The 144179-nt window shown below is 43.7% G+C and overlaps 3 protein-coding genes across 7 annotated transcripts in view; 1 reads left to right on the forward strand and 2 right to left on the reverse strand.

Annotated features, from left to right (window-relative positions):
* Positions 1–43828: 43828 nt before the first annotated feature.
* On the reverse strand, positions 43829–49744 carry MRPL15 (mitochondrial ribosomal protein L15). Its single transcript, XM_079902382.1, has 5 exons — positions 49586–49744; positions 48609–48763; positions 47863–48028; positions 45554–45677; positions 43829–45099 (listed from the first exon to the last, which is right to left on the reverse strand). The coding sequence occupies exons 1-5, from the start codon at positions 49691–49693 to the stop codon at positions 44762–44764; spliced, it is 891 nt and encodes a 296-aa protein (XP_079758508.1). The 5' UTR covers positions 49694–49744; the 3' UTR covers positions 43829–44761.
* A 10344-nt stretch (positions 49745–60088) lies between these two features.
* LOC307175887 (transcription elongation factor A protein 1) lies at positions 60089–121336 on the forward strand. Of its 5 annotated transcripts, XM_079901559.1 has the most exons (17): positions 60296–60684; positions 61476–61507; positions 67672–67737; positions 69563–69610; positions 71413–71483; positions 73828–73901; positions 75243–75344; positions 76657–76833; positions 96701–96763; positions 101538–101643; positions 106541–106628; positions 109623–109768; positions 110906–110962; positions 112635–112789; positions 115395–115541; positions 118017–118088; positions 119785–121336. In XM_079901559.1, exons 1-17 carry the CDS (start codon positions 60616–60618, stop codon positions 119791–119793), a joined length of 1482 nt encoding a protein of 493 aa, XP_079757685.1. In that variant the 5' UTR covers positions 60296–60615; the 3' UTR covers positions 119794–121336. The 5 variants fall into 5 exon arrangements, 3 of the variants coding, with proteins under 3 accessions (XP_079757684.1, XP_079757685.1, XP_079757683.1); XR_013824530.1 differs by lacking the exons at positions 96701–96763; positions 101538–101643; positions 106541–106628; ... (4 more) ...; positions 118017–118088; positions 119785–121336 and adding exons at positions 78437–78541; positions 79147–80191 and having other exon boundaries at positions 60089–60684; XR_013824531.1 differs by lacking the exons at positions 96701–96763; positions 101538–101643; positions 106541–106628; ... (4 more) ...; positions 118017–118088; positions 119785–121336 and adding exons at positions 78437–78541; positions 79189–80191 and having other exon boundaries at positions 60089–60684.
* Positions 121337–128264: 6928 nt separating this feature from the next.
* RGS20 (regulator of G protein signaling 20) overlaps positions 128265–144179 on the reverse strand; it is an 18631-nt gene continuing 2716 nt past the window's right edge. The window contains exons 2-4 of the mRNA XM_079901353.1: positions 139802–139888; positions 135122–135356; positions 128265–129096 (exon numbers count right to left, since the gene is read on the reverse strand). Of these exons, the coding sequence (XP_079757479.1) occupies positions 128908–129096; positions 135122–135356; positions 139802–139888 (511 nt within the window). The 3' untranslated portion in view covers positions 128265–128907. The remainder of the gene's footprint in view (positions 129097–135121; positions 135357–139801; positions 139889–144179) is intronic.

A 144179-nucleotide genomic window follows, 5' to 3' on the forward strand; every position in this document is an offset into this window, starting at 1 on the left:
GACTGGCCGCTCTGGCACACCTCTGCGCACCCCTTAGCTCCTAGATCTCTCCATCTGCTTGTGGGAGTGTCCACCCTGGTGGGGTCTTTTTTTTTGGGGGGGGCCGTGCCTTGTGGCTTGTGGGACCTTAGTTACCCAACCAGGCATTGAACCTGGGCCCCCTGAAGTGAAAGCACCAAGTCCACTGGACTGCCAGGGAAGTCCCCACCCTCGTGCTTTTTCAGGCCTCGTGCAGCCACTGGTTCCCCTCCTCCAACGGTAAATCCACCCCCCCCCAAACCATCCACAGTGTAACAGCGCACACGCAGCTCTCCTCACTTCCCCCTTTCCCAGGGGCCTGTGGCCAGATTTGGGGGTGTCGACGGAAATAATCAACAAGCAATCTACCAAAGGACTAGAAAAGAGTTTGGTCTGAGCCAAAATGAGGCCTATAGCCCAGGAGACACAGATTCAAGAAGCACCTGAACTGTGTCCTGCCCAGCTACAAAATGGGGCGAGCTTATAAAGGCAAAAACCGCAGAATTAGGTAACGGAAGTTGTTTTTCAAGAATTATAATGGGAGCTGGGAAGAAGTGAGGGTGCTTGTTAAGCAAGGATCGGGTGGGGTCTGAAGTGGTTGCACACTCAAGGGGAGACCTTGAGACCCTGAGGTGGCAGCTGGCAGCTGTCCCCAGATAGTGTTCTGAAAATGGTTGGTGGTGTCCTTGAGTTTGATACAGTTCAAAATTCAAGTTCTCGGTGACGCACGAACAACGTATCTGAAGCCACATCCATGATGACTACCAGGCTCCATTCTGGATGCCTGAACCACAGTTACTCCATTTTGACTTTTAAATGCATTCTTTTCTTTAATGGTTAAAGCAGATGTACGATGCACGTTTAAAAGGCCACAAACACGCTCCCTAGTTTGTTAGCACTAAGCTTAAGTTAAGTCATGTATAAGCCAGAATGACTTCCCCATACCTCGATGTGTGTGTGAAAATGTCTTCCATCAGGGGAAAGGGACCAGGGGAGAGAGTGACCATTCAGCGCATCTTAACTTCCAGCGGAGCTCCCACCCTGGCCACTGCTCCGTGGCGCGTCTGTGCTGGAGACCGGGGGAAGTGACCCCATCCTCCTGTGCACTCAGCTCTGCTGGAAATCCGAGAAATGACCAGGGATCAGGGAAGCTGGGTGGGCAGGAGAGACGGGCGGTGACTGTACATGAGAATTCTAGGAAAGCAGAACTTGGGGACACCCCTAGGCAATGTCCAGTCCAAGACCATTGTTCTTATCAGTGTTGGGAGAATATGAAAAGCATCGTGTTCCTGAAAGACAGAACCACAAAATGCCAAGTGTCAGATTCCTAAGACTGTGACTCACGACAGCCAACTTCTCCCCTCTTGTTCATTCTTTCCATTATTTTCTCCCGAGTAAATACTTACTGAGCCCCTGCTCAGCATCCAGGATCACTCTTTGTGCTGGTTGTAGTGGTGTCAGAGACTTACTTTAAATTATTTCAGTGTGCAAGTGTGTGTGCCAGCTAGTTTCAGCTTGAATTCCCGCACGTGTGATCAGGAATGCATGCCCCAGGGGCCGTCCACTAGCTGCACATCCCAGACACCACCCAGAGGCAGCTTCCAGCCTTCTGTCCCGCGGATCCCAGCTGGCACTAAGGCTATGCTTTTTGGCATCCTGACCATCAAAAATGGGTATTCGTTGCCGACACCAGTGACTTACTAATTATCATAATGAATGTGAGAAGTGGGCTCTTACTGGCTAAAACATTCAAGACAGGAGAACTGGTGTAAAATGTTGGGACTTCCAGTTTGGAAAGATGAAAACGTTCTGGAGGTACATGGTGGTGGTGGTTGTACAGCCGTATGAATGGACTTAATGCCACCGAACTGTACACTTAAAAATGGTTTAAAATGTAACCTTTATGTTATGTGCATTTTATCATAAAATTTTTTTAAGGTTTACACACTGCCCATCCTTGCATGAACAGGGACTAACGATACTGAAGCTTGTCACCAGCATCCTTCAGAAAGGCCCCCAAGGCTATAGGTCCCTGCGGGGTCTGTGCCCCACCTTTGCTTTAGGAGGATTTCTGATTGCTTAGTACCAACCAGAAAGGTTCCAAATGCAGCCCCTCAAGGAGAGGCCAGCAAGCTTTTGCAGTAAAGGGCCAGATAGTAAGTATTTTATCTTGGTGGGTCACAGAGTCCGCTGAGATTACTCAGCTCTGCCGTCATAGCAGGAAAGCAGTCACGGGCAGCACCTAAATGAATGAGTGTAGCTGTTTCAATAAAACTCCATTTACAAAAATTTGGCCCAGGACTCAGTATGCCGCCCTCTGCTCGAAACTGCTGGACTGCTGCGTGTCCCTCGAGCGGTCTTTTCACACAAGGCGAGGTGAGGCCACTTCTACCCGCTTTGCCGAATGATGTTTACGGCCTGAGCGTCCGTGTGGTAGACCCCCTGGGTGAGGCTTTCTGACTGCAGAGCCTAGAAGTGGGAGGCGCTGGGTCGTCAGCCTTCACACCTCAAATGTTCTGGGCAGCCCTGTCATCTGCCTCAGAAAACCGGGGGCTGGCATGACCACAAGGCTGCGGGCTCTGCCACAGATGGCCAGTTCTTTTCATTTAAAAGTACAACATACAAAAAAAAAAAGGAAAACATACAATGCAATACTACTCAGCCAAAAAGTGAAAAAAATAAGGCAACGTGGATGAACCTAGAGAGAATCATACTGAGCGAAATTAAGTCAGACAGCGAAAGACAAATACCATAGGATATTACTTACTGGCGGGATTTAAATATGATACAAATGAACTTATTTACAAAACAGAAACAGTCTCACAGACACAGAGAACAGACTTGTGGTTGCCAAGGGGGAGGGGGTGGGGGAGGGATGTATTGGGAGTTTGGGATTAGCAGACGCAAACTCTCAATATTACATACAGAATGGATAAACAAGGTCCTACTGTAGAGCACAGGGAACTATATTCAATACCCTGTGATAAACCATAATGGAAAAGAATATGAAAAAGAATATATGTGTGTGTGTGTGTGTGTGTGTGTGTGTAACTAAATCACTCTGCTGTAAGCAGAAATCAACACAACATTGTAAATCAATTATACTCAATAGGATAAATTTTAAAAAATAACAAAAATAAGACAAAAGCATTCTGCATTAAAGGGGTAAGAGCTACAGGAGGATAGAAATGAGGGAATTGGGTTTTCCCAGGGAGGAGATGGGGGTGCTAACTGTGCATGTCTAGGAGGTACTGGGCTTGCTGGGAGGAGGTGAGCTTCAACCCCAAGGAAAGCCGCCCTTACCTTATCTCCCTGATAAGTTTCAGGCACTTCCCTCAGAGAATCCACCCTTTAACACCTTCTGTGATGAACTAGAGCTAAAAAGGAAGGAAGTCTTTGTATTCATTTATTTATTTTATGTTTCTTGATTATATCTTTCTCCTCTGATTTGCCTTAGATCTGAGAAATGCAGAAAATGTGTTTTACTGGTATTTCTTTTTAGCACTTCTGATATTCTGGGGCCAGACATTCAAATCCTGTGTAACCCAGCACAAGCTGCTAACCTCTGCAAGGCTCGGCTTGCACTGTAAGATGGGGCTGTGTGGTGAAGGTCGAGAATACACACGAAAGTGCTTAGTGTAGCAGCACCCTTGATCACTACCCAGGCTGGCACTGCCCTCCCGGCCAGGGCACGTGATGTTCAGAGTCCTCTCTGGTCTAATGGAGTTGCATTGCATTTGGGACAGAGGAAGGTGTGCTCTTTGCAAACAGCATGGTCGTATCATGGGAAGAATGTGGCCTCTGCCACCCAGACTTGGGCTCAAATTCTTGCCATATCCATTTGCTCACTGAATGACCTTGAGTATTTAATTAACATCTGAATCCCATTTTCCCCTTCTCACAAATGAATATCTAATACTCATTGGATTGGAGATAACACTGGTAGGGCGTTATCTGGATGGACTGACTCCTGTTAATTTTCTCCTTTCCCCTTGTAACAACTTCACAGGAAGGAGGAAAGGTAATCCTCCTTCTGGGGCCCCTCACTGTGCATTCCAGGAGTCCTGGGTGATGACTCAAAGTCAGGATGTGGCCCACTGTCCTGGCCATCGCTGGGAATATGGCGGAAGCAAATGTAACTTGCAAGACTAAAGCAAAGTATCCCGGGCAATGAACTGGATTCCAGACCCTTTGAACAAATTATCACCCCCACACGAATTGTCCTCTTATCATTGGAACGTTTTTTTGTTTGTTTGTTTGTTTTTGCGGTATGCGGGCCTCTCACCATTGTGGCCTCTCCCGTTGTGGATCACAGGCTCCAGACACGCAGGCTCAGCGGCCATGGCTCACGGGCCCAGCCGCTCTGTGTCATGTGGGATCTTCCCGGACCGGGGCACGAACCCGCGTCCCCTGCATCGGCAGGCGGACTCCCAACCACTGAGCCACCAGGGAAGCCCTGGAACGTTTTTCTTGATAAAATGATTTAAAATGTTAAAAATAAAGATTTTAAAGAGCCATAATTCTCCTCCCTTCTGTGACTGTTTTTGTTTTTAGCTGTTATCCTGCAGTCTTTGCCCACCTGCAGACATGGTTTCTCATAGTTTCCGGCAAGGATTAAACTATTTACATCCCACTTTTTTATGTGACATTATTCATTTACCAGCACAGATCTCACATTATCCTATAAAATAGCTCCAGAACAGGCCACATATAAAAGTTTTACAATATTGGATGTGAATATTATATTCAGGTTTATGCTACAACAGGCCTCTTTATGACCATAGTTTTATTCTTTTTCATTTTTCTCTTTAGTAGATTATATTCTTTGCAAAAATTATGGAGGCTTTGATGCTTTACATTTGTCATGCATTCCCCTATAAAAATGAGAGTGACCCTTTGTTACCAAACAGTAGATTCTTCATCTGATTATAGCCAGGATTTTTGTTTGTTTGTTTGGCTGGTTTTTTTAAAATTTATATTAGAGTATAGTTGATGTACAATGTTGTGTTGTACAGCAAAGCGAATCAGTTATACATATACATATATCTACTCTTTTTGAGATTCTTTTCCCATATAGGTCATTACAGAGTATTGAGAAGAGCTATCTGTGCTATACAGTAGGTCCTTATTAGTTATCTATTTTATAGAGTAGTGTATATATGTCAATCCCAATCTCCCAATTTATCCCTCCCCCATCCCTTTCCCCCCAGTAACCATAGGTTTGTTTTCTACATCTGTGATTCTGTTTGTTTTGTAAATCAGTTCATTTGTACCATTTTTTTGGATTCCACATATAGGCAATATTATACGATATTTGTCTTATCATATGATATGACTTACTTCACTCAGTATGACAATCTCTTAGTCCATTCATGTTGGTGCAAATGGCATTCTTTCGTTCTTTTTTATGTACAGCCAGGAATTTGATCTGGGGGCTGATTTCACACTTGGAGAAATTGAGGTACAAACACATTCTAACCAACCTGTCCTTAGAACCCATTCATGCAATGTACTCATCTCATTTTTAAATGACCAGGAAAAGCAATGCTGCTGCGTATTTCAGCAGTAGGATCCCATGACAAATGACCCAGCATTTCCAGAGAGAAAAACCACCCTGGAGTCACTGGAAGCCTGGAGCAGAAGTAAAGTAATGGGGGAGGGAGGGCAGGAAGAGAATTAGGACAAATAATCTGATACACATACATTGTGTGTAGCAAGAACAAACTGAAAGGGCACTCGGACTGCCTGAAGGGATAGGATGTAGCTGTCCTTCTGAATGGGTCTTATGTCCTATCGAAGCCCATTGTTTCATGGAACCCAGGCCTAACAATGTCCCATTGTGGCCATGCAAAGACAAGTTGGTTAAATGCGAGTTTTCCAGATCTCTGCCTTCACTTTCAGTCTCCCGGACTGTACCCCGAGGATGGCTCTGCTCTCACTGCCTGTGTTGCCATGCTGCTGGCCATGTAAGTAAGGATGGTTTACAGGCTCCTTGATCCGCTTGGAGGACACTGTAAATCTCTCACCTTGCTCTGACTTTATTAACTGTAAAGACTAGAGCACATATTTCCAGAGAGATAACAAGGGGAAAACTATCTCTAGAATTGCCGACCCTACTGCCCATCTGCAAAGCCACCTGTGGAACCATGAGGATGCTTCACACAGATGGAAGATGTTCTTAAGGGCTTTATACAAATCAGCGGGTGGGTTGATACGTTCATTTTAAAGGGAATTTGAAGACCAACTTCAATTGCAAGAGACTGCTTTGCTTTAAATAAGCCTGGAATGGGAATTAGTACCAAGAGGATTTTAAAATCCCTGCACTGAAACAACCACCCCTATGGCGAAAGAGTGTTCTTGTTGCCCCAGATTTCTGGGTCACGTGACATCTCGCCACAAACGCACAAGGACTGGGTAACCAGCCAACTGGAGATGTTTAATAAGGAGGCACTGGAATGATGGAAAATTCCCTGGAAATCATCTATTTCCTATCTCACCGCCCAGATGGGGAAGGTGCTGGCTTCTAATGGGGAGGTTTTGCATTGCTTGCTGATGGTTTCTACAGAGAAGCAAAGAAATGAAAACCCAGATGTTTCAAAGAAGGGAAAATGTTGCCATTGCCACGTGCTCCGGGGTCGCACGTTTGTCTTTTCCTTCCTATCTGGCTCGGAGGATCCTGGTAGAGATGGGCTTTGGTACAAGACCCCTGCTGGACGTGGGGTGAACAGGAAGAAGAGGCTGGGGGTCTCTTAGGCTGATTCCTTTGAAAAGGGGTGAGTTACAGAGTCTAAAATATACTATTCTATCTGGTCAAGGAGCCTGTGGCGTGGACACGCAAGGAAAGCATCCCAGCTCTGACGCCGCCTGCCCTGGGCGGCCACAGGCCTGCTGCTCCATCTCTCTGTTGCATCCCTTCCCCCAACTACAAGATGGGGGTGATGACTGTCCTAGTGTCCTCACGAGGATACAAAGAGACCTAATGTAGGTGGAAGTGCTTTATAAAAATAAGTTATGTGTCTTTTGGGTTGATTAACAAACACTGAGGGAAGGCTGGGGGTTGGGCTTGCACGCTCAAGTGTGCCTCTTCCAAGCACTGACCGCACTCCCGCACCACTCACACTGAGAACTAGTTGAGAACTGCTTTCCGTGTTTGCAGAAGCTGTATTTCCTCCTTTCCTCCACGGGGGTCAGGGTGCCCGGAGGACTGACAACTTACTCGGGCTTAGCAGGGAGCCCGTTAGGTTGAAGCTTGGTGGAAAAGGTGGAAATAGGCTGAGGGTGGAGGAGGTTTGGGACACAAACCATAACCCACATTTCTCCTAACAGGACATTGATCAAACCTAGTTTTGGATGAAAGAGATGTAGGCGACATTTTCTAAGTCGTGTTTTGATCTTCTTAACTTAAAGCATCTGCTTTTTATGTGTTTAGCTCTGCTATGTATTTTTAAGACTCTCTGGGTCCAGTTCTTCAGATCTAAAACCCAATCCTCTGATTCATTAGAGTGTTATCCTTTTTCCTACCTGATTGTAAAAGAAGAGAAATATGTACTTTATCTATAGGTAAGCCTGGTCCTATTCACCAGCCTCAGTGAATACTTAGGGGGTGTGGGTGACTTGATGTCACCTGGAACCTTTGTCACGAAGGTCGTTGTAGAAAGAAGTATGTTAAGTGATAATCCTTCCTGTGAGTTGTTTCCCCATCTGTGAAGTGAGGAGTTTAGAGGAGCCCATCCAGTCAACATGGAGTAAACAGTGACCTCTCACGACGTGGATTTTCTCTTCTGCTTCTGCCCACCCACCCATCCCCCCCTCCCCTAACCCTGGGGTTTAGTAAATAGTAAACCCGCCCGCAGGGGCAGGGGCAGGGGCAGGAGGGGGGTCCTCACGGATTCCTCTGGTCCACTCAACCCTCACCCGCCTTTCCAATATCCACCAACGGGAAAACCCAAGATTTCTCTGAGTAGGTTGAGTTCAGGTCAGCAATCATGTGGGGATTGACTCTTACAAAACAAAATCTGTGCTAGGCTCTGGGAATACAAAGTCAGTGCATGCCTGTCTTTAAGGGCCTTTCCATCTTAGTGGGGGAGAGAAGCAGAGACACAGAGCAGTGAGATAACAAAGCCAGTCCTCTGCAAGGCACATGCTCAGGTGCGGAGGAGCTGGGAGTGGGGCGAGAACCTGGACCAGTCCACTGGACCTGCCATGGGCAGAAGAATCACACAGCAACGCGGGTGCAGATCGCAGGGCTCCACGGCCAGCTGAGACCAAATGGAGCCAATCAGAACGTGGTGGAGCCCTAAGGGCTGTTGAGCTACTTTCCAAACATTCTAATATGATGAGATTTCATCTGTCGGAGGTGAGAGAGCAGTGGCAGGAGATCCGCCGCACCTCCATTAACCTTCACACAATAGGTCTGATAAAGCCCCCTCCTCAAACAAAGTCTCGGCAGTCACTTTATCAGATGTAATTACATTTTCTAATCTCACAGTGACTTCCCCACAGGTACTGAGAAACTCAGGTGAAGGACCTTCCCACAGGTTATCTGTTTAGGTTCTGTCCAGTTTACGGCTGCAGGTCTAAGCTTTATGAAGCATTGTCCTGGCCCTCCAGGTGGTGTCACAGCAAAGCAATCCCCTAGACCCGGAGAGGAATCCACCTCTATCCCTGAACAATGTCATCACTATGCCAGCCAGGCCCCTCCCTCTGCGTGAGAAACCTCAAAGGCATTTGGTGACACTCAGGCTGAGGAGGTGCCTGGTTTGGTCAGTGTGACCACCTGAGCTACACTCACCTCACAGGTGGGGTCTGCATTACACCTGAGGCTCATGGCTGCTAGACCCAAGATTCCACGTACAAGGACTCTGTCAGTGTGATGGGGTGATTAAAGACAAGCGGCATTAAAACCTGGTCTGAGATTGTGTAAAAATCATAGGTGGGCGGGTGACCCAGTTTGTCATCCAGGGCTTCTTATTTGTGAGTTAATTAAAAGAAGAAAAACTTGGGGTGGGGGGCAGGGAGGGACAATGCCGGTACATATATCATTAGCCCTAAATGTCTTACAGCTCCTCAAGTCTTTCTTTTGGTGAATTCTTCTCTTTTTTTGGAAATATTTTCCTAGTAGCTTTAGGATTTCTCCAGCTCTGATCATGCTGCTAAGCAAGGACTTGATTACAAGCCCCTTTACCCTCTCCGTACACAGTACAGAGACATCATCCTCTGCCACACCTGAGGGCTACAGAGGCATAAAATTCAGTATTTCTCTCTTGTCCAGTTAGAAGCTTGAGTGTCTGTTTAGTTAAACGCTGTAACTTTGCAAGTCCATTCTTTGGAAGTAACTGTGCAATGCTTCATTTCCCAGGCATAGAGGAGAGGTTCCTACCCCTCCACGTCAGTCCTCCCCCTTTCCCTCTGCAAGTCACACCTGATCTTCAAGGGGTAGCTGTTATGTCGTGGCACAGGAAAGGTGTCCTTACGAAAAAGTTCTCCTATATTTTTGTTACCAATTTGCCCTTTCAGAAGTGATAAGTGCTTCAACATCCGGTTAATTCAGGCACCATGGGATGGTAAATGGTGCAATGGGATAAATTAGCCCCTGGTCTGGGTGATCAAGGAAGCCGTGCCCGACGCAGTTTGGAAGCCAGGTGTGTGGGTAACAGGGTACCTGGAAAGCTCGTCCCAGCCCTGCCTCAGAACCAGCTCTGTGACCCGGGGCCCCTCTGTGGCCTGAAATCTATCTTCTCCTCAGGGACCTAGGTGTAAAATGCATGTTCTGAGGATTGCGCTGGTCAGGCACAGATGGCCCCTTGTGACACCAGGTCTTGACCTTGGGCAGGGGGTCTTCTTTCTTTCTTGTATCACCTTTAACTCGTGAGAACTATTTAGTCTAATCTATTTAAAGAAAGTGGTGCAATGATGCCCAGATGAAGACTCTGCCAGGAAAAACAAAATCCTAATCGCTTTTTTCAAGTTACGTTTATTACCACGTGCCGGGTAAGTTCTTCATGAGACACCACCAGGTTAAACCTCCTACCAAACTCTGGGTATCATACCCATTCCTGAGAGCGGAAACTGGGGTCGACAGGCTAGAATGTGCTCAGGTCACTCACTAGTACACAGTGCAGCTGGCACAAATGAATCCAGACTGCGTGTTCTTTACTATTACTCCTGGGAACTAAACACAGTGACTTGAATAGCGTCTCGTCTGATCAGGGTGCATACGGTGGGGCTGGGACTGGGATTGACCTAAGACTGTCCTGTATTTCCATGAACTTGGGCTTCTGTTTAAATTTCCTCTACAGTCTTCTAAAGTCAAGCCCGTAAGGTCTTGCATGGATCAGAAGAAGAAAATGTCCAAGATGCTCGTGAGGGGAGGAAGAGTGTGAAATATCATTAGATGGTCAGAGGAGGAAATGATCAGTTTCAAGCTGCTTTAATCAACTGAATCGCTCCCTATTTGTACAAAGAGAACAGGGTGGTCCAAGCCAATTTGCGATCCTATCTTTGGGGCGTGATGCTTGTGACTGGTACAGTTCCTGAAGATGTTTTAACAACCCCTCCCTGCCTCCATTGCTCCCCCTCAATGAGGCAAATCAGACCTGGGGGCCTGAGGACCCGTGTCGCTGGAACACCCAGTGGTGGGAGAGAGTCGCGCATAAGCAAGTAGGCTATGCGAAGAATTTGTAGAGGACACAGAAGTTCACAAATGGAATGGCCTCCGAGCTCCCCAAAGAATCTCGTTTCTAATCTTCCTTTGTATTATAAGACGTGGCCTGGAAGCACAGCCAGCCAGAATTAAGAGACAAAGCCCATTTTCCAGGAGGGAGGGCCCTTCTCCACATAACGCCCTTCCTCTCATATTCTTACAAAATGATGATCTGTTGGCCCTCTCAGTGTGGAATCTCCCTTGAATCTCCTGTTGGCCGCCAAGCCCAGCCGCTCACACTGAACTCTCTGATAGCCTCCTCTTGCGAGGAAGTTGTGGACAGGTGGCCAAGAGATGAGGGTGGGAGGGGACATTCAGACCGAGGGAGCAGCCTGTGCAAAGGCCAGGGGAGCAGCTCACAGGCTCTGAGCGGAGGTTCCTCCAACTCGGCTGCCCGTTGCAGTCACCTGGGGGGACGCAGGACAGTCCCCAGGCTCACGTTTGACCCTCAGATTAATGAACAGGCCCTCTGGGGTCAGGACGCAGACATCTGTGATCCCTAGTGCCACTTCTGAGATCCTGGGGTGTAGAGGGTGAACCTAAAGAAAGGCCGGGGGTGAGGCCGAGGGCTGGTGTTGGAAAGTGTGTGGAGGAGATGGTGGGGTCTTAGATGAATCTCCTGGTTCTTGAGTATGAGAGAGGCGTGACCAGGTGCTGTAGGAGAATAAGGAACAGGGAGAGGACGACGGTGAAGCAGGACAGCAGTGAAGAGGCTGCTGTGACGCCCGGCAGGAGAGGGCGGTGTCAGGCCTGACTCCGGACACAGTAAGGACCCAGAGCACACAGGACGGGGGCGGAGACATCAGAGCGAGTGATACGGGAAGAGTCAGGGGGCGGGGGGCTGCATGCCCAAAGGGGACGGAGAGCGGGGATGGGTCCTGACCACCCAAAGCAGCCTCCTGGGCTTCTCCAGATGTGCCAGCTGGACAAGCTCATGGGGCAGCAGCTCCGGGGCCTCCACGCCGCGCTGTCGCCCTGGACCCGGGAGCCCTTGCTCCACACGGGTGAGAAGGAGTCCTCACCTGCAGGCCAGCAGTGCCCCACACCTAAGTCTTAGGGCCCCGAACAGGCTCCACCAGCATCACGGAGGTATCTCCAGGGTGACCATCTTTTCCACGCCAGAAACTGGAACACGTGCGCTGACCATGAGTTTTCACACTTCAGGTATGATCTCAGGGACATCACCTGTCATGAAACTTCTAAGTCCTTTCTACTTTTTATGGGACTCTAAAGATAGAGTGTTTATTTATTTACCTACTTACTTACTTATCTTGGCCGTGCCGCGTGGCTTGTGGGGTCTTAGTTCCCTGAGCAGGGCTTGAACCTGGGCCCTCGGCAGTGAGAGCACGGAGTCCTAACCACTGGACCGCCAGGGAATTCCCAAGACAGGGTATTTAAAATAGGACTAAGCCAGAAAACCCTGGAAGTGTAATTTCCATAATCAAATACTACACTGCTTTGTTTACCAAGGATTTTTTACTACGTAAAAAATAATTTTGAAAATATTCACCAAAAACGAGGACGTTAATGCGTGCAGTAATAAGCTTTCTTATTCATACAAATAAAATCAGAAGTGGTCCTCAACGCAGCCACCCAGCGTAACTCAGCTCCGCTCTGTCCTCTCTGCTATGTTATTTTTAATTATTGGTTCGATTTTACAGAGTGAAGAACAGCGTCCGCCTTCTGAAGTCTTTCATAATTTAAACCTACATGAAACTGTTATGAGAGACGAAGGAGGGACCGAGAAATAAAGGAGTTTCCAGAAATGATAAAATAAAAATAAAGTCCTATGATATGTCTACAATAAAAAAGAAATTTGAATTATGAAATAAAGCTATGAGGAAGAAACCCAGCCCCAAGGTTGCAAACTAAGTATTTAGCATTCAATCCATTCTTAGATTTATTTCAGTTAAGGGTACTGACAAATTATAGCACAGAACAAAGTGAGAAGAGCGCTGCGTCCCAGCCCGGCTCTGTCCTCACGCTTTCTGTGGGACCCCAGCTGCCCCTCGTTTTTGAGCCTCGGATGCCACTCTGTCTCATGAGCCATTGGAATAAGCAGTATTTCTCCACCCTTTTGCCGTTAGACTCCCTTGGGGAGATTTTTAAACACACCAATGCCCCTAGAAATTTCCAGAACTCTTAAACTGGATTCTGGTCGTAGGTCCTTGGGATCAATATTTCTAAAAAACTCCCCCAGTGGTTCCAATGCATTGCAGGAGCTGAGAATTACTGGATGAGAGAGATGATTTCTATGTTCTCTTAGAAAAAATTAGGGTTTTTAAACCTAATTTCATGGGACACTTCTCCCTCAGGCTCTCATTCCAAAAAGAAAATCCAGACTAGCACAAGCTTCCTTTTGTTTCCAGGAAACACACACATGCAAAGATGTAGAGGTCAAGACCAAGGTTTACGTAGGACCCTCAGCATCATGATCGTTTGGCTGATTTTAAGGAGAAATTCTAAATAGTTTCTAAACAGTATTTGTCGCTTCCAGGTACACTGAGAGGTCCCCAGGTGAGCACGAAGGAAAGGAAAACGATGGAGCCCTGGGCCAGCTCTCACGTGGGAACCGGCCGCGGCCACTAACCTTTACGCCAGTGGAGTGAGCCGTCCTCTGAACACAATAGAAGCTCTGCCACTTTGAAGATAAGCTCGCACAGCCCGCTTGAAACAATAATTCTGTACTTTCTTTCCTGTTTCTAGATTTATTTTAAGTATTAGTATAAAATGTCAGAGCAGCTGATAGCGGCCAGATCAGTTTGTATAAAACTCGACTGCCTGTTTGTGGTATATTACGGCTATATTTGACACAGGAAAGCACTTAATCATGCATGCTATCAGCAGACCACACCCACCTTTGTGAGGACCCTCCGAGGCCTCGAGATTTATCACCGTGAACTTGAACTGGATGGACAGGCCCTGATGGATAGCACAGGCTGCTTCTGAGAAGTTGGGGCTAAAAGGGTACCATCCACAATCCACAACAGTGCCAGGAGAAAGTCGCCCAGGGATGCCCTGACTCTTATCTCAGGCTGAAATTTTAGGAGCGTAAATCTGATGATTTGGCAATTGTGGGAACCTCCCGAAGCCCCATTTTGCCTCCACATTAAATGGTCTTTTTCTGAAGCCGCTGACCACATTTTCCTGTGTACACCACCTGATACGTGATCCAGCTTAGAGAGGAGAGGCCGGCGTCTCTGCTCTTCACCGCCCTCTTTTCCGGTGGGTCATCCTATTTGCATGTTTGCAGGTCTCAGCACCTGAGGGCTGGCCCCGTGGGCAAGGCATGGGGGTGGAGGCCCTTCTCTCCATTTCATACGCTGGACACCTGAGGCCCATAACGGAAGTAAGTGACCTGACCAAGGGGAAGCATCCACAGGGGACCGCGATCCAGAAATCCTAGCCCTAACTCCTTCCTCTTACACGCGAAGCACTCGGGCCACGCGATCTGGTGTTGGCATTTGACCAGAAGTCAAGAAATCTGGATTCCACTCTTGGTTTCCACTTTCTGCAGTGAAAATGTGACCTTTCACAAATCACCTCTGACGTCTGCTTCCACCTCTGAAATGGGGATGCTCGTCCCCACGTACCCAATGGGGATATACCCAGATAGGGAGGCACATCTCAGAAGACCGGTGTTGAATGGATAGGAAATATTTACCACGTTGTCATTAAATATTAATACTTTTAAATACCTGTTTGGAATTATACTCTGGGGCCAGACTGACTGGTCACAGCTCAGCTCTTCCAAGGCACTTACAAAACCTCTCCTAGGGACTTCCCTGGTGGCACCGTGGTTAAGAATCCACCTGCCAATGAAGGGGACACAGGTTCGAGCCCTGGTCCATGAAGATCCCACATGCTGCGGAGCAACTAAGCCCATGCGCCACAACTACTGAGCCAGCGCTCTAGAGCCCGTGAGCCACAACTACTGAGCCTGCATGCCACAACTACTGAAGCCCGCGCACCTAGAGTCTGTGCTCCGCAACAAGAGAAGCCACTGCAATGAGAAGCCTGTGCACCGCAACGAAGAGTAGCCCCCACTCGCCACAACTAGAGAAAGCCCACGTGCAGCAATGAAGACCCAACGCAGCCATAAATAAATAAATGGATTAAAAAAAGAAACAACCTCTCCTAGCCTCAGTTTCCTCATCTGTAACACAGCAATAGTAGAATCCCATAGCTTTTTTTTCCTCTTTATTATGGACATTTTCAAACATACTTTTAATGGTAGAGGGAACAGTAGAATGAACTATGGAAATTAGTGCATCACCTAGTCCCAAATATTTTTTTCTGAATTCCTTTAAACCAAATCCCAGGTATCAAGGCTTTTTCCCATCTCTGGCTAATGAGGTTATACATTTTCTAACATCACCACCATGCCGTGCCATGTCACACCCAGCAAAATTAACAATAATCCTTTAACATCATCTAATATCTAGTCCATAGCCAATTTCCCTGGTTGTCTCAAAGATGTATTTTTACAGTTGGTTTATTAATTCAGAATGCTAATAAGCTCCAAACGCTGAACATGGTTACTACGTATCTTAAGCCATGTTTATTCTGTAACAGTTCTCTCTCTCTCTCTCTCCATTTAAATCAAAACATTGCTTTGTTGGAGAAAGCGCATCATTTTATCTTGTGGACTCTTCCGCATTCTGGATTAGGTTGACTGCTTCCTTCTCCCGGTATCTAACTTTTCCCTGTCAGTCTTCAGTACGGATGTCATCATAGGTTTGATGGTAAGGATTACATGAGTTAATACCTGTAAAACTCTTAGTACTATATTAGTTTGCAAGGGCTGCTGTAACAAAACATCACAACCTGGGTGGCTTAAACAACAGACATTTACTGTATCACAGTGCTGGAGGCCAGAGTCCATAATCCAGCATTCTTAGGGTTGGTTCCTTCTGAGCACCACGAGGGAAGGATCCAGCCTTCTCTTCTGGGTTTGCAGATGCCATTTCTCCCTGTGTCTCTTCACTTGCTCTTCCCTGTATTTGTGTCTGCCTCTGTGTCCAAATTTGCCCTCCCTAGAAGGATGCCAGTCATATTGGATTAGGACCTACCCTAATGACCTCATCTTAGTTAATCACATCTGCAACAACTCTATTGCCCAATAAGGTCACATTCTGAGGTGTTGAGGGTCAGGACTTCAACATATGCATTTTGTGGGGACACAGTTCAACCCATAAGAGCACAATACCTGGCACGTTGTAAAATTTCTATAAATATTAGCTAAGTTGTCAATAATTCCATCATTACCATGTTATATTGTTACTCATTTAAGGATTAAATGAGTCAATACATGTAAAACATTGAACATAATACCCAGCCCGTAGTGAAATTTCTATAAATATTAGCTATGAAGCTGTAATATGTTACAATGTTAACTATTTAGTAACCGTTTCCATACTGATGTATATTCACGTTAGAGTATTACTTCTTTAGTAATTTTAATACTAATTTAAATTCATAAGGCGCAATAAGAATGAGCCTCAGGCCAACTAAATTTTACTAGCTAGGGGCACAGGAAAAGGTCTGAAACTTGGGAGGCTAGAGGGAAAGGGGGAGCCTGGCGGCCACCAGAGCAGCTGGGAGCCCCACCTCGGGGAAGGTCAAGTCCTGGCTCTCCTGTGTCACCCAGCCACACCACCTGGACAAGCTACTTCTTCAGACTGAGGTTTCCTTCCCTCCAGAGTGATCAAACATTAGATATTCTCCAAGCCTCTTTCACTTCTGATATTCTAGGTTCTGTAAAGAAAAGGACGGTGAAAGGCATAGCAGGCAACCGTCATTTGTGACATCAAGAAAGCTATTTCACTATATTTATAGTATCAGCAAAAAAGTTAAATGCTTAAAATGCATGCTGAAAATGTACTTTTATTTTAGTAAAAGTGGTCAGGTTGACATATGTCAGCCTTCTTTTATATCACAATTTTCTTCACTTTGGTTTATACCTAGTTGTTTTCTTTTTCTATTTCATGGATCATTTTTATTTTCTTCTTGTAAGTGAATTTTCTTTGCTCTCAGTGTTGTGGTTATTTCTTTCTTGTTTTTAAGCCTCTAACTACTTTCTTTTTTTAATTTTCTAAAATTTTATTTTATGTTACAGTATAGTTGATTTACAATGTTGTGTTAGTTTCAGGTGTACAGCAAAGTGATTCATTTATACATATACATATTTTCATTCTTTTTCAGATTCTTCCCCATATAGGTCGTTACAGAATATTGAGTAGAGTACCCTGTGCTATACAGTAGGTCCTTGTTGATTATCTATTTTATACATTAACTAATTAGTTTGTCTTCTTTTTCCATTTTTCCATCACTAAGCTCTCCTTCCTGACCTGTATTCTCTGTTACTCCCCTCCCGGGTACGTTTTCTTTTTTTCTCTCACTCATTTCTTTCTTCTCTAATCTGGATGAAGGAGTCCAAATCTCTTGCTACAAAGATGGAATCACTTACAGCATCCCAGTGAGATTTCATCTTGAAAACTCTGCTTCCCTTTTTCAGATGAGAGCAGGAACCCGGAAAGCTGCCAGCCAGGGATAAGGACACAGGGCTTGGGATAAAGAACCACACAGCTCTTCACAACCTTACGCGAACTCTCTGCCTCACGCCCCACAGAAAATCATCCGTCCCTACTGAACCTTTCTCCCCGGGGACCACCCTACTAGGGAGCTCAGCCGCCCGGCACTTTCACTGCCCAGGAGCCTACGGGTAGGAACGGTGGACGGCGATGATGCTCGGCCAGGGGGAGCCTGTTGTGTGGCTAACACACAGCCTTCGAGACGCTGACGTTGTGAGAAGAGTGAGGATACACATGCGGATCATCAGAAATGATCACTAATTGAAAAGAAAGCCCAGAGTCCACCGAGGACTCTTCACGTCTTCTTGTAGCCACACCCCCAGTGAGGGGGGCCCGGGGGGCAGCTGCAGGGGGACGTGGCGAGAAGGGGGCAGTGGGGTCGAAGGGGCCACCCAGACCAGGAGCCGGCATCCAGGGGACTGACCATCAAGAGGGCTCCTTCGTTTTCTGTCTCCACCCATGCACCAGGCAGCCTTTTTGTCCTGATTTCATTTCCCTAATAAACGTCCCTCCTGAAAAGACACAGCTCCCATTAGAAAAATTACATGGCCTTTCTGTGTCAGACCCATTTCACTTGCTTGGACAGTGTAAGCCAGTTCTCCCCTAAAACCTGATTACCCTGGATAAGCTGAAAGGCCAAAGTAACACGACCAGAGCTTGGCAACGCTTGGGATGTGAGGGCTAAACGATGTGGAAAGAGTCAAAGTCAGAGTTCCTAGAAGGGTGACACGCCACATAGACTAGGACGAGGTAGAGTCCATCCAAGTAATCACCTTCAGCCTGGCCTCCCCACCAACCATCACTATTGCTGTCTTGGGGTGGTCGGTCCGTTGGAAGTCGTCTGGAACCTCAGGGGCCGTATTTCACGCCCATGTTCACTGAACAACTACATGTTAAGTGCTCACTACATGCAGGACCCTGAGATGGATGCCATGAGATTGTACAAAGATGAAGGACACAGGGTTGAGTCTGGAATGTAAGACACATGTAACTAAAAGTGCAAACGTATTGGTTATTTGTATTATGTGTCACTTAGGCTGCTGTCAGCAGCAAATAACAGAAAATTCCAACTTTTAATTTGGTTCAACTAAGAACTCTAGAAATAGGGTGATTGTAGGGTTGGTTAACGTAACAGCTGAGATGTCCTTCTGGACTAGGGTCTTTCCTTCTTCCCCTGCTGCCACCCAGGCACGCTGGCCTTGTCCTCGGGTCTGTCCCCTCACAGGCACAAGAGGGCAATAACTCCAGTCACTACACACGGCACATTGGGTGAAAGAACAGGGTCCAGCGTCTCCATGTGTCTCTCCTTCATTTTTATGGACAGAAAATCATCCTTGGATCTGCCTCTCCCCCACACTTTCTCTGGGTCTCACTTCTCAGAATTACGTCACCGGCAAGACAAATAATATTAACCTGAGCACTTGAACCAATCAAGATTCAACCCTCTGGGCCTGGGGAGGGAGCCCTGGACACCAGACACTGAAACAAAATCTGGATTCTGTTACCGAAGGAAAAAGGGGGGAAGGCTGGCTGTCAGGTAGACGGTCAACAGGGTTTACAGAAACACACACTGCCGCTGGCACATTTACTTGAAGCTGCTCAGCCACATCCCACAGATGTTTAGACAGACCTAAACCTGGACAACAAAGTATCTGAGCGTCTTACATTGCTTTACAGGAGAAAGAAAAGCACTGTTTCTCCCAGAACTGAGGACAGCTCTTGGGTCCATACAGCCGCTGCTCATCGCAGCCCTAACGTGCTGGATCCCGCGTGCGGGTCTGTGCTGAGCATCTCACGCTCATTAGCTCCATCAGTTCTTACCACCGTCCTGCCGAGGGAATGTCTTATCCCCATTTACACAAATTAAAGGAAGCAAAAACAAAAGCTTTGCTTCAAGGAAGTGAAGGAACTTGGCAGAGTCACATAGCTAAGATGTGACACAGGTGAGAGTCAGGTGGGAGCCCTCCCCTTGCGGTACCATCTCCACTGCATCTTGTGGGGATGACCGTGGGGTGGGGCTGGGGGGAGCACAGCTGCGTGCCCCCCACAGGCTCTGTGCCGCCGTAGAACATGAGGCTCAGGGTTGGATGAAAGAAGCCCCGGAGGCTTATAAGGGGGGTTGCTGGTTGTTTGAGGACCACCTGGGAATCCGGGAGCTACAGTGACAGGGATTTCCTCCCCTTTCTCCCAGGAAACGTGGGTGCTCAGCGCTGCGGATGATAGCGGGACGGAGAGCTGACTTGTAAAACGCTCAGACGTGCACCCGAGAGCCACGTTATCCCATCACACTTCCGTCTAGGAAATCTGGAATCCCGTCTGCGTCCGCCCTAATTACAAGCGACATGCGTGCGCTGCCCTTCATGGCGTACGCACCCCCTCATCTGATGTCAGTGACGGAGCAGCCTGGGCCAGCTCTGTCCCGGAGAACGTTCCACGACGGTGGGAAGGTTCCGTGTCTGCCTGCGTGATGCAGGCGTTACAAGCCCCATGGAGCTGGTGAGCACATGAAATGTGCCTGGCGCGACGGAGGAGCTGACTCTCTAGTTTTACCTAATTCTAGTTTAAATGTAAAGAGCCACATGCGGCTCCGGCTGCCGTGGGGAGCGGTGCAGGCGCGGGCGTGGAGTGACTGCCCCGGGTTTATTGCTCTAGTAAGCTTGACGCCTCTATTTGTGGTAACCGGTTGCAACCGGAATTCTTCCTGGGTTCCTTGAGTTAATCATCAACCTGATCTCAATGCTGGAAATTAAATTCTGTTGCTAAAACTCCTCAAGTATGAATTCGATCAGGCGAAGGGACCAAAAATAGGTGAAATAAACTTTCCTTTATGTCGATGAGATCTGAATTTGTTGGGCAATGAGAGCAAACTATATATCCCATCACCTGAGTGAAGTTTTCCACTCAGGCTGTGGGTAGAAGAATGAGCTTCTGAAGCCAATAACGCAATTGCCTAAGAAAACCTATTCAGAGAGGCAGGGCCATAACTGTCCTTGCCCTCTTGAGAGGAAAAATAGAATCAACGTCTCTCTTGTGATTCACTCGAGTGACCATAATTTCTGGAAAGTTCTAGGCACCAAACAGAAATCATTATCTGACACCATTCCCACTTGTCAGCCCTGGTCAGGCCCACGGAGGAGACCTGAGGACAGGAGGAGGAGGACAGGAAGGGACGGGCCTGCATCAGTGAAATCTCGTGCTTCAACGGAAAAGGGGGATGAGGGAATAAAGGGTGAGAGCAAGTCCCCCGGGAAGACATTTCAAACCTTGTGAGGCTGTGAGTGGAGCTCCCTATTAATCTAAACAAATGCTTCATCCTGCAATGCGATGGGGCCAGCATCCCGGGCTTTGTGAGGCCGTAGATGCCAGGTCTCTGCCGGCTCTCTGCCCACTAAGGGATCTTGGAAATGGTTGAGAAAAGCTGCCAATGACAACATCCACACTCCCGCCCGGCCGCGACCTCGGGGAGGCCGGGGTCGCACCGTTGCGTGAAGCTGAGGCCTGTCAGCAAGCGCCCTGCTATCTCCAGAGAGGTCCCTTCCTTCCTGGACTGATACAGGGGTAGCTCAGCCGGGCAGGTGACCCTCACCTCCACCCCGGATCGAGTCCCATGGAGTCAGACACTTCATTTCATCATCATTATTAATAGCTGGGTGTGGGAATGTTTCCTGAAGGACACGATAAGAACCACACAGAATCAGAAGGAAACAAAGTCATGACTCAGCACTTTCCCCCCCTCCTACCCGACGGCCGGAGGGAGTTTCCTGTTTGACCTGAGGATATCTGTGGGGTCTGGGACGCCTGCCCAGTGTCTGCTTGAAGATCTAATATCGTGTGGGCTCAGGGTGGGCAGCCACTGAGATTCAGAAAAATAGTAGCTAGCCTCTGTGTCCCAGCCCCCCTCCGGCCCTCTGGGTACCTAACGCTGATGAGCAGATCTACCTTCCAAACTTAATTACAGTGCCCGCTTCTCCTTCCTGAATTCCAAGGAGTTTGGCAAAGGGAGGGAACCTAAAGTATACTGAGCATTTGTACACAGGTCTATGTACAAATATAGATGTGTATCAGATTAGCCTCTTTATCTCCCTGTGAGATAAGAAATATTAACCTATTTTATAATGCCATTTGCAGCAACACGGATGCAACTAGAGATGGCCATACTAAGTGAAGAAAGTCAAAAAGAGAAAGGCAAATATCGTATGACATCACTTATATGTGGAATCTAAAATATGACACAAATGAACCAATCTACAAAACAGAAACAGACCCACAGACACAGAGAACAGACTTGTGGTTACCAAGGTGGGAGGGGGGTGGGGAGGGATGGAGTGGGAGGTTGAGGTCAGCAGATGTAAACTTTTGTATACAGAATGGATAAACAACAAGGTCCTACTGTAGAGCACAGGGAACTATATTCAATAGTCTATGACATACAGAGTGAAGTGAGTCAGAAAGAGAAAAATAAATACCGTATGCTAACACGTATATATATGGAATCTAAAAAAAAAAATTGGTTCTGAAGAACCTAGGGGCAGGACAGGAATAAAGACGCAGACATAGAGAATGGACTTGAGGACACGGGGAGGGGGAAGGGGAAGCTGGGACGAAGTGAGAGAGTGGCATGGACTTATATATACACTACCAAATGTAAAATAGATAGCTAGTGGGAAGCAGCCGCATAGCACAGGGAGATCAGCTCAGTGCTTTGTGTCCACCTAGAGGGGTGAGATAGCGAGGGTGGGAGGGAGACGCAAGAGAGAGATACGGGGATATATGTATATGTATAGCTGATTCACTATGTTATAAAGCAGAAACTAACACACCATTGTAAAGCAATTATACTCCAATAAAGATGTTAAAAAAATAGTCTATGACAAACCATAATGTAAAAGAATATTTAAAAAAAAAGATTGTCAGGACTTCCCTGGCGGTCCAGTGGTTAAGAGTCCACGCTTCCACTGTAGGGGGCCTGGGTTCAATCCCTGGTCGGGGAACTAAGATCCCACAAGCCTCACAGCACGGTCAAAATAAAAAATAATAAAAATTAAAAAACAAACAAAAAAACTCTCCATGTAACACTCAGAAAAATGTCACGCCCCAAACCCACACCCCCACATCACCCTCCTTGTCACTGACCTGCCTCTCCAGCAGGGGAATGATGACGTGGGTGAAGCACCTTCAGGGCACAAAATACAGTCATTTCCCAGACACCAAAAAACTTAGTAATTAAGATAAATAACATCTTATTGAAATATTTTTAAATAAAAACGAATACCAAAAGAGCCATGAGTCTTTGGCCCTTCGTATTTGGGCCACAGCTAGCCAGGGAGAAGAGCTACCTGTCCCCGCCTCTTCAGTGTAAGTGGAGCCCCCGGGACGGAACGCCGAACTCCATTCTTGAGATAAAGGAACTACCGTTTTTCCCACGACATTATTACTATCAAGCTGTTACCAATAATCAGCAAGTCTGGGCTGAATGCTGGCTGTCTTGCAGATGTGGCCCTGGGTGCAGAGGGCTCAGTAATGAACAGGGGAGGTGAGGCCGGCCGGCTGCAGGGGAACAGAAGTGGTAGGAACGGTCCACGGGGCTCGGCTACAAGCAGCCACGTGCAAAGGAGGGGGGATGGCGGATGCACGTGGAAGACACCTAGCCTGCCCAAAGGCATCAGGAAAGGCGTCCAGGGAAAGTGACATCTCAGTTACCAAATGGCAGGGGCAGTAACATGCCTCCTCTGGCACCAGGCAGACGAGGACCGTGTGTCCAGAGAGGCTGCTGTTTACTGAGTACTTATATTAGTCGACAAATCACAAGCTTCGCGGCACTGAAAGCTCAGGCCATCCCACAAGACAGCTGTGCTTCTCTCTCGAACACTCCCATCTAATCCATCAACAAATTCGGCTTGTTCTACCTTCAAAATACCTAGTCCAACCACCTCTTGAAAGGTCCATCCCGACACCCAGGCTGAGCCCCCAAGTGACCACCTGGTGTTCTCCTTTGCCTCCTTACTCATCTCTCAGGACTGGTTCCAGAGCCATCCTGCCAAAGCGTAAATCTCATCACGCCCAAACCTTCCAACTGCTTCTCGCTCTTACTCAAAGTCCAGTAAGTCAGTACTTCCGCTGGCATGACTTACAGGAACTCAGGAGACCCACAGAGAATTATTTCCACACAATACCCACCCCTCATTTCTGCACCATCTTGGTTCCTAGTAGACACTCCTATAAAAATACCACTGTCATCCACTCCAATTTATCTGACTAGCAGAGGCTGGGACCACGGCCCCTCAAGCAGTCTCATGGCCCTTAGTTAAGGCTACTGCCTCCCAGGGTCCGAGCAGTAGGGTGAGGCCAGCCTGCAGTATTGACCCCAACCGTGCCCCCACAGGGCCCTGGAGCCAACGAGCTGAACAAATCTCACAAACCATCAGGGTCTGCCTTAGAGAAATCCAAGTGGCTTTTCCCTTAACTTTCTGTGTTGCTCTTTTAACTTGGCCCAAGGCATTAATCCAGGTACAGAAGGAGGATGTCTAGGGCATTCTATCAGCCATAACAACCCTGACCAATGAGTTTAGACCGACCTAACCGGCTTTCAAGGATGAGGTCATATCACTGACTGCTTCAGCTAAAATCAGGGGCAGATTCCACACCACCTTTTCTAATCGGATGCTTCCTGCTGTAGGAGAAACTGCTCACAGGGGCACATAAATAAGAAGCCAACATCCCTCCACGGCGCTCCCTTGAGGACCAAGGTACTGCCGCTTTGGGGGAGGGCCCCACGGCTGTCCGAGTGTTATGTGATCTCCGGGTAGTATTTTCTTAAATACTTGCAGGTCTCCCAGGACCACTCCTAGGGGTCAGGTCCTTGTGTCTTCATAAGAAAGGCAGATTAACCCCTGGCTTCCAGACTAGACATACAGCACTGGGAGTGCACGCCATGCCCCTGGAGAGAAGTTCACAATTGTTGGGGCCATTCAATGAGACCCACACCCCGGGTTTCTGTGACAAGACGGACAACGCCAATGATGCAGCATCTAAGGCAGCTGGTAGGTCTGTGGGTCCCAGTTCAGTCTGAAAAATTGAGTCCAGTCCTTGCTTTTAGGAAGGGCATGCCCTGCAACCTGTCCTGTTTGGATACACCACCCAAGCAGCGGTATCCATTCAGCCCGCAGAACAGTGGAGCCGTGGCTACGGAGAGGGCGGAGGTGGGGAAGGCATCCAGTGGTGTCAGGAGGATGCTTTTGTTTTTGCATGTGAGGGCCCCCCACTGCCACTTCCAGTAGGCTTCTCAGTAAAGAGTGAGCACTCATGGTCAAAGTCACCTGGAGGAGGATGGCAGACCCAATCAGTCTCAAATTTGATTCCCTCCCGACAGTGTAAAGGAGCTGCACTAGGCCATTTTCCTTCTTGAGAAAGGCTTCGAAAACGATCATTGATGTCCCTCAAGCCCCCGCAAGTCCTGAAGTCCACGGTCCCCTCCCCAGGTGCCTGGGAGGTGCTGTCCCTCTACTGGCGCAAAATCGGTGTGGCCGGCCTGGCACCTATAACTTCACCTCTGATCTTAAATGTTCCCCTCCTCTCACCAAGACCTTTCTCTGGGAGGGTCAAGTGCAAGACGAACAGGGCATGTTTTTATGTTCTTTTTAATTAAATTATTTTATTTATTTATTTTTGGCTGCGCTGGGTCTTCGTTGCTGTGCGCAGGCTTTCTCTAGTTGCGGCGAGCAGGGGCTACGCTTCGTTGTGGTGCGCGGGCTTCTCATTGATGTGGCTTCTCTTGTTGCAGAGCACGGGCTCTAGGCACGCAGGCTTCAGTAGTTGTGGCACGCGGGCTCGGCAGTTGTGGCTCGTGGGCTCTAGAGCGCAGGCTCAGTAGTTGTGGTGCATGGGCTTAGCTGCTCCACGGCATGTGGGACCTTCCCAGACCAGGGCTCGAACTTGTGTCCCCTGCATTGGCAGGAGGATTCTTAACCACTGCGCCACCAGGGAAGTCCAGGGCATGTTTATAAAATGGACGACGAACACATTTCTTAGCATGAGCTGCCGTAAAAAAATACCACAGACTGGGGGGCTTATACAACAGACATTTATTTTCTCCTAGTTCTGGAAGCTGGGAAGTCAGATCAAGGTGCCAGGGCTGGTTTCTAGCGAGGCCTCTCTTCTAGGCTTGCAGACAGATGCCTTTTCAATATGTCTTTACATGGCCTTTCCTCTGTGCTTGTGCAGAGAGAGAGAGAGGTCTGGTGTCTCTTCCTCTTCTTATAAGACATCAGTCCTATTGGATTAGGACCCGCCCTTACGACCTCATTTACCTCATTCAACTCCCTCAAGGCCATATCTAAAAATATATTGACACCAGGGGTTAGAACTTCAGCATATGAACCGTGGGGAGGAGGACACCATTCAGTCCATCACATCCCTTAGTCCCCAGACAGGCCACAGTAGGAGGAATTGGGAAAAAGGGTCCTCAAGCATGTGGTCATTATCTTCATGATCTAGGGCCACGTTAACCCAACGAGAGAATCCACGTGGCTGAACCAGAAGGAAGTTCAAGGCCTCCCTTTGCCTGGGCTGCCCCCAGAGAGTGCACCTCCAGGCCAGCCAAAGCTACCTCTAGGTGAAAGAAAGGAGCATCATACCCAGCTCTCATAAGGGCAGAATCCCCAAATGTTCAAAATAGGTCTCGATACCTACTGAGACACAGTTCCCTGGGGTGCTTTGCCACATGCCTTACGAGCAAAGGCACTGGCTCTCTGTTTTAGACCCTTCTTCCAGAAGGTCTGTCCAGCAAACAGCCTTGGAGGGTAGAGGCAATCTCTCGCTCCAGATCCAGGGGCAGCTGTGTTAACTTTCCGGGGTAATAACATTTCCCTCTGGGGCAAGGAGCACGCAGGCTTGCTGTTCACTATTAAAGATTCGGGGCTCCTTAAACTTGGGGTTCCTTTCACGGATGCGACCCCTACACGCGCAGCTTCCACCCGCCCCTCACCACGCTGCTCTGTGGGGAAGGCTCGCGGGACTCTGACCAACTGCTACTGCCATGAGTGGCCATGTCCTTGGTCTCTGACCCAGCGGGTTCTTGCCTTCTGCCAGCATCACTAAAACGATGGAGGCTAAGTCCTCAGTTTGCAAGTAGGAGAACCCCTTCCCAGGTCTTAATGGTCACCCCACCTTGTTCATCCTGATCATTGCCCTGGAGGCCGCCGAGAGAAGACAGTTCCTTCCTGGGGACTGCCTGATCCAGCGACCGGACCCTCTCCCTCAGGCATGTGGGCCAGGAACAGGTGAGGGCGTAGAGTCCCATACTGTTTCCAGTCGATTTTGCAGGAGGCTGTTTCCATGCTGAGCCACACTGGATGCCTGGGAGTGGCGCAGAGCTCGAAGTTCCATCAAATATTTGACTGTCAGAGCCTTTGGCGATAAAAGGCTCACCATTGTCAGGATGCAAATGGTCCAGAAAGCCAAACACAGACGCTGTCTCACGGGCTGCGGGGCGCTGGCAGAGGCCGCGCTCAGAATCGGATGACACCGTAACCCAAAAATGTGTCACTGGCACTGACAGCCCTGAGAGGTTCCAGGGTGCAGCGTGGTCCATCTGCCAGGGGCGATCAAGAGCCGTGTCCCACGTGATGTGGTCCCTGTTTTGTGAGGACGGTTGAAGTCTGGGAGACTGAAGGATAGTTCTGGAAAAGGTTCAGTGAGGCTGACAGGGAGTCCTCGCACCAAAGGGGCCCGTCCCAGGCATCCCGGGCACAGGCCTTAGAACCCCTGGGAGCAGCTCCGGGCAGCGTGTCCCCTGTGTGATGCGGAGGTGGGGTCAGAGGTCAGCCGACGGAGCTGGGTCCCACCACACTCTGCAAGAAACCCTACGAGGTGCGTCCTCATGGTTCCCCCACCAGCTGTGGTTAACAAGGATTCCAGAGTAAATCACATTAATGAGGAACAAAGGGACTAAGATTCTGAAAGAGAAGAATGGAACAGCAAAAATAAAGCGTACATTCAATATGTATGTACGTACTGTGAACACGTGACAGGGAAAGGACTACACAGCGTGCCACAGAGCGTCACATCTGTAATGTGCAAATATTTATACTTTAAAAAGACTCTAGGAGGACCTAAAAGCCATCTTTTAAGCCCTGCAGAGAAAGCCATGCTAATCTGTATGTAAGTTTTTTCGGTGTGATTTACCATATTTTTATTTTCTCCATAACCAAAAGCAGCCTGAGGGACTTCTTTTCTGTCTGTGAGACTCAGATGAGTAGGAGGAGGGAGTAGGGGAGCCCCCTCCCCTTGTCACAGTCCAGTGGGAAAAGGCCTCTCTTTGGCGGCCTGGGTTCAGGATCTGAGAGGAGGAGAAAGGGGGGCGTGGGGTGCAGCAGGCCCAGAGCCAGCAGCTACATCACAACGTCTCATCACCTACCTACCTACCTACCTACCTACCCACCTACCTACCCGTCAATTCTTCTAAAGGTGGATTCGGATATAATTTACCCCCATGTGAAATATACACGGCGTTAGTCTATCCACAGCGCTGTGGTCTGAGGTTAGGGTAATCACATCTCTCCAAATATCAAAACCCATTAGCAGTCTTTCCTCCAACTAGTCACTGATCCAGCCTGAGAAAACCACCAGCTGACTTTCTTTCTCTAGACCCGCCTATGTTGGACAGTGCACATAATCAGATCATGCAGTACGTGGCCTTCTGTGCCCAGCTTCACTCATGCAGCTCAGCCCATTCACCCATGGTGTAGGGCAGTGGTCCCCAACACTTTTGGCACCAGGGACCGGTTTGTGGAAGACAATTTTTCCACCGACAGGGGACGGGGGGATGGTTCAGACAGTAATGCGAGCGGCGGGGAGCGGAGGGGGAGCGGCAGATGAAGCTTCACTCGCTCGCCCGCCGCTCATCTCCTGCTGTGCGGCCCGGCTCCTAACAGGCCGAGGATCGGCACCGGTCTGCGGCCCAGGGGTTGGGGACCCCTGGTGTAGGAGGTATCTGCACGTCATTCTGTTTTATGGCCAAATAACATCCACTGTACCCCACACTTGGATACACCACGTGGTGTGCATCCATTCATTAATTAATGCACACTTGGGTTGTTTTCATGTGTTGGCTATTATGAATAATGCTGCTGTGCACCTTTATGTACAAGTTTATGTATGGATGTGTGTTTCCAATTTTCTTGGGCACGTACAAGAGGAAACATAGAGTAACTCTATGTTTAATATCTTGATGAACTGTCAAACTGCTTTTCTTACCAGCTGCACCAGTTTACATTCCCACTAGCAATCTAGGAGGGTTCCATTTTTTCCATCTCTTGGCCAACACTTGTTATTGTTGTCTTTTGATTATAGTTATCCTAGTGGGTTTGAAGTGGTATTTCTTTGTGGGTTTTTTTTTTTTTGGCCTCGCGGCACGGCACGTGGAGTCTTAGTTCCGTGACTAGGGATCGAACCCACACCCCCTGCGGTGGAAGCACCGAGTCTTAACCACTAGATCGCCAGGGAAGTCCCTTTCTTTGTGGTTTTGATTCACTTTTCCCTAATGGGACGCTAATGATGTCCAACATCTTTTCACATGCTTATTGGCCATTTGTATATCTTCTCTGGAGAAATAGCTATTCAAATCCTTTGCCCATTTAAAAAATTCTGTCCATTTAAAAAATTCTGTAACACCTCTTTGTTGACCTGGAAGAGTTCTTTATATATTCTGGATACCACTTTCCCATCAGATATGTGATTTCTAAATGCTTTCTCCCATTTTGTGGGTTATCTTCTCACTTTCTTGGTATATCATTTGCAGCACAAAAGTTTAAATGTTGATATAGTCAAATTTACCTATTTTTTCTTTGGTTGCTTATGCTTTTGGTGTCATATCTAAAGAGCCATTGACTAATCCAAGGTCACAGAAATTTACTCTCATGTTTTCTTCTAAAAATGTAATAGCTTTAGCTCTGACATTTAGGCCTATGATCTATTTTGAGTTAGTTTTGTGTGTGATATAAGGAAGGGGCTGGATTTCACTCTTCGGCATGTGGATATCCATTTGTCCGGCACCATTCATTGAAAAGACCCTTCTCACCCTAGTCTCACCCTATTGAACTCTATGCTTGCTATTAATACTCAGTGCTGTGAAGGAGGCTACTGGTTTCTATTGAAACTCGATCCTGGAGTATTTGTCTGGGAAGCGGGGGGACTGATTTTCCTGTTTTACCCATGACCTCTCCCAATAAATGCATTTATTAATTTCCACGAATTGTTGTGGCTGCTGGGAGGTGAGGAGCAGCTGCCAGTGGTGGCTCAAAAGCCCAGGCTGCCAGCAGAGACCACAGAGACCCTGGACTCACTGCTTCCCGACTCTGTCATGGCCTTGGCCCCTCCAGTTCATGCCCTAACTCAGCCTTCCATCCGACTTGCAGAGAGAATCATGGGCACATTTTAAGTTCTCCTGGCCAGTCCTATGACAGCATCTCAAAAACATCACATGAAGTTTTGGCCTTCAAGGTGGACCAGCTCAAGCTACTTGGCCCACTGGAGGCACTCAAACCATATTGTAGAAGATATTCAAGATTTAATGCAGAACCTACGTTTGTTTGTTCCACGGGACTCCAGAAAAAAACCACTATGGAAGTGGTCTTCAAGGAGCCCAGAAAAAACCTCAAATAAGGGGTTGTAATTATTTCAGAGAAGTCAAGCTCTAATTCAACCTGAGTGTCCTTTCAGGCTGGTGTTCCTCCTTCTAATAGGTACACCACCGTCAGAGCCACGGTGTTCCAGGGAAAAGCACATGCACTGGAACATTCTCAAGTCCTGGCGGGACCCAGAAGAATGGGGTTCAGCCTCCTCACCCGCCAGCATGACCAACATGTCTGCTCCTCTGCTAGGAAGAGATATGGAAAGGCCTGGAATCCCAGGATCTTTTTCTTTTTCTAATGAATTTATTTATTTTTATTGAAGTATAGTTGATTTACAATGCTGTGTTAGTTTCAGGTGTACACCACAGTGATTCAGTTCTACATACATTTTTTTTCCAGATTCTTTTCCCTTATAGGTTATTACAAAATACTGAGTATAGTTCCTTGTGTTATACAGTAGGTCCTTGTTGGTTATCTATTTCATATATAATAGTCTAGAATCCCAGGATCTTAACAGGAAGAGGCCTTCAAGATGCACGACTCTCCCTTATTTACAGATGAGGGAACCGAGACCCAGAAAATCAAGGGATTTGGCCTGTGTCACGCAGGGAACTGAGGCTTTGGAGAAAGACTGGAAAGTACTGGCACGTGGTAATGTTCTGGGTCCAGAATCACTGGTGTAAGACAGTTTTCCATTCAAAATCTGATGCTTCAAACACGCCACTGTCTTGCCCAAACTATTAAGCTGAGATGTGGATAATTAACAGCAAGTGTTGGCTAAAAGATGGAGGTGGAGGTGGGCAGTTACTACAGCCTCAAAGAAACCCAATCTAAATATAATTCCCCACTGCAGCACTGGGACACAAAAGACATCCTCTTGTACCTTTTTCTCTGCATGAAATGTGTTACAATGAGAGGTCAGCTGACCTTTGTTCCTTGGATTATGTCGAGATTGTACAAAGAGCCTCCCAGTTTGTATTTCACAGGGCCCAGGTGCTGGCCACCCCTGAACCCGGGTCCCCAGACCTTACTGTCCAATGCAGCAATTATGTTCTCTCTCTCTGCAGCTGCACTCGGAAGAGTGCTTTTGTGGCCCACCAGGAATTTCCTGTGATAGAATATCAGAAAGTCACTGGTGGCTCGGAGGAGGTGACCTCACAGGGCAAAAGCTCCCTGTTTTCTACAATAAACATTCTCAGTGTGGCCATGCCGGAGACTTCCTACACAGACCCCACACCTACGAGCCACTTGTCATCTTGACACCAAACAGCCGGAGAAAGAAATAGAACCATTTCTAAGAGATTATCTTTTTGGAAAGTGAACTGGCCTCTGGGTTCCGAGTACATCAGCAGCATCATAAAAACCAGTGACAAAAAAGCTTACCCAAAAAGGATTTTAAGAGAACATAGGGTTTTTAAAATTTATTTATTTTTGGCTGCGTTGGGTCTTCGCTGCTGCACGCAGGCTTTCTCTAGTTGCGGCGAGTGGGGGCTACTCTTCACTGCAGTGCACGGGCTTCTCATTGCGGTGGCTTCTCTTGCTGCTGAGCACAGGCTCTAGGCACGCAGGCTTCAGTAGTTGTGGCTCACGGGCTCAGTAGTTGTGGCTCGTGGACTCTAGAGCGCAGGCTCAGTAGTTGTGGCGCACGGGCTTAGTTGCTCCGCGGCATGTGGGATCTTCCCGGACCAGGGCTCGAACCCGTGTCCCCAGCATTGGCAGGTGGATTCTTAACCATTGTGCCACCAGGGAAGTCCGAACAAAGGGCTTTTACAAAGCAAATAGTTTGCGGTTCCTAAGCGAGGGATGGAGGCCGTCAAATGACCCTAAGGCCCTTTAGCATCTTAAGGGAGAGGAGCAGGGCCGCTTGCTGTGCTCCACGGGAGACCTGGGAGCATGGTGTCGCGGGAGGCCGAGGCCTCTGTCCACGAGGCTTTATGTCTCCAGCCCGATCTCAACAGCCAGCATGCAGAAGAGTCACTAAGAATGAAGCCAGGACCACGAGGTGATGAACCATCAGAGCTGGCATCCACGGAAGACACAGGCCATCCTCTACGGATTGGGAGACGGTGGTCCAGGGCAGGGGCAGCCAGCATACTCGCTGCAGCTTCCTCTGTGGTCCAGACGCCTACCACCAACGGAGGCGGCACCGCAGGCCAGAGGGTGGTGTTTCCTCTTCTCTCTTCCAAAGACTGCTCTCTACACCTCGATTAGCCTTTGTGTGTGAAAGTGTCATGGATCCTCATCCGCAAAATCTCATGCTTAGAGGCTGCGCGGAGTGCCATTTGTAAATAAGGAAACCGTGACGGATTGACTAGCTGTCTAGCATGAGAGAAGAGGGACCCGTCAACGCTGAAGGTTAACTTCAGCCCTTCTGAAGGTCTTTGTAATGAGCCACGTGCTTAGCAAGGACTCCTGAGAACACACCTGCCTGTCCCTCCCCCTAGCTTGTAGCTTGGACTCCCCACTACCACTTGCTTCCAGTGGTTACTGTTTCCCATTCATACAATTAATCCCCTTGGTAGCTAATAAGCTCCTGTCCTTCTTGTAAACTAGGACTTGATGGTTTGATTAGGCTTGTGTTTTCCTGGTCTCTGTGGCTCTCTCTCTCTCTCTCTCTCTCTCTCTCACACACACACACACACACACACACACACCCCGAGTCCTTCCCGTCTTTCTGTAAGAAGGTGACAGCATCTGGGGCAGGCTGCAGGTGGGCGTCCTGGAGCTCCTGTTCAGAGCATCCCCCGAACCCAGGCCCCTCAGGTCAAGTAGGAAGCCAGTGTGACCAACGGCAAGCACTGACACGAATCTTTACTGCATCCCTTTGTCTTGGCATGGCCGCATTCTCACAGTCCTCCTAAAGGGTCCCAGGTGTCAGACAAGAGCTCCGAGCCCCTTTCTTCTCCTCCTTCGGTGTGACTGGAATTACAGGCAGGCCACATTAGCAAAGGGCGGCCCCTCTCACACCTTGTCTGAGGCACAATGCAGTGTGCCTTTGACGTCACTTCCGCTGACCCCATCTGAGGACTGGACGCACGACTCCCTTCCAGACCACAGTGTGGGTGACCCGGGCTCCCCGCCCCCCTAGTCCAGCGTGCTCTGGTCAAACTGCCATTGTTTGCAGGGGGACACACCCGCCCGAGGAAGGTGGTTCCAGGGACCTGGTCTAGGGAAAGGATGTTGCAGGTACCATACAGGAGGGGATTTCATTTAGTTATTTATATTTTAGACCGCGCTGCGAGGCATGCGGGATCTTAGTTCCCTGACCGACCGGGGATCGAACCCGCGCCCACTGCACCGGGAGTGCGAAGTCTTAACCTGTGGACCGCCAGGGAAGGCCCCGGGAGGGGATTTCAGGTTCCAGCCTTATCCAAACAGGGGCTGAATCAGAGATGTCTTAGAGCCGGGTCCCTGCATCCAGCAACACCCCGTCACTCCCCACCGCCGGCCCAGACAGCACTGTCCCTGCTGAAGGAGCAAAGCGCATATTCTGAGGCTTGGGGAACGGGGCAAAGAGGTACGCCTGGCTCCCCGCTCCTGAGGAGCTACTGCGGCCACGTGTGGCGGCAGCTTCCGCAGCTCGGGCTGCGTTTTCTTGTTACTCAGTATCACTCCACGCGGGATGCCTGGGCTCCCGCTCCACTTGCCCACTGTTCAGCTTCCTCCTCGTCAATCCCCAAGCCACTGCTGAACCACCGCAAAATACCGTTTACAGACACATTTGTGTAGCTGTGATAAATTGGCGCTGACTTCTTCTCTATAGAATATTCAGGAAGGACGTATACAGTGGGTCCCAGACAGAGACCCAGGCCTGGCGGACGGCACTACGAACTGGGAGCGAAGACGTCTGGGTCCCGGCGCTGCCAGCCCCTCCCCCGCAGTGACGGAGAACGGGGCGCATCCTCTCCCCGGACCTCCACCTGCTCCTGCATCTGTGCACCAGCACTATATGATCAGAGGGCCTCAGAGGCCCTCAGGCTCTGAAATTTCAGCTCAGTAATATGGTTTCTGAGTGCTTACCTGGTACCAGGCCTAAGACAGCCCAGACCCCTATGCCCGTGACCTTAGCCTAATGGGGAAGCCAGACAGCAAACACATAATTACAAACAATAAACTTACAAGTGTCTGCATCACTACAGAGCAACACTCAGAGTGCTCTCAACGTACACAGTCCGGTCTGGGTACCGTGATGGCAGGAACTTTTGCGAACACCCAATGGCATCCAGCTACTCGTGAAGAGAAGGTACAGAAAACGCAAGGGTCGCATTTCAGCGGGAAATACGGGAGGCCAGAGGGCATCACCAAGAGGCAGAACTGGAAGAAGAAAAGACAAATGCAAAGGAGCCCGTTTAGCCCAGTTCTCACTCCCTGTGCCCTCAGGGTCCGGTCAGTCCTGGTGAATCCACAGCAGCCGCCATTTCAAGGCGTTTTTATCAGCAAGAGAAGCTGACCCGGGCGGATGCCGGCAGAGACGTATGCACTGAACCGGTCAGACCGCCTGGAGACCCGGGTTCAGAAAACGGCAGGAACAAAGGCAAGCCGGGCAGCAGGAGGCAAACCAAAACCACAGCCAAGACCCACACCCCGCGGCGCGGGGGGCTGCCCGGAGGCGGCCTGTTTTGTCCACATCTTAGCAGCAACCGGCTGTGCAGCCTTGAGCATGTCGCTTAACCTCTCTGCGCCTCAGTTCCTCGTATGTAAAATCAACCTAAAACACCGTATTTCAACAAGCCTAAAATGTTGTCAACTGTAAGATGTGCTATTTTATGAGCCACTAAGAAGGAGAAAAACGCTGCCAGTTAAACTATGATGCAGCGCTTTCTCATCACTCCAATTTTTTATTTTACATTTGGTAAAAAATCCTTCTTAGATCTTGTCAGATGCAAGTTTTTACCATGGCAGTCTTATACAGACATAAAAAGGAAAAATAAATTAGGATACTTCCGGACCTTTCTCAATTTGGAGCCCAGATCTCCTTCCGAATGGCTTGTTGGTCTGGTCATTGTCACCCCAGGCACCAGCCACCGGCAGCACTTCTGCAAAGCGTTTCTTTTTTTGTTGTTGTTTTTTTGGTTTTTAATTAATTAATTATTTATTTATTTTTTGGCTGCATGGGTCTTCGTTGCTGTGCGCGGGCTTTCTCTAGTTGCATTGAGCGGGGGCTACTCTCCGTTGCGGTGCGCTGGCCTCTCACTGCAGTGGCTTCGCTTGTTGTGGAGCACAGGCTCTAGGCATGTGGGCTTCAGTAGTTGTGGTACGTGGGCTCAGTAGTTGTGGCTCACGGGCTCTAGACTGCAGGCACAGTAGTTGTGGCACATGGGATTAGTTCCTCCGTGGCACGTGGGATCTTCCTGGACCGGGGATGGAACCCGTGTCCCCTGCACTGGCAGGTGGATTCCTAAGCACTGCGCCACCAGGGAAGCCCCTCTGCAAAGCACTTCTGCACCGTCTTCTCCTGGACTGGCGTCAAGCCTCAGACACCCCTCCTCCGAGTGCTGCTTTCTTGACCTCCCCCGGGGGGGCTGCGCTTTCAGGGCACAGACAAGGTCCTTTCCAAGTGACCCTCAACACGTTTGTTGCCTGAGACAGCGAGGGTTTGTGTACCCTCCACGCCACCAGGAAGACAAGCAAGCGTGTGCAGCAAGACAGGCCTGGTGACCACGCCGGATTCCAGACGCTGGGCGGGCTGTGCCTCAGGTCCCAGGAAGGACAGATGTTCCTGCCTGGGGCCCAGCAGGTGGTCACGACCTGGAGTTCATTTCTATAGGGAACCTAGTTGTAGTACATTGTCAGCACTCAATAAACATCAGTTCTTTTCTGCTTTGAATAAACACTTGTAGCCATAGGGAACTATACTCAATATTTTGTAATAACCTCTAAGGAAAAAGAATCTGAAAAAGAATTGTGTGTGTATATATATATATATATATATATATATATATATATACACACACATACACACACACACACACACATATATAACTGATTCACTTTGCTGTACACCTGAAACTAACACAACATTGTAAATCAACTATATTTCAATTTAAAAAAAAAGAAATGCTTGTAGCAAATTATGAATGTTTTACAAAGATGAGCCTTTTCCTCTGAGTTTTGCAGGTTGAGCAGTGTGGCCGGAAGACAAGGTACAATGAGCTGACTGCTCTACCATTTGCGTGCTTTCAAAGAAACCTGAGATCGGGGTGGGAGCTACCAGGAGAGGGACGGAGAAGTGAACCTGGTTTCTTCAGCCCTGCAGGTAGCCCGTGTCCTCGGGATGAAGCTCAACGTGCATGACCAGCAGCCAGCACTCAGAACGGCTCAAAGAAGCCCCAGCAAGGAAGGGACGTTCCTTGGGGTTCAGTGCAGGTGCCTAAATAACTGTTTTTTCCTACTTTTTCCATCTCTAATTATTTAAGCTTAACTCGGTGATTACCCAGTGTTCTTGGGAGCCCAGAACGGCCTTGCTGGTTCTCTTTTGTGTGATGTCAGGGCTTGGAACACTGAATTCTATCTCGGACCGTGACAGCTCACACACCTTTCCCACGTGTGAGAGTGGGGTGGGGGATGGGAAGGGCTCTCCCCGGGGAGGGGCCGTCGGAGGAGCGAGTGGAACAAAGGCCAGCCCCCACTGCATGAATGGCCGGGGGGCCGGCGGGAGGCAGCTGATGGGTTGCTCTGCCCAACTGGAATGGCCTTGACTTCACAATCCTTCGTGAAAAATATAAGACCTTTAACCCTTCACCACTATCGGTCCCTCCCCCTTGCATTTGCTTTGGTGCAATTCGGTGTTTCTAAGGGAAATATCTGAAGAATACTGAGAAATCCTGACTTGGCAAGTCATTGGCTACAGGGACCAAAGCTCTTCGGTTTTACCTGTAAGATGAGAATAAGCAGCACAGGCAGACCTGGGTGGCAGGCGCCCAGGAAAAGGAAGCGGAGGAGGGGCACTTGCCTTCCCTCTGCATTTGCAGGCCAGGACGTCAGGCTTCTAGTGTTCCAACACCATTTCTGGCTTACAATGTGGCTTTGAGCCTAAAAATATGCGTATTTTGTATTTTGACAAATACCATCCAGCTGCACTCTCAAAGCCTGTGCCCAAATGCAGTCCCATTAAGGAGGAAAAGAGAGCCCAGCTCCACACAGGCTCACCGGCCCCGGATTCTTTGGTTTTTATCTCATCATTGGTGAGGCGGTGCAGATCTCACGCGCTTACGAACTACTTCTCTGAATTTCTCGTTTCTCTGTCAGGTTGTTTGAGCCGTCCTCATCTGTATCTTACAACAGCAGCTTAGAGGGGGAGTATCTGCTGGGACGGAAGGGGGACCAGGCGCTGGTAGAAAAGGTCCCCTGAATTCTCCAGTGCAGTCGGGCCCCACGGAAACTGGGAAGCTCTCTCCAAGGATCCCGCTCCTGAAACCTGGAGGTGGAGAAGCCAGAGCTCCGAGGAGCTACCACAGGTCTCACCCCCGCCAAAGGGCTGAGCTGCCAGTGCTGGGTGGCCCGTGGCAGCAGCTGTGTGGCCCAGGGGTGCAGGGCAAGCGGCTGCTCCCAGCTCTCTTTGTATCACTCAGCCCAGACGCAGGGCTCCCCGTAGCTGGTAAGGCTGGAGTCTGAATTTATAGATTTCTTTGTTTATTCTAAAGAAAAGAAGCAGGAAGTTCATTTTTACCAGTGACCTTGACTAGAAGTCTTTGATGATGAGGTTTCACGGGTTAAAGGTTCATCATGGCTTATTTATGTCATTTCTTTAATGGATGGACTTCATGAAATAAACTATACATACACAGGCGAGCACCTGTAGTTCAAAGCCAAAGTTCTTCAATTTAATATACCTATTTTTATTGTAGCTCCATCCCAAGCGATAATACAAATAATGTCATATCACTTTCAAATATTTGCCTGGACTTTTAGAACAATGATTGTTCTAGTCTTTCTAAAATATTTTAGACCTTAATAGAGAAATTTAAAGATATTCCTTCTCCACAATCATTCATCAAATACAACTTTATACGTTTTTTGTTATGCTCTTTGTTTTCTCTTTGTTTAAAGAGCAAAATGTTATTCCAGTGGAGGAAAAGAACTTTATTGCAAAAAACGATTTACAGCTGTGGTTCTAAATGCACCCTGAAGTATAAGAAACCTGGGGAAATGGCTCCACCTAGTGCCCTAGGTGCGGTACTGCAACACGCAAGCTCCATAAACGGTACCAGTGCTTCTCAAACTTGACCGTGTACAGAAATTATCCGTGATCTTGTTAAAATGCAGATTATTACTCAGGTGAGAGGTGAGGACTGAAACTCTGTATTGCTAACAAGCTCCCTGGGGATACACATGCTGCTCGTTCATGGAATTTCCATGAATTTGATGATAAGTCTAGTTGTCTAAATAGAAGGTTGTAATTAGATGTAAAGACCCTTTTAGATGTTAAAAGTTCATAAGTCAGACTTGTTTTCCCCCTTTTCTACAAGGGGCACTATATTAGTTGTGTTGGTGATGTTGATTACTAATTGCAGAAAAACCAATTGCCCTAAGTGAATTCCCTTTAACGTTCAACCCTTATTTTGTAAGTACAACATCTAAGAACATGCTCACGTATTCCCTTGCCCACTGCCTTACTGTGAACAGTTCTAAGAGCAGCGTTTCCATGTTCTATTTCATCTCCCTGGCAGCTGGCATTGGCTAAATTACAGCAGGTGCCCAGCCCGCTGGTCTAGGTAGGTGAGTTCTCCAGGTGAGAGACTAAAGCAGGTGGGCATGCAATGACAGGTGGCAGGTGCAGGGAGCCCCGGCTAAGTGTGTGCTCCGAGACTCTGCTGCACGAGGAGAGAAATCTGTGTTATGGGGACCCTCTTCCCCGAAGCCGTCCATACAATGTCTTCACAAAATAACAAGTGCTCCCACTTCTCGGACCCCCATTGTGCCCAGACTTGCCGATGACGTACACCTTCCCTCTCACACCCAGCACCACGGCCATCTGAGGGACCTTGCCATCTCACAAGAGAAGGTGCTGAAGCTTTGAGCTTTAACAGACCTCCTGGGTCAGCAGCCCACTCAGGACACACATGCAGAACCATCTCATTCAAAATCTCTTCCTTTAAACCACTTTGCCACCACAGGTAACGCTAGTTCCTGAGCGCACACCTCCTGGGGCGTCTCTTTCTTAAATAGTCTGCAGCTGGTTTTCAAATGTGTATGTTAATATAAAGTCTCAGAAAGTGAGAGCTTATCTCTTCTGTGTCCTTAACACGCTAGGCGGTGCTATTAATGTGCTATAAATGTTTTTGGAAACTTGGCAAGCCACTTCACAGGTTTCTGGGGGAGCTAAGTGAAAATCAGTGTAAACCATTGTTACTACTTTGGCTTTGATTTCCTCCTCCTCCTGTCACCGACGGCCACCAAGGAAGAACTTGGGTTTGCCGTGCCCAGAGGCAGCTTCCACTTCCTTCAAAATTAAAGGTGAACTAGAGTATTGGGAGCAGGTTACCTGCAGCACCTACTGCTCTGGGATTCAATTTCTCCTTCACTTGCTTCTCCATTCCCTTCTACTGGTGCGTGTAAGGTGATCACTCTGCCTTTCTGACTTTAGTAGTCCCAGTGCCTGTTGTTGGGCCTGCTGTGTGAGCACTTCGGGTTTGCTGAATGTATAAATCATGAATAATTAACAATACTAATTAAGTGGGACCAAGATCACACCTGGAAATTCCCACGAAGTGCTCACATGTGGTCAGTAGGTGGCAGTCTTGCCTCATTTCTGATGGCTAAGGGGGCGCATGCGTATGCGCGCGCGCGCGCGCGCGCGTGCGTGCGTGCGTGCGTGCGTGCGTGTGTGTGTGTCTAGTTGAAAGCCTGTGCTTCCTCACTTGTAGAAAAAAGGAGAATTCTCTTTCCAATTCTTTATAGAGTTGGAAAGAGTCTTCTGCAGGTCCCTCACTCCATTTGTCAAAGCAGAGGACCTGGGCTTCCTTGGTGGCGCAGTGGTTAAGAATCCGTCTGCCAACGCAGGGGACATGGGTTCAAGCCCTGGTCTGGGAAGATCCCACATGCCGCAGAGCAACTAAGCCCATGCACCACAACTATTGAGCCCGTGTGCTGCAACTACTGAAGCCCGTGCACCTAGAGCCAGTGCTCCACAACAAGAAAAGCCACCACAATGAGAAGCCCATGCACTGCAAGGAAGAGTAGCCCCCGCTCTCCACAACTAGAGAAAGTCCGTGTGCAGCAAAGAAGGCCCAACACAGCCAAAAATAAATAAATAAATAAAAATTTTAAATAAATAAATAAATATGCACCCAACATAGGAGCACCTCAATACATAAGGCAAATGCTAACAGCTATAAAAAAGGAAACTGAAAGTAACACAGTAATAGTGGGGGACTTTAACACCTCACTTACACCAATGGACAGATCATCCAGACAGAAAATTAACAAGGAAACGCAAGCTTTAAATGACACAACAGACCAGACAGATTTAACGGATATTTATAGGACAGTCCATCTGAAAACAGCAGATTACACCTTCTTCTCAAGTGCACACGGCGCAGTGGTTGACAATCTGCCTGCCGATGCAGGGGACACGGGTTTGTGCCCCGGTCCGGGAAGATCCCACATGCCGCGGAGCAGCTAGGCCCGTGAGCCATGGCCACTGAGCCTGCGCATCCGGAGCCTGTGCCCCGCAACGGGAGAGGCCACAACAGTGAGAGGCCTGCGTACCGCAAAAAAAAAAAAAAAATTACAGACCAATATCACTGATAACTATAGATGCAGAAATCCTCAACAGAATACTAGCAAACAGAATCCAACAGCACATTAAAAGGATCGTACACCATGATCAAGTGGGATTTATCCCAGGGATGCAAGGATTCTTCAATATATGCAAATCAATCAATGTGATACACCATATTAACAAACTGAAGGATAAAAACCATATGATCATCTCAAAATGTCCTTTCTCAGCAGATCCTGATTAAAATAATGAAGTTTAGCATGCCCTTCTTTTCATCGACAAGATGCTGACCACAGACTGTATGAATCTTACGGCGGAAAGGAAGTAACATTTATGGAACAGCTACCACATACGAGGTGGACCACATAAGATGCTTAATTCACCAACACTCAGAGGCACTTCTGTGTCAGGCGCAGTGTAAGTGCTTCACAAATACTGACGTCTTTCAATCCCCATCATCCCTGGATGCGTTAGGATCTGTCATTATCCCCTTTTTCAGATGGTGAAACCGAGGCTCGGAGAGGTTAAGTAACGGTCACACAGCTAGTACCGGCCTCTGAGCCCAGGGCAACTCTCCTGGCAATTCTGCAAATTGGCCTCCGTGCCTGGAGCCTCTCCCTGGTAACCCAGTGAGCCCTCAACCACAGGAGAGGGTGTTGCAGTTAAAGGATGCACCCCAGGTCATCCGGCTGCCATTGGGGCCTGAAGCAGCACTGAAGTTTACACGTGCAAGACCATGCCACGCCTGGCACACTGTCTGCAGCACAGCCTCCCAGACGTGGCCACCAGAATCTGCACTAACTAAAGTCAGGGAGCATGCTTTGTTCTCTGACACACGCGGAGCTGGGTCCCTCTGCTGCCGTCTGGCGTTTTCTCCGCCCTTGCAGAGCCGCTCCACATTCCAAAGAATAAAGTAACATTCAAAAAGGAAAATAAACCGAGGAAATCCAGTTACTACTTCCAGGCATGAAAAGATCTTTCCCAATGCATATCAACTCAAGCTTCTCTGGTCTTGGACCCACACAGGCCACGTACACTGAAAACAGGCTGAAGCCACACACCAGGAAAGGACTGGAATCCAGACGGAGGGCGTCTGGCTTTTCTACTTAGATCTCCAGGTGATGTGAACTCTTCATCCTTGGAAATGACCAGCAGCACCCGGCACTGTTACATAATTCAGCTTGAGTCTCCCTGCTACGCAGTGATTTTAGGACTGGCTTCATAAAGCAGAATGGACGGATTTTGTGGAACGTGCCTGTTTTGGCCAAGAATGATCTGCACGATTATTCGATTAAGCCCAGGATACAGCTGTTTGTGACTAAGCCCCTGCGCCCTGAGGGTGACACGTCACCAGGCAGCTGTTTCCTGTTTTCACTCTTCCCTTTATCATTCTATCCGGACTTCCTTTCACCTGCAGGCCCCCAAGACGACCAACTTCAGCGAGTCTGACGTCTGCCATCTCCCATCTCCTTTTCCACCCTCACTGCTGCTCAGGGTAGTTGAGTCATTTACGTGGTGCGGGGACCCTCGTAAGGGGCCTCACGAGTACATCCTGGGACTGGAAGGCGAGGAGACCCCGTCATCCACCTTCATGCAACTAACTGCCCCCTCATTTCCCGTGAAGAACTGTCTGTCGAGGCGACTCCAGCCCCTCCAACAAAACTGCAAAGTGAACCACAAAACAGAACCTCTAGCAGCACGTCCGGGGGGCAGTAACCCACCCAGAGCGAGGCTGGCACTCTGCACAGAAAATGAGTGGTCTCTCAGGCTTGTCTCCTGCTTCAGGCCGGACACAGGACAGGATGTGTTTAAATGTAAGGAAGTTCATTTCTGTGCAAATAGGTTGAGGTCAAAGCAGCTTTCCTCAGCACCAAGGCAACACCTCAATCGTCATGGTATTTGAGCTTGTAATATACAAAGATTATGGGTCACTGCACTTTACAGTTGGGAAAGGTGAAGGGACTTGCCTAATGGATCCTATAGCAATGGCTTAAGAATAGGGCGTAGTCTTCCCTAACGGAAAGTGCCTTTGAAACAGTATTAGATGTAACAATAAGAAGTAAGGTCACTGCCTTTATTTGCAATCTATGCCTTTTTTTTTTTTAAATTTATTTTACTTATTTTTGGCTGAGTTGGGTCTTCGTTGCTGCGTGTGGGCTTTCTCTAGTTGCGGCGAGCGGGGGCTACTCTTCGTTGTGGTGTGCGGGCTTCTCACTGCGGTGGCTTCTCTTGTGGAGCACAGGCTCTAGGCACACATGCTTCAGTAGTTGTGGCACGTGGGCTCAGTAGTTGTGGCTTGTGGGCTCTAGAGCACAGGCTCGGTAGTTGTGGCGCATGAGCTTAGTTGCTCCATGGCATGTGGGATCTTCCCGGACCAGGGCTCGAACCCGTGTCCCCTGCATTGGTAGGTGGATTCTTCACCACTGCACCACCAGGGAAGCCCCCTGCAGGCTATGCCTTTTTGATTCAAAAAAAGAAAAGAGACTCCAAACAAACTAAACAGTGGTAGTAGGTCAGGGATGGGCAACAGTAAGAGAACATGGACTTCTACTTTTTAGACTTCAGTATTACATAACTTCAAAACAAGCATGGACTACTTTTATAATGATAGAAAGTTTTTTGGGACTTTTCCCCGTGATTTTAAAAAATGAAAATGTATTCTATTCCTGACTCTTAGTCACTGTAATCGTCAATAAAAACACGTTTTCTCTGCACCTTGGAATTCTTCTTTGTTACCATCTCTCTTCTTCTATATACAATATTCAAATAAAACTTTTTAGATACCTAGCATAGGAAATGTAAGATGGCTTTATGGCCAAAATGTTTAGAAAAAGAGGCACAGAAAAAAGTAGATGGTTTCTGGTGCTTTATCATCACTCTCCCTCAAAAACACCTGTCACTTGTGTCTCTGAAAAATAAAAACATGTTTTTAAATTGTTGCCCATCCTCTGAAATTCATAGGTGACTATCCGAGAAGATGGGGCTAGTAGTGATTCTTATAAGTTCTGGGTACTAAGAAATGGTTTAATAACAAGCCAAACTAAATAATCCTGGATAAAAACTGAAATACACTCTTCGTACTTAAATTACTTTATAAACGGAATCTTAGCTCAGCTATATTTGAGGTAGATAAGGTAACAAAATAATGCACTGTTTAGGTTTTTAAATTTTTTTATTTTCATAAAATAAACAAGCAGGAATCATTTTATTTCAACTGTTGAAGAATTATCATGAATTATTCAAGATTTAATTGCATCAGGATAAATTAAGCTTTCACGTGCTTAGATACAACAGACTTACTGACTGCTGAACCTTTTAAATTAACTGAGTTTAACTTTCACATGACCAGTTGTTTTTATGGCTTATATAATCATTGACCCTTTTTTCAAAAACATTTAAAATGACTGAAAAACAAAGGTTTCCAAAGTCTATAAGTAAAATCATATCAATTAGAATTAGAACATTTACCTTCTTCAAGGAAAAAAATGATACTGGCTTGATCATTTCTGTCTACTCTGAGTTGAGAAAATGAATTCCCTTGGAGTTCTGGTCTCAATTTTGCTAGCAAATATTGAACTGCTTAGAAGCTACTCACCAGTCTTAAACCTTCAACTCACACCCCACATCTTAATCATCCCAAGCTGAAGGCTTGCTGCCTTGACACTGGGCAGCAGCGCTTCCTCGCGGCTACCGAGTAAGAGGCTCACCAGTTCATTAGCAGCCCTCTGACCTTGACCAAGCAGCCAACAAAGCAATCCCATCCCACTTGCACGTCCACTCTGATTTGCAACAGTAAGACAAGACCTGGATGGAAAGATGATGGAAGACTCAACCGGAAATTGACTAAGAGTTACACTCTTCCTTGGGCAGAGAACCAGGGAGCTCAGAACGGAGACAGAAGCACACAGATCCACCAGATCCTCTATGCAGTCCTTGCTTACTGTATTTTTATTTTAATTTAGATAAGAAAGAGAGAGATGATTACACAGAAAACACCAACATCTGCAGAATTACAAATTAAGCAAATGCAACGGGAAACACACGTGTTTCGGTCCCTTTCTGGTGCTCTTTTACCATCTGCTCTCTTGGAAGGAACTCAGGAGCTGTAGTACTTGAGGAGATTCTCATCCGTAGGTTTGAGGATTTTCTTATCTGCCATATTCACTACCCACCCAGGAGCAAGACCAAAGAAAATCTGCCTTGGATCTTTTCGAGTGCTGAGCATTTGGAAGAGTTCGTCTTTCGTGATATCAGGTAAGATATAACCATACTTCTTGGCGAGCTCCAGTCTCGCTTCAGGAAATTCAGCAGGATCCGCCAAGTAACCACGATTCCTTGCATCAGTGTAATAGGTTACCAGTGCCTCAGGGGGGAGCATTCGCTTGGGAATGGGTTGTCCACGGAGAAAGAATGGAATAGGTTTGCACAGTATTTCTAAAAAAAATGTTTAAATAGAAAGAGAGAGATGCAAATACTGCCTATATACACAATGATTTTCTCTTAATAATGGTATTCTTTTAATTATTAATTTTTAAATATTTCCAAGAGGAAAACTTAATTCCCAAAACTTTTTTTTTTATTAAACAGGTTCGTCTTAAGTAAGCAAATGGAAACACTTGACTTTCAAAAGTCTGCATCTTGAAAGTCAAAGTTACTCCTGCATCACCAACAGCGAGTGAATTTCTAAACGTGGGAAATAGCATATTGAAGCCCCATGTTTCAAAAAACAAAACCTTTTTATGACACACTGGCTGAGGTGTATGAGAAGGCGGAGCGCCACCAGCCACACCAGTAGTAGAAACCCCTCAAACAGGAAGCCAAGGGAGCTGCAGAGCAAGTCAAACCCTCGTGTGGCAGTCAGCACGCGACCCCGAGGCAACAAGCTTACCCAGGCTCCGAGGGTCGTAGAAGGCCGTCGTGACGACACCCCCGTTCTTCTCGATCGCAGCGATGGCCAGCTCTGAAGCCAGCTGTACTTCAATATTAACTTTTGCCTTAAAGGTGTCAGCACCCTGTCACCCGTCAAAACAAGGTCTGTGAGGAGACGGCTTGGCTACAAGTGAATTAATTACATGAGCTTCCCGTCTACACTGTGTTTTCTCCTCTAAAGGGCCTGCAACGTGACAGCTATTCCTACTTTAAATACCTCTGCTTTGAGGTCCTATCAAACACCAAATTCTTCCACGTTTTTTAGGCCAACTTGTTTTACCAATTTTCATTCCCTATGAGCAGGGATGACTAGAATTCCATTTTATGCATTTGGCGGGCACCAACATAAATACACATTCCCATTACTTCAGTAACAGCAGATTGTTTAATCCTCAAGACAACTCTAGACCAACAGAATCACTGCCACACCAATGTCATAGACGGCGACACATAGACGGAAACGCAGAGAGGTTAAGCAACTTGCCCAAGACCACAAGGCCAGGGGGAGTCTAGTCCCAGCGCCTTCGTTCCTAACCACATTATGCCATGTGACACAGACAAAAACTTACCTTCCTGACCCATAAGTAAGCAAGAGGCCAAGAGCTGGTTAAAGAGGGGGGCAAGAGGGCTCGAGCCAGCAAAAGAACAAAGTATCTGAGCTTGGGAGGGGCCACTCTAGGGAAAGGGGCAGAGACAACAACAAAAATAAAAATAGCACTCAACTTTTTAAAGTCCCGTCTGGGCACTTTCATTAGGATGTGCTATATTTTACTCTAATTGCAGAACAGATTCTGACAAAATAAAAAGATGGTGGCCCTACCATTCTTTTTGCAGTAATAAAAATTTTTTTTGCTATTCTGGTACGGCCGAAACAAGCTGGCTCCCAATTTCAAAATATTCCATCAATTCTAAGACACATTTTCTCACATTTTTCCCATCTATGATACTGGTAGGCATTTTTACAGTCAATGGCACTCTTGACTCAATGAAACAAAGTCTTGCCATATTATTTGAGATTTCTAATTACTATTCCACAGATTGCTTAACCATTTCCCCATCCTTGGGCATTGGGGTTAGTTCCAGCATTTTCAGTGTTATAAGAAGAATATTTAGCATTTCATTATATCAATTAGGTTTCTTTTATTTTGTTTTTCCTTAGGACTTCTGTTCCCAAATTGGTAATGTTGTGCTGAAAGAGCAAAAGAGTCTTATTATCCACTATTTACTACAAATCTGAAATCCAGAAAAGGGCAAGCAGTTTACAGAGCTGTAAATAATGTATAACTGTACTTATTCAACCAATGTCCTGGTGTAGATTTCAGAATGATTTTTGCTAGTTTAATAGACACATGCCTGAAAGCTGTTGGGATGTGCATTAATGTCTGGTGAGGTCATGGGTTTTTCCATATGTTAATCTACAGTTGTGTTCCCTTATTCGCCTCAAGTAGAATACTGAGGTTTAATGGTGTATTTGGTATTGTCTCTTCAAATCATTTTATTTGGAAAACTTTTATCCACAAGTGTACTTTTTCAAAGGAATCTAAAAGGTTTTCCCATAAACAATGCTCCCCTCTAGTGGACACTAAGTTACTTACACAGCAATATCGTATTACTGACAGACAAGAAACAGGTAGTTGATTAACAATCTACAAGTTCATTTGCTTATGAAACTCCTGGCCAACTTCTACAAATAGAAAACCGCTTCCCTAAAATTAGAACTGAATTTGATTCATTTCTGTCTTCCATAAATACTGAGTGACTATCACAAGCCAATATTTCCAATGTTGTAAATACAGCAATGTATCAAAGTACCTGCTCTCAAAGAACTGACATCACAATGAGGAAAAACAATGAAAAATAAATACATGACTTGGTAATAAGTGTCAAGTGTTCATACACTCAAAGAAAAATCCTTTGGGCAGAATAAGGCAGACGGTCGGGTATGAGGGTATGAATGTTCCTTTATAAAGAATGTCAAAAACATCTTCCTACTAGGATGACATTTGAACAGAGAACCAAACAGAGTGAGGGAGAAGTACGAATGGGTACACAGGAGAAGAACATCCCAGGACCAGGGAACAGAGCCGCTCCTGCCTCCCGCCACCAACAGCATGCAGCTTTCTAAAACCACGAGTATAACACGATCGCCACTACATAATGTTTATGACAACTCAAAAGGGATAAAAATAAAGCAGGCAGGGTGTCGATTATATGCAAATCAGAAATAGCCATCTATGTAACTCCAAAAACAATCTAATTCAGACTTACCTCCTCTACCAGCTGAACACCATAATCCCTTTTAGATGGCTGGATGGTCACGCCTCTCCCATTGACAAGTTGGGTTAAATCAATAGGTTGTGTAGGATCAACTCGACCCAAATCGATAAGATACTGCAGCCTGTTGAGACTCAAAGGCTGATACTGGCGTCTGAAGCTACAGAACAAAGTAACAGTAGTTGGAAAACTCAGCCAGACTTACCTTCCAGCAAGATCTCCAGATCAACTCAGAGCTTTGTCCTGGGTTTTCCTCCATCAGTTTATATGGTTTAACAAAATAAAACCCCTGAGTATGGCATAAACATGTAATATTCCTTGATTTGGGGGCAATGAAACAAAACCAGTAAGTACTTACTTTGTTTCACCAACAATTATTTGCCTAGGCATCTACTTCACTCATTTAGACAAATAAATAAATATTTAACCCACTATGTAAATTATACATTAATGGAACTCAAAGTAATGGTGATTACCATTTATTGGGTGACGAAAATGAGTCAGATTTTATATATGTAATCGCCCTAAACCTCGCGAGCAGACACCATTATCTCCATTTTGCAAGTCAGTGCAATGTCTGGCTTTTTCCCCAATTCAGGCTAAACTTCATTACCAAAAATGGTTCAGAGAAACAGCAATGAAAGTTTGCCTCAAAGTGGATTTAAATTTCTACCAACCTAGTTTTAGGTAACTCTCAGTGAGAATTAGGTATTTTACACTAAGAAGAAAAGCAAACTTACCTATGTCCTTCATTAAACCCGTATTTTGGGATTCGAAGGTAAAATGGAGTCTGGCCTCCCTCAAAGCCCAGCCGGGGCCGGGTTCCTCTCTGTCGTTCTCCCTTGTGGCCTCTGCCACATTTCCTACCTCTTCTCTGACCTCTTGGTCGTCTTCCCTGTAAGGAAAGAAAAATGTTTTATGATCTACAGATGCACTTTTAAAAATTGCATTTCACCTTTGCACTGTATCTTTTGGTTACGCCCTTCATTCATCCAACCAAGCACGACTAGCCAAGCCCACTACGTGCCAGGCACCATCCTAGCTGCTCTGAAGTCCAAACACTCCACATGAGCAACTCTGCCTCCGAAGATGTAGCTAATTCTTGCAACCAAACTCCAAGTTGTGTTTCAAAGGGAAAGTTCCAAGAATGAGATGAAAAAAAGGAGACTGTGACAGGTTGGAACTGAAAAAAATTGTAGAATTAAACATCCACAACAAGCAAAGTTTGCATGATACGCAAGCGCATTTATTTTGGAATTAATTGTCAATATGCCATTGTTACCCATATATAGCGTTTTATTTAAATACCAACTTATAAGGAAAATATTTTTCTTACTTTACATCCTGTCACTTCAGGAAAGCAACAAATTGATTTTTAAAGTGACAGTATGTCCATGACAGCTTTTCTAGCTATATTCAATGATTTGCAAAAGAGACATCAAATGTAATAAATCTTTCCCATGAAAATAAGCTATGATGGAAAAGCACTCCATGTTAAACCCAATTTTAAATGAGACAATCATTTGTACTTCCTGCGACCTCGCTCCCCCGCCCTAATTGACGTAATTAAGCCTCTAAACCTGAACCTTACAGAGAACTGGGACCACGTGGGCAGGTTTTCCCGCGTCACCTAAGCAGAGGGGCTCAGGGACCCCTGGTTCCCCCAGCGCCTCTGGACCCGCGACCCCGAGGGCCCCCGCGCCGCCCGCAGCCTTACCGGTTTCCTGGAGCCCGGGTTCGGCCTCAGGTTAGCCAGGCTCACACGAGGAAGGGCCCGCAGCAGGTCCAAGGCCTGGGGCCCTCCGCCCCGCACCGGGCCGGCCATAACGGCGCGCCCGCCAAACCGCAAGGACGCCGGGCCGCCAGAGCTACGTAATTTCCGGCACTGCTTTACGGCCGAGGCCCCGCCCCTGTCGTGCTGCAGGCGCGCCGCGCCGTCAGCCGCGGGGCATGCCGGGAGCCGGGTGCATTCGCGGTGGCGGCAGGTGTGCGAGAGTGTAATCTTCGCGGTGCGCCGGCTTTATGTTTAGTTCGTTGGGGATGGGATCCTGTTTTGAGAGGTCGTGCCTTGACCTTGGCTCGGAATGTGCTGCGTTCTCTTCCGCCGCACAAAGCACGCGTTGAAAACGGTGTGTGCGTTAGAGGGCTTGGAGTCACTGGCCTGATGTGTCTCCCAGCCTGGTCCTTAGAGGCGCAGGGTCTTCTCCGAGCTCCACGTGGGGCCCAGAATAAGATACTCTGGGCGCTGAAGTACCGGTTTGGAGCTGAGCCAATTATACGCCCTGTCCTCTGAAAAGAATTGCACAACGGAGAGTTGTGGGTTAATTGTTATTTGGGGCAAGATGAGGGCTATAGCATGGGAGATAGCCCCTCAGCTCCGAGGAACTGCTCCGGAAGTCAGTATATATGTGATTTACGTGAAGGGAGGTAGTGTCATCAAGCACACATGTTGGCAGAGGCTTGCTGCTGGTCACAGGAGCAGATGTCACCATTAATGATTCTAGTGCCCTTCTAGATACAAGGAGATGCCAGAATTTGGGCTCATAAAATCTTCTGGAAATGCCTATCTGAAAACCTGTTCTGCCAGTTTTCCCAGAGCAAAGTGCGCCTTACTCCTGATCTCAGCCCTCAAGTCTTTTCAAGGGGTGTTGGAGGTCAGCGGCTGCAGTGGCTACCGACTTCATCCTTGTAGAGGCAGATGGCAAGTTCCGACTTTTAGCTGGCAACCTTGAGATTCGAAAATAATACTCAGGGTCGAGCTATTACAGTGTCTGGCTGGTACCAACCCGTGAATAGGACGCAAATTCTGCATCCTGTCCGAGTGCGTCTGTGTTGCTTTGACCAAGTCACAGACATGCTAACTTCACTTGCTGTTAATACTGAAGGAGCCACGCTGAGCGCTTGGCTGTGTGTCAGTCGCGTGCTGAGTCACCCTCATTCGATTCATCAACTGAACAACCCCTCGTGGGGTAGATGTTATTGCCTTTCGGACTTGACAAGGGCGGTAGCTTGAACGACGTCTCATAGCAAGCAGCAGAGCCAGGATTCACACTTTGCCTCCTATTACATAAGTAGTATTTTTTATAATATAAAGTTGAATATCTGCAGCACAAAATACATAACAATATTTTCACTCAAAAGTATCGGCTTCCCTATTTTTGTCTTAAGTGAGTATAATATGGACCATGCTCTTTTCTTTTCCTTTCTTTTATTTTTCTTTTTATGTTTCACTGTCTTGCTGGGGGGTTGTTCTGCTCATCCCTACTGGTGATCACAAATGGTGAAGGTGGAAATAAATTTTTGGAGGGCAACTACTTCTCTGTTTAAACATTTTTGAAGTTATTTTAAATCAAGTGTGAAAAACTACAGAGGGGACTTCCTGGTGGTCCAGTGGTTAGGACTCTGTGCTTTCACTGCTGGGGCCGAGTTCTATCCCTGGTCATGGAACTAAGATCCCACAAGCCCCGTGACCTGGCAAAAAAACCCCACAAAAAACACAGAAAGAAAAAGTTGCATTCATTCCTTTATTTGAGCAATATTTATGAGCGAGACACTGAACTTGTTACTGAAAAATATACCTGGATGAAGTCAAACAGGATCTTCTCCCAGATTGTTTGAAATCTAGTAGGGGAGATTTTCCAAGAATTATTATTATTATTATTATTTTGGCTGCACCATGCACTTGTGGGATCTTAGTTCCCCCACCAGGGATCAAACCCGGGCCCTTGGCAATGAAAGCGTGGAGTCCTAACCACTGGACCACCAGGGAATTCCCCAAGAATGAGTATTTTTGAAAAGTTAAAAAAAAATCAGGCCTTTTGTAGAACAAATAGCACTACAAGAGAAATACAAATATGTGAGTTCTATAAAACAATATGAAGATAAAAGTCCATACTATTTAGAAGTGTAGAAAGAAATATAGTGAAAAAAATAGAAGCTAGTTCCTGCCTTTAAGGGTTTTCAATTCAATATATTTCATCATCTTTCTGTTAGAAATTTCATACTTCTGGGAAGAAAATTGCAAAATATGTTGCAAAATGTGTCCTAATCTACAGAAAGATACATAGTTTTCCCCCTATCTAGAAAATCATTGTTTTCACTAAGTAATGAGCTCTAGATGAGTGTTAGTTCCAATAATATTCTTTATCATCGAAAAAAAATTTTATTGAATAAATGAGATACAGGAAATATAAAACAGTGTGCTGCCCTTCTGTGAAGTAGATGCTTTTTGTTGTATACGTTATGTAATGTTATTGGTGGACATCAGTTAATGATAGTGGAAGTAATAATTGTAGGCTACATATTTGTTTAGCCCATATGCAACATGTTGACCAAGCATATAAAACAGTCAAAATAATTTGATGAGTCTCATCTGTGTTGTAAGAATGTAAATTAAGGGTGTATGGTGAATAAGTCATCGATCTTTAAGCCTACAGAAGTTTTACATCATCATCATTGCAGGATAATATTTATTAAGCACCCACATGCTTGGGGTGTTGTCCTAGACCCTGTTTAAATCACATTAAGGAGACCTTGTAATAAGAAAACATCTCAGCAACTATTTAAGAGTCATCCTGACTCCAGCCCTGGTTAATAGTGACTACTGAGTCATTATATAAAAGAATGAAGTGAACCCTATAAAGATGCTATAATTTGAAGTCCATTGGGAAGGCCCTCCTTCTCATACACTCCCAAATAATCTTCCTCCACCTATCCCAGTGCTGTGACAGTCTGTCAATATAGATTGATTCCTTTTAGCTAATTAATTAAAATTTTCAAGGATGTAAGAATGGGACTTGGGGATGAAAATAAAAGGGGATAAATTAATCACACAAGGTACTGTGTATGAACCATAATGATAATACACTATGACATGAAGAGTCACATCAGGACTTCCCTGGTGGTGCAGTGGTTGAGAGTCTGCCTGCCAATGCAGGGGACAGGGGTTCAAACCCTGGTCGGGGAAGATCCCACATGCCGCGGAGCAACTAAGCCCGTGCGCCACAACTATTGAGCCTGCGCTCTAGGGCCCCGCGAGCCACAACTACTGAAGGCCGTGCTCCACAACAAGAGAAGCCACTGCAGTGAGAAGCCCGCACACCGCAAGAAAGAGTAGCCCATGCTCTCTGCAACTGGAGAAAGCCTGCACGTAGCAACGAAGACCGAACTCAGCCAAAAATAAATAAATAAAACAATAATAAATTAAAAAAAGATCAACTCAACTGTTTCTGAGATTAAAAAACAACAAGACAAAAGCATGCACATAAAAGTCTCCCATCTCATCTCCCTAAATGAGGTCACACATTAAATAATATTTTGGCAGGGATGGGAACAGGAGGAGGAAAGGAATTTCAGTGATTCAGTTATTACTGACGAGTCATTTTTAGAATGGGACCAAGAATAGGCTAATTTTGTGAAGATCAAAGTTGAGAAAAAAAAACTGGAGATGTGATTTTTCTTAGTGAAGGAAGGAAGGAAGTCAAGGGCGGGAAAGAAGTGAATGGCTTTGATACTGGGAAACAACAAATATTGAGAGAGAAGAGAGCATGAAAAGGGTTGAAAATAAATGTCACCTTCAAAAAAATTACCTAGTTTTATCAAAGGTTGGTGCTGACTCAAAGGTCTTCATTCACACCTAGATAATTTTTGTTTTGATTTTATCATAGTACATAATGCATTCATTTGTTATGAAAAAAATGCAGCTGTACAAAAGCGCCTACACTGAGAAGCAGGAGATCTTCATAGGCAATCACTTTTAACTTTCTGTTTTCATTTCTTCTGGTGATTGCCTCCATATTTACAAATTAAAATTTCCCTACACTAATTGTTTTTTATCAACTTTTGACATTGTATATTCATTCACTTGTTTTATGATAGCTGAAGATCTATATTAAACTACTTCCTTCTAGTATTTTCTCTCATGGTAAACTGTGTGATTTAAATAATATAAGAACTTTAAATAATATAAGAACTGCTTCTTTGATGTTCAAGTTTCAGAAGTATATATGAGCTCCTCCCTCTAAGATGAAGATACTGACACGCCTCCCCTGTCACTCCTTTGCCCTTTCTCATTTCCAACTTCTGTTAGCTGCCTATTTACTAACAATTTACTGACAATTTAATCCATTGTCATGGATTATCAATATACCTGTACACTTTCAATCATCATTTAGTGTAAATAAGAAGCTACAATTACTGTATTTGCTCTTTCTAGACCAGTTTTCAGTATTTTCCTCTTTTCTGGCCCCAGAGAACTGGCTTTCAGGTTGATAGACTTTCTTTAAATTCATGGCCATAAACCTCAAATTGGTCATCCTACCTCAGTGTTCTAGAAAACTTACTTTTTCACTCTCCATGATGACTATTTTGTATCTACTTTCCCTCTCTCTCTCTGTCAATGATTTTCCTTTATACTTTAGAAAAAGGAGTCATGAGATGGAGAATTTCTTCCACATCCCACCAGTAAATGTACAGTCCTTCCCTAGAACAGCATTCATCCTCTATATCCTATTAAAGAGAAGGAAGTGGCTTTTCTCCTGCTAATGGTCAGTCTTTCCACCTGTGATCTGGACTCCTCCCACCTGCTTAAGAATTTTGTAGTTTTCATATCCCCTTTCTTTCCTACATTATCAATCTCTCCTTGTACTGCTAATCAGAATATAAAAAGGTAAAATGGTGGGGCTTCCCTGGTGGCGCAGGGGTTGAGAGTCCGCCTGCCGATGCAAGGGACATGGGTTCGTGCCTCGGTCCGGGAAGATCCCACATGCCACGGAGCGGCTGGGTCCGTGAGCCATGGCCGCTGAGCCTGCGCGTCCGGAGCCTGTGCTCCGCAACGGAAGAGGCCGCAATAGTGAGAGGCCCGCGTACCGCAAAAAAAAAAAAAAATGTAAAATGGTGCAGCCTCTTTGGAAAACAGTATGGAGGTTCCTCAAAAAAGTAAAAATAGGGGACTTCCCTGGCAGTCCAGTGGTTAAGACTCTGCACTTCCACTGCAGAGGGCAGGGGTTCAATCTCTGGTTGGGGGAAATAAGATCCTGTGTGCCGCACAGTGCAGCCAAAAAAATTTTTTTTAATTAAAAAAATTTTTTTAAGTAAAAATAGAGCTACGTTATCCAGCAAGCCCACTCCTGGGTATATATCCAAAAGAACTGAAATCAGGATCTCGAAGAGATATTTGCACTTCCATGTTTACTGCAGCATTATTCACAGTAGCCAAGACATGGAAACAACCCATGTGCATCGACAGACAAATGGATAAAGGAAATGTGGGATAGACCTAAAATTAAATATTATTCCAATTTAAAATTTAAGGAAATTGTACCATTTGTGACAACATGGATAGACATGGAAGATGTTATGCTGAATGAAATGTCAGTCACAGAACGACAAGTACTGCATGATTCCACCTATATCATGTATCAAATAGTCAAACTCATATAAGTAGAAAATAAATTGGTGATTGCTAGGGATTAGGAGTGGGGTAAATGGAGAGTTGTTGGTGACTGGGTGTAAAGTTCCAGGTATGCAGAGTGAATGCTATCTAGGGATCTATATGATCTAGGGATCTATAAGGTCTAGAGATCTATAACATTACAACATGGTGCCTATAGTTAGCAGTGTGGTGTGTGCTTAAAAACTTAAGAAGGTAAATCTTTTTTAAAAAATATATATATATTTATTTATTTATTGGCTGTGTCAGGTCTTAGCTGCGGCATGTGGGATCTTCGATGGAGCATGCGGGATCTTTTGTTGTGGCATGCAGCCTCTCTAGTTGTGGCTCGTGGGCTCAGTAGTTGTGGCTCGCGGGCTTAGTTGCCTCGAGGCATGTGGGATCCTAGTTCCCCGACCAGGGATCAAACCCACATCCCCTGCATTGGAAGGCAGATTCTTAACCACTGGACCACCAGGGAAGTCCCAAGATGGTAAATTTTATGTTAAACGTTCTTATCACAAGAAACAAAGCAAGGGGACACAAGAAATCTTTAAGAGGTGATGGAATGTTTATTACCATGATTGTGGTGATGGTATCACAAGTGTAAGCATATGTCCAAACTCATCAAAATGTACACATTAAATATGTACAATTTGTATATATTAATTGTACCTCAATAAAGCTAAAAAATAGAAATTATCTTCTAAAGTGAGTTCTTAGCAGCACTCAGAGCAGTTGGCCACCCCCACTTGAAATATTTTCCTTGTTCGATTTCTGGATAGCCCACATTCCTGGTTTCTTTCTTCCATCCTGGCTGACCTCTCTCACTTTTACTGTCTCCTCCTACACCATCTGACCTCTAAATATTGAAATTTATTGTTTCTATGCAGATGTTCTCCCAAGGTGATCTTAAATGGTTTATAAATTCTCAGATTTATACCCGCGTCCCAAATCAGAGCCAATCTGTATAGAGGGAAGACTGTGAAGACACAGGGAGAAGACAGTCACCTACAAGTCACGGAGAGAGGCCTCAGAGGAAACCAGCCCTGCCGACACCTCGACCTTAGACATCTCACCTCCAGAACTGTGCACAAATTAATTTGTCTGTTAATCCACCCAGTCTGTGGTCCTTTGTTATGGTAGCCCTAGCAAACTAATAGAGATTCTGGTACCAGGAATTAGGGCACTGCTCTAACAAACATCTAAAATTGTGGAAGTGACTTTAGAACTGGTTAATGGGTAGAGGCTGGGAGAGTTTTGAGGGGCATGTTAGAAAAAGGAAGGAAAAGAGAAGATTTGGAAATTTCTCAGCCTTTCTATATTGCAAAAAATGAGAAAGAGTATTCTGGAGGGAACATCAAGGGTGTGACTGGACAAACATTCACTACAGGGGCACAACAGTAAGTGTGAACTGAAAGATGGAAGAGTCAGAGAACTTAAATACAGATTGTTAGAGGTTACGCAATCTGAGGAACAGAGAAAAAGAATGAAGAAAACTGAGCAGGGCCTTACAGAATTGTGGGACACCATTAGGCATACCAGCATTTGTGTAATGGAAGTAACTGAAGGAAAGGAGGGAGGGGAGCAGAAAAATATCGACTATATAGTGGTTGAAAACTTCCCAAACACTATGAGAAACATTACGTATCCAAGAGCCTCAATAAACTCTTAGCATGACTGAAAGGAGGTCTACACCCAGACACATCATGGTCAAATGCTGAAAGCTGATGGTATATGTCCAAAGGAACTGAAAGCAGGAAGTCAAACAGATATTTGTATGCCAATGTTCATTGAAGCATTATTCACAAAAACCAAAAGGTGGAAACAACCCAAGTGTCCATCAACAGACGAATGGATAAACAAAAAGTAGTGTACACCTGCAAAGGTATTTTATTCAATCATAAAAGGGAATGAAGATATGATACATGCCACAACATGGAAGAACCTTGAAAACATTATGCTAAATGAAATAAGTGAGATACAAAAGGATAAATATTGTATGAATCCACTTACACAAAATATCTGGAATAAACAAATTCATAGAGACAGAAAGTAGATTAGACATTACAAAGGGTTAGGGAGAGGGTGGAATGGAGAGTGTTGCCTAACAGTTACAGAGTTTCTGTTTGGAGTGATGAAAAAGTTTTGGAAACAGTGGTGAAGTTTGCACAACATTTTAAATGCAATTAACGCTACTGAGTTATACACTTTAAAATGGCAAAAATGGCAAATTTTATGTTAAATACATTTCACTACAATTACAAAATTAATGATGTAATGTACCAAAAATCATTGAATTGTACACTTTAATGGATGAATTGTATGATTTGTAAATTATATCTCAATAAAGCTGTCAAAGTAAAAGGATGTAAAAAGATAAACAGCAACAATAAGAGAGCTGGAGCAGCTATGCTAATATCTGAAAAAATAGATTTTAAGATAAAAATTGTTAACAGAAAGCAAAAACTGACAGAATCTAAAGAAAACAATAGACAATTCAACAATAAGAGTTGGGGACTTGAATTCCCCTCATTCAAAAATTGACAGAATAAATAGGCAGAAGACTGATGAGGTTATAGAACACTTGAACAACATTAAAAACTAGCTGGACATAATAGACATCTATCAAACACTCTGCCCAACAACAGCAGAATACATATTCTTCTCAAATGCACATGGAACAGTCTCCAAAATAGACCATATGCTGTGACATAAAACCTGTCTCAATAGAACTGAAAATCTGAAGTCACACAAAGTATGTTTTCTGACCACAATGGAACTTGTGAAAGAAATTTGGGAAATACACAGATACATGGAAATTATTTTCAAGTATATAATTGCCTAAAAATCCACCAAAAAAAAAAAAAGCTACTAAAACTTAAGTGAGTATAGCAAGATTTCAGATACAAGGCCAGTATGCAAAAATTAAATTCCTGTATCTAGCAATAAATAATTAAATTGAAATATGAAATACCATTTACAATTGCATAAGATATGGATTTTCTAGGCATAAATTTGACAAAAGGTATTCCGGCCTATACAATGAAAAGTAGAAAACATTACTAACAGAGGGCTTCCCTGGTGGCACAGAGGTTAAGAATCCGCCTGCCAATGAAGGGGATACGGGTTCAGGCCCTGGTCCGGGAAGATGCCACATGCCGTGAAGCAACTAAGCCCGTGCACCACAACTACTGATCCTGAGCTCTAGAGCCCGCGAACCCCAACTACTGAAGCCCGCGCGCCTAGAGCCCGTGCTCTGCAACAAGAGAAGCCACCGCGATGAGAAGCCCACGAACCACAACGAAGAGTAGCCCCCACTTGCCACAACTAGAGAAAGCCCACGCACAGCAACGAAGACCCAACGCAGCCATAAATAAATAAAAATTTATAAAAACAAAGAAACACTTTAAAAATAAATAAATAAAACATTACTGGTAGAAATCCAAGATTACCTAAAAATTCACACTAGTTCTTGGATCAGAAGACTCAGTTGTCAGACGTCCTCAAATTGGTCTGTAGCTTCATGAGAATCTCACTGAAAATCCCAATAGCCTTTTTATTTTGGAGAAATCAGCACCAACTTAACATTTTTGAGAGCCCACAAAATTATCAGCACTCAGATCCAGTATAAGAATGATTGGGGAAAAAATAAAAGAGTATGAATAAGACCCCCAAACTTCAAGCATTCTGGCTATCATATAATTAAAGTGGAGATTTTGTTGTTTTGTTTTTGTTTTTAAGATCTTTGTTCACTAGCTTCCCCTTCCCTTACACTGGACTCCCTAAGGATTGTTAAAAAACAAAACTCAACAGAATAAATAAAAAAATCTAATTGGCTTTATGCAACGATTCATGAATGGGGCAGCACCCCATCCAGCAAGTAGAGAGGAGCTCCGGGGAGCCGCACAAACAGAAGACTTTTAAAGGCAGAAAGAGGGTGGCAACGAGGAAAGAGCAGATTACTTCATTTTTCTTTGGGGGATGGAAGGGGTCTAGACAGGCTGATTAACTCACTAGCGCCGACTAGGAAATTCCAGACTGACTTTAAGATTACATCCTGCCAGAGATTGAAACTGGAATAAGTTTAGGTAGTAAGTTTCAGTTTGGGGATGATGTGGGCTTAGCACAAGTGACTCCATTTTGGGCCTGTTATCCTCCTTTTAACAGACTGTATATATCCTCTAAGTTTCTCCACTAGATTGTGACAACTAAAAACTGTCGTTTGACACCTGGTTCTACAAGGGTGAAGTCAGTAGCCGCTGCAGTCGCTGACCTTCAACACCTCCAGAAAGGAGTTCAGGGCTGAGATCGGGATGAGGTACCCTGTGCTCTGGGGAAAACTGGCAGAACAGGACTTCGGATAATTAGATACTTGCAGGTGAAAATTTTTATGAACCCAAACTCTTGCATCTTCCCACATTCAGAAAAGCACTAAGACCATTAAATCTCTTCTGACTAGCAGCAACCTTCTAGGGAGACACGTGCTTGACTGCATGCACACTTGGACCAAAATCATCTACCCACTGACCTCGCCCCCCGCCCAAACTTTTCAGAGCACGTCCTCAGCGCTGAGAGGAGGTGTCCCAGGGCATAGCCCTCAGTGAGTCCCCAAATAAAACGGAACCACAGCTCTCACTGTGTGTTTTCTCCAGTGGTCAACTGTAACCCTCCGAAGGTCAGGGCATTTTGCCTTTAGGTGTGTCCATCTCCGCCCCTCCCAGATCCTACCAGGTATTTGATGGGCATCGGGCCACCGCTGTAGAATGGGGTCATGTGTTCTGGGGCCTAAATCAGTAGGACCTCCAGAGCCACCAATCAGCAAATTGTGGAAACTCGGTGACAACTGAGTGCTTCCCTCTCCAGTTGCAGTTCAAAGGAGGCGAGGCGCGGGCCCCCAAACTACACACCTGTGCAGCCCCCAGTGGAAATACCGCAGAAGCGGCTCCCCAACTCCAGTCCTTCCCGACCTTTGCAAGTGAGTGGGGTCGGGAGTGACCGCGCGGCCCCGCCCCCCAGACCGGCCGCCCGCACTGAGCACGCGCGGCCCGCGGGCGGGAGGTCAGCTCGGGCCGCCCTCTGCCGCGGCCAACGCGGCGTCGGGCGGCCGGGCACTGTGACGCGCGGGGCGACCGGCGGGGCGGGGCGGGGCGGGGGACGGTACGGCGAGGCGCGGCGCGGCGCGGCGCGGCGTGGGCGCGCACGCGCCTGAGCGCGCGCCCGTGGGCGGGCCGGACTCGGCGCTTGCACCCCCTTGGGCAGCGGCTAGGCGCCCGCTCCGCCTTCCGCTTCCGACGCGCGGTCGGTGGAGCCGGTGTATGTGCGGCAATAACATGTCGGCTCCGCTGCCCGCCATCGTGCCCGCCGTCCGGAAGGCCACCGCCGTGGTGAGTGCGGCGCTGGGGGCCTCGCGAGGGGTCGCGTCGCGGGCCGGTGGGCGGCGGGCCGGGGCTGGGACGGGGCGTGCGGTCCGGGGGGTCGGGCGCGGTGGTGGGCGCCGCCCGGCCGGGCTGTGTGCGGAGGGGGCGGGGTCGCGGCGGGCGGGCGGGCGGCACCGAGGCCCAGCGCCCCCGGCCCTGCATCCCCCGGGCCCTGCGCGCGGATCCGCCCCGGGACCCCGGAGGCACCCGCTTGAGTGGACGGCGCCCCAACTCCAGGTGGCTCTGGAGCACGTTGCTGCCTTGTCTGTGCATGAGGTAGATGCCTTGATTGTGTCACCTTGCACCCCTGTCCTCAGTTAAAGAAGTTTGAAGATTTAGTGTCCTTTACGATCAGAGGTGCTGTTCCTTAGGAAACTTGTGCGTGAGGATCTCAAACTTACTTTTAGCCGCCGGAAAGCTCCCTTTTGGGATGGAGAAATTATACTGTACGCGTGAGAACTTTCATGGTTTGACCCTAAAGAGACAAAACGATTTTTCTTGGAATGTGATCATTTGCCCAGAAGCCTGTCTAACTGGGACCTCTTTAAGTGCTAAAATCCCACGTTAATTATCTTAGGAAATGCACCGAGAGACGTTAAGTGCTTTTGCCCCTTACGCGAGGTCTGTAGAGATTGATTAACTTGCTGAAGGTAGTGTTCTGTGATTCCGGCCTCCACCTTAACTGGGGCTCTAGAGTGTGTAACATTCCGCTGGGTTTATTTAGGCATTGCTTACTCATTGTTCCTCTTCCGTTCTAGGTGATTTTCCTTCATGGATTGGGAGACACAGGGTAGGTACCATTGTTAGTACCCTAATGAAACGGGTCATGCAACTCTACACGAGCAAAGAATTCTAGGATTGTATAAAAATAGACTGATAGTCATATTTCGTACAGTCCAGTCATGAGATAGAATCCTTTCTTTTTTTGAAAACCCCCAGAATTTTCCCCTCATCCTCTTATTTTGTCATTCTTCACCTCCTCTGTCTGGAACATATTAAAACTGCAAACTCCTCCTTGAGTTGCCGTGTGTAGTGGATACCAGAGATGGGAGGTATGTTTGTAGAGATGCAAGTGACAGCTTTCCAGAGGAGGTAAAATTTCAGGGCAGGTTGAGAAGAACTAGTTGATTTTGATAAGTGAGATAATAGCAATGTGAACATTCTGAATGAGAGCTCCGATGTTCCCTTAAAAGAAAAAAATCAGTTGAAGGGCAGGGAATGCAGCTCAAAGATTTGTTTGGAGGCTTATCAAACACATTCTGTTGTGCTAACTGTAGCCACATGGTTTATCTTTCACTCAGTCTCTTTCTATATTGAGAGCTTTTTAAAATTTAAATCAGTGGTTATCTGTTTGAAACTTCGATCAAATTATTGTTATAACATTGTTACAAAATTGAAGAATTAGAGGAAAAGTGAAGATACATTTTGATAAGATAGCCAAGAAACTATTAAATCTTTGCAAGGAGGCACTGGGCCAGATTAATTCTTGAAAGTGATTCCTAATATCCTTTTATGCCTCCCAAGTAGAGGTACATGACACATGCCTTGCATGGAGTTATGGGAAAGGTTATAGGACTGTTTCTGGCCATCAGATAGTCCTATGAAAAGGACAGACTTACTTTACTATTTATTTATTTTTCTAAACAGAGGTTTTAGAGGAGCTCTGTTTTATCACCAAACCCTTCTTGATGCTGAGACCCAGGGAGGATCTAGTTCACCTGTAACTTTCCCAATAAAGAGAGCTTCAGGGTCTGAAGAATCAGTCCAGGGGGTAAAATCTTCAGTTGTAGAAAGATTCTCTGTGGACCCCAGTTTAGCCAGATTCTTTAGACCAAAGTTAAGAGTGAAAGTGATGAAAAAAATGAACAATGTGAGATTAAAAACACCAAGAGCAGCCATGACATCTTGACTAAGAATTAAGTTTATATAAAGAAGTAGAGGTCTCCAGTTCTGACAGTATTTACTTTGGGGGAGGGCACGAAAGAAAGCTGACGCTAGATTGCTTCCATGAGCACATGACGAAATTCAGAACCAGCCGATCTGACAAGTGGCAATTCAATGTTTGAGTTACTTTTTGGAGGACTAAAGTTCTTTTGTCAGGTTACCGTAGAGGATGATAGGGATTAAGCGACTCAGCTATGGAAATGGGCAGCTTTGCCTTTCTTGGTTAAGGTTCTTTTTTGCAGGACCAGCCAAGGTGTGTGCTGTCTGGGAACTTGGGTCTTGCAGTCTGTGTTCTCATGAAAAGTCTCTGATGGCCAAATAAGATTGGGGAACCCTGTATAATTCTATATTTTCTCAATTCTAATATGTCATTTCCCCCACATTTTTATGTTACTGAGATGGGTATTCATCTTACGATATGTGTGTTTATTGTGGTGGTGATTTTTTTTTTTTTATAAAAGGCTTTTTTTCAGTGGTGCCACTTAGATTATATCTTAGTGTCTAGGAAATATGATACGGCATAGTCTCCTCTAGAAGATTTACTGGGTATGCACTAGCATGTTTAAAGCTCTGGAAAGTTCTGCAGGAAACACATCTGACCACAAAATTGTTTCTATGCATAACATGTATAATAAAATGTGTTAGTTCAAACTATATTGCCTAAGATCAGTTTTCCTTCCAAAATAAAAACAGCTTGTCTTATGATTATGAAAATGTTACATTTGTCTTATAAAAAAATTCAAATACAAATATGCTTGAGAAGAGAGTGAAAAACAGTTGAACAACCCAGAGATACATATTTATTTTTGATAGCATTTTAAAAGTGTTTTATTTTGAAATGCTTTCAAATTTATAGAAGGGTTGCAAGAATAAAACAGATTCCTTAAAACCTTCTACTCAGATTCACTGATCTCTATCGAATATGTTACTGTGTTTGCCAAAACTTGGGAGAATAAATTGCCGATGCCATGATTCTTTATTTCCAGACTTCAACATGTATCTCCTAAGAACAAGCAGCGTCTCTTACATAACCACAGAAAATTACCAAATTCAGGAGATTCAGCGCCATTTAACATTGTTATCCGGTCTAGTCTGTCGTCTAACAGACCTTGGCAGCTGCCCCAGTCGTGTCCTTTGCAGTAATCCTGTCCGCCTGCACTTCCATCCCAGCCGCACTGCGCTGAGCTGCTGCAGCTCTTCAGTCTCTTTTAATCTGGAACAGTCCCTCGGCTCTTCTTTGGCGTTCGTGACATGGACGTTTCTGCAGGGATCAGGCTGGTCCCTCCATTTAGGTTTATTTGACATTTCCTCACGATGACGTTCAGCTTGTGCATTTTTGGTACGAACACCATGTACATGGTACGGCCTGTTCATTGCATCACGTCAGGAGGCACGTGGGACGGTCCGTCCCATTACTGATGCCGACCTGGATCACGCGATAAAGGTGGTCTCTTTCTTCCTCTGGGTCTCTCTACGGCACCTACTCTCCCTGTGTAGGTAGAGTGAGTCGTGGGGAGATGCAAATCGTACATCAGACTTTCACCTGATATTTTTCGCGTCTGTGGATGATTCTTGCTGGAGTAGGTTGTTACTGTGATGTGATTTTCTAATCCTGCCACTCCTTTGATGTCTGTTAGCTTGCCCCTCCCCACTTGTGTAGTTTGGACTCACAGATTTACTTCGAGGGTTACATTCCCTCGTTGTGTTGTCATGTAAAATTTTTAACTACTTCTTTTAAAATAACTTCAAATTTACATGAAGGTTGCAGAAATAGTATTTAGAGGTCCTTCTACCTGTCACTCAGATTACGCAGTTGTTAACATTTCTCACACGCTTGAGAATAAGTTGCAGATATGTTGCCTCATGACTCCATAGAGCTTCAGTGTGTATTTTGTAAGTACAAGGACATGGCCACCTAGCCATGGTATAACCATCAATCAGGCCGTTAACACTGATCTGTAGCTACCATCACATCCACCAGCCCCACTTGCCTTTCCCTGGGTTGACCCAGTGGTGTCCTTTCTGGGTCCAGGATCTCAAGTTAGATTGAGCTGTCACGTCTCCTGAGGCTCCTTCAGTCCTGAGCAGTCCATTTTCTTGTCTTTGGTGACCTTGACACTCTTCCCCTGTGGGCCAGTTCCTAGGTAGGATGTCCCTCAGTTTGGGTTTATGTGACGTCTCCCTTTCGGCAGGGACATCGCAGAGGTTGCTGTGGTGGTCCTGGGACCACACTGTGTTGATTTTTGTGCCTTTGCTGATGATACTGTGTTGCATTATCTGGTTAAGGTAGTGTCTGCCAGGTTTCTCCACAGTAAAATTAATAAATATAATTGCACTTAAAAAGTGTTTTGTGGGGAGATACTTGGATTTTATGAAAATATCTGTTTCTCACCAATTTTTCACCTGTGGATTTAACACCCATTAACGATTGCTGTCTGGATCTGTTATTGCTCTTTTAAAAAGTCCCTTCATTTGGTATTTATTTGTTGGCAGTCTACAGTATTATTTTCAATCCTCTCCTTATTTGACCTCTCAGTAAGATCTGACCCACTTAACCACTTCTGCCTTTGAAACTTTGTTTTGTAAACTTTTACAATCTGGCCTAGAAAAATCTCACACAGATGGGCGATACAGACCAGCGAAGCCTGGAATATACGGAGGGGAGGGAGGGGTTTCCATGAAGAGGGCCTGGCTTTCTCCTTCCCCGCTCCCCTTCGTCAGAGCTGTGCTTTCCGGTGTCACGGTCAGCTGTGAGGGGAGGGGGTGTTCCCACGCAAGAAGCATGACTATGGGTGGGGCACCTGGGGGGGAGGCAGGTCCCAACCTGCACTGCTGGCCCAGAGTTGCCAGAGCTGAAGCCAGCTTTCTCGCGGAATTACGGATACGGGAAGGGGGACCGACTAGGAAAAAGCCTGTGGTGTTGGGCTGGAATCGAGGAACCAGTGTACTCAGACTTTTTAACAAGTTCCCAGACGGCAACACGTTTTCGAAAACCACTGGACTGAATGAACTGTTTGAGGCCACACTTCTAGATAGAGACAGAGTTGGGGCTAGAACCCAAAACTCCTACTCGTTTATTATTTACTAAAGTATTTTCCTTTGTTGCTTGTGCTTTTGTCTTCACGTCTAAAAAACCATTGCCACGTCCAAGGTCACAAAGATTTTCGCATGTTTTCTTCTAGGAGTTTTATAGTTTGATCTCCTACGTTTAGGTCTTTGCTATATTCTGAGTTAATTTTTGTACATGGTGTGAGGTAGGAGTCTAACTTCATCCTGTTGCACGTGGGTTTCCACTTATTCCAGTTACTTTTGTTGAAAAGACTATTCCTTCCCCATTGATTTGTTTTGGCACCCTGTTCAGAAATAAACTGACCATAAATGTGAGGGTTTATTTCTGTATTCTCAAATCTATTTCATTGATTTGTATGTCTTTTCAGTGTCACAATCTTTATTACTGTTGCTTTGTAGTAACTTGAAATTGGGAAGTGTGAGTCCTCCAACAATACTTTTTTTTCAAGATCGGCTGTTCTGGGTCTCTTGAGTGTCCAAATGAATTTAGAGTTAGCTTGTCAGTTTCTGCAAAGCCAGCTGTGATTCTCGTAGAGATTGCATTGACTGTGGATCCATTTGGAGAGCACTTCCATCTTAAGAATATTAAGTCTTCCAGAATGCAGGATGTCCATTATATAGATCTTCTTTCATTTCTTTCAACATGTTTTGTACTTTTCACACTAAAGTCTCACATACACACACACACGAACCCACATGGAAACACACATATGCACATGCATGCACCCATATATAACTTCTAGAATAGTGCCTGACTCAGTGCAGTGTTACATAAGTGTTAATGTTCATAATGTTATTAAGTTTTCTGTATTTCCTTAACACTTTGGGGGAAGGTGGATTAAAATAGAGAAGTAGTTAATAGAAAAGCATTTAACATTTATTTCAAAACTATTTAATCCAAAAAGGTCTTAAGTTACCTTTATTTTACCCTCTAATAGAGGTAAAATGTGGAAAGTATCAGGTGTAATGTCAAGTGTAAAGACACAGGGAGCTGTATGTATGTATAGTATCATTCCATTCTTGTGAAATCCGTATCTATTTCTCAAGTGATATGCATGGAAAAAGTTGGAAGGAAATACGTAGAAAGATTAACTGTTTATTTCTGGCCAGAAGGATTTTGATGACGCCTCATATTCTGTTTTGACCATATATATGTACATATACGCATAAGGAGAGAACGTTAATTAAAGTTACTTTTTCAACTTCTTTTCTTTTTTTGGCTGCGTTGGGTCTTCGTTGCTGTGCGCGGGCTTTCTCTAGTTGTTGCGAGCGGGGGCTACTCTTCGTTGCGGTGTGTGGGTTTCTCATTGCGGTGGCTTCTCTTGTTGTGGAGCACGGGCTCCAGGCGTGCCGGGCTTCAGTAGTTGTGGCACGTGGGCTCAGTAGTTGTGGCTCGCGGGCTCTAGAGCACAGGCTCAGAAGTTGTGGCGCACGGGCTTAGTTCCGTGGCATGTGGGATCTTCCCGGACCAGGGCTTGAACCCGTGTCCCCTGCATTGGCAGGTGGATTCTTAACCACTGCGCCACCAGGGAAGTCCCATAGGTTGTTATTTTTAATGGTGTAGTAAGCATGGAGAAATATCAGACAGCTGCTTTACTTTACTCCTCTGAGAATTTTTTCTTCATATAAAATGAATTATATCATGTCTTGCCTACTTTGTTAGGCACATTGTTGGGAGGTTATAAAGAGATTAAAAAATGTATTTTATAAATTATAAAGCCCAGTGAAGTATATGCAAGAGAAAACACTGCTCTTCAGGAATCACGAGAGATCATTTTTATCCGCAGGTGAAGCTGAAATCATAAGCTTTGGGTTGTTTCTAGATTGGTGGTGGTCTTTTAAGGGGTTGAAATTTACCCTCACAGATTTACTCTTCTGTTATTAACTTACTGGAATTTAAAGCAGTATCTAATGGCGTTATTCATGTGGTTTCTCCACCAGGCATGGGTGGGCAGAAGCCTTTGCAGGTATCAGAAGCGCCCACATCAAGTACATCTGCCCGCACGCGTAAGTGTTTTCAGTTTTCAGGCTTGGGATTCAGAGTCTGGAGAGGAACAATCGTGATAGCTTTACTTTTCCAGCAAAGCATTTGAATATAATTAATTTTTATCTTTTAAATGTTCAGCTTCAAAATAAAGATTAGTAAGTTCTGTGAAACTAAAATGTGTCCTAGTTACGTTGAATTTTTTTCTTATCCTTTTTGTTGAGAAATTTAAAATAATGCTCTCTTGGAGATCAGTTGAACTCACAGCCAGAAAAATTTTTGTAGACATACAAGTGCTGTTAAGTTCTCAGGACATCCATGAGCTGTCTCTGAAGGGGATTTACCTGTCAGGTTTGGGAGAAATCTCCACTACCTTGAAAACACGCCTAAATTTGATCAGTTCGAGGCAATGTGATGCAGCGTGGAAAGAGCACAGACTCTGGAGACTGTGAGGTTTGGTTTTGAATTCTGAAGACATTTGTCGGTGTCAGAAAGAAACTAGTAAGTTTTGAGCAAACTCAGAAAATCACTAAGATGAGCAAGTCTTAGGTCAAAGTGTGCTGAGAAGCAGTAGCCATGAAGAAACAGGTGGGGTGAGATACATGCTGATAGCTTAGTAATTCATCCTCAGAAGTGGTCGTAGCAGCAGAGTCGATAAATGTGAAAGAGGAAAAATACGAGATTATGTAAGAAAACATCCCCCCTCTTTTTATCCTGAAAGGGTTGCGGTGTCCTCATTAATCTGACTCATGCCAGAGACAGAATTCTTTTTTTTTTGTCTTTATTGGAGTATAATTGCTTTAAAATGTTGTGTTAGTTTCTGCTTTATAACAAAGTGAATCAGCTATACATATACATATATCCCCATATCCCCTCCCTCTTGCGTCTCCCTCCCACCCTCCCTATCCCACCCCTCTAGGCGGACACAAAGCACCGAGCTGATCTCCCTGTGCTATGCGGCTGCTTTCCACTAGCTATCTATTTTACATTTGGTGGTGTATATATGTCCATGCCACTCTCTCACTGTGTCCCAGCCTCCCCTTCCCACCTGTGTCCTCAAGTCTGTTCTCTGTGTCTGCAAGACAGAATTCTTGATGGTGTTGGAATTTCTGCTACACTGTTATTGGCTCCAAGATTGAATTTAGTTTAAGGCTATTTCCCAACCTAGGGAAGTTTATGTTTTCGTGGAAATTTTGCTAAGATTTTGTGACCTCTAAGGTAAACTTGTTTCATGAGTCAGGAGGATGGTGGTGAGATGTAGTTAGAGTGTATTTGGTTTTCTTTCCTTTTGTACCTAGCTGCATTCAGGTTGTCCAGCAAGTTTTTCATCACAGAATTGAGTTGGGTATAATGGACACTTAGGCAAGACTTGTATTTCCCTTATTTATTTAGAGGTCTCTTAAACAAGCAGGTACATAGCTAAGAACTAGAAAATAAGCAAAAATGTAATTTGAGCCTATGGGAATTGATGTCACCATTCCTGTGCAGTAAGTTGCTTGTGTCCTTAGCCCCTTAGTCAGAGTCTCAGAAATTTCCATCTGTCTTGGTTACTGTTTTCCTTCTCGTGTCTGGTTTGAAAGTATCAAATAAAGATGTTGAAGAAGGAAGATGTTGTTTATTCGCCAAGCTTAGTCCATTCCAGCTGCGGCTCTGTCTTGAGAACCATTTGGAGGGTGTGGAGAACAGAATTGTGCAGGTGTACGTGCAGTGAAGCAGCTCATCTATTCAAATTGTAGCATTCAATTTTGTGAGAGCCTCAAGTAATCATCTTCAGTTGATGGAATTTATCAGGTTTTGTACTTTGGTATACTATACTTATTTTTCCTTTTCTTTTTCTTCCCCATGTAGACCAGTTATGCCTGTAACATTAAATATGAACATGGTCATGCCTTCTTGGTAAGTAAGACTTCACTTATTCAATAAGAACTTTTTACTTATACTTTTTTTTTTAATCAGAAGTGCTTTTGCATATAGCAATTTTTAATTAATTATTTTTAAGTTGCAAAGTTATATAAATTTAACCTTTATTTGACTATTTCAGGTTTTATATGTTAGATTTGGGGTAAATCTTAAGGAGCTGCACCAACAGGTAGAGAAACAGGAGAGAGTGGGTGGATAGAGATACCGCAGAGAGCACCTCTCACTGCTTGATAAACCTTTGTTGATTTCAGTACCCAAACGTGTTCGTGCGCCCGTGTGGCATCCACTCTGGTGAAGCCGTGGCCTCTCCACCTCCCACCTTCTCGCCTTCCTGGAGAGCTGGCCAGTTTTTAAGGAAAGCAATTCCTGCTGAGCCCTCTCGAGACATTCGTGATGTCAGGCGTTCCCTGTGTGCTTTACAGTCGGTTCTTTGTTCTCTGAGCCACTTACAGACCATGCTTTCTTCCTGCTGCTCTGAGATCTGCCGTCAGGTCTGTTCAAAACTGATGACTTTGACACCTGATTCCTATTTCCCTTTCCCCTCTAGCTCCTGCCACTGTCTTACCTTTCAGGTGACTATGGGATCCAATGTCAGTGACCCATTCACAAGCCTTGACCGGCTTGTCACTTCCTGGACTCTTCTCTTTCCGCTGACGTTTTCCTCTCTCAGCTTCAGGCACCCACAGCATCCCCTGGGTTTTGTCGTCTGGAACTGTTCCATCTCTGAAGGCACTTACTTCAGACCTGACTGTCAAGCGTAGTTGTTCCCCCTGGGAGTTTGCTCCCCCGTCTCTGCACTGCCTGTTGAGGCCTCCTGGGGACTCCAGCCTGTCGCCACCTTGTCCTCTGCTTGTTCCCACTCACCTCGAACCCACCCTGCACCTTCGTTTTTATCTGCTGGACATTGCTTGGCAACTTTTACAGGTTCCTGCCTCCCTTGACCTTTGATTCTTCCACCTCCCCGCTCTGGCACAATTCCTGTCCAGAAGCAAAGTTTCTACCTCACGTTGCTCGAGACCATAGTGGAAGCACCGAGCGGGTAGCGAGGTAGTCGGGGCCAAAGGAGGGCCCCCGCCTCCGGCTTGAGGTCGCTGCAGCGCGCGGTGACGGGTTTTGCAGAATGTGGATGGAGGTGGCCTGTGTGCAGTAGGTGTGGGCCGCGCGTGCGCAGGTGCCGTGGTGAAGTAGCTCTTTCCAGACGGCTGACTTACGATGCACTAGGAGGGAAGCGAGGGGCTGGAGTTTATTCCAAAGATCTTAGGGCTGTGGTTTGAGACTCCTGTCAGGTGTCAGGTTGGACTAGGTCATTCTCCAGGTGTTTCTACCTTAAAATTACATGGTACTGTGACTTTTTCATACAATCTGTATCTAGTTGGTGTGAGGGGAACTTACAGGATGTCACATTCACGCATTTAAGTTGACCGTTTGGCCTCCAGAGACAGTTTTTTTTGTTTTTAATATTTATTTATTTATTTTGGCCACGCCGGGTCTTAGTTGTGGCATGTGGAATCTTTTAGTTGCGGCATGCAGACTTCTTAGTTGTGGCAGGTGGGATCTAGTTCCCTGGCCAGGGATCGAACCCAGGCCCCCCTGCATTGGGAGCACGGAGTCTTACCCACTCGACCACCAGGGAAGTCCCCAGAAACAGTTTAATTTGAGTTTAATGTTCTAGAGAATATCTTTGGTTAGCCTTTTTTCTCTAAAATTACCATCTTCTTATCAAGAGTAGATATTCTTAGAATTGAATGATTCTTTTAGAATTTTGCCTTATTTTCCAGGTTTGACATCATTGGGCTTTCACCAGATTCACAGGAAGATGAAACTGGAATTAAACAGGCAGCAGAAAGTGGTAAGTAAGAAAAGTTTTATAGTAGATTCAGTCGTGCTCTTGTTGTTGATGAAATACTACATACTATGTAAACGCAGGTGGTGCTGTCCTTCCTTTCTGATGGCTCACTGTCTTGTTTGACTCGTTAATAATGGCCCGTGAAGGTGAGGCGTGTGGGGAGGAACGGCACTTGTCAGGCTTGAGTGCTGTCGGATGCGTCGTTTTGCTTTGACTGACGTAGGCCAGTGGAGAAAATCGCAGCATGGTTGATGGCTGTGACCAGTTATTGTCATTAAAGAGATTTGAAATAAGGACATAGATAAGGCTACCAATGATGTCATGATATATAACGAAAATTATGGTAATGGTTAGTTTTAGTGAGGGGCCCCTGCTCGAACACTACTGGACCTGCCAGGCGATTCCTACAAATCATCTCACTGGGCACTCCTGTAACGGTATGAGCTCTGCTTTGCAGGGTCTCCAGTCACGTCCTCGCTTATGAACATGGTAACCCCGCTTACTTGTGGGGTGAAAGCATAAAGAACACTAACTTACCGGGAGAAGTCTGGTTTTAGCCCATGCCCAGAAGCACGTGTGTCTTTGACTCGTATGTACTGCAACATTGACAAGTAGACAGCGCGGTGGCCAGGCCGGCCTCCCTCATGACCTGGGTGATGACCTGGTGGCCTCGATGTAGCAGGCCTGGCTGTGAGGCGTTCGTTACAGACGCGAGGTGATAGGTACCCAGGGAACCCTGCACGGTCTTCCTATTTTCACATTTGTTGAAAGTTTTCAAAACTCATTTAAAAACCAAAAACGGTAGGTAGGTTCCTTTTTAAAAATCTTTTTATTTTTTAGAAGAACTCTTAACTTTAAGACAGGGAAGATGCATTCAAAACATATTGGATATTAAGGAATGTCAAACCAAGGACACTGACTTTTAGGACCATCGAAAAGTGGATCAATGCTACACTCCTAGAGCTAGGGTTTTGTCAACCTATAATAGAGCTCGTGTCAGGTCTGGGGGTGGGTTGTCAGGGAGGGTGGGCCTTGTGGAGCAGACGGCCAGGCCCAGTGGGTTGCAGGGTGAAAGTCCCTTCCCCGGGTAGGGTTGGCCCGTGGCATTCTTCGTGTCTGACGTGATGTCTGATTGGAGAGAATCGGGTTGAGGCCCAGAGTTAGGAATGAGGGGTGTCTCCATTTGGGGCTGGGAAGATGTGCCCGTGAACAAAGAAGAAAGGGCTCGGGGTGCGTCCAGGGCCTGGAATCAGGACCCGTCACTCCACAGCTGACTGTTGTCACCATACCTGGTTTAACTTTATCTCAGCGCTTGGTGTAACCAGAGGAGTGAAGCCGTTTGAAACGGAGGGAAAGTGGCCCCAGCTCCCTGCTCCTCCCCAGCGCAGGGCTGCTGCTGCCCACCTGCATCTCCTTTCCCGCCCAGGCCCTGCATTCCCCCTCAGTAAAGCCTCAGGCTTCTCAGCAAGGCTTTCACCTCTCTACTCCTGTCCTCTCCTCTAGCCCGTTTTCCACACACTCATCAGGGTACCACTTGCTTTTCAGCCTATTCTAACTAAGAACTAAATTTATACAAAAAGAAAAAAACGTTTAATTTGGGCTTTGGGGTTTTTGCAGTGTTCTAATAAAAGCAGGGTTTTGGTAAAAAGGAAATATAAAGTTGGCAAGTTTCATCTTAAGAAGATGAAACTTACACATATGTCAAAAATGAGAGGAGATAAATTTGTAAAAGGTACAGTTATCAAAAACATAGTATTATAAAGAAAAAGGAAATTCTAGGAGTTAATCAAGTAATACAGTTAATGATGCATGTCAGAGTATTTTGCAGAAACAAAAGAATTCATTTGATTTTTCTCCCGCATTGTTTATTGGCTATAGGGAAAAGTATACTGTCTTTTTTCTTTTTTTTAAAATAATATAGTGAACTGTTTAAACACCGTCAGTCACAAACCATGTAAACTACTTAACTACCTACGATTTTAAAATAACAGCTTTTAGGTACAAATGCCTATGGTTCATTGAAGAGAAAGAACTGTAAAATGTATATGAGCAGAATGGACCATGGATAAAGGACTATCCGTACCCATCTGTTGATGCGAGAAAAAACTTGTTTACAGATTATGCAACAAATAATTGAACAGTTTAAGTTTAAGTAACAGCTGCAAAATCTTGAGTTTTTGAAAATCCATTCTAGTTTTGTATTTTAATAGAGTGCTCCAAGTTTTTCACTTGTTTTGACCTTTAATATACTTTGTGGTTTTCTGTTATTAATTTTTTTCCTATTTAAATTATATCAGTGGGCTTAACTTTGAAAGTATTGGTGATTTAACTTTTATGTTATTTTTAGTAAAAGCTTTGATAGACCAAGAGGTGAAGAATGGCATTCCTTCTAACAGAATTATTTTGGGAGGATTTTCTCAGGTAAGATAAAAGTTTGGGTGATATGTCGGCGTCATCAGTATATTTATCTAGAAGTCTGTAGTTTCCATCGTTTTTCTATGGAGGAGTCCTGATTTTAGAAGATGTTCTAGAATCTGATATATTGCTTACTGTTAATGCTGAATTAAGTTTGAATGGACCAGAAATAATGATTGATTAATTAGAGAGTGTGTCATGCTCTTTTCCTTTTTTAGTTTTCTCTCTTTAGTGATAGCCTTCACCCTATAGATTATGTCTTGAAAGTCAATTTTTTAAGGAAACTGATTGGAACCTGGAATGTATTTTTCTAAAATAGCTAGTACACATGCAGTTAGGCCTGAGTTAACACTCTGTACCTCTCTGAACGAAACTCTGCCTAAACGCAGGTGTAAGTCCCCTTCCCAGGAGCAGACGAGCAATGGAATAAAAAGGTCGAAGACAGGAGAATTCCTTCCCTCTGTTTGTCACAGATTCTCAGTCGTCGAGCCCTGCGGACTTCCCTGTAATCCCGGTGGGGTGAGATCAGGGTAGGGACTCCCACAAAGCGACCCCGGCGCAGGGGCTGTGCCGGCCGCTTCCTGACCGCCACTGCATAGCGCAGGGGCTGTGCCGGCCGCTTCCTGACCGCCGCTGCATCTGTCCTGGTCCCTGGGTCGGGGGTGCTTCAGCCGCACCCCATGTTCAAGGATCCCTCAGTGGTTCCCGTTCTTGAGTAGATGGTGGGGTCGTCCTTGGGAGGGGAGCAGAGTCAGTCTTGGTAACAGCACGGGTCAGAGGGCACGCAGGCCCCAGCATACGGGTGTTGTGAGCTGGCGGCCAGTGCTCCAGAGGTGTCCGCCGCGGGCTTCTTCTCATGAGTTCTTGTTTTGGAAAGTAATACCAGTTTAAGACCAGATTTTGGTCCTACGTGTTTGCTGAGGAGGAGATAGTTACTCTAGGGGACTTCCCTTGTGGTCCACTGCTTAAGACTCCGCGCTCCCACTGCAGGGGGTGTGGGTTGGATCCCCGGTTGGGGAACTAAGATCCCATTTGATGCATGGTGCAGCCAAAACAAAGAAAACAGTAACTATAAGTTCGGAACTTCCGTACGGCATTGTCAGGGCGGCAGCGGGCTCTGCTGTTGGCTGGTTGGGCAGTCGCTGTGGTCTCACGACGGTCTTCACCGTGGAGAGTCAGGTCCTTGTGGACACGGCGGGGCGTGCATGTATTTCTACCAGTTTGCCTATTGTATTGGGCATCAGCCACCCGCTTCGATTTTTTTATGAATGGTGTTGAGAACAAGCATCACTCCCATTGCTGCCGGCAGAATTTGTGTCCCACTGACTTTCCCTGTTGTCTTTCCAGGGAGGAGCTTTGTCTCTGTACACGGCACTGACCACACAGCAGAAGCTGGCTGGCGTCACCGCTCTCAGCTGTTGGCTGCCCCTGCGGGCTTCCTTTCCACAGGTGCCTGGCGCATGCCTGCAGCGCGGCGTCACTGAGCAGAGGGGTGGCAGATGATGTTGAGGACACCGTCACGTTATGATTATTAATAAATTTAATTTTTTAAAGCAGTTTCAGGTTCACAACAAATTGAGCGGCAAGTACAGAAGGTGTCCATATACCCGCGTCCCCGTCCACGCACAGCCCCCCATCAGCATCTCACAGCACAGGACGCATTTGTTTTAACCAGTGAACCTACGGTGACACGTCAGTGTCACTCAAGGCCCGTAGTCTACATCAGTCACCCGTTTTTAAAAAGAACTGCCGTAGACTTCTGTGATGTACTATCGCTAGGCTTTACCTGTATACTGCACTGTCTCTACCGTGGGTTGCATGGAATAGAATAAGAAATGAGTCCTTAAAAAGAGAAAGGAAGAAAGGGAGGGAGAGGGAAGGAGGAAGGAAGCCCTTACTGTCATAAATTCTATATTTGAAGTCTTTGGTACATTTTAAGATACATATCAAAATTAGGGCTATTCTTTACACATAGAAATGATGTTTTTGAATGCCCAGTATGTTCATTGCTTGGTGGCAGAATTCTAGTGTAGAATGTAATTTCTAAATACTCAACAGTATAAAGCAATATATAGTACACATGGGGGATGCGGGTGTTATTTTATTTTCAAATTCATCCTTAAACCTAGGGGGTTTTTCTTATCACTATATAGTAACCCTTCGGTGTCTTGCACATGGTAAGTGCTGTTTATTAACTTTCTTATTCAAATCAAATAAGAGGGACTTCCCTGGTGGCGCAGTGGTTAAGAATCCGCCTGCCAGTGCAGGGGACACGGGTTCAGTCCCTGGTCCAGGAAGATCCCACGTGCCGCGGAGCAGCTAAGCCCGTACACTTGCTGCAACTAGAGAAAGCCCGCGTGCAGCAGCGAAGACCCAACGCGGACAAAAATAAAAATTAATTAATTAAGTAATTAAATACACATTCTTAAAAAAAAAAATAAAATGAAAGAATCAAATAAGAGCTGCAAAGAACATGACTCAGCTAAAACATACTTCTTGTGTCCAGCCACCCGAACATATGATTAGGATACAATGTGTTTCAAGGAACTGATTCATTAGGAAAACATACAGTACAAGGCAGGGTAATCATATGTCCTATAAAAGTCTAAATAAAGAGATGGGGGGGTATAAGGATGGGAGGAATTTTATTTCTGTGGCCAAAGATCACCTGTAACGTGAGCAAGCACGTGTTGTATGTGCCGAGCATGATGCCCCACACGCTTGGATAAATGACCCTATAGTCCTGTTCTGTTTTCTGCAGGGTCCTATCAGTGGCGTGAATAGAGACATTTCTATTCTTCAGTGCCATGGAGATTCGGATCCTTTAGTTCCCCTAATGTTTGGTTCTCTTACTGCTGAAAGGCTAAAGACATTGGTAAATCCAACCAATGTAACCTTCAAAACCTATGGAGGCATGACGCACAGTTCATGTCAACAGGTAAGTGTTTGGAAGCAGTGATTATAGGGACATGTCTGCAACTGTTTGCATGTGATATTTTCAAGATAAATAACATTTGACTGGGGATTTAAAGAAGTTAATTAATGAATTCACATTGAACCATAGGTTAGTAGGACTTAGATCAAAGTTTACGCAACTTAATTCAACAGACATTCACTAATTTCTTATTACATGTAAACACTGTAAATAGTTCAAGGACAAATAAAATCATTTCTTTGTTAAAATCTAAAGTAGTTTACTTAAAATGAAAATTTTGAATAGGGAGAAGGATATATATCCAAGTAACTATATAGAAAGCAAAATGTGATATGTGTTATATTAGGAGTTTTTTAAAAGTGCTCTGAAAAACTGAGACGGGTGATCGTAAGAACGAGGTCAGGATAGGTTTGGAGGCTTGAAAAGGACTAGAATAAAAATCAGTTGCTAAGCATTGAGACAGTCCAAGTTAACATTTTTTGCACCTGTCAGCCTGGCGAAATCATTTGCTTTGGGACAGAGAAGGCAGGTAGTAATATGACTTATCCAGAAAGATGGGGAACCTGGGATTCTAGGCATTACTGAGAACATAGTTGAGCCCCTGATGATGCATTGAGTCCAGAAAGGGCAACACGCCAGGTACCAGGAGGGAGGAGCTGAAGGTCCAGAGCAGTGGTTTTCAAAGCACACCCGCCGCCCACCCCACCCCCCCACCCCCCGCTCCCGGAGCTTAACAAACACACAGATGCCAGGACTCCAGACTCGGTGCCTCTGAGTCAGCACACTGAGGCTTCAAGGGGCAGATGCAGGCGGCTGTGTGTGTGTGGTGAGACTGTTCACCACACTGGAGAACACTGGACGGACGGTTCGGGGCAGGAAGGGACAGGAGGTGGGGCTGGAGGAGGTGGGGTCGCAGTGGGGGCCACACGGCGGGTGAGACAGGCCACCGCCGTGCCGTGCCTTCTTTCCCGAGTGAGGAGGCGATGCGGGCGAAGGTTCCTGCGTGCTCCTGTGTGGGTCTGGCGGTGGCAGCAGGAGATGTGTTTGAGGGAAGTGAGAAAGCTGGGCCAGACGCGGGAGGTGCCGAGCAGTTTCCTCTGTGGTGGATTCACCTCTGCGTCTCTCCAGGCCTGCCTTGGGGACCTGCTCCCCTCAGCCTCAGCTGGCTGGTTGTGTGTGAATCCTTTGGAAAGGCACAAAGCATCTGGTACTGTTGATTTCGCATCTCATTCTAATGAGGGAGTGTTAGAAGCTGGGCACGGACACTTGGTTGACGGCAGTTGTGTACATACCAAGTCTTCTCTGTGTAGTTATTGTCACTTTTAGACCCCCTTCCTCTCCCCCCGCCACCCCCAGTGTTTTATTTTGTTCAAGCAGTGCAAATGCAGACCATTTTCATAGGACTTCGTAATACGTGAGAGTGATCATTGAATTACGATAATAATCATCGTGGGAAATGTTTTCTAATTTCTATCGGTGCCTCATTTCTTTTTCACCACTTTTTATATAACTGTAGTAAAAATGTGGTTTTAGTTAGTGGTATTTAGTAGGGATTTAATTTCTGATTTGTGTAACTGCATATTAATAATCCCTTTATTCCAAACAGGAAATGATGGATGTCAAGCAGTTCATTGATAAACTCCTACCTCCTATTGATTGACGTCACTAAGAGGCCTTGTGGAGAAGCGCACACCAGCATCATCGTCATAGAGTATAAAGTTTTTTCTGTGCCCGATCTTGAAACCTCTGATGTTTGCAGTGTTAAAATGTTTTGCAAATACACACCAATGACACAGACTAAATAAATCTCCTCATGGGAAATTTATGATCTTTTAAGTTTCTATGTATGTATTTGTATAACATGATCCAGAATATATTAGTATTAAAGTAGGTGAAGCAGCTAGCTTCTTTCTCTCATATGTAATTCAGCAAAATAATAAAATACTGTAACCAGATATTTCATTACATCACTTGAAAATTATTAGTATGCTTAATGAAAACCTGCTCAGGTATAAATGAGCAGTTAAGACATAAAAAGTCTATGCGTGCTGTGACTTAAGACTCTGGACTTATTCCCAAATTACTTAGTCACCATGCAGTATCTGTATTTTTATATATGTGTTCATATGTACTTAATGATTATAATGCATAATAAGAATGAGGTGTTATTACATTATTCCTAATAATAGGGATAATGCTTCTAAGTGTCAATAAAAAGAAATATTGCTGTCTTCAATTAATGGCCCTCTTATTTTGGGGACCAGGTTTTTCCTTCCTGAATATAATTTCTATTTAATACTCTTTTTTCCTCTCTAGAAAAGAAAAGTGTTCTTTCTTCTTTTTTATCCTTCATAACAGACCAAATATTGCCTACTTGCCATGGACGTCTGCTGTCAATACGTGCTGTAATTTGACATTCTGAATCACAGATGTGACGGCACTGAAAGTGTATTTATACTTGTAGAAAGAAGCCAGGCATCCCTTCAAAGTTTCTACACTACTTCTTAAACTGGACCTTTGTCTGCAGCTTAGGCCTGCAGAGTTACAGGTAACGAGGATAATTCTGTGGTTGTATTTTTCTGTAATTAACTGAAAGAATAATTAGGTCATATTCTAGTATGTTCCGAAATATTTAAGACTGATCTTACAAACTGTAATTTCTAAGATGATTTGTTCTAAGATGATTCTCCTCATAGCGTAGAGTTTTAGTTTACTTATTTTGCACATATGTTTGAAACCGACTGCTGTAGGAAATGAACAATCCATTTGAAAAATTTGCTTTACTTTTATCTGCCAGTGGACTTATTTGAAATTTTCACTGTAGTCAGAGAGGATCTTTTTAAGTTAGTTTCTGTGCAAACATGAAAGTAGCAATTATTTGATTTTAAATAGCTTTTTCAGATTATTGGTTAACATTATTTGAAAACAAGTTTATGGGTAATAAAAGTTAGTCAGAACTCAGTACATACGGTGTAGTTACCACCCAGTTTAATATGTAGCAAAAATGTACGCCTGATATTTCTGAACTGTTGTTAATTTTTCTGCTGTATTCCAACTGACTAGAACACCGTTAGGAACGCATCTTTATAAATGGGTGCTACTTGATGATGGAAATGATTTCGTATGGACAGTGTAGGATGTTAATAATGAAGCCATACGTTTATGTCTGGATTTACAATTTTTAAACAATCATTTACTAAGTCATTTTGCTTTTATCTTGAAGAATGTAAACTGTTGTCTCACTTACACAAATCAGCAAGATCTAATTTATGGCAAGAAATATATTCCATTGAAATGTGCTGTAACGTGGGAAAATGTAAATCTTTTTCACGGTTTCTATCAATGTGAAATAAAATGTAATTCTGACTTTTCTGTGACTGGCTCTTTGGAATATGATTTTTAACATTTGCGTTTCCTTGGAATGGCTGTCTGTAAGGAAAAGGAGGAAAGCGACAGTGTAATCCCAGGAACACACATTGAGAGGGAAGTTTGATGGTGGTGTGGCCCCCGCCTGGCTCTCTCCAGGCGGGGCCCAGGCTTCCTATTCCTCAGTGTTATTAACAAGCTGAACAAATCTTCAGTTTGATTTTCAGTGTTCCTAACCTATTTAAGAAGTTTGGTGTTTTGCTCTGTCTTTTCCTTCCATGTAGTATTCATGGGATTTTTTTAAATTCGTGTCATAAATCAGTTATCCAAGTAGTTTCTTCTCCTTTTATCTCACTGCTGATTTCTAACTCTTCCCAGGAAGGAATCCCGTCTGTTCTGCCTCTTAAGCAGTCCTTCAGCTTCTGCTTTTGAATAAAGTGACAGCTCCCCTTTTTGTGAGGCTGCTTGTTCCATTTTGGGGCTGCCCTCCTGGTAAGAGAGTTCTGTACTGTAGTGCTCTCTTCAACAGCTCTTTTTTAGATTTATCCTTCTTCACAGCAGCATCATATTTCACGTGATAATCTTTGATTTCATCATCCTTTTGAAACTCTTGGTTCACAATCAGATGTGGTCAGAGCATGGTATTGTTTACGTCTGTCGACAGGTAACGACGGTGTCTATGTATGTGAGTCATTGGGAGGTTTGCCTACTGCTGAAGTTCTTCTTATTGCTACTTTTTAGAAGTAGATACATGACACCCTCCTAACAACATACCATTTTATTCGTAAAATTTACTAAAAAGTGAAAATTTGTTTATTCGTTAAGTACTTAATATATTCCAGGCAGGCACTGTACTAAGCATTTTATATCCTTTACTCATATAATCTTCACATCAACCTTAGCTTCATTTTACAGAAGAGGAAACTGATCCCTGGAGAGATGAACTGTTTGCCTGTGGTTACAGAGCTATTATGTGTAAGAGCCAGGGTTCAAAATGATGTGCCTTAATTACTTTGTGGTCCCCTGCCTTGCCCTGTGCCCCTGTGAGGTAATTTAAATGCTTCTAAACATAAATAAATGAATAACTAAATAAATACAGCACAAACTTATATTTCATATAATTCAAAACACCTAGAAATGCTAAATAAACCAGGGTAAAAATCAGCTTGCCCTAAAGAAATTGCATCCTGCGGTACCCAGAGAGAACTCAAAAGGGACCTAAAACCCACACGGCACACTTGACTTGGGGTGTCTCAGAAATTACTCACCGTTATGAAGCTAGCACCCTTTTAAGGGCTGCGCTCTTTGTCATATGAACTGGAAAAAAGTCTGACTGCCAGGAAGCGATGGGGAAGCTTGTCTATTTTGGCTTGGGCTCTGAATGAGAGAGAAGGGAGCTCTTCACTTGAATTTGTTTAACCAGAAGCTTGTCCTCATAGATATTTGGATTTTGAATGTATACTATTAATGTGGCCTGGAAACACATAAGCTTCTAAGTTAATATCAACAATTTCCTTGGGGACTTCCCTGGCAGTGCAGTGGTTAGGCCTCGGCACTTTCACTGCTGGGCTTGGGTTCGATCCCTGATCGGGGAATTAAGATCCAGCATGCTGCAAGAGGAGGCAAAAAAAAAAAAAAAAAAGAATTTCCTCAGACTGGCTCTGACCCTCGGGCACCTGGAAGAGGCAAACAGATTCTTTTTATTTGTTTATTTATTTATTTAGGCGGCCTTCTCATCGCGGTGACTTATCTTGTTGCACGGGCTCTAGGCACATGGGCTCCGTAGTTGTGGCGTGTGGGCTCAGTAGTTGTGGCTCACGGGCTCTAGAGCGCAGGCTCAGTAGTTGTGGCACACAGGCTTAGTTGCTCCGTGGCATGTGGGATCTTCCCGGACCAGGGCTCGAACCCGTGTCCCCTGCCTTGGCAGGTGGATTCTTAACCACTGTGCCACCAGGGAAGTCCCCAAACAGATTCTTTATGGAGAGTGACATTCTCAACCCAGGCTGGTTAATTTAGCCCTGCCAAAAGTGAGCTGAACACCCCCAAAGGATGAAGCCTATGAGAGAACTACCTACACAGGAACACGAGATGACACAAAAGGTAAAGGGATCATTGGGCTCTCAGGAACTTTAAAAGGATAGATAGTATGAGAGAGTTAACCAACCAGAGAAAAGAACAGACAAGTGAGAAGGACACAGTATCAGAAAATGCAGCTTTGGGGACTTCCCTGCTGGCGCAGTGGTTAAGAATCCGCCTGCCCATGCAGGGGACTCGGGTTCGAGCCCTGGTCCGGGAAGATCCCACATGCCACGGAGCAACTAAGCCTGTGCACCACAGCTATTGAGCCCACGTGCCACAACTACTGAAGCACGCGTGCCTAGAGCCCGTGCTCCGCCACAAGAGAAGCCACCGCAATGAGAAGCCCACGCACCGCAACCAAGAGTAGCCCCCGCTCGCCGCAACTAGAGAAAGCCCGCCCGCAGCAATGAAGACCCAACACAGCCAAAAATAAATAAATAAATAAATTTATAAAAAAGAAGAAGAAAGAAAGAAAATGCAGCTTTGAAAAAGAAAACGTCTAGAAGTGAAAAATAACCACTGAAGTGAAAAATCTTAATGGAGAAGCATTGTTTATGATGGTGAAATATTTGAAACAACCCAACGTGGGATAAAAGTGGACCAGCTAAATAAACTACCCTCCGCCTACACAATGGATCGTTACACTGCTATAAAAAAAGAATGAGGATGCTCTATTAATTTGGGAAGGATTCAGAATACATTATTGATGAAGAAATAAGGTACAAAACAAAGGGGAGGAAATAAGACCATATATTTGACTTGACTAGAATTTGCATTAAAAGAAAACCTCAAATGCGAGAAGGATGCAAAGAAGAACCTAATAAAAGTGGTTATGGATGGGGGAGAGGATGAGGCAGGTAAGGAAAGGAGGGGAGAAGGCCGGCCTTGGATATGTTTTCTTTTATTTTGCAGTACGCAGGCCTCTCACTGCTGTGGCCTCTCCCGTTGCGGAGCACAGGCTCCGGACGCGCAGGCTCAGCGGGCCCAGCTGCTCCGCGGCATGTGGGATCTTCCTGGACCGGGGCACGAACCCGTGTCCCCTGCATCGGCAGGCGGATTCTCAACCACTGCACCACCAGGGAAGCCCGGATGTGCTTTTTTTATTCTTCAGATTTTTTACTGTGGTAAAATATAACAAAATTTACAGTTTTAACTACTTTAAAATTATACAGTTCAGTGGCATTCATTACATCCACATTGTTGTGCAACGGTCACCACCATCCACCTCCAGAACTTTATCAACTTCCCAAGCTGAAACCCCATACTCCTTGTTCTTCAGATTTTGAGTTGTAATATCTGACCTACAAAAAATATTCAAATGGATGAATTAAACTGCATACTAGGGACTTCCCTGGTGGTCCAGGGGTTAAGACTCCACACTCCCACTATGGGGGCCTGGGTTCGATCTCTGGTCAGGGAACTAGATCCCACATGCTGCAACTAAAGATCCCGCATGCCGCAACTAAGACCTGGCACAGTCAAATAAATAAATATTAAAAAAACCCTGCATATTAGACACAACAGACGTGTATGTATGTGAAATTGTGTATGAAAGAAAGCTCTGAGGAATTTACTCAGGAGAAATCCCAGCAAGCAAAAGGGGAGGGTAAGAGACTAGAAAAGTAAAATTAAGAGGTCCAATGTAAAGTTTAATGGAAGTTGCAGGAGAGAAGAGAATGGGACAGAAGCAATATATGAAGATAAAATGACTGACATTTTTCCAGACTTCAGGAAAGGTAAGAAATCTCAGATTCAGGAAGAAAAATGTTACTAAGAGTATAAATAAACTACTAAGTCTCTAAAGAGACATTTCATGGTGCAAAGCAAAACTGAATACCATAGAAAAAGGACTTAATAGCAACCAGAGGGAGCCTGCTTTCAGTGTCACACAGCATATACTTAAGAAAAACACCACCAGAGGTCAGAAGATAATGGAATAACATCAAAGTGGGAGAGAAAAGGACAATTGGGAACTTCTACAGAGGTCAACTCATTTCACAGTGAGGGCAAAAGAAAACCACTTTGTCATAGAAAGTGTATGAGAAAAAGAATACTGACAGAACTGTTAAAAGGTGTTCTTTCAGAAGAAAAATGAGCCAGAGGAAAGGAGAGATGCAAAGAATGGGGAAAGAGTGGTAAACATTTGGGTAACTAAACAAAACCGACTGCATGAAACTAATACTAACTTGGGAGCTGAAACACGATAAAAATGAAGTACCTGCCCAAATCAGTTGTACTTTATATACTAGCAAGGAACGTGTGAAAACCAAAATTTAAAACACAATACTACTTATAATTGCCCAAAAGGAAAAAAGAGTACCTAAGTGTAAACCTAAGAAATGTACAGGATTTGGAGGCTGAAAACTATAAAATGCTGATGAAAGACATCAAAGAAGATGTAAATAAATGGAGACAAACATCGTGTTCATGGATTGGAGGACTCAATATAGTAAAGATGTTACTTCTCCCCAAATGGATAGAAAATTTAATGCAATACCTCTCAGAATCCCAGCAAGATTCTTGTAGCTATACACAAGATTTTCTAAAATTTATATGGAAAGGCAAAGGAACCAGAATAGATTAAACAGTATTGAAAAAGAAGAAAGTGGGAGAAATCCATTGGATTTCAAGACTTACTATACAGTGACAGAAATCGAAACTATGTGTTATTGGCAGAGAGAGACACATAGATGAACAAAATAAAGCAGAAATAGCCCCACACAAGCACAGCCAAATGGTTTTGGACAAAGGTACAAAAGCAATTAAACGAAGGAATGATAGTCTTTCAACAAATGGTGCTGAAGCAATTGGACATCCAAAGCCAAAGAAATGAACCTTGAACTAAACCTTATACCTTATACAGAAGTTAATTTAAAATGAATCATAGACTTAAACATCAAATATAAAACTTATAGAAGAAAACCCAGTAGAAAATCTTCAGGATCTAGGGCTTGAAGTGTTTCTAAATAAGACAGCAAAAGTATAATACCTCAAAGAAAAAAATTAATTGGACTTCCTCAAAATCTAAAACTTTGGCTCTTTCAAAGACCCTGTTAAGAGGATGAAAAGACAAATTAAGACTGGGAGAAAATATCTACAAACCATATACCCAAATATCCAGTACCTATAATATATAAAGAACTCTCAAAACTCAATGGTAATCGAGCAGATGAAAATACATTCAACATCGCTAAACCATTAGGGAAGTGAAAAAACCAAAATGAAATATCACTATATACTTATTAGAACAGCTAAAATAAAAAATAATGTCAATGCCAAATGCTGGTGAGGATGCAGAAAAGTTGAGCTTTATTTCATCCCCACCCCTACAAGTTTGGAAGCTACATATCGTTGTATTCTTTTTTAGTTAACCTTACATTGTGAATATTTAAATGGAATGACTATTTCTCATCTACTTTCCGAAAATAGGAGAACCATAGAATATTTCAACTTCTATCATCCCTACCATTGTATATAAGAAACCCACAACTTTTCTTTTGAAGCATTCATAGATTGACAGGGAATTATGAAGATAGTACAGAAAGGTCCTGTGTACACTTCACCCAGTTTTCTCCAATGGTTACATCTTACATATGTAAGATGAACAGAGCCTAAGAAATCTGTGGGAACCCATCAAGTATATGGAGTCCTAGGAGAGAAGAGAGAGGCAGCAAGAATATTTGAAGGAACGATGGCAAATCTCTCCCCCCACCCAAATTTTGATGCCATTCCCACCAGATTTGTACTATGGTTCCGCTATCTCCACATCCTTGTCAACACTTGTTTTTATCCATACTTTTATTCTAACCATCCTAGTGAATGTGAAATGGTATCTCGTGCAGCTTTAATTTGCATTTCCCTATTAACTGATTGTGTTGAGAATATTTTAATGTGCTTGTTGGCCATTTATACATCTGGAGAAATGTCTAGTCCTTCGCCCAACTTTTAACTAGGTTGTCTTTTTGTTGCTGAGTTTTAAGACTGCTTTGTATGTCCAGGACACTAGGTTCTTATCAGATATAATTTGCAAATATTGTTTCCCATTTGGTGGGCTGTCTTTTCTCCTCTTGATAGCAATCTTTGATGTGCAAACCTATTTAATTTTATCAAAGTCCAGTTTATCTGTTTCCTTTTGTTGCTTGTACTTTTGGTGTCATACCTATAAAACCATTGCGAAATCCAAGGTCGTGAAGATTTATCATTGCCATTTTAACAAAATTAAGTGTTTCCAGGTTGCCTTTTGTAAGCTCTATAAAACTAACCCTTGCCCCCAACACCCCTGGAAAAGTGCACCACTGCTTGTGAGGCAAGGTACTCCCCAATCCATGGACTGTTTTCCTTTGGATAAAGCACATCAGATTCATCACTAAATTGTTTCAGTTTTGTCATTTGACAATGTTATGTGTATTTTACCACAGTGAAAGTATAGTAAGCTGATTCTTCGGAAAAAAACAAAAATGATAATTATTAGAGTAAATGTACAAATCTACAAACATAAATGGCAATTTGTACATACTCATTATTAACTGATGCATCAAGTGGACAACAAACTGAGGTATAAGTATTTGAACAATAAAATTAATTTCGGGCTAATGGGCCCATATAGAACTTCACATCTGCCGTTATAGAATACACATTCTTTTCCAGGACACATAGAATATTTATAAAAATTGATAAAACAAATCTCAATAAATACCTTAGAACCAGTAACTTTGCAATCGTATATTTTTACTGCAATTTAAGTTGGGAATCAATAATAAAAAGACAATTTTAAAATGAAAAGAAATAAATGAAGTAAAGAAAAAGGGACATGGTTCAAGTTACTCTTTCCCCCAAATAACTGAGGTAGAACAAAATCTTACATCATAATATAGAAAAAACATTATTAGGTGGTGAATTTTGACTAATGATGGTTAAATTGGGTGTGGGGATAGGTCTGCAAACTGCACGAGATGGTAGTCAAGGGCGTTACTTGGGCAAAGACCTATTGAAGGAGCCTATACTCTCCAGTACTGATAATTTCAATTTTCTACCTTGGCTTTATGTTGTTAGTCATAACTCTTTAGGACGTCAACTTCCTCACTGACCTTCAGAGCAGGCGAGATTATTAACTTCTTTGATGAGAACGTTACTGTCAACTATTATTCAACTGTATTCAAGGTACTGCGTCCAACATTCTGAGTCAGGAAACAAACAAGATTGGGTCTCCGGCTTTACGGCGCTTACAAACGACTTTAAAGAGGAAGCGCTTACAATGGTCACATTCCTGCGATAAAGGCCTATTTAGGGGGATGGGGAATCTGATTTCCAGGCAGCCGTCGACGACGGGGAAAATGCTGGGGTTCCGACTGACTGCAAAAGCCGCCGGGCTCGGCGTCCCAGGGCTCTCTGCGGGCGCCACAGCCCGGAGAAGGGGGACCGGGGGACTGGGGACAGGGGGTGGGGTCCGCTGGGCGGGCTGGGCGGGGCCGGAGGGAGCGCGCGCAAAGCTCGGCCGCGCCGCCCGCCCACTTTCACGACAGCCGGCGAAGCCCTGCGGCCCGGCGGACTCGTCGCCCAGCTGGTCCTCGATTGGAGGTCCCTGCTCGGCGCGCGCGGAGCTCGATTGGCTCTGCCTGCGGGGGAGGAGCGTCGCCTCCTCAGCCGCTGCCGCCGCTGCCGCGGGCTCCGTGAGTGAGGAAGCGCCTCGGTCAGGCCTGCTGAGGGCCCTCGCCGACGCCTGGGCTCGCCCGCCGCCCCGCCAGCTCCGCTCGCTTCCCGTCCCCCGCGGCCCGGCGCGGGGCAGGGCTGCCGGAGCCATGGAGGACGAGGTGGTCCGCATTGCCAAGAAGATGGACAAGATGGTGCAGAAGAAGAACGCGGTGAGCGCGGCGGGCGGCGCGGGCCGGAGGGAGGCCGGGCGGCGGGCGGGGGCCAGTCGGCCTGAGGGGGCTCCCGGCCCGCGGTGAGCGCGGCGGGTGCCGCGTGACGGCGGCGAGGCCCGCGCTCTGGGGAGAGGGTCCTGGGCGGGGGGCTTCGTGTCCCGCGGCCGCGTCCCGGGCAGGGGTTCTTGGGGGGCGTCCTGTCCCACTGCTGCGTCCCGGGCAGGGGTTCTGGGGGGGCGTCCTGTCCCGCGGCCGCGTCCCGGGCAGGGGTCCTGGGGGGCCCCCAGGGAGGGCGTCCGGTCCCGCGGCCACCGGCGCTGGGACCCGCCCTGGGCGCCCGAGGCCCCTTGTGATTAGCGCAGCCTGGTCAACTCCGTCGAGGCAATAATGCTGCTCATTATTTTAAACGTCACGGTGGTAAAGCCTCGTTGGTTTAGCTGAAGAGTGCAGAGAGCCCTCCCTGTTTGAAAGCATCCGTTCTCTTTTCTGGGCTCATTGGCCAGCGTCGAGAAAACAACATCAAACAGTGGTTTGTGATCAGTTTTAGACGTGAAACTGTTAAAGCAGAATGTGAATTTCCTGGAGCTTATTTCTGAAGAAGGCTGAACATTCCCTCGATTGTCTCAACCACCCTGCATGTTTGCTTAGCAATTAAAAGAAGGTAAACTATGCCAGTGTACTTGGCAAGTGGCTAAACTTCTTTGACCAAGTGCATCTCGTTAGGCCGCGGCGTGCGAGGAGCCGTGTTGAAGGCACTCGCACTGACGAGGCTGTGCTGCCGGCTGGATTTGGACACATGTCGTTGTTGGTCCTCTCGAAGTGGTTTATGGTTGATACCAGCGGCGTTTTCTGTTACTGATAATGTGTTCCTGTGAACGTGTTCTCTTGTGGTTTGTAGGAGGTGCTCCAGTTTCTGCATTTCTGTCCACCTGTGTGGGCCACTTGCAGTCCCTTGCTTCCGAGTCGTCTATTTTCAGCTAAACTTCTGAAATTCTAAGTCAAACTAACGTGAAGGAGAAAAGGGCCGCTCTGATTTGCACAGCACTTTGGAGTTACAAAGCATCTGTGCAGAATTCTTTGGGGACTCACGACAGCTGTGTTGCGTTCATTTTACAGAATAAGAAACTGAATCAGACCGCTAAGCAGTTCACCTCCTTAAATGAAGTGTGGATTAAGCCAGGACCCGAGTTTTCTGCTGGGCAGCAGGCAGAAGTAGTGTTAAACACTGAATTCTTAAGACTTCAGACGTAGTCGGCTCCTCTTTTCCTTTAGCAGGTGCATTGCCCAGCATGTAATTTCATACCCTGTTAATCAGTATTTGCAATTTTGGCTTTTTTAAGTATTTCCTGTTTGTTTTCTGTTCCAGACGTTGCCTGTGCCATTTTTTTTTTCTGTTGATACAGGCCTTTCATTCCTCACTGCAAGTGATGAGTTCTGTATATTTGATTGGCTGAACGTTTCTGTTATTCCCGTTAAACTGGCAAGTTTCTTTTCTTTGCCTAGAGAACCCTGGACTCCCCTAGTAGAAGCTGGCTCCTAGGGAAAAAGGCTGTTACTTGGGTAACTTTTTTCTCGAACTCAGGCTATAAAATGTGTACCTTTTAATCATATAGTGCACTAGGTGTTTTTGTTTGTTTCCTTTCCTTGAAATAGATGTTTCCTAGAAATGAGGAATTCCTTAGTGAGCAAGTATGGAGAAGACCACTTTGTATTTGTGTGCAGTTCTCAAATTATAAACACATAATGCGCCCGCAGGAGAATGAGGATAAGCTCCAAGATAGTCCTCAAGGCTCATTGTTCTTCTCAAATCTTACATTTCTAGTAGTGCAAAACTTCACCAATGTAAAAACTTGCCCCCCCAAGAGAAAGGGAAAATTGACTGGCTCTTTTACTTTTTATTCCTCCTCTATTTTCCTGTCTGTCTTACAGAAATTCAAATAGGCAAATGAGATAGAGAAAGGGAAATGGTCTGAATGACTCTCCCTCCCTGCCCTCCAGAGCACATCAGCAGCCCATAAATAGCTTTTTAAGTGTTCAGTAATTTAACAGAAGTCATTCTGGGCATTTTAGGATTATGGTAGATTTGTTTCTCTTTTTTGTGTGTGTGGTTTCCAGATTTTCTCTGAGTTAATTTTTATATTATTTTGATACTGTGAAAAAGTAAACTTTGCTTGAAAAGTAATAGTTGTCCTATGAATTGAAATTTAAGTGCTGTTATTAGATATTGTTTTAATAAAACCGTAGGTGTCACTTTTAAGTAATAATAAAACAGCTATCATTTATTGAGCTATTACTCTGAGCTAGGCATTCTACTAAGTTACCTACCTTATCTCATTTATTCCTGACAGTTTATTGAGATAAGCATTATCTCTATTCTAAAAATGAGAAAATGAAGTATTTAGAAAGTTAATTGTCTTAAGCCTAATAGCTACAAAGAGGCCAAGTGAAGATGTGAATCTAAATCTATTTTGCTTCAAAGCCAGTACTACTCTGTTCAACTACAGCATCTCTAGAAGACCCTTGCATCTGTATCTGAACCTTGCCTGGGTACAGCTGTACGACCAGGGCACTTGCTGTCGTGGGGCAGACGGGTTTCCCTAAATACCCCAACAATATCTTGACCGGGTACTACCCAGGGTGTTGCCCCACGTGTGTACTTGATCTTAAACAGTACACGCTTTGAGGCCATGATGAACCATGTGAATTAGTGCCAAATTTTCAGATATTAGCTTTTTTTTTTAATAATGTATTTTTTAAAAAATTTATTTATTCATTTTTGGCCGCGTTGGGTCTTTGTTGCTGCACGCGGGCTTTCTCTAGTTGAGGCGAGCGGGGGCCGCTCTTCGTTGCGGTGTGTGGGCTTCTCACTACAGTGGCTTCTTTTGTTGCGGAGCACAGGCTCCAGGCATGTGGGCTTCAGTACTTGTGGCTCGCGGGCTCTAGAGCGCAGGCTCAGTAGTTGTGGTTCGCGGGCTCAGTAGTTGTGGCTTGCGGGCTCTAGAGCACAGGCTCAGTAGTTGTGGCTCGCGGGCTCCAGAGCGCAGGCTCAGTAGTTGTGGCGCATGGGCTTAGTTGCTCCATGGCATGTGAGATCCTCCCAGACCAGGATCGAACCCGTGTCCCCTGCAGGTGGATTCTTAACCACTGCGCCAACAGGGAAGCCCCCAGGGTGTTAGCTGTTTTTTACATAGCTTTTTTCTTGTCATTTTGACTTTATCAATAAGCAAGTCTTTGACTCCTAATCTTGGTTCAAATCCTGGCTCTTCTGAACTTTAGCTGAGTGGTCTTAGGCAAGTTTCTTAACATCTCTAAAATGTTTTTCTTGGTAGTGAATTGGAGATAGTTTAGTAAAGATTAGATGAATATGAAATTCTTGGCAGTGCCTAGGATATGGTAAAGGCTAAAAAACCTTCTGGGTTATCTTTGTAAAGGATTTATAGCACTAGACTGTAGAAAGAGGAGTCAGGTGAGAGCGTAGAATTTTCAAGCTCACAGACACATTTTGTGCGTTGTTGAGGTTTGTGTATTTTTTCTGCACTGAAGGCTTAGGGCTGAGTAGAATTAAATTGCAGAGAAAGAAACTGAAACTAGGTGTTAGAATTTCCTAGGAGCAGGGATACCTGAAATATGTACATTTCTAAGTCTTTATTGTACCTGGGTTAGAAAGAAAACTTTGGTTTCCATATTAGGGTTAGATTAATTAGCATAAATCGAAATTTAGAATGACTGCACAATCTTTTATAACAGCTTTATTTAGCTGTACATTACAGTTCACCCTTTTAAAGTACACAATTCAGTGGTTTTTAATATATTTGCAGATTTGTGCAGCTATCACCACTATCTAATTTTAGAACATTTTCATCACTCCAGATAGAAACTGTCCATTAAGTAACCCATTACGTCGTCACCATATCTACCCCAACCACTAATATACTTCAATAAAATAAAAATAAACGCTTTTATTTTAAAATTTTTATTTATTCATTTTTTGGCCACTCTGCGTGGCTTGCAGGATCTTCATTCCCTCACCAGGGATTGAACCCAGGCCACTGTAGTGAAAGCACTGAGTCTTAACCACTGGACTGCCAGGGAATTCCCACAAGCTTTTAATTTTTATGAAGTTGATTTTATATATTTTTTTGTTGCTTGTGCTTTTGGTGTAGAATAACTACAATTTTTTTTTTTAATTTTTTTTAAGACTTTAATTAATTTATTTATTTTTGCTGTGTTGCATCTTCGTTTCTGTGCGAGGGCTTTCTCTAGTTGTGGCAAGTGGGGGCCACTCTTCATCGCGGTGCGCGGGCCTCTCACAATCGCGGCCTCTCTTGTTGCAGAGCACAGGCTCCAGACGCGCAGGCTCAGTAGTTGTGGCTCACGGGCCTAGTTGCTCCGCGGCATGTGGGATCCTCCCAGACCAGGGCCTGAACCCGTGTCCCCTGCACTAGCAGGCAGATTCTCAACCACTGCGCCACCAGGGAAGCCCAGAATAACTACAAATTTGAGGCGACATAGTAAATTTATATTTCCTAGTTTATAGTGATATTGCTGACTCAAACATTTATAATTTGTTTCCTTTTTAAAAAAATAAGTAGCATCTTAATTTTTTAGACCTTAAAATCTCATCATAATTCTTAGTAAGAATTGTTTTTGAGTTGATTGAGCTTAAATAATGCTCTCTTAAAATGCTGGCTTTATGGCTTTTTGAGAATATTGTTATGGTAGAAACAGACAATTTTTTGTATCTTTTATACCTGTTATCAACCATCTCCTTTGTGTTAGGCACTCTAATTTGATACTTCATATGTGTTACATTACCTCATTTGACCATTTTAACTACTCAGGGTTGGCATATTATGCTCATGTACATATAAAGAAGCTGAAGCTTGAGAAGGCCAAGTAACATTTCCAATATCTTGTAATTTGGAAATGACAGAACATGGATTTGAATCTAGATCAACCATATATGTATAGCCCGTGTTCTTAACTGTATATTCCATGTTGCTCCTTTTCTCTTACATCTCTTTGAAGAGAAGGAGTTTTGTATCCTGTACAGTCTTGTATATGCTGGGTTTCCAGTATACCATATTTTATAAAAGTACTTCTTTCTGATAACAAGTAGAAGTACCACCTATGTAACATGGTAGTGTGGTGGCTATTTATTTTTTAGCCAGTACTATGAACTAAATTTGACTCTGGAAGTTAAGGTAGGCTCTTTCTCTTGCATCATTGTCTATAGGAGATGCTGCAATCTAGTAGACTTGACCTTTAGAGGCAGGTGATGATTGGGGACTGTTTGATAATGCTGTTCATCGGAGTTCACAGAGCGGAACTGCCGCGGGGGTTGGGGGAGGGGTTATGGAATGGAAAGAGCAGTGGTATAAGGGTCAGGAAACTGGATTCTTGTCCCTTTACATTACCCATCAGTGTGGCCTTGGGCAAGTCACTTACCTTCTCTGAGTTTAAGGTTTTTTTCTTGTGTAATTGAGGGTTTGAAGTAGATGCTCAAAGGTTTCTGCCTATTTTTGAATTTGCTGAGGTCAGAAAGGGTTTCTGTTGTGCTCATTGCTGTGTCCTCAACACAGAGCAGAGCTTGGCATATGGTGCTAGTTGGGTGTTTGTTGAGAGGCAATAAGTGTCCTTTGACAGAATGGGGTAAATCTCACCTTTTCTAGTTAGTAATCATGTGACCTTGTGCAAGTTTCTTAACTTACCTGGGCTTTAATTTCCTCCTCTAAAACGGGGACGATAAGATTCCCTTCTTCCGTAGGGCTTACCGTAAAGATGAAATGAGATACTGCATGTAAAGTGTTTACCACAGCGCTTGGCACACAGTGACACTCAAAAGCTTTTGTCACTGAATTAATATACGATCATCTCTTTTTTGCGCTTTTCACTCACACAGATCATCATAGTTGTTTGTTTCTTTTTTTTATAAATTTATTTATTTGTTTATTTTTGGCTGCGTTGGGTCTTCGTTGCTGCGCATGGGCTTTCTCTAGTTACGGCGAGCGGGGGCTACTCTTCGTTGCTGTGCACGGGCTTCCCATTGCGGTGGCTTCTCTTGCTGCGGAGCACAGGCTCTAGGCACGTGGGCTTCAGTAGTTGTGGCTTGTGGGCTCTAGAGCGCAGGCTCAGTAGTTGTGGTGCACGAGCTTAGTTGCTCCACGGCATGTGGGATCTTCCCGGACCAGGGCTTGAACCTGTGTCCCCTGTGTTGGCAGGCAGATTCTTAACCACAGCGCCACCAGGGAAGTCCTGTCTTCCTTTTTAATTGATCCTAGGTCAGAAATCGTTCAGAAAGACCCTGGAGACATGGGTAGAAGAAAAACATCTATGGTAGATAAGGATACAGGCCCACAATCTCGCAATCAAAACCTTTAGAGTCTGATATATTTGAGAATTCCAAATTTTTCAGGTTTATAAAGATGATATAGTACAAACATCATATATTTCATAATATCCTCAGTGAGATCTGGGAAGTTCCCAGTAATCAGATATTAGCATTTCTGTAGTGAAATGCAGCATTTTCGCATTAAGTGGGATAGGTAGAACATAAATAGCTTTATGCAACTGTTGAGATGAGATGTTGCTGCCAAGTGAGTTTACTGAAAATCTGTGAGAAATGAGAAGTCTTTGGTTTTCAAAGGATTTTGGTTTGGAGATTTGCAGATACGGGATTGAAGATACTCGCTCACAAAAATGTCATGCCTATAGAAATTTGTAATTAATAGTAAATTTAAAGTCAGTGTTTTATTTTTTAACAACTCTAATGTTTTACTATTTTTAGTTGCCTGTAAAGAAAAATTATAGAATTTTATGATCAGAAGGAATCTGTAAGCAGTGGATCATTAACATCCTTCATAATAGTCTGTTTCGTAATTTCTTTTGAACTTAAGTTTTTATTTATGAGGTACTGGGTTAAATTAAAATGATGTCTCTGTTTGTGGCCAGAAGAGTCAATACTGTTTTATTCTCTACAGCCAAGTCTGTCTGTCAACTTTAAATGGAAAAATTATCTGACTGGAAACCTCTGCTTGATTTTAAATTTAAGAAATACACTGATACCATGAGGTTCCATGCTTGTTTCTTCCTTTTGGGTGCATATGAGGGATATGTTGCAGGGCTTTCTGTTTCCCCTGGGTGTGCTGTGTTTCACTGGTTTGTAGGGTGCTAGTTTTCATATTTTAACATTTCAGAAAGCAGAATGAGTTACACATGTTGCTGGCCAGATGGCCGTTGGGATGTACTTTCACAGGCAGAGCATCAAACCCAGCATCGACATTTGCGGAACAGGTGTCAGTGGCTTGGAAGCAAATCTGAGAGAGTAGTGGAGTGCTCTTCGACCCTCGAGGGACCAAATGGTAGCAGAGAAGCGGGGGCGAAGGCAGTGAGGCCCGCGTGCACCTCAGTGCCCACAGAGAGCTAGTGGCTCTGAGCTCTTTTATGGATTCTTGTGTGAAGTGTTGCGTTACTAGTGTTTTGATAACAACTCTTTGTCGGCTAAAGACAGATATTATTGAATCTGAGTCAGTGAACAGTTTATAAGCATTAGACTCTGAGTGCGATATAGTTTTAGAACCGCCTTAGCCAGTTTTGATTATATTTTTCTTTTTCTGTATGTAAACGGTGATACATGATAAAAATTCCAAGTCTGAAGGAATTGCGAAAGTAAAAAGAGGTGATAAAAAAGTTTACCGTAGTTTAATAGTTTTTTTGTTAGTAATATGTAGAATAATGATTTGTCCAAATATAGTACATTAAGTCACTATTAGACTAAACGAAATATGACTGATTAAGTGGATGTATTAGAGGAGCTGAAATATGGCCGATGGGAGTGAATATCAGATTGGAACGTTGGCCACAAGCTGCAGGTGGCGCTGTTGCTTCTCCCCTTTTAACCTTAGCGCTCTCCATAAGTTTCCAGGTTTGTTCCGTCTTCCTCAGCTAACGTGGGAGCCTTTGATTCTAGGTGGCACCTGGCAGTGGACAGGCCTGCGAGCTTAACGCAGATATTAACTGTGGATTTCCTTTTAGAATTTGCTTTTTACTGCTTTGCAAGAATCAGGTAGACAGCAGTGTTCTTGTGACTGAGCAGCGAGGTAGAGGGGCCTCGTGAGAATTCCAGGGAAGTGATGCCCCTCGGGAATGCTGGAGGTGCTGCGGCATTTTGGGGACCCTCCCCACTGCTGCCATTCCCACGTCCCCAGGCAGCTGCCCTCCATGAATTTTGGGATGTGTTGTACCACCACAGTAAGAAACATTTTATATTTGTAATTGGGGCACATATAGACAAATACTGGTGAAAGTAAACTTTCACAAAACAACACTTAGGTGTGGGTTATAACCCAGTAAATGCATTTTATGATCCTCTAGTGAGTTGCAACCCCTGTTTGGAAAACTCTTTCTCTCTCTCTCTCTCATCTATATATCTATATACCATTCTCCTCACATGAATAAGTGAGCCGTAGTGAATTGTGGATAGGAAAATATAAATTTAGATCTCTAGTTACTCCTTGCTTTACTATCTGGGAAATTCAGTTTGAAATTATTTTATTTTACAGGCTGGAGCATTGGATTTACTGAAGGAGCTTAAGAATATTCCCATGACCTTGGAATTATTACAGGTATGTGTTAATATGTATCATAATTTTTGAATAGGTATTTTTGTATTTTCCTGTTATGGTGAAACATTATTAACTTGTTTTTTTGAGATGGTAACGTAAATCAGTAGTCTACTAAGTTACCATTATAGAAAAATGTTGCCTTTCTCAGGAAGAATAAAACATACCCTCAGAGGTTGACAGTGGGAGTGAAACTCACTATGAAAGGAAGTTGGACTCTTGGCCCTGACTTGATCTCCCAAGATTTCCCTTTCTGGATCTGCGGTCGCCAGCTGTGCTGCGTGAAGCTGGCCTGAGGGTGAGGGTGCAAGGGTCGCTCGCTCTTCTCCCTCTCTCAGCGCCGGCCTGCCCTGTGCACAGTCGGGTGTCTCGTCGTCATTGTGTAGAGTCATTATTAATGTTGCAGCTGGACTAAAACATAAAAATACAACTTTAACACAAGTCACAATGTTAAAAAGGAAGCTGAATTGTGAGATGAATCTGGCTATTTTCTACTACACATTTCTTATTATCCATGAGTGCCGCCTTTGATATTTCCATTCCATTAAGTCAGAATTTAGGGAAGGGTGACAGGGGTGTGTACGTGGTTGAGGAAAAGAAATCACATGTATTTTCACTAATATCTAACTGAAATCGAGCATTTCTTTCAATTATGAAGGCAGTAAACCACAGTTGAATTAGTATTTATGACTAACTGAAAGAAATCACAGATATTTTAACCTCAGATATACTGACGCGTGTTTTTGCCCATTATCATGGTAGCTCTTATATGTTACGCTAGATCTTATTTAAATGTTTCAATAAAGGAGCACATATATTACTGTATCACATTTAAGAAAACATTTTGTAACTTTATATAACTGCTTTTCTTTGTAATCCTATGTATTTTATTTAATCCATTTAAAAAGCATTCTGAGGAGGAGTCCATAAGCTTCAGTTTACCAAAGGGATCCATGGTGGGAAAAAGGTTAAGAATGCCTCCTCTGAGAATAGAACCAAGAAGGAGAAGGGAAGCAAGTCATTAAGTCCTGTCTTCTCAGTTCAGATTGTCCAAGGATCAGCAGCTCTGGCAAATCAGCTCTGAGAATAACCTTGAGTTTGTGTCCGTACCTTACCACCTAGATGTGGCCTTATCCCAGCAGTTCTGTGTGGGGATAGCCACATTGAAAACAACAGTAACCTCACCGTTTGTTTAAGAGATGGGTAGTTTTATAGAGGCTGTGGAGTTTGGGTAGGATTATCATTTATAACACACTTCGGATTTTTTTTTTTTGCTTCGTTCCTTGGAAAGTTTATTTATATAACAAACATTTGAGTTTTTATTAGGATTAGAAATTGTGTTGGGGTTATAAAGATGAATAAAATATGGTCTTTCCCCCTCATTGAGCTTCAAGTCTAGTAGAGGAAAACTGCCATGTAAACAAACAGAAAGGTATAGTTGCCCAGATAGACGTCTGTATAGGATTTACAGTAAGTCCCCTACATACGAACGAGTTCTGTTCCAAGAGCTCATTCATAAGTCTAATTTGTTTGTAAGTCCCACAAAGTTAGCCTAGGTACCCAACCAATACAATCGGCTATATCGTACTGTACGGTAATAGGTTTATAATACTTTTCACACAAATAATACATAAAAAAACAAACAAAAAATAAAGAAAACATTTTTAATCTTACAGTACAGTACCTTGGAAAGTACAATAGCACGGTATAACAGCTGGCATCCAGGGGCTGCCATCGAGTGAACAGGCAGGAAGAGTTACTGACTGGAGGAGGGAGAGGAGGTGGGCGATGGTAGAGCTGAAGTATCCTCAGCAATAGCAGACGGAGGGCGACCTGCCATTTCACTCATGCCTGACGCTGATGGCACAGGTTCTGGTTCCTTGCCGGATTCAAGTCTATCTACCCTCTTGAAAAAACGGTCCAGTGGTGTCTGGGTAGTAGCTCTTTTTTTCTCATCATAGATGACATGGTAGCACTGGATTGCATTCTGAACGGCCTCTGCAACCTTCGTGTACCATTCTGCGTTTGGGTCCTGTGCCTCAAAAACTAACAGTGCCTCCTCAAATAGAACTAACTTATGTGATTGGACATGCGAACACCCGTTCGCATCTTTGCAAGTTCGCAACTTGAAGGTTTGTATATGGGGGATTTATTGTGTTTGTTATAGGTAGGGCAAGAAAGAAGCACAAAGAAGTTTACTTCTTAATCTGATTCCTTAACCTTAACCTGGGAGGCTTAGGAAAGCCTTCATATGGTGATAAAGTGTAAACTGAGTCTCAAAACATGAATAGGTTCTCCCTAGGCAGATAGGACCGGGAAGGGTATTCCAGCAGAGAAAGCAGGATGTGGAAGCAGTGCGACCTGTTCAGGTGGAGGAAGTCTGATGCAGGGTTGAAGACATAGGCTGGCTGGCATGCAGGCTGCAGCTGCGGTCCTGAGAGCACCCTGCCCAGTGGCAGGGGGCGGGGGAGTGCGTGCCCAGGTTTGCAGGGAGGAAGAATCGGGAAGCTTGTTGACTGACGCAGGTGCTCAGGGAGCAGTGATGAGGGCCTGAACTAAGGGCGTAGCAGTAGGAGCGGAGAGAAGGGGTACTTGTTATTGAGGGACAACCTACAAGAATTGGTAGCCAACCAGATGGGGGGGGTGAAGGAGAAGGTGGAGTTTAGGATGACTGAGGTGTTTGCCGTGGTGACTGGGTAGATGGTGCCATTTTACAGTAAAGCAAAATTCAAGAAAACCTAATGTGGTGGGGTTGGGATGAGAAGGAAATAAAGGTGGAAGGGTAAAGAGATAAAGGATAATTTTGGATCCATTGGGTTTTGAGATGCCTGTGAAACAGATGTAGATTCTGCTGTGTAGCTGAGTTTATATCCTAGAGCAGTGCTGTCGGATAGCTTCATAGTCCTTTCCTCTTTCTACTTTCTTCTACTCTTCCCAAAATACCTCCTGAAAGGAAGAAACAAACTTATTCAAATAATCTTAGTGTTTCACTCTACCTCCACAGCCTCGTTTCTCATTATTCTTGACTGGACAATCTCTCCCTTAGGTGAGCATGTTTATTACAGATCCCTGTGTTCTCCTTATGGGTTTTCTTAGGTTTTAAGCAGAGCTTAGGTTTGGTCTCTTTAGTGATAAGAACGTTCTGTGATAATTAAAAAGCAGTCACTCTACAGTACACGGTTTGTTCATAATCTTATACCTTTGCTCGCCTCTGACCACCTCCTAAAGTCCCATTTTCTTTGCCAATCCGTGTTGATCCCAAGCTCCAGAACTGTATTAGTGGCTCAAGTTATTTCCTCCACTCATGCCAAAATTGGGTTTTCTTCTAGGCGGGGGTCAGGCGCTGGGGAAGGAGGGGCGCCACAGGCATCGGGGCGGTAGCAGTCAGCACGTTAGCAGCATCCTGTGGGGCGGCTCAGAGACAACGAGACTGAGCTGTGCCGCCCGCCCAGGCACCTACCTCTGGAAGGTTTTCTACATTGAAGTGCCTGCTACACCAGCTAACAAAGTAGTGCTTTAGAGAAGTTCTAAAGCATTCTAAAGTTCTAAAAGTCTTTTCTTCACTGAAAAGAGTTCTAAGAACGTATTATTTTCTACAAGAAAGAAGCCACTTTCTGTGGGAAAAAAATCCCCAAAACACTAATCTCAAATCATCTTGGAGTTTTAGGGTCATGAGTCCCCTGTGTCTCTCTGCTGTGGCACCTTCATCCGCCTTGCTCAGCTCTCCAAGAGAGAACACAGGGCACTCCAGCCAGACACATATTCTAGACTCTTGAGCAACTGTCCCGATTCTCTTTGTTGAGTACTTTGAATAATTTAAAAGGAAATCTTAAGGACCCATTTATTTCTCGGCCTTAAAGTTTATAGCAGGAGTTCCCTTCTCTTTTTATTTTCTCACTAACAATTCCTTTTGTTATTTTGTTCTTCCATATCCATATTTTGAAAGATTGTCTACTGACAACCTGAACTTACTAAATTTACCATTTTTAATTTATCATCCATAATTGGCCTGTCATTGCCTTTGTGTTCTTTAAGCACAATTTGAAAACCGTTGATGTGTTGGAAAGAGCATGGACTTTGGAGGTAACAGACCTGGATTAAAATCCAGTTTTGCCAGTTAGTAGTGGTGTGATGCTGGGCAGTTATTTATTGATACTTCTAGTCTGTTCATCTTTAAAAATAGGGATAATGATCTCGACTTTAAAGGGCTGTTAGGAAGGGTAATGAATATGGACGCTCCCAGCATAACCCTGGGCATGTAGTGTCGCCACAGTCAAATTATCTGTGTTCTGTGACATCCATTCTTAATATCTGTGATTATGTGCTGGTGTTTAAACCTCTGTGGGTGGTGGTATTTGTTTGGGTGTCCTTACAAGTTGCAACAGGCGGTGTACAGAGTAATCTGTAGGAGAATGTAGAGAAGCAAAGTGCGTGTGTTAGCCGTGGTTGCATCAGCCTGCCTTGCGTACAAACACAGACACTTTATCTTCTGTTCTTCTCTTGTGGGAAAGACTGATTTCATTGTGCTAGTTAACCAGCCTTACTTTAGTAGCAGGTTACATGCTTGCAGGTCTCAGTAATGAGAACCTTGATGCATCTAATGTTTGATTTGAAGACGTCTGTGTCTTAAGTCTACAGTCTACCACTAAAAGAATTCAGATAATTGATTTTTTTTCTGTTCTAAAATGGACACAGGCATCTGGGAAAGAAGAAAAGGAAACAATGAATTGCCTGAAATAAAATCGCTTATACGTATTTTTTTGTCATTGCCTTGCAGTCCACAAGAATCGGAATGTCAGTGAATGCTATTCGCAAGCAGAGCACAGATGAAGAAGTTACATCTTTAGCAAAGTCCCTCATCAAATCCTGGAAAAAGTTATTAGGTATAATCAATCTTCCATTACATATATTTATGATGTTCTGGTTTCTTCAGACATTGGGTTGTTGTATTTTTTTTCTCTTAATGAATATAGATGTTTTGAAATCAGTGCCTTATAATACGGGAGGCGGCTTTAGTCTAACTTCCTTGAGGGTTCTACTTTTTAAACTAGTCAGATTTAGCTTTCTTGTTTTTCAACATTTACAACTGAATTGCCTCTTTAAGAAGAAAATTTTCCTCCGGGGGGAAGGTGTGACACTTATGGAAAAGGTTTTTGAAATAGTTTTCTAACTTACAGAAAATTTGCAAGAATAATAAAAATAACTCAACGTGTCCTTTTTCTAGATCATTAATTTTTAACATTTGCCATATTTGTTCTGTCATATTCTCTCTCCTCTGTATGTATATACTCTCACACACACATATTTTTTCTGAACCATTTGTGAATAGGTTGCCTCTGTCATGCTTTATTTACTCTTTAATACTTAAGTGTGTGTGTTCTTGGAACAAGTTTATTTTCTTATGTAATCATAATACAGGAAATTCAGGAAATTTAACATTGGTGCAGTACGTTACTCTGCAGTGCATGTTGCAGTTTTGTCAGTTGTCCCAGTAATGATCCTTCCAGCTTTTCTCTCCTCCAGAACAGGACCCAGTCCAGGACCATGTAATCTAGTCTGCCAATGTGGAATAGTTCTTTTAGTACATTGACTTTTAAAGAACGCATGCCCCTCCCCTCTCCCCCCTTTGTTGTTGTGTGTGGGTTTTGTTTCTTTGTTTTGTTTTTTGGGGCTGCACAGCGCAGCTTGTGGGATCTTAGTTCCCTGACCAGGGATTGAACCCGAGCCCCATGGCAGTGAAATTGCGGAGTCCTAACCACTGGACCGCCAGCGAATTCCCTGCTTTGTTTTTAATAACGTCCTTATTTGGGGTTTATCTGGCATTTTCTCATGACTAGATCTGGTTGCACATCCACAGTTGAGGTACTGCATACGTGTGTTGTGTCTTTCCAGGTATCACGTGCAGAGGCAGGGTGGTGTTAAGGTTGAGACCCAGCCGAGGTGTGCACTGCATCGTTTATGATTTTTCCTCTTGTATCTAGTAGGAGTTCTGTGGTGGTCACTTTAAGACCCTGAAACCATCTTGTTCCCCATCGGGCCCCCCCCGCCCCCCCCCCCGCCCCAGCCCCAGTTAGTACCCACCGATTGTTGCCGAAACCACCCTTTACAGTGACAGTTGCAAAGTTATGATTTTCTAGCTTTTCTACTTCTTCAGTATTTATACGTTATCATTCTATAAGAAAGAACCCTCCTTTTGCCTCCCAGTTCTTTTTCTATTATTAGTGTGGGCACGTGGATTCTTATTCTATATAATGGATTATAATCCATTACTGTTCATATTTATTTTGGTATTTATATTGTCCCAGCTTTGACCAGTGGGCACCCCTTCAAACTGGTTCCTGTGTCCCTTTGACAAGCTCCCTTCAGTTGTGTGTTTTTTTTTTTTTTTTAATCTCTCTGACATTCTGGCATCACAAAATATGTTGGGCTTATCTAACCCAGCCCTGGAATGAGCCATTTCCCTAGCAGTTATCAGCCTTATATGGAAGAGAAAATAGAAAAAGCGAAGCTTTTAAAATTTCATAGACAGCAATAGTAATAATAAAAGACTTGTTACTTACAAGAACTTGGAAACTAGGAACCAAAAATTGTAAAGCCTATAAAATTTAGAAAGTCTTATCTTAAGAAAACTAATGTAATATATGATCCTGTATTGGATTCCTAACCAGAAGGAAACATTGCTATAAAGATCATTATTGGGATAATTGGCGGAATTTTATAAGGTCAGTGGGTAGGTAAACAATCTTGTATCATTGCTGGATCTACTTACTGTGGTTATATACATGAATTTCTTTATTCTTAGGGAATTCATAGTGAAGTATTCAGGGATAAGGGAGCATAGTATCTGCTACTCATTTTCCAGTGGTTCAAAAGAGATGTGTCTTTGTTCACACAGTGGTGCGTGTGAGTGTGTATGTGTCTGCACATGCGTGTGTATGTGCGTGCCGGGGGCTGGGGGATGAATGAGTGAGGAAGGAAGTGTACCAAAATGTTAAACAGTTGGGGGGGGGTCTGAGTAAAGCTGTTTGTAATACTTTCTTATAACATCTGTGCAATTGTTGAGTTCTTTCCGAATAAAAAGCTTTTTTAAAAAGGCTGATCTTTAAAGACACACTGAAACTCTATATTTCATTTAAATTTTAAATTAATTCCACATTCTAAAGTAATTAAAATTAGCAACAGAAAGTTGATTAAGGACCATATATGTACATTTTTATTTCTGGAAAGAATGGTTTACGTTTTGTGGGAGAAAAGAGTGGACATTGCAGTTATGTTCATTTAATCTTAAAGAAGTTTTACTCTTGTATACTTATTGGAGGTATCTAATATCAGTACAAGTTCTTCTATAAAAATGTTTTTATTTATCCTAAAAGATTTACATGTTCATTAAATAAAATTTGGAGAGTTGGAGGAGGGAAAAATCATCCTTATTAAATCTCTCTCTAAATACAACTGTCAGTTAATATCTTGTATTTTCTCCTCTTTTTCCTCCTGGTACATGAATTTTGCTTCAACTATAATTTTACTTATGCTCTGTATACTTATATTGTCTTTTTTTTTTTTTTTTTTTTGCGGTACGTGGGCCTCTCACTGTTGTGGCTTCTCCCGTTGCGGAGCACAGGCTCCGGACGCGCAGGCTCAGTGGCCATGGCTCACGGGCCCAGCCGCTCCGCGGCATGTGGGATCTTCCCAGACCGGGGCACGAACCCGTGTCCCCTGCATCGTCACGCGGATGCTCAACCACTGCGCCACTAGGGAAGCCCTATATTGTCTTTTTAGTGGAATTTTTTTGTATTTTTCCATCATCATAGCTCATTTTTATTGGCTTCAGAATAATCTACTGGGTGATGAATCTCTCTCTGCTTAAAACTTTTTCTTTAGATTGTTAGCTAGATTTCTGGAAGATCTACTGCTTCCAGGTAGCACAGTTTTGAATACTTAAGATATGCCAAGCATTGGGCTTCCCTGGTGGCGCAGTGGTTGAGAGTCCACCTGCCGATGCAGGGGACACGGGTTCGTGCCCCGGTCTGGGAAGATCCCACATGCCGCAGAGCAGCTGGGCCCGTGAGCCATGGCCGCTGAGCCTGCACGTCCGGAGCCTGTGCTCCGCAACGGGAGAGGCCACAACAGTGAGAGGCCCGCATACTGCAAAAAAAAAAAAAAAAAAAGATATGCCAAGCATTGACCTGTATTAGTGCGTTTAGTTCTCCTGACGATCCGGTGTGCTCGGTGCTATTGTAACCCGCATTTTGTGATGAGGCAGCCGAAGCACTGAGAGATTAGGCACCTTGTGCGCAGCTGGATTGGTAGTGAGTAGCCAGGGTGGGATGTGATCTGCAGACAGTCTGAGCCCAGCGCTGGAGCACTTCCCCGGGGTTCTGCTCTATTACCCACGGCACTCTGTTCACAGAGTAGGAATGTTTTTAAGACTGGTCATACCTCTACTGCCCTGCCTTCTCAGAGGACTGCCCCAGTACACACTGCACTAGAGCTGCTTTACTGCTCCCCCACCATCACTGGACGCTTGTTAGACAGTATCGCCTGGTTATATCACCTTTCCGAAGCTTTCTACCTGTTACTTTGGGAATACGTCTCAGTCTTTGCTATATTCTGTAATGTCATTATTGATCTTTGTTTTCTACCTCACAATACTGTAGTGTGTTTAGGCCTTCCAGGGGAATTATAGAATAAAGGGGGCAATAAAATTGGTGTGTGAGAACTGACGTGTGTCATAGGGACTTGAATTGTGTTTCAGGTTTGGTCACCCTAACATTTACAAGTGAAGTTCTAGAATTGCGATTGGGACCATTCTCGGTCAGTCAGTGTCATCCGGGTTGGTGTATTAGGTCATCTGGTGACGCTCATGCCTCACTGCCAGAGATTTGGATGGAATGGTTTGGGATGGGAGCTTGAGCACGAGGGCATGCTTAGAGTTGCCTAGGTGGTCCTGCCACACAGTTGGATGTTTGTTCTTCTGTATTCTATACAGAGGGATGTGGAGAATGGAATTATTTATGTAGTTCTTATTTATGTAGCTCATGTAGGGATCAAAATGTAGATCAAAGTGGGTTACACAGTAGATCCAAACATTTTCTGAACCTAGCTTCAAGGCTGTTTTGGTTGATTTAAACATGAATGTTTCTTTTCAGTGCTGAAGTATTGCCTTGACCCAGCCTATTTTACGTACTTTATTTCCCCATGCCTAATTGCTCACTTCCTTAAGTCTTAAAGCTTGTGCTCTATTAGTATTAATAATCTGTATTAGTTTACAGATTCTTTAAGGTAGAGGAGGTGCTGGGTAGGCCTAACTAATAATCCTGAAGTGTATTCTATGAAAATGTTCTTTGTTTACTATCCCTGAAATATTTATTTGTATTTTGAGTACCACCTCAAATTTTTTGACTTCATGAAAAATTATCAAAACGATATAGCTGTATATGCTTTGCACTTTCAGTATTTTAAATGACAGTGCTAATGTTTTGCCATATTCCTTCCTTCCCTTGTTCTGAATACTTTTCTCCCTTTTGTTACCACTGGCGTATGAATTTATGGTTCCCACCAAATGAAGGAGTTTATTTGGGAATGTCGACTGAGCACCCATGTACATATGCTAATAGAATAGCTTGCATAAACTTCATTTACTTGTTAAAAACTTAGGATTTTAGTGGGGGTTTTTTTGGTTGCATAAATAGCTTGATAACATGTAGCAGTCCCATGTTTCGTTTTGTCTTGTTTTGTTTAAACAAGTGCTAACAACTTAGGAATTTCATAAATTTTCAGATGGACCATCAACAGATAAAGACTCTGAAGAAAAGAAAAAAGATACTGCAGTTACATCACAGAATAGCCCTGAAGCAAGAGAAGAAAGGTATTTCACTTTATGGAAACTCATTTATGTTGAAGGTCATAGTTTTATTTGACCGTCACTTCCTCCATGGTCTTCTGATCCCATGTCTGTACTTTCTTTTTTCCAATCACACGGAATCAGTATAAATGTATATAGCCAGATATCTAAGATTTCTTATAAGATTTCTTGGAAATTTAAAAGAGAGTTAGAAGATACTACGTAAAAGAGAAATGATTTACGTTGCACTTGGCGAGTGTAGTTGGATGGGCCCTGGGGTGGCACTGGGAGAGGTGGTAGTGGGGGGACTGACTAGGTGACTAGGGTTCATGTGGTTACTTCCTTTATTTGCCACATTTCTGTTTTAGATATTTTTGTCCCTGAATCTGTTTCTCCTCTTCATGGTTCTGTTTTCCTTCCCAATTTAGCTGTTTGTTGTAAGAACTTAAAACATGTTCAGTAATGAAGAGTTCAAGTTATTCCTTTGCCACTTAAGAGGCCTTTGCATTTATTCTTTCCTGTGACATGCAGTGAACTGTGCTGTGTCCCCATGCTGACGTGATCAGGGATGTGCCTATTATTCAGTAGATTAAATACATACCCTCTGTTCTTGGAGGCTTGACTTTGACTTAGAGCAGTACTTCTCAAAGGGTGGTCCCCAGGAGCAAACCTGGCAGCTTTGTGAAAAGCAGATTCTTGGGCTCTACCCTGGAATTACAGAACCAGGGTTTCTGGTGGTGGTGCCAGCCACGTGTTTTAACAAGCCCTTCAGGTGATTCTCACACACGCACATTTTAGGCCACCTACTTTAACTCCATTTACTTCTCAATATTTTCCCCAGATTGATAACATACTCCTCATTTTTTATTAATCAGCTGTGATTAATATCCCCTACACTGTTTTTTTATGTAGAAGTACTAACTAACTTGATGATAAAAAAGGTAAGCTAAAGATAGAGTTAAACACCAGTTGTTAATAAAGTTTATTCAGTTTTTTTCTAACTATTTTGAGATAATTTTGGGCTTTTAGAAAATGGTATGAAAAGTGCAGAGAACTCCCAAATTGCCCCAGTGATATTTATATATGTATTTGCATATGTGTGTATAAATGAATATACACACGAGTTTTATTTTGAACCAGACAAGAATAATTTACAGACATTATGCCCTTTATACCCCTAAATGCTAAATACATCAATGTGTCTTTTCTAAGAACAAGGACATTTTCTCACAGATAGCCACAATACAGATATCAATATCTGAACATTAACATTAATCTGATACTTTTTCCTGATCTGCAGACCTTGTTCATATTTTACCATGCGTCCCAATAATATCTTTTGTTGCAAAGGAAAAATAATTTCCCAAAATATCATCTCGGGTCACATTGCATTTGGTTATCATATCTGGCTCCTTTAATCTAGAGTAATGCTTCAGTCTGTCATTGTCTTTCATGACCTTGATATTTTTGAAAAGTACAGGCCATAATTTATGGATTTTTTAACACATGCTTTCAGTTGTGTTACATTCAAAGTAATGAATGATTTAATGCCTGGAATATAATATATAAAGGTATAGACAAATATTTTAAATAGACATTGAAGGAGGAGTAAGTTCTTAGTATATTTTCATCAGTTTTAAGTAATTGAAGTTTAGGGATAGAGCCTTTCTACAAAAGCATAGGATTATTTTGTACAAAGTCTGACGAGGTAAGTGATTGGTATCTCCATACACACACACACACACACACAGACACACACACACAGACACACATACACACACTCTCACTCATTCAAACAGTGAAGAAAAATTGTAAAATATTGGAGAAATGAATCTGAGGTATCATCTAAAGGAAGATAGAAGGTTAGATCTAAGTGAGTTGCAGGTGAGGAGGGTTTTACGCCTTGGTGTAAGGATTTAAGGAGAAAGTGGTGCGGTTAGCTGCTTAGAATGTCAGAAGTGGCGCCAGAGGTGGTGACGTGAGGGGAGAGAAGGCCCATCGTCCTCCTGGCAGCTCCCAGGGGCGAGCGAGGCGTTGGGCCACGGGCACAGAGTGAGCTCGTCCTTGAAGGAGCCGAGAGTGGCGTTTGTAAACAGGGCGTGCTCTTTGGTGTGCGCTGAAAGCTGGGTGCTGTGCCCCGGGGCACAGAGAGGAGTGAACTGAGTGAATGCTCACCTTTGCCCGTGAGAAGCTCGGGCTGGTGGCCGCAGACACAGACCTGTGTGTAGACGGCACTCTGGGAGACGGGCAGCAGGACTCTGAAGGCCTGCAGAGCGGCCGCCCTGCCTGCGTGGGCTGTCTGTGAGCACAGCCACTCACATCCGTGGGGTGGAGGGCTGGCTTCATCTGGAAAGGTTTGTGGCAGAAATCTGCACTGGGATAAAGTTAGCTGAAACCAGTCAGCAAGGTATTTTGCTAAGAATCTAATGTAGGAAGTTAATCAGAAGTAGTGGAAATGATTAGGCTGACTGGAAAAATTGCTCAACTGTCCTGATTGAATTGATGTTTCTGGGGAGAAATTAAGAGACATTGTTGTATTTTCACAACTACTTCTCACTACACGTGGTTTTTATCCTAAAGTGGGTGTTGTATGTGTAAACCTCCCTGGTTGTCTAGTTGCAACAGGGTTTTTCAAGCATTTTCCCCTCTGTTTTTGGTCGAGAGCGGTCATATTCTCTGGTGCCATCCCTTTACCCCTGTCATAACCAAGATCCTTGCTTTGCAGTTGTTGTATTGAGCTGTAATGTGTATTTTCTATATGAAAAATATTGTTTAATGTTTAAAAGGATGATCAAGGTTAAAAAAATAAAAGACATGAGATTTGTGTCATCTTTACTAAAATTTTAACTTTTTAATCTATATGCAGGCAATTTTTTTTCATGTAAGTCACTGAAATACAGTTTCATATATTTATGCCCCAAATTTTTGTTTTTAGAGAGTGATAGTAACGATGTTCACTTTAAGAGAGTTTTCCTGACTTCTTTTTGGTGTGTGTGTGTGCGTGTACGTGTACTTCAGTAGCTCCAGTGGCAACGTAAGCAGCAGAAAGGATGAGACAAATGCCCGAGACACTTACGTTTCGTCTTTTCCTCGGGCACCAAGCACTTCTGATTCTGTGCGGTTAAAGTGTAGGGAGATGCTTGCTGCGGCTCTCCGAACGGGAGGTGAGTTTCGCGTACGTCTCGTGAGTTTCGGTGGTCAGTCATTTGACGGCTGCCACTGCCACCCTGTCCACCTCTTTGTTTCTGTCCTCCCGGTGGGATCCTGATGATAGCTGCTTGCCAGTGCCCAGCTCAGGGAGGGCCTGCTGTGATGGGGGTTACTGATGGCAGAGAGGAGGGTGCAAACTGGACCTCTGCTTATTACTGTGTATTTCTGAGAAATAGGTTCCTTCTAATATGTGGATGTTTCCCCTGACTTGTAGTAATTTAAGCTTTTCTTCGCAATCTTTTTTCTCCTCACGTTTAATCTGCAAACTAAGTACTCTACCCTCAAGATTGGGAGTTAACAATACTGTATTTGGGTCCCATTGTTAAATGTTAGTATGACATATAGTAAGTTTTATATTCATAATTTCATTTCCTACTTTTTTTAAAGTGGAAAAGAGAGCTTGAGTTGTATATGGGAGCTTTAATTTAACTTGGAGGTACTCATTCTTATGTAAAATTTTGCTTTGAAAAGTTTCATGTATAGAAATATTTACCCTCCTATACAAATTCATCCCTTCTCTTTTCTATTGTACTGAACCATAGTTAGTATGACCTAGTTTTCTCCTTATTCTGCCCTTTCTACTCTGATTCCTTTACTGTCTCTTTATATATTTTTTCTTTTTCTTCCTAGTTTCTTTTTATTTCCTTCTATCCCTTTGAATATTTGCATAGGAGTCTTCTGATTTTGTCCATATATGTGACTGGCAGATGAAATGAATGGTTTCTTGGCATTGAAGCCTGAGTCACAGGAGACAAGACAGTTCTTTATAACTTTCTCTACTCTCTGCTGGAGCAACGAGAATTTATGGAGTTGTGAAGTGAGGAGTTGCCTGCTGGATGCATTACTTCCCCACTCCTGAGGGATAAGGAGTCATCCATGCAGGAGCCCTTTGGACATTAGGTGAATCCAGAGGAGGAGCATAGTGGGTAGTAGAGACACAAGACTCTAATGAAACTAAACTGAAAGGATTCTTTGTACAGGGCAAGTGGGGTTGAAGAAATAGGAATACAGTTTAACTGACCCTGTATTGAAATTTTCTTTTAATGTGTTATAATCACTTTTTCATGACAATTCTCTGTGCCTGTGTTTAGATGACTACATCGCTATTGGAGCTGACGAGGAAGAATTAGGATCTCAAATCGAGGAAGATATCCTTTGCGTGTATATTCATAATTGTTTTAAGAAATCCGCTAGATTATTTTTTCTTCCTGTAAAGAATTCAAAGTTTTATTCTTCAGTTTCTATCTTGATTGTTTTGATGGGAAAGGGGAGGGCTATCTGTGTCATTTTATTATTCTTGTTTTCCTGTCATTCAAAAGTAAAACACATAGTACTGATAGTATTTTTATTTTTCTGCCTTGCAAATTGAGAACGTAGCATCTCAGTTGAAGTTGTGCAGAAGGGCATGGAAAACACACATGCTAGTAAATGGGAAGTAGGGTTTCATCTTTGGGGGTACTCAGCAAAGTGTATACAATCCCCTGAGCTCATTATCCTGGACAGGAGTGTGTTCATGCTGGGGGCCTTGGGAAGGGCTCTGGGAGAGGGAGGGGTCTTGCACGTGGGTCCAGAGAACAGGGAACATCTAGGTGACAGTGTGACTGTGGGACTGTCCTGGTTGAGGAAATGGCCTTGTTAGAAAGGGAGCTGCTCTGGAGCTGGGCCCCTGCTGTTGCCTGTTCTCTTGAGAAAGCCACCTGCTAAACTAGCTTCTTGCTGAGCCAAGGAGGAAGTGATCCCTCAGGGCTACTGTGAAAGATTTTCTCTCAGAAGGCCCTCCAGGGTGCTGTGTAGCCTTTTCTTTTTTTTTGATTTGATTTGATTTTTTAAATAAATTTATTTATTTGTTTTTATTTTTGGCTGTGTTGGGTCTTCGTTGCGGTGCACAGGCTTCTCATTACAGTGGCTTCTCTTGGTGCGGAGCATGGGCTCTAGGCGTGGGCTTCAGTAGTTGTGGCTCGCGGGCTCTAGAGCACAGGCTCTAGTTGTGGCTCACGGGCTTAGTTGCTCCGTGACATATGGGATCTTCCTGGGCCAGGGATCGAATCTGTGTCCCCTGACTTGGCAGGCGGATTCTTAACCACTGTGCCGCCAGGGAAGCCCTTATTTATTTATTTTTGGCTGCGTTGGGTCTTCACTGCTGCACATGGGCTTTCTCTAGTTGCGGTGAGCGGGGGCTACTCTTCGTTGCAGTGCGTGGGCTTCTCATTGCGGTGGCTTCTCTTGTTGCGGAGCACGGGGTCTAGGCACGCAGGCTTCAGTAGTTGTGGCACACGGGCTCAGTAGTTGTGGCTTGCGGGCTCTAGAGCGCAGGTGCAGTAGTTGTGGCTCACGGGCTTAGTTGCTCCGTGGCATGTGGGATCTTCCTGGGCCAGGGATCGAACCCATGTCCCCTGACTTGGCAGGCAGATTCTTAACCACTGTGCCAACCGGGGAAGTCCCTGTGTAGTCTTCTTGAGACTCTTAGGATCCTTGGTAGAATGCAGATTTGGGCAAGGGAAAGCATATGTAAGTTCAAGCTCTTATTCTCAAGTTTTCTCACTCAGATTGCATATCTGAGTTACCTTTTGAAACCCTTTTACTTTGTGTCTTGCTTGGCATTAAACATTGAGAAAGTATTGCTCATTCATAGCATAAAAGTATGATCACTATTTTTTGCCAGTTACAGATCAAGAAATCAGGCAGAAACAGTGCCTTATTGTTAACTTAATCTAAATTGGAAACACTGCTTAGAAATTTCAGGAATTCTTATTGCGGCAGAATAGGAAAAAGTTATCTTACCTTTATAACTTAACCTTTTTTTCCTTAATGGCCTAGTACCTATCTATCAAGAAATAAGGAATACGGACATGAAATACAAAAATAGAGTACGAAGTAGGATATCAAATCTTAAGGATGCTAAGAATCCAAATTTAAGGAAAAATGTGCTGTGTGGGAATATTCCTCCTGACTTGTTTGCTAGAATGACGGCAGAGGTGAGTATATTTGTACATTTCTATGACAGTATTCCATGATATCAAGTGTAAAGTCTATTTAAATCATAAAGTACTGTATAAATACTACATATTAATAAACTGTTATTAGCTATTCTAATATACTTATATATACAATATACCAGACAAATACTTAAGGTGATTGAATCTGTTGGCCTCAGTATTTTGTTCCTTTCACAACTGTGCCGTGATCTTTGGGTGATTGCCTTAATAAATTATTGTCTAAAAACAAAAGTGTTTTTTACTTATTGTAGATCCATTTAGAATCAAAGAGTCGAATCTCTAATTGCAAACAGACTTTGTAACCTCTAAGCTCTTTTCATGGTTAAATACTGTAAAGTTGGTTATATCTTATTGACTATTCCTTATATTTATTTAGAAAATGGTGGAGAAAATGGAATTCATTGTCTGCTATTTATAGATGTAGCTGTTCATAGATAATAGCTGCAGTGTGTCTGCAGTCTCACTATCTGACTAAGCATCCAAGACAGTGAATTTGTCTTTCTATATAGCTAATAAAAATGTTATATTTTTAAAATACATTTTTTAAAACCTCATTAAAATAATTTAAAACTGTCACAAAGTAGAGAACAAAGTATAATGAAATCCTATATATCCATCACCTAAGGTTCAAGTATTTTCAATAACTAGTCACCTTCTTCATCTATCCCTTTTTTTGTTTTCTTTCTTTTCCCCTGAATTATTATTATCACTATTTTTTTAGAAATGACATCCAGGATTTATTTATTTATTTTTAATAAATTTATTTATTTTTGGCTATGATGGGTCTTCGTTTCTGCGCAGGCTTTCTCTAGTTGGGGAGAGCAGGGGCTACTCTTCATTGCGGTGCGCGGGCTTCTCATTGTTGTGGCTTCTCTTGCTGCAGAGCACGGGTTCTAGGCACGCAGGCTTCAGTAGTTGTGGCACACGGGCTCAGTAGTTGTGACTCATGGGCTCTAGAGTACAGGCTCAGTAGTTGTGGCGCATGGGCTTAGTTGCTCCGCGGCATGTGGGATCTTCCTGGACCAGGGCTCGAACCCGTGTCTCCTGCTTTGGCAGGTGGATTCTCAACCACTGCGCCATCAGGGAAGCCCTCCCCTGAATTATTTTCAAGCAAATTCCAGACATTATATCCTTTTACCTTTCTATCCTTGAGAGATATCTTTAAAAATATGATACTTTTCTTATGTAACTACATTGGCATCATGACATGTAACAAATCTAATGATAATTCCTTGGTATATCTATTATCTAGTTCATGTTCATATTATGTTCGATTGTTCATTTATTTTGTATCAGGATCCAAAGTCTAGATGTTACCTTAAGTTTGGTGTCTTAAGATTTTGTGTGTACATATTTAAATCTAAAGCATTTTCTTCTCCTGCTCGTGCCCCCTTTTTTTCATAACATTGACCTGTTGAAGAGACCAGTTTTTCTCTTGTATATCTCACAGTATGAATTGCCTGTTTCTTCCTCATGATGTTATTTAACTTTTCTGTCCCCTTCATTTTCTATGAACTGGAAGCTAGTTCTATAGGCTTGGTTACATGCAGGTTTAACTTTTCCTGCATAAATATTTCATCAGTGGTCCTTCTTATTTCATATTGCATCACATCAGGAGACACGTTTTGTTGCTCGACTCTTAGGGTGCGGAAATTGATCAGGGGTTTGTGTACTGACAGTCTGATCCCTCCGTTGTAAAGTTCTCCATCAGCCTTTCATCTATGTGTTCATCCACTGAATTGGTGATTTCATTAGGGGTTGCAAAATAGAGATTTCTAAAATTGTGTCATTGCTTTCACATTTATTAGCTAGATTTCTTTGATAAGCACTTTCCCTGAGTTGAAGGCTCTTGGTTACACTGTTGGTTAGAACAGGAAAGGCAGGGTGAATGTGTAATTCTTTCCTTTTGGTTAACAGTTATCAGAAGGAGGAGTTGGCGCCCTACTAACTGCCAGTGGGGGCTTTTGTTGCCATTCTTGCAAACGTTTGTGCTCTCTTTTTTTAAGTGTCGTCACGGACTTGTGACTTCTTATTTATCCAGTGGGGATTGGTCTTTTCCGTAATTCATATTGTTGGCTGAAGAAATCATCCTCTCTGGCCAGTGGGAGGTCCTGCATGTAGCTCCTCTGTCCGTGTGACTCACTCAAAGTAATCAGGTAGTTTCCGTGCTTTCTCGCACAAGATGACTCTGACTTATCTTCTGCTTTTCTTGACTCAGAACTGGAACGAGACATTCCTCCAGAGGCCTCTGGTTCCTTTGTCGGTAGTGGGGGTGGGTGGGTGCAATAGTAGAGACCATAGTCTGGATACGAGAGGTGCTCATTGCTACAGGTTTACATTGTTTATAAGCCTTTGAACAGTAATTAAATCCAGTTTTCACATGCAGACTTATAAGTATTTGAAAAAATTTTAAGAGTAAGCAAACTCTTATGAGTTCTTTGAGGAAAAATATTAATTTTTCACTTTTTAAGACTTTAAAAGTTGATTTTGATCTTGTTAGTGTTAAACTAAGGGAGTGTAAAAAGCATTCCGCATATGTATAGAAGATGCCCATAACTGAGTGGTATTGCCACCTTCCGAACAGGAGATGGCCAGTGATGAGCTCAAAGAGATGCGGAAAAACTTGACCAAAGAAGCCATCAGAGAGCATCAGATGGCCAAGACAGGTGGGACCCAGACGGACTTGTTCACATGTGGCAAATGCAAGAAGAAGAACTGCACTTACACACAGGTTTGTGATTGTTTATAAAGTCTTATTTTCATACTAAGAATGCTTGCAACTCCTATTTTAAAACAAGTAGTAAAGATAATTACCAGTATTTTGGTATTTTTTGAGAGGAGATATCTCTTAAGTATAACAGTGCATTCTTAATACTAGCAGATTCCAGTTAATTGAAAATAAGTTGAAATAGTTACACTTCCATAGGAATTGTTACTGTGAAAGCTGTACAAACCGAAATTGATGAAATATTATAGAATTTAATAAAATGGCCATGTTTTTTCTCTAAGAGCTAAAAAGCACTGGATTATTGGTTAGTGTATAAACAGGCTACAATTCTTTTTATTTGGCAGGATCATGTAGTTTAGGGAAAGTTCTTTGCTCTCCCTCACTCGGAGCCTGGGTACTTTTAGCTTAACTGGTTTCCAGATATTTATTCCTTTTTTGCAACATATTGATGGCTTTTATCTTCATTTATCACATCATATATGATGTGACTGACTTTCCTTTTTGTTCTTGAACCACTGAAAAGAGCTGTGTTATAGTTGTTTTGATTGTATGTGCATATGTGAAAAAATTTTTTCTCACTGTCATTAATTTCATTTGCTAAATAGGCTGTGCTATGTCTGTAATCCGCTAAATTCAAAATTTTCCCTTTAAAGAACAACTAATTGTTTCCGGTTACTAGAGAGACTGAGGGGATTGCATTTTTTGATTGACAGAAAATTAAGCACTTTATAAAAATAATGTTTAGTTTATTTGTTATTCTGTAAGTATACCTACTTATAGAAAATTTTGAAAATACAGAAAAGTATGAACAAGAAATTTAAAATCACTTACTAATCTGCCGTCCAGAGAGGGCAATGTTCTATATTTTGGTGCTTGTAGTATTTTGTGGATTTTTTAAAAACCTAGTTGCAGCTAAATACTGTAAACTGTTTTATATACTTTTCCTCACTTTGTGTAAGCATTTTCCTTTGTTTTTTTAAACCTTTATAAACATCTTAATAGCTGTATAATATTCCATCAGATGGGTAGACTCTAACTTATCTCATTATTTCCCTGTTGGATGCTCAGGTTGTTTCCAGTGTTTGTGTTATTATAAAAGTATACTCTTCAAACATCCTTGTACACAGATCTCCCCTCCCAACTTTATTGAAAAGTAATTGACAAATATAATTGTATTTATTTAAAGTGTACAATATGATGCTTTGATATACGCATACGTCATGGAATGCTTACCAAGATCAAGATAATTAACACATCCATCACCTCACATTTTTTTCTTTCTTTTTTTTTTTCATTTGGTGAGAATGCTTAAGATCTACGCTAACAAAATAGTCTCCATGCTGTATGTTAGATCCTCAGAACTTATTCTTCTTATAACCGAAAGTTTATACCCTTTGATCTACATCTTCCCATGTCCTCCCATCTATTCTGTTTCTGTGAATTCAGCTTTTTTTTTTTAAGATGCCACATATAAGTGATGTCATACAGTATTTGTCTCTCTGTTTGGCATATTTCATTTAACATAATGCCTTCCAGGTTTATCCATGTTGTCTCAAATGGCAGGATTTCCTTCTTTTTTATGGCTGAATAATATTCCATCATGAATATATGCCATTTTTTCTTTATCCATTTATCTGTTGAAGGACATTTAGGTTGTTTCCATGTCTTGGCTATTGTGAATAATTCTGCAGAGAACATGGGTGCAGATAATCTCTTTGATATACTGATTTCATTTCCTTCAGCTGTGTACCAAGATGCAGAATTGCTGGATCGTATGGTAGATCTGTTTTTAATTTTTTGAGCAACCTCCACACCATTTTCCACAGCGGCCACACCAACTTACATTCTCACCAGCAGTGCACAAGGGTTCCCTTTTCTCCACACCCTTGACAACTTGCTTTTTCTTGTCTTTTTGATGATAGCCATTCTAACAGGTGTGAGGTGATATTTTCTTGTGGTTTTAATTTGCATTTCCCCAATGATTAGTGATGTTGAGCTGCACACAGATCTTTATTTGTGTTTCTAATTACCATCTTACGATAGATCAGATATCAAGTTCCTAGGTCACAGAAGACGGGTATTTAAGGCTCTGTTGCTGCCTAACTTAGAAAGGTTGGTGGCAGTTTATATTTGTCATAATGAAATATTTTTGTAATTTTTACATCCTTGCTAATTTGTAAGAGAAAATTGATATGTCTTTTAATTAACATTTCTGTGCTTCTTAGTTATGATGAAAAATTTTCATATTTATTAGCCATTTATCAGTAGTATAATGTGTGACTTTAGATGAACAGATAAAAGATGAAACGACAAGGACTTAGAAAAATGAAGTTTGGAAACGTGTGTTTGTTTGACATCATTTCGCTTATCTGAGCTTGTTTCGAGCTCTTATACATTTTACTGTGGTACCGTTCTTAATTAGGTTGGACTTTTTGTAGTATTGTGAAAAGTGGTATTTTTCACCCGACTTTGCTACAGGTCCAAACGCGGAGTGCTGATGAACCGATGACAACGTTTGTTGTCTGCAACGAGTGTGGAAACCGGTGGAAGGTACATGCCTCCTGGGGTTCCCGTCTCACCTGTTTACATGGGGTGGTTCTCCATGGGCTGGTCTCTTCGGGTCTGCTTCGGGGGCTGCCTGGATGCCCCGGTGTGTGCACGTGCTCACGCTGCCCAGTGCTGGGCAAGGCCGTGGCTGGCGTCTGTCGTGGAACGTACTGTTTGCCGTCCTACTAGAAATAAAGAGGTTGACTTAATTTGCCAACCTTCATGTCGTCTTGCTGCAGAAATGACAGGTTTGAATCTTAACTGTGCATTACAGCGTCACAGTCCTGTATCTACTGTATCCAGTCAGCTGCTTCCACTCTTGTTCTTCCGGAAAACCTGCACAAGTGTATGGCTTGTCTTTATAGACTTTGGTTCTGGAAAAACTACTCTGCCTTGTTGAAATCCAGCCCGATGGTTTTAGTGTTTATTTTAGGAAATCCAGATGAGCACCGCCGTGGTTTCGTAGGCTTTCCACTAAGCCTTCCTTTGTACGGCCTGTGTTCTCTTGAATTAGCCCCGCACAGGCAAGTTAGGTTATTTGAATGATTCATTCTTGAGTGATTTTTGTGAGCCACAGAAATATAATTTAAAAGTGAGAGAAGAATTACACATCATACCTGAGACAGAGGTGGGGATACTAGGAGTGTGGGACTGGGGGCGCTCACACGGTAGGAAGATACTCCCTGGAGCCAAACAGGCTTTGAACTGCTTTGCTACTTAGTGTTACCGAACCGTGATGTTCTCATGACCCACGTTACAGGGTGTGGTGAGTGGTAGATATAGTATATTTAAAGTGCCTGGTCATTGTTGGTGCACCAAAAATGCTGGCTGTTTTTATTAGCTTTTGTGAAATTTGTGTAAGATTCTTTTCTTTTTTAAGTTATACTTACATTAGACTTTTTAGTCTAATGCTTATTTTGAATTATTCTTATAGTTTAAAACATTTTCTGAAAACAGAAGTGAATTAAAAGGCAGACAATGGGAGAATATCCTTCACGAGTATAGTGTGAGACTTTGGCTCTCGGCACTTTCTCTGGGCTTGAGGACAGTACACATTTTATTACAAAGATTCGTTCTGGGCCGGGAGATTAATGGTATTGAGAGTGTCTTCGTGGCTTGAAACAGTGTCTCCCTTCCTGAGTTGGCAGGTTTTTTAATTGGTCTAAGAGAGGGATGTTCATTTTTTTCAGTCCTGTTGGGCAAATCTGGCTTTTCCAGAGGGCTCTTGGATTTGTTTACATGATGCCTCGTGATGATAAAGATGATGATGATGATGATGATGATGATGATGACTGGGTATATTGCAGTTTGTATTGAATACAGGCAATTGGCTGCTTAAGTGCTGACATAGTTCTGTTGGATTTAAGAAAATTCAATTTAATGTAGAAAGCTGATGCCTACGGTGGCTTACTCTAGAAGTTCAAATTTGGAATTAATTTTTTTAACCTGAAATTAAGGAGAGAGGTACTTGAGAAAATATTTTACACTGTTTCTTTATTTATGTATTCCTAGTAATTCTAAGTTGGAAGAGCCAAACACTTAATATAGGTGACTATTCATGTCTGGAAAACACAGCATCTTTTTTAGAAATGCCTCTTTCTTCAGCAATTTAAGGTGTATGCTGTGTTAAATGTGGGAAGGGATACTCCCCACTGTCTGTATTTAAAGGTCTCACAAAATATTTCTTCTTTTTTGACAGTTCTGTTGAGTTGGAAGAATTGGCAAAACACCTGGACCATTAAGAAAATGGATTTTGTAATTAGCTTTAAGACTAGGCCAACCAACTAGTTTTCCTGCAAATCAGATTTTTAAAGTAACATATATCCCTTGGGTTAGTCTCTGTTTTTGACATAGGATCCCTTCCTTAAATGCCTTCTGTAGTTGCAGAGCAGTAAGGAGACCACATGATAATTGTATGGTATCTGTTTCAAAACTTTTTTTTTCCATTTTTATAAGTAAGTTGATATTAAACTTTTGGCAGTTTATTTTTACCTTTTTTTTTCCTTCTTAAAGGAAAATGTACCTTAACTTTTTTACAATCTGAAACATACACAGTAAAAATGTTATTCTTCTCAGTTAATACACAAATGGAAATTACATTTTTTCCTATATTGGCATGTACCTGCAAATATTAAAAGAGGAGAAGAGGTAATGTAATTATAAGTTTATCAAATATGGTGTGTATTCAGATAATACTTGACCAGCTTATCTAAATTGTACATAATATTTCAACTAGCATATGAAATTGATTTTAATTATTATGTTCACAAGTCTGGGATAATTAGTTATTATTTTGCATTTGTAACTAACTGTGATCCTCATTTCTTGTAATTTCTTGTACATGTTTATTACTTGTTCGTAATAGATTTTACTTTTGGAAACATGACTTGACTTTGTTGAAATCAGTTTGGTTTGTTGTTTATTTACCTGTTTGACTTTGTAGTGTATTTTACTTTTGCAGAACATTGTTGTAGTCTAGTAGGCTTTTCCTAAATCCCAGCTCAGGCAAAGAATGAAAACTTTTGACCATTTTTTCATTTTGTAGGAAGACATACTGGGAAGAAAACGTTAGCATTTTAGGATAGTGTTGTTCTTATAAACAGTTCATGACTTAACTTTGATTTGGAAATCTGTGCTGACCAAGGACTTTAAGGTTTATATAAATCATTAACGCTGTGACCTTTCCGTATGGAGACTAATGGAGCACATTTCTGTCCTGACTCTCTTTCTGTCACACAAGAATGAGGTTGTGGAACAGACTAATACGTGGGCTGTAACGCAGCTCATTTGCAGGAAGGACCTTACAGTTAAGTGTGTGCCATCTGTTTTGTTAGGAATAAGAAAAAATGATTTTCACACTTGGTCTAGCACATCTTAAGGCCACTGTTACAAAGTCCACATTTCATTGTGCTCCGTCTGCGCTCTCAAACCTCTATAGAGAGATCTGAGTACGTGCTTTGCACTCCCTTTCTCTCCCTCTTCTCCACTGCTTACTGGAGGTCAGTTTGATGTAATAGAGAAAACAACATCTAAAAGTCCATGTTCAGACCCCACATAGAGGAATTGGCCCACTGGTACCATCCCACCTCTACTTCGTCAGGTCACAGAGTAACCTTTTATCATTTGAAAAATAACGTGCATTTTTGAAAGAATGAATTTAATAAGAATAAAATTAAAATAGTCCCACTTTTAAATTAAGTGATCCATTTTTAAATTTGTTAATTCAATAAAGTTTCTTGTTATTAATCATGTATCACATTTTGTTATTTTTATTTAGATATTGATGCTTGCTTTACTTTTTGTTTAAAAAGTTCTACTTTCCCAACTATTAAGGTGATTTTAAAGTCCAGTTTTAATTAAGTGATGGCTGCCTGGTTGTAAGTATTAAGGGACTAGTATTGAGCAGTAGTACAGAGCACGTTTGTCTTCTTTCCTGGACCCCTGGTGAGGGATGCAGGCTGGTTCTGAGCAGAGCACGTGAGTGCATCCCTTGTGTGCACTTAACGTAATATGAGAGACCAAATAGTGAACCTTATATTGGAAAATGCCAGCCAGTTATAAAGTAACTGGAAGTGAATGTTCTCAAGGGTAATATTTGCTAGCGTCTATTTCCAGGACAGAGTCACTGTGTTAAATGAACACATACAGGAAGTCAGTTAGAAAGGTGTAGTGGCAGTTAGCGAAGCACTGTCCCAGGAAAGCAGAAAATGGCCACCTTGGTTTTCCTGCTCACCTGAGGGTGATGAGCGTTGGTATGAACATTGAGAAGCCATGGCGGGAGTTCTGAAATGCTTACATACACGCAGACGTCAAATCTGTGTATGCCTCACAGATGGAAGAATATTTAAAGTATTAACAAGACTAGACTTTGACAGCGATTGTCTACAGGTCAGAGTGAAATTCGGGGATTTGAGTTGAATTATCAAAATAAAAACTAGAGTTAAAGTGATGAGATTTAAGGAGGAATTATCAAAATAAAAACTAGAGTTAAAGTGATGAGATTTAAGGAGTTTTCATCAACAGTTCCTCTTTCCTGCCCCCGGCGGGCCCCACCTCCACCCCATTTAGCTGGAGCAAATTAGCCGTTGGAGAATTGAATATCCCACTGGGAAAGGTAATGTGAATAGTCACTGACATAAAATCCACATATTTCTGTAAGCTTCAAAAATAAGTAGAGTGTCAATACCAACATTGAAGGTGCTATTACCTCACAGTGAGTAGGACAGAGTTACTGCCTGATGAGTTCCTAGGTAGTAATGGAAGAATTAGGCTGAAGGAAGCTGAAGTGAAATCAGTCCAGAGCAGTAGACAAGTGTGCTTGGAAGTCTCCCCATGTGGCTGTGCTGTGGCCAATAGCTGTAACTTAGGGAAGGTGGAGTCCATACGTTTTTATGGGAAACTTGTTCACTGCTGTATTTAGCCCCTAGAAGAATGGGTGTCACATAGGAGGTGCGTGTGAAGTAGTTTTTCTTGGTTGTGTTTGTGTTACATTTCTTGACTGTGTGGGAGCTGGGACCTGAAGACTTCCACAATTGAGGACCTGCGGGAGGAGGGTAGGTAAATAGTGTTGGCGATGTTTTAGACTCCAGCTCCAGAGGAAGAAGTAACAAGCTCGAGTCTCGGGAGGTTTCTTTTGGTACTGAAGTTCTGCAAAGTGATGCGACAGTTTTATTATTAATTAAAAAATGTTCGGATCGGACCTGTGTACTCTGGTACTTGTTCATCCAGGTGGGGGATGGAAAATGAAAGCACAGGTGACTGCTTCCAATGACTTGTTCTGCTTCCTCTCCCCAGTGCTGTAAAAAGACAGCTAATTATGATTATTTTTTCTTTAATGGCCCTGACTGCAGAGAGGAACAACATTTCATGTGTGATGTGCCCTACAGTCCGGTTAAATTAGCCCAAGTGTTTTCATAATTGGAAAGCTGAGCTGCTTTGACATAAAGAGGCTTTTTCACTCTTATATGTAGTTTACAGTGTGTATCCAAGTTATTTTTGTAATAATGCCATTGGAAAGTATAGCTGATAATAAAAAGGCAAAATTGTGAGAATACTGGCAAGGGAGGGGCATAACTGTATCTTTCGATTTTTTGGCACTAGTTCCCAAACATCTTTTCTGATTCATTTAGGGGACACCTCGCCTCCATGTGACCTGGTAGGTCTGTCATTCACTGTCCCACCCCACCCCATGCTCCTTCCCTGGGGTTACTTTATGAAAGATGGGAGAAGCAGTGTTTCTCCTGGACGAGCTAAGCCAGCAGGAGCTGCCCCTGGGGCTCCCTGTACCATTTTACCAACAGTGTGCAGAGACCCTCTGTGTGTGATGAGCCTGGGGGGGGCTGAAATGGGGAGAAGGTCTCGGTCCAGCCACGTGGGTGTTGGAACTACCCTGGACTTCTTGCTAATGAAAGCCAGTCAGTTTCCTTTGTAGTTAAATTAGATTTAGATTTCTATAACAAGCAACGGAAAAAAGACGGTTTCATCCTAAATTGTTTTGGATGAATATTTAAGTAAATATATGATTCTAAATGAAAGTACTGATAGCAGAACATCAAAACCTATGGGAGGGCTTCCCTGGTGGCGCAGTGGTTGAGAATCTGCCTGCTAATGCAGGGGACACGGGTTCGAGCCCTGGTCTGGGAAGATCCCACATGCCGTGGAGCAACTGGGCCCATGAGCCACAACTACTGAGCCTGCGCATCTGGAGCCTGTGCTCCGCAACGGGAGAGGCCATGACAGTGAGAGGCCCGCGCACCGCGATGAAGAGTGGCCCCTGCTCGCCACAACTAGAGAAAGCCGTTGTGCAGAAGCGAAGACCCAACACAGACAAAAATTAAATAAATTAAAAAAAAAAAAAAAAAAAACCTATGGGAACACTACTAAGATTTCCAGTTAACTGCAGAAGCATTTTTGATCCAGAAGGAGCATTAAAGTCACAGGTCAGTATCAGGCTGATTTATCTCGGGATTGTTTCACTGATGGGTCCATCCCTGCCCCCTTAATAATTGCAGCCTTCATCTTTTTTTTTTTTTTTTTTTTTTTTTTTTTTTTGCGGTACGCGGGCCTCTCACTGTTATGGCCCCTCCCGCTGTGGAGCACGGGCTCCGGACGCGCAGGCTCAGCGGCCATGGCTCACGGGCCCAGCCGCTCCACGGCATGCGGGATCTTCCCGGACCGGGGCATGAACCTGCATCCCCTGCATCGGCAGGCGGACTCTCAACCACTGCGCCACCAGGGAAGCCCCCTCTTTTTAAATTCATATTTAAAAACATATCCGTAAGATCAAATGCTCATTAATCCTCTCCCCATTAAAAACTTTAAAAATTGAGGTACACAGTTGACCCTTGAACAACACGGGTTTCAACTGCCTGGGTCCACTTATTTGTGGATTTTTTGATACGTACTGTGGTGCCATAGGACCCACGGTTGGTTAAGTCCACAGATGCAGAACCTAGGATACGAGGGCCAACTTTTTAACCTGGTGGAGGGTTGGCTCCCCTAACCCCCCATGTAGTTCAAGGGTCAGCTGTAATCGACATATAACATTATTAGTTTTAGGTGTACAACATAATGATTTGACCTATGTGTATACTGCAAGGTGATTGTCACAATATATCCATCACCACATCTAGTTAACGATTTTTTTAATTAATTAACTTAATTGGGTTGTGCTGGGTCAGTTACAGCAGGCGGGCTCCTTAGTTGCGGCATGCGTGTGGGATCTAGTTCCCTGAGCAGGGATGGAACCCGGGGCCCCTGCATGGGGAGTGTGGAGTCCTAACCACTGCGCCACCAGCGAAGTCTAGTTTACAATTTTTTTCTTGTGATGAGAACTTTTAAGATATGCTCCCTTAGCAGCTTTCAAATATACAGTACAGTATTTTTTAAAATAGATCTATATTGGAGTATAATTGCTTCACAGTACTGTGTTAGTTTCTGTTGCACAACAAAGCGATACAGTATGTTATCTATAGTCACCATACTTTTAATTTAAAAAACTTTTTGTGTTTTTTAAGTAGATAATTATTTTTTTATTCAGACTTCCCATTCTGAGGCTAATCAAGTTTTAACTGCTAGTTTTCTTATAGTTAATATTTTGATTATTTATTCGCCTTTCCAGAATGTTCCACTGGGACAGTTAATTCAAGTGGTTGGATTATAATGTCAAGGCCACAATTTCATCCCCTGTGAGATTAAGTTGGCATTACTCAGGAAAAACCCTGTTTGATGACTGCTGTACTTTAGATGATTCAAAATTGAAATTTTTTGATTACACATGTCAGGAAAGCGTAATGGTTTAGCTCCAAATTTGGTAACAGGAAAAAAACAAACAAACCTGACTGACTTGTGTAAGACAGTATCATCTTTATATATGAAGAATGATTTTTTTAAGATGTTTATTTTGTCATGTTCAATGAGAAAAACTGGCCACCTGGGCCTTTGTGAGTTCTAAAAACAGAGAGGCCTGCTGGACGGCTGCTCAAATACCAGCCCGGGAGACTGGCTGGATTACCTTCATCTTCTATGTCAAAGTCGTGAACTAGAGAAAATGATCTCCCTGGCTCTGTAGTTTCTCTGTTACGTCGGCATGTGTGTACATGCTCATACCGGGCTATCTAGTCCTCTTTTCCTTGGAAATGGGCCCTGCATAGCGGTTAAGAGCGTGGGCTTCTGGTCTGCTCAGGTTCAAACCCAGCTGCCATGTACCAGCTGTGAGACTGACCAAGTACTTCACCCCTCTCCCTGCTCATCTGTAAAGATGAGCATCCTACCGTAGAGGGTTGTAAGGACTAAACGGTAATTTACAGCAATAAGACTTTGGAACAGTATCCAGTTCCACTGGTGAGAAGACTCTTTTGGGGAATGGCCATTATTAACGTTATAAATGGACACATTTTACATACCCTACAGTTTGCTGTTTTAGCTTAGAACACTCGCTGCCAGTGCATGGAGGTGTATGCCAGTCCCCTTCACTGTAGGGCAAGCAGTCTGCGGGTATATACCATTCCCTTGAAAACCTGTTCCCCTGTGGGTAGATTGTGATGTTTTGTCGGGTGGATTCAGCTAGTTGACATGTGCATGCAGAATGATATTGCCAGATTGCTTTCCAAAAAGTCAAGACTAGTTCACCCACCTGCCAACAGTGCAGGAATGCCCATTTCCTGACACCTTGCTAATGCTGGATGTGAGCTATCCTTGTGACTTTCGCAAACCTAGGGGGAAACGGTAACCACTGTCATCTCGTTGTTCTGAGTTCACATGATTTATCATTTTATGTATGTTGTGTTCATATTTTCTTGTTTTCTGGCCAGTTGATTTTTTCCATTAATGGTTTATATTGTGGTTTTCCTTTTCTGTCTACAGAGTTGTCTAATTTGTAGACACTCCTAGTACATTCTGCATAGTAATCGTGAGTGTGTCTTATAGCGTAATATTTGTGTTTGCATTCTTTTATGTTTTTATGTTGTACAGAATTTAAATTTTTACATAATCCAATCTCAGTGTTTCTTTTATGGTTTCTAGATTTTACGTTTTGCTTAGATGCTTTCCATCTGAAGTTACAAAAATGTTGCCTACATTTTCTTCCAATATTCTTATAATATTCTTCTAGACCTTTAAACCATTTGGAATTTATATTTGTTTATATATACATTTTTTCCAAATGGAGTGCCATCCATCCCAACAAGATCAGCCTGTCAGATTTTACATAAAATTTTTTTAAACCTTGGAGTTGCATTGAAGTGGAGTCCAAAGAAGCTTCCAGTGTGGAAAGAAGTCAAGGGGGGTGGAATCTAAGAGCCGAGTCTAGGCAGCACCCAATCCGGGGGCTGCTGCGTCCCCAGAGGCACCCCCCGGCCCTCCCTGCGCCGGTATGGGGACGATGAGCTCCTCTAACTGTCCTTCGGGAGCGCTGGCTTCTCTGTCCACCTGGCAGGGATGTGCGTTCAGCCCTGCTCAGGCTTTAACCCTCCCGCCAGTCCCTGTGTTGACAAACCCCCCGTCAATACTCCAGCCTAAAGCCTAGGCCCCTGGCTCCAGCTTCTCTTCCACATGTTTTGCATCTCCACTCACCTTCTACTTGACAGGCCGGAACTGGACCATTTGGGGTTTGCTCCAAGTATCAACGCCTTCCCTACACCTCCGCCCCCCACACACACTCTTGTTCTGTAGGTTGTAGCTCTGGTGTCATCTCCGCCCCCAAAGCTTCCAGTAGCCTCCAGGGCGTCGAGAGCTCAGCTGTTCTCTGGATCGGTACTCCTCACTGCTGTCGCCACTGTCGCACACGTCTGTCATCCTTACTTGGATGTAAGCAGCTGGAGGGCAGCATTGATGCCTTGATCCCAGTGACCTCCTCTTTGTCTAAAGAAGAAATGGGGCCCTAGAACATGGGAGTCAGAATTCAGATGCAAACTCTGATACAGAGGATGGATAAACAGCAGGGTCTTGGTGCACGGCACAGGGAATTCTGTTCAGTATCCTGGGATAAACCGTAATGGAAAAGAATAGGAAAAAGAATCTATATACGTGTAACTGAATCACTTTGCTGTACAGCAGAGATTAACCCAACATTGTAAATCAACTCTACTTCAATAAAATTAGAAAAAACCCAGAAGTACATGAGGCGTTGACGCCTTGAAAAGGAGGAAAGAGCACCTTCTCTGGGATTGGGCTGTGAAGGTGGGCATAGACCTTGATCCACGCGGATTTATAGGTCACGTGAGAAGGTGTAGGGTTAGCGGCACGATTTTCACAGTAAAGGGGGAGGTGAGGTGTTTCGCTGAGAAAGAGGATGAGGGCTTAGGGTTGAAGAGCATATGAAGGAATCATCAGGCTGAAGGGCCAGGGAGGGAGGTGACCAGGAGGAGGGCCATCCCATTAGGGCCTCGCGTAAATCACGTTCCAACCCACTACTCAAACTCCTCCGGGTTCTGGATGCCTTTCTTTCATCCTAGTGATGGGTTTCTTCGGGATGGTTTAGGCCTACAAACCGGTATTTTTACTGTGAGCTATGAAGTTATCCTATTCACCTGTGATAAAAATAGTGAGATCGAAAAAGAAAATCCTAGTCTGGGGGCTAGAAGAGAATCTTGCATGTGTCCCCACTTACTTAATCTTATATTTCCCAAATAGTGACATGTGAAAAAAAGATTGAGATAAAACTCTTGTGCTTTATTTTTTTAGAGTGAAAATGCCCATATTTCTTTCAATAGTAAAAATGGAGATACGCTTATTTGAACGCTTTGTGATGAACACCACCTACGTGAAAATTCATTCTTCAGGTTGGCAGATTCTGGTAATAAAGGTAACTTTTCAACAAGAGCATTTTCTAGGCAGTACTTCTCTTATCAAACATTTGAGGCTGATCCACTTCAGAGCCCAGGGCTTTACATTAGCCATGTAAGATACACACGCACATAATACGCATCTACATACATGTATCCTAAGATAAAGTAGAATACCAGTTTTACAGGTAGCGGTCACATCTTTATAAAATGGGAATTTGGGTCCTGTTCCCATGGATGTACACGCTGCAGGCAGTGTGGTGTCTTCTTGTGTATCCTTTGTCACTGAGAAAGTGCTACTGTCATTGTAAGTGTAACTATACTACCTTTCTACAGAGCCATACCCCATTTTTCCCAAAAGTATCACAAAAGGTGGCCGCAATTTACTTGGTGAATATACAGCCTTCTGCAGAAGGAAAAGTCTGTTATTAAAATAACCCGAGTATGACCCAGCAGAAGACACTACTGCCTCTAAATTCCCTGTCCTACACGGAGTCCACGAGTTCTTTGTTTTATTAATAATAAATATTTTGAACATCCTAGGCTTCCACTGCTTTCTCAGATAAGGAGCGAAGCAGGTCTTTGTAGAGAGCAGAGTTCATGAACCGGGGGTACGAGTCCCTGTGCATCAAGGTGTAGATCTGCAGCTGGGCATCATCGAAGATGTGAGGGGACGGCTCGGCCATGCTTCTGTTGATGGTCTCCCTCACGCGGGAGTCCAGGCTGACCTGCCGGCGGGGACACATGGGGCTGTGTCAGACAAGGGCCTCTTTGGACATACACCCCAACTCCCATACCTTGTTTGTTTTTTTAAAAATCCCAGACCCAGCAAGGTCATCCCCAAACCTAAGCTGTTGAAAGAGGAGCTGAACACAATGAACAGTGGTCCCAAACTTCAGAGGCATCAGAAGCCCCTGGAAGGCTCCTTAGAAAAGAGTGCAGGGGACCCCCCCAGAGCTTCTGACCCAGTGGATCTGGGGGCGGCTGACAGTTTGTATTTCTCATGAGTTCTCTCGGTGATGCCAGTGGGGATCGCACTGCTTTAGAAAACCACAGCGCTGCACTACTTCTTTAAAATGAGGGGACTGTGGCCGCAAGGAAGAAAGGTAGCGCACATTGACTTACCCCTGGCGAATTGCCTAAGAACACTAGGACTAAAACCTGGAGCTCCAGGCTGGGGTCAGGCAGAAGTGACCCGAAGCACCGTGGAAGGGTCAGTGCCACGGGCTTGGGCTTAACTCCCGGCTCTGTCGCTGTTTGGCTGTGGGACCTCAGGCAAAGTGAACTGTGTCCTGAAGAACTGCTCCCTAGGGACCTACCCGGCGGTCCAGTGGTTAAGACTCCGAGCTCCCAGCGCAGGGGGTGTGGGTTCGAGCCTTGGTCGGGGAACTAAGATCCCGCATGCCGCGGGGTGCGGCAAAAACCCCCAAACAACCTGCTCCATAAAGTAGGGGTGACGAAGGTGGTAGCTGGCCAGGGCTTAATGAGAATGAATTCAAAGTATGGGGAGTCCACGACGTCCCGGGAGATGCTGCCTCCTTGCACTCCGATGTCTGCTCGTCCTGGACGAAGCGCATCCCAGACCAGAGCGGCCCGCAGGAGCCAGACAGCCGAGAACAGGACAGCAGGGGCTCACACGCCTTCCCTGCCGCGTGAGGAACCTCGGCTGGACCGTCTCTGCACCAGGGGGGCAGGATAGATACGCAATGCATGTGCTGTTGTTTAATATAAAACTGAAAGTGTGCTTATCCAAGTCACTGAGCATGGGCTTCAGTGATCTGTCTTTCCAGATGCATCTATCCACCTCCTCCTGGGAAGGCTGGAGGCGCTTATCCCCTGCAAGTCAGGGTCCTGCTCACCCTCTCCCTCCCTCTGGCTCTGTAATGGGCACAAAGCCCTGCTGACGCCGCCTCTTTGACGCGGCTCGAATCCGGCCACCTCCCCCTGCCTCTCTGCCGTGACCCTCGTGGAGGTCAGCCACCACCTCGACGGCATTTGTTCACCAGCCTCCTGACTGGCCTTGGGCCGGCAGTCCAGGGCCTCTCTGCACCACCCCCGGACCCAGCACTCGCCTTCGGACCTTGTGCTGGTGTCGGTGGGCTCAGGATTAAGCACAGAGCTTACAAGTTCCAAGTTTAAACTTAGGAGGCCCTTTATGACCTGCTCCCACTGGCTCCCCAGCTCCGCCTCACTATTCCACTCAAGAATTCAAGGAACTTGGCATTCGCCTGGGATTTAAAGGAAGAAGGAGCGAGAACTAGCTTGTCTTTGTTCTAGGAGGCTGTCTAGGGGAACTGTCTAGAATGGCCTGACTACGTGTACTTCTCTGTCAGGTCTTGGTTTCCACGTCACTCCCCAGTCCTGGGAAGCCTCCCAGCCACCCTGAGCTGATCCCCACGGCTGCCCTCACCACCAGGCCATGCCCTCCTAGAAGCTTCCGGAGTGTGAGGGCCCAGGTCTTAGGAGCTCAGCTCCTGCCAGAGGGGGGACTCGACACTCATTGTGGGCTGAGAGGAGAAAGCCTCCTGCTTGCTCTTGTTAGAAAATTCCTTTGCATAGCAAAGGAAACCATAAACAAGACCAAAAGACAACCCTCAGAATGGGAGAAAATATTTGCAAATGAAGTAACTGACAAAGGATTAATCTCCAAAATTTACAAGCAGCTCATGCAGCTCAATAACAAAAAAACAAACAACCCAATCCAAAAATGGGCAGAAGACCTAAATAGACATTTGTCTAAAGAAGATATACAGACTGCCAACAAACACATGAAAGGATGCTCAACATCACTAATCACTAGAGAAATGCAAATCAAAACTACAATGAGGTATCACCTCACACCAGTCAGAATGGCCATCATCAAAAAATCTACAAACAATAAATGCTGGAGAGGGGGTGGAGAAAAGGGAACCCTCTTGCACTGTTGGTGGGAATGTGAATTGGTACAGCCACTATGGAGAACAGTATGGAGGTTCCTTAAAAAAACTACAAATAGAACTACCATATGACTCAGCAATCCCACTACTGGGCATATACCCTGAGAAAACCATAATTTAAAGAGTCACGTACCAAAATGTTCATTGCAGCTCTATTTACAATAGCCAGGAGATGGAAACAACCTAAGTGTCCATCATCGGATGAATGGAGAAAGAAGATGTGGCACATACATACAATGGAATATTACTTGGCCACAAAAAGAAACAAAATTGAGCTATTTGTAATGACGTGGATGGAGCTAGAGTCTGTCATACAGAGTGAAGTGAGACAGAAAGAGAAAGACAAATACCGTATGCTAACACATATATATGGAATTTAAGGGAAAAAAATGTCATGAAGAACCTAAGGGTAAGACAGGAATAAAGACACAGACCTACGAGAGAATGGACTTGAGGATATGGGGAGGGGGAAGGGTAAGCTGTGACAAAGCGAGAGAGTGGCATGGACATATATACACTACCAAACGTAAAATAGATAGGTAGTGGGAAGCAGCTGCATAGCACAGGGAGATCAGCTCGGTGCTTTGTGACCACCTAGAGGGAGGGGATAGGGAGGGTGGGAGGTAGGGAAGAGATATGGGAACATATGTATATGTATAACTGATTCACTTTGTTATAAAGCAGAGACTAGCACACCATTGTAAAGCAATTATACCCCAATAAAGATGTAAAAAAAACCCAAAACACTAGTGCTTAGGAAATCTAATGGAGGCAGAAGCAGTAAAGGGTACTTTTAGGGGAATAACATCACAGTTTTCTGTAGAACACACAGATTTTGACTGGTTAGAAGGTCAAGGAGGAATGCTTTTGTTCTGAAGATACAAACCCTCTTCTAAATTGAGCTGTTATTGGAAGTTAGAAATTTTTTGTTGCTGTTGTATTGCTTTGTGTTTTCATGATTATTCTGCTTGCACCTCCCTCGTTAAACCTTTGATTTAGGGAAGATGCCATTACTGGAAATGAGTTTACAGAATTATTCTCAAAAACAGAAGGAAATGGTTCTCACCTAAATATTAAGAAATAATCTCTATAGTGGTATACTAACAGAATTATGATTCAGGGATAATAATTCTATGAAATGTAATTAAACACACAATATATATTTTTTTCTTTTAAATTTCCATTGTTAATTTTTAAAAGTACAATTATAATTCAAGTTCTTTGTAACAAGTGAAATTTAAAAAATTTAAAGTAAAAGAAAAAAAAAGAAAATTAGACTAAGCGTGGGACTTCCTGGGCGGTCCAATGGTTAAGACTTCTCCTTCCAAAGCAGGGGGTGCGGGTTCGATCCCTGCTCGGGGAGGTAAGATCCCACATGCTTGCGGCCAAAAAAAACAAAACATAAAACAGAAGCAGTATTGTAACAAATTCAATAAAGACTTCAAAGATGGTCCACATCAAAAAAAAAGTCTTTAAAAAAAAAAGAAAGAAAATTAGACTAAGGTTTACTGCAGAAAACATCAAAAAATATTCTAGGAGACTTCCCTGGTGGTGCAGTGGTTAAGAATCCACCTGCCAATGCAGGGGACATGGGTTCGAGCCCTGGTCCGGGAAGATCCCACATGCCGCGGAGCAACTAAGCCCATGCGCTACAACTACTGAGCCTGCGCTCTAGAGCCCACGAGCCACAACTACTGAGCCTGCGATCTAGAGCCCGCGAGCCACAACTACTGAGCCTGCGAGCCACAACTACTGAGCCTGAACGCCTAGAGCCCGTGCTCCTCAACAAGAGAAACCACCGCGATGAGAAGCCCGCGCACCACAATGAAGAGTAGCCCCCCACTCACCACAACTAGAGAAAGCCTACGCGCAGCAACAAAGACCCAATGCAGCCAAAAATAAATAAGTAAATACATTCTAGTTCACAAACAGTTAAGGCACAAATGGAACTGTTTCATTCTCTACAACCTCCATCTGAAGACTGTCCCTCAAGTGCTGGTGGGGACAGGGTCTGCTTAGGACGGGAAATGGACACAGGGTTGCTGAGGGTTGTCACCTGGGGTGAGCCCGCTCTGCCCGGCGTGGGCAGGACTTCACATTGTCCCCTTGTCACTCTTCCCAAATGTTCAGCCAAGTGTGGACCTCCCCTTCCTACACAGGAGGAAACCGAGGTGCAGAGGGGCTCAGAAACACACCCGAGGTCATGCAGCTATTAAATGAGAGAACTGGGGCTCAAACCCCAGTGCATCTGACCCCAAGGTCTATGCTTTTAAACTTTTCAAGCTTTTACATTTCAAGTAATAGATGCTTATATTTGGGAGGAAAGGGTCGTCTTTTTATATCATCTTTGCTTTACAAATTTGCCAAGTTTTCTGGTTGTATAATGCTTTGAAAGACAGTGATGAAAAACCTTGCCTTAAAAAATAAAAAGGAAAGTCATGACAAAATAAAAATATGTCGAAGCCATACATTAAAGGACAAAAATTCTCTTGCTTTTTGTTAACCCCAAATTGAAAGAACTTTCTGAACTTCGTATCTGTACATCTGTCAATGGAATATCTCCAACTTACTGCAAACTTAAGGAAGCGATATTGAGTCCCACTGTCTTTCTCCCAAGCATGGTCCCCACCCTGTCTGCCTAAACCAGACGTGCAGTCATTCCAGACTCAGATCAAAGCCATCCTCTCTGGCTTCTCTTCAGCTGGCCTGGTTGGACCATCGTCATGTCTGGGTTGGAATTCGTCCTCTAAGTGGCCTCTGCCTCTGGTCTTCTTTTCATAATCTATCATGTGGTCTTCAAAAATCCAAGTTTGGTGATATTACCAGGTTAAAATCCAAGCTCTACCCGGATAAACCTCAGCTCAGCCTGGTCCGCAAACCTCTCCGTGCTCTCGGACAATCCTCTTTTCCTCCTGCTGTTGGCCACCGGCCCCAATTGTTTGGTAAGCACTGTACCCTTCAGCCACCAACCTTCTGACGCTTTCACTGTTCCTGTGACCCCCATGCTCTTATCCCTGGCCCATCTAGTCCTGTCCCGTGGGATGCCTTCAGCCCACTGCATTTCTGGTAATTTCCTCCTCATTATCCTTGGCCCATCCATGGCCTCTCCAGGTACCTCTTCCTCATGCCCCCCGCCCCCCAGTGATGGCTCGTCCCCCAGCCTGTCACGACCCCAAGATGTCGCACCCGGGGCCCCATGTCTGCTGCCCCCTTGTCTGTGAGCTCCCTGACAGGAGAGGTCCTGTTTTATTAGCTTTACATTCTGAGCGGCACATGTGGGATTTTACCATCGGAGCTACAAGGCACTTAGGTTTGACGCCAACGTAACCTCCTAGATTTTAGATTTGGAAGAATGAAAACTGAGAGATGGAAACCTGATGATTTCACTCCTCTGATCATTTCTCTGATGTCACAAAGGGCCACTCTGGGGCGAACCTCTGCAGCATCAGCATCATATAAGTGATGCTCTTTCCATCTAAAGTCAGGATACCTGAAATGAGACTTTGCTCAGATTAAAAGGATAATTTTATTTAAAGGAATGCTTATAGGCTGTCATTTAAAAACAGCGTTTACAGCAAAATGCATAGACGCCTACTTCTAGAGAATTGGATGAAAGTTATAGATACTTTTCCCAGGAAAATGCACACAATCTTTGACTGATTTCGGGGGGCACTTGGCCCCCATTGGTGGGACCACACCGCAAGGCGTTTGAACACCATGAATGGTGGAAGCAGCCCTGACCAGGCCGGGTGACCAGACACCGAAGGGGTTCCTTTCACCCGCGGCCTCCTGGGGGACGTTTCTGGTGGGTACATACCTCTTTAGGAGAAAGAATAGAAACGTAGTCTTCATATATTATTCGTGCTTTCTCTTCAATCGTGGTTTTATTAGCTTCTTTTTTCAGTTCCTCACACGCCATCCAGAAGAGCATGTTTTCCTCACTGAACTCCGTTCGGAGAAACTCCCGGAACGCGTTCCTTCCCGCAGGCGTGAGCATGAGTTTGTCGAAGGACTGGGCCCAGGCGCTGGCCTCCTCCAGGCTGGGACCCGGGCTGGGCGGGGGGGCGGGAGAAAGGGGCGAAGGGAGCAGAGGTATTGGTGGCTGATGTGAATTGCATCCCGAGAAACGTGTCTTTTTTGCTCTGAGAATGAAAATGTGCCCTTAGGCCCTTTTAGGCAGAGAAAGGGCTGTTCTCATTTCCTCGCGCCTTCGGCAGAAACACGTGTGGCACTCTCCAACTGTCTAGCTGGACGGCACCACTGCTGCCAAAGGGCTTGCAAACCAAACTGCTGGAATAACTGCTAAGAACAAGCCCGTACATCTAGGCACATCCTGGCAAAGGTTTTAAATTATAAAAGTAAAACAAAAAATTCTTAACAACCGTCTGACCACAAACTCCCCAGGTGGCTGTGATAGACCCAAGTCAGACCTGACCACCTGGCTTCTAGGACAGTCATGGGGCAGTGTCTGCCCAGGGTTCTAAAAGATTCAAAAGAGAGTGTTAAAGAGAAAAAGGAAAGAAGATAAGTTTGTCCAGTAACTGCAAGTGATGAACAGCGATGACGAACTGAGCACTTACGGATTCACCTTTTACCTGGAGACCTAGGCCATCCGCGCAGTGCACTCACCTGGGTGCTAGGTCCACACACTGCCCTCTGGATGCCCCCCTCCATCCCCGATGGAGCTGCTCTTCTTGATTTGGGGCTTACCCTGTTTTAGTTTATTTTTACTTACATTTTCATTATATTGAGGCCAGAAAACACAATCTCTTTAACAATGATCCTTATTAATTTCTTTTCCCTTACCCTTTTTCTTTTCATAGTTTTTATGTATGGATGTATCCCTGAAGAATATATTCTTTAGTTTTTTTTAAAAGACTCTGCTTTTATTTTTATTTTATTATTTATTCATTTATTTACTTATTTATTTATTGGCTGAGCCTCGAGGCTTGTGGGATCTTAGCTCCCTGACCAGGGATTGAACCCATGCCCCCTGCAATGGAAGCGCAGAGTCCTAACCACTGGACCGCCAGGGAATTTCCCTTCCTGGACAATTCTGGTAGTTGAATTCAGCCTACTCATTTTTGTGATTCCATGTTTAATTGGTTTAAACATTTCAGAGACCATTACTTTATATGATTGCAGATAATTCTAACATCTGAAGTCTTTTGGCCTCTAAATCCAAGTGTTGTTTCTACTGACTCTCATTTGTGGTAGGTTGTGTCCTTCTAGTTTTGTAATTTTTGGTTGGTCTTAATCTTTGGGAAACTGAGAGTCACATTTGATGGTATTCTCTTTCCTCCAGAGAGGATGTGTGTGTGCTTCCTACTGACTGGGGACCACTTCTGCTCCTTTCGTGGACCAGGGCTGAATCGTGGAATCCTGGCTTTAAGCTCCTTGCCCTACCCGCTCTGCACTGGCTCTGAGAGAAAACCCTTCTGTCCTGTGCTTAGCAGTCACTGCTCAGGGCTTTGCTTACTTTTTATTTGGTTTTGCTTTTCAGGTGCTTTGTCCTTTTCCTTACTTTCTGTGAGCCCAGTGTTGCAAAAACTTTTAGACTTATGCAAAATCTGTTCTTCTGTCTTGGGAAGGCCCCCAGATGATCTAATCTGCCACACTGCCAAAGGCTCTCTCTCCATTTAGTTTTGGGAGGTAAACTGTACCGCCAAGAATTTGATATGTAGTGAACTTGTCCTAATTATATGATGATGATAGAAAAAACTCTCTCCCATATGCAAAGTTTACAATGTAAATTCTATGTCCTTTTCCTATCTTTAAGATGGATTATAAGTGACCCAGCAGAGAAACACCAGTGAAAAGCTGAAGACCAGAGAGTTCCCTGGTGCTTCAGTGGTTAGGATTCCGGGCTTTCACTGCCATGGCCCGGGTTCAATCCCTGGGTGGGGAACTGAGATCCCATAAGCCGCGCTGCACGGCCAAAAAAAATAAAAAAGCTGAAGACGAGACAAAATGGGTCATAGAAAGCGAGTAGTCAGCTGAGCCAGCAGTGAGACACAGACAGATAGACAGTCATTTCAAGTTTAGTTTCAAAGTTAGATTCAGTGTGTATAGATGAATCCTATGTAAGTACAACTGTGTGGAAATGCACAGATAGTTCCTTTGAGGATACGTAAAAAAACTGTTGAAGGTTTATATTTGGAGATTGGGACAAGGTCTGGAGTAAGAGGACAACTGAGCTTTTATTGTAAAACTTTTGTATTGTCTGATTTCTGTTTTTTATAACAGGTGTTTAAGCTTTTCATCACGAAAAGAGTATTCTGTATGAAAACATAAATCTCTATCATAACCAGTAAAATTAGTTTTGAAAGAAATATATATATATACATGTTTTTTGGCTATGTGGCTTGTGGGATCTCAGTTACCCCACCAGGGATTGAACCCGGGCCACAGCAGTGAAAGCCCAGAATCCTAACCACTGAACCACCAGGGAACTCCCTGAAAGAAATATTTTAAAAGATGCTTAAAAGATAATTTAAAAATAGTAACTTAAAGCAATCTACATAAAAATACTAGATTCTTTTTAGATAGGTTAATTAAATTGGCAAGGCTTAGTAAAGAATGCTAAATTAAAAAAAAAAGAATGCTAAGTTATGTTCCTTAAATATGGGGATTCAAAATATATCTTCTTACTCCTTTTAATTTAAGAAATACATATAAAAGAATGACTGAAAAACTTAAGGGTAATCAGTAGTACCCTTTAAAAAGAGAGAGAGAGAGAGAAAACATGTCTTTTCCATAGTACCAAAGAACCTAGAAGCAAAGAAAGCACAGTTCATACAGTAAAAAAAAAAAAAAAAAAGGAAATAATTAGGGTGTATTGTAAGTAGATAGTCAACAAACATTCTAGAAGATTAAACATATCCGTAATCATCAAGACAACTGACCCAATGTAATTGGATTTTAATTCCCAGTTGAGTGACAGAGACTCAAACTGGGCAAAAATCCAACATAATGCTATTTTCGGGAAGCATACAAAATACTACCAAAAATTACAAATAGACAGGCAAAGATATGTGAGGGAAATGCAGATGAATACGATTAATATCTAAATAGAAATGGAAGCAAAAGGCATCAAATTGGATAAACAGTCATTTTATATTATTGGATACGATTGAGAACAAATAATGGCCGATATACATGGAATCGTTCCCTCTTGCCTGGCTCTGTTCTCAGTGCTTTACTGGTTACTCAGTGCTCACGACAACCCTTCTTTGGCTGAGTCACAATACACCGTTATTATCCCCATTTTACGCACAGGGAAACTGAGGCAGAATGTGGCTGCTAAGTGCCCAAGGTCATACAGGCAGGATGGACAGAGCCAGGACCAGATGAGGGCTTTCTGGTTCCAGAAGTACGCAAAGCCTCAAGCCTCAGTGCAGAATACAGTATACTGAACTATATAAGAGAAAAGCTGTTTTTAACAGACTCATGAATTGTGGAAGATTTTAATATGCATCCTAGACTCTGAAATATCTGGGTAAAAATAAATAAAATAAAGAATGAAGAAAAATATTTTAAGTAAACTTTTAGGTTACTTGTTTTTTTCCCCCCTCAAAAATAAATAATTTAAGACAAGACCTATTTGAACAATGCTTTTAGGATATTTGTCTATTGCCTGCAGTTATATTGGCATAACACAAAGAAAAGGAATAAGAATAGGTAAGTGGAAGTAAATCCATAGATAATACAGGAAGGAAAAAAGACAATTTTAAAATTTGGCATTATGGAAAGTAATTTGTGTGTTTTTCCAACTTTTTTCTCAAAATACTTAAAAAATAATACATTTACTAAAGTATATTTATAGTTAAGAAAAAAATGGACCTTTAAAATTTTCCTGAAACCCTAACTTGTGTATTTCATTATGTTCTTTTATTTAAAAAAGTAAATCACATAAAAATAAAATGACATCATATGTTTTGCCAAGAAGCATCAATTTCTATTTGTGATTAACAGGCATTAGATTAACAGTGGAACTGATTTTTCTCCCTGTCACACAATGAATTAAAAGGAATTCTGCAGGGACTTCCCTGGTGGTCCAGTGGTTAAGACTCTGAGCTCCCAGTGCAGGGGGCCTGGGTTCAAGCCCTGGTTGGGGAACTAAGATCTTGCATGCCTCATGGCATGGCCACAAAATAAATAAATAAATAAATAACTTTTTTAAAAAAAAGAATTCTGCAGTGAAAATGTGATGCAACATTATGATTTGATATTATTAAATTGCAGTTAGAGAAACTGTGTGTTCTATTGAAACAAAAATACACACAAAAAAATCTGGTTGAGAATCTACGAGAGGATGGACGTTCACTAAACTTATTTTGATCATCATTTCATGCCGTATACAAGTCAAATCATTATGCTGTTCTCCTTAGGCTTACACGGTGCTGAATGTCAATTATATCTCAATAAAACTGGAAGGAAAAAATAATAAGGTTGGCATTTCTGTCGATTTAGTGAGCTAAACACTATGAAATTTTACCTTTCTTCACAGATGGGAAGGTCCTCTGTTCTGAGTTCATAGGAAGCACTCCTGAGTCTCTGTTCCTCTTGGTTTCTAACAGTGAGACTGCAAGAAATAAGACAAACACGTGTTAGTTGAGATCATTCTGTATCAAGGAAAGATTTTTTACAAATATTTCAGAGAACTCCAGCTTACCAAGTTGAATTAATTTCTTTTCTTGATAAAAGTGACAATTCTTTGTTTTCTTAAGAAAACCAAAAGTATGACAATAAACTATTAGCAAAATTAATTCTATTTATAATACTATGGTCTACACTCATTGAGAGAGTTTACATTTAGAATAATATTTCTTTTCATAAAACATGTCCATTAGAAAGTAGTAAAAAGATCAGATTTTCAGGAATGTTTTCGGTTTTCATTTTGTTTCCTGAACCTTGAAAAAAGCTATACATTCTCCAGACTTTGTTTCCCAGTGAAAATGGAGATTTTATGTATTTACAGGCCCACATATGAAAGTATGAAAGAAAGCCAGGAAAGTGTACAATCAAAATCTCTATTGTATCTTTCAAGGGAGTTTGTTTCCTTATACACGTTTCGTACCTTCATTTGTAAATTTATTCCAGGTACTTCTGTTGTTATAGTAAATGGAATTTTCACTTCCATCTCATCTTCTAACTTTATCGTTTGTTCGTTTGAAGGTAATGTGTTAATAGCTTTACTGAACCATCATTTTTACATCATAAAGTTGCCTCTTTAAAGTGTACAACTCAGTGTTTTTTAGCATAATCACAAGGTTGTATGACCCTCACTATCTAATTTCACAACATTTTCATTACCCCGAAAGGAAGCCCCAGACCTGTTGGAGGCCACTGCTCATAACACACTACCTCTGACCTACACCAGCCCTCAACATACACTAATCTGCTTCCTGTCTCTAGAAATATGTGTATTCTTTTTCATTGAATGAAAGATTCTTTAAATTCTACAATGCTTTACAATTTTCAGAAGTTTCACACACATGATTTCATACAATCCCATAGTAACCCTTTTCTCCGCCACCCCTCTATGGCCGCTTCCCCTTCCCTCTCCCCAGTGGTAACCACTAGTTTGTTCTCTAAGACATGTCTATTCTGGATCACACCATATGTGGTCCTTGGTGGCTGGCTTCTTTCACTTGGCATACTGGTTTAAGGTTCATTCATGTTGTAGCATGTTTCACTATGTTATTCCTTTTTGTGCCTGAATAACATTCCATTGCCTGTGTATATCACAATTTGTTATCCATTCATCAGCTGATGAACAGTTAGGTTGTTTGCATGTCGGGGCTATTTGTAAATAATTCCACTATGAACAGTCATGTACAGGATTTTGTGTGGCTGTCTGTTTTTATTTCTCTTGTGTAGACACCCAGGAGTGGAAATGCTGTCATGTCGTAACTCTATTGTTAACATTTTGAGGAAGGCCCAAACTGTTCTCCAAAGCAGCTGCACCATCTCACACGCCCACCAGCAACGTTGGAGGGAGCCAATTCCTCCACACCCTTGCCAACACTTACTGTTGTCTGTCTTTCTTATTCTAGCCATTTAGGTGGTTATGAAGTGGTATCACATTGTGCTTTTGATTTGCATTTTGCTAATGACTCATGACATCTGAGCATCTTTACAAGTATTTATCATCTAGTTGTACATCTTCTTTGGAGACATATCTATTCAGATCCTTCACCCATTTTTAAATTGGTTTGTCTTTTTATTTTTGAATTGTAAGAGTTCTTTACATTCTGAAAGCTATTATTTTTTGTTAATTTGATTTCTCTCTTTTGTGTTTGTGTCAGCTTAGCAACAATTCCCCTGGCATTCTCAAGGGAATTCTCTTATCATCAGCAAACAGGGAGCTTTTCCTCTTCTTTCCCAATTCTTAGGCCTCCAGTTGTTTTTTCTTGTCTGATCCCTAAAGCACAGTGTTGAATAGTAGGGAAGATCCTGGACAGCCTTGTCTTGTTCTTTTTTTAAAAAATTAATTTATTTATTTTTGGCTGCGTTGGGTCTTCATTGCTGTGCACGGGCTTTCTCTAGTTGCAGCGAGCGGGGGCTACTCTTTGTTGCAGTGCGTGGGCTTCTCATTGCGGTGGCTTCTCTTGTTGCGGAGCATGGGCTCTAGGCGCGCAGGCTTCAGTAGTTGTGGCACGCGGGCTCAGTAGTTGTGGCTCATGGGCTCTAGAGCACAGGCTCAGTAGTTGGGGCACATGGGTTTAGTTGCTCTGTGGCATGTGGGATCTTCCTGGACCAGGGCTTGATCCCATGTCCCCTGACTTGGCAGGTGGATTCTTAACCACTGTGCCACCAGGGAAGTGCCCCTTGCCTTGTTCTTGATTTTAGCAGGAATGCTTTTAGTTTCCCATTAATATCAAAATGGATTTTTATCATTGATTAGTTGAGTTTGCTTTATCTTACTATTGCCTCTGTACTGTCTTTTCTATTCTTTCATTATGCCTTTCCTTAACATTCTTTACACCATTTTATAAAAGTCTTTTATTCTATTTTCAGGCATTTATGAATTTTCAGTAATTGTGTGTTTGTGTGTAGTTCTATTTTTCTTTAAGTGCCGTCATTAGACATGCAGGAACTCGTTTTTCTTGTTGCTTTCATGACGCCAGGGCTAAAGTTTCAGTAAATGATGGTTTCTTAAAACAAAAACAAAAACGAATTTGAAAGGCATCTGGGTGGTACGCTCTCTGCAGGAGTATTAATACTGCCCGACGTCATAGACTTCTTTCGTAAGAGAAAATAGTACTACACAGTGGGTATGAAAAAGCAAAGAGGAAAAGGAAGGATGAATTTGACACAAGATTCTTAAAAGAACTGTAAGTTGTATTATGAATAAATAATGCAATAGGTACTTAAGCTTTGGCATTTTTTCCATGTCTCATTTTTTTAAAAGTAGGAATATTTCTTAGGAGACAATGTGTTCTTGAAAAACAGTAATATATTTTGTGTCGACTTTTTGAACCTGAATTTATTTTTATTGTTAAAGTAGAATAAGAAAATATTGATAGAAGCCAAAATAGTTGCTCACCACTTTGAAGAAATATTCAATAAAAGAAGACCCCTGCTTAGGTCTCTTTCAGTAAAGTTTAGAGTTGTTATAAAGAGGAAAAAATTCTTCAGTCTTCTAGAAAGGAAAACAAAAAGGTTATTTTCAAGAGATCAAGACTCTGCATGACTCCTTTTATAAAATGAAACGCCTGAAGGCCAGAAAGCAGGATTCTGAGAAAGATAATACAAGGGCTTAGAAAACTAATTCCCATTTACCTTTCTTAAAAATGGACTCTTGTAAACGAATAAAAAAAATCACTCCGAAAAAAAAAATGGACTCACTGTGTACTCTCAACATGGATAAATCTCAAAAGCACGTTGTGAAAAAAATCAAGGAAATCAAATATTGGAACAGTTGAAGTTTTCCACGCACTTTTTCCCCAACCTATTTCCCCCTTTCTTCTCCTGAGATAACCAGCACACTTATTTTTTTGTTTTTTATCATTACCATTCACAGTTACCCTACCCTCTCTAAAAATGTATAAATAAATAAATAAAAGTATACAGATATGCACATATTTCCAAACTTTGTAAATATGCATTGCTTTACAAGTTGCTTTTTCTCCTTTAAAAGCACATGCATTTAAAAGCCGGATGGTGTCACATTACATAACTACACCACAAAGCATCTATCCAGATATTTTCAGTTTTTCTCAATCAGATTAATGCTGCTATGACCCCTCTCACAGGATGAATCATGATGCAATGAATGTTCATGTACAAGTCTTTGGATGAAATGTGTTTTTAGTTTTCCTCCTAGCACATTTTAATATTTTAATGTAGCCAAATTTATGAATCTCTTCCTTTTACAGATTTTCCTTTTTCTTTTTAAAAGTAATTCTTCCCAACACCAAGATCATAAAGATATTATCTTGTGTCTTCCTCTTGGATATTCACGTTTAGGCTTTTAAGCCATCTGGAGTTGATCTTGGGAGATTAATTTTTTACATGATGCAATATAGGAATATAAATCTGTTTCTATGGATTTGGATACCAGGTAGGGTGACCAACCTTCCCAGTTGGTCTGGGGCTCATGGGTTTGCAGCGACATAGGACTTTCAATGCTGAAACCAACCAGGCAACTGGGATGAGCTGGTCACCTAATGCCAGGAATCTGGGTATTTGTACAATAGCTCATTCTTTCTTTTGCTAAAGCCACCTTTGCTATATGCTGATAAAGTTTTCAGTATTTTTTTTTTAATTTTTAAAAATTTTTAATTTTTTTTGGCTGCAGGCTTTCTCTAGTTGTGGTGAGCGGGGGCTACTCTTTGTTGCGGTGCGTGGGCTTGTTGCGGAGCATGGGC

Source organism: Stenella coeruleoalba (assembly GCF_951394435.1).
Source record: "Stenella coeruleoalba genome assembly, chromosome: 17".
NCBI lineage: Eukaryota > Metazoa > Chordata > Mammalia > Artiodactyla > Delphinidae > Stenella > Stenella coeruleoalba.

What these genes read in the sequence shown, in the direction of transcription:
- MRPL15 (XM_079902382.1), bottom strand. Translation starts at nt 49,693, where the DNA reads ATGGCCGGCCCGGTGCGGGGCGGAGGGCCCCAGGCCTTGGACCTGCTG. An exon ending in GGGTTTAATGAAGGACATAG is followed by an intron (nt 48,029 to 48,608) that starts GTAAGTTTGCTT and finishes TTTGTTCTGTAG; the next exon opens with CTTCAGACGCCAGTATCAGC. An exon ending in CTACGACCCTCGGAGCCTGG is followed by an intron (nt 45,100 to 45,553) that starts GTAAGCTTGTTG and finishes CATTTTTTTTAG; the next exon opens with AAATACTGTGCAAACCTATT.
- LOC307175887 (XM_079901559.1), top strand. Translation starts at nt 60,616, where the DNA reads ATGTGCGGCAATAACATGTCGGCTCCGCTGCCCGCCATCGTGCCCGCC. An exon ending in AACATGGTCATGCCTTCTTG is followed by an intron (nt 69,611 to 71,412) that starts GTAAGTAAGACT and finishes CTTATTTTCCAG; the next exon opens with GTTTGACATCATTGGGCTTT. An exon ending in AGGATCTCAAATCGAGGAAG is followed by an intron (nt 110,963 to 112,634) that starts ATATCCTTTGCG and finishes ATGGCCTAGTAC; the next exon opens with CTATCTATCAAGAAATAAGG.